Genomic DNA, 126,241 nt, shown 5'->3' on the forward strand with positions numbered 1-126,241 from the left:
CTGTTCCTGTGCTGTACTGTTCTATGTTCTATGTTCCATCCCAAAGCTGCGTGAGTTTGTAGATTAATTACCCATTGTAAATTGCTCTTAGTGTGTGAGTGAGTGGTCGAATTTTAGGGGAGTTGATGGGAATCTGGGAATAATAATTCATTCCCACATTAGAGTAGAATTAGTGTAAATGGGTGTTTTATGGTTGGCACAGACTCCATGGTCTGAACCCTGTGCTGTATGACTCTATGATTCCATGGTCTGTTGAAATCTGCTTGCCATATTATAAAAAAGATACAGAGGCAGGAGAGAAGAATGAAAGAAGACCTCACCAGGAATGCAAAGGTACGTCTATCAGGATAGAATGAACAAACTGGGTCACTTCACACTGGAGCAGAGAAGGCTGAAGGATGACCTGCTAGGAATCTATAAAATTGTGGAAGCTTTTGAAAGAGTGGACACAGAGAGAATGTTTCCACTTGTGGGGCATCAATTTAAGATAGCGACAAAGCATCCAAAATGGAGTTCAGAAGTAAATTCTGTACTCAGTGAGTGGTGAAAATGTATAACTTGCTCCCACATGGAGTGCCTGAGGTGATTAGTGCAGATACATTTAAAGAGAGGCTGGACAAGTAGATCAATGAGAAGGGAATAGAGGGTTAACCTGACAGATGAGGAAAGATGGAAGGATGTCTGAGTCGAACAGAAATCCTATCATGGACTAGTTGGGCTGAATGGCCTGTTTCTACGCAGGCACGGTAGTGTAGCGGTAAGCGTAATGCTATTACAACGCCAGTGACCCGAGTTCAATTCCGGCCACTATCTGTAAGGAGTTTGTACGTTCTCCCCGCGTCTGCGTGGGTTTCCTCCAGGTGCTCCGGTTTCCTCCACGTTCCAAAGACATAGGGGTTAGGAAGTTGTGGGCATGCTATGTTGGCGCCGGAAGCATGGCGACACTTGCGGGCTGCCCCCAGAATGCTCTACGTAAAAGATGCATTTCACTGCGTGTTTCGATGTACATGTGACTAATAAAGATATCTTACCTTGCATTTCCTAGGTAGTTCTGCATGAACCCAAAGTTGAAAGGCCTGTGCTTGACCTAACCCTTTACAAACCATCCATCTATTAATGTTGGAAAACAATTATTCACTGGATCTTTGAATCATTAAAGATGATCCACAGTAAATATTTCATTCAGTGAAAAGAAATTCACTGATAGCATACATAAAGAAGAAAGATAATTAGCTAATAAAGGGCATTGGGGATAATTTCTAAAAGGTGTTATAGATTGAATTGTGATGACTTGTGTATATTTTTACGATATTATTGCTAGGATTCTGAATAATTTAGCATTAAATTATTGAATAAAACTATATTCATTATTCATGCACATATCTTAAAACAAAAATGATCAAAATTTTTAATAGTTCAAGCAGCAGTCCTTTTGTTTCTTATATTCTTATACACAGAGAGTTGTAAATATTTGGAACTCTCTTTCTCATAGAGCTGGTATGCTCCGTCATTGACCATATATTTGGGCAATTGGGGTCTCTAAGGATATGGCTATCAGCTGAGAAATTAGAAATTGGTTTATTATTGTCACATGTACCAAGGTACAGTGAAAAACTTTGTTTTACATGCCATTCAAACAGATCATTTCATCACATCAGGACACTGAGGTAGTACAAGGGTAAATCAATAACAGAATGCAGAATATAGTGTTACAGTTACAGAGAAAGTGCAGTGCAGGCTGATAATAAGGTGCAAGGGCCATGATAAAGTAGATTGTGAGGTCAAGAGTCCATCTTATTGTACAAGGGGTCTGTTAGTTTTATAACACCGGGATAGAAGCTGTCATTGAGCCTGGTGGTATGAGTTTTCAGGCTTTTGTTTCTTCTGCCCGATGGGAGGGGGGAGAAGAGGGAATGTCCAGAGTGGGAGGGATCTTTGATTATGTTGGCTGCTTTACCGAGGCAGCGAGAAGGGTAGACAGAGTCCATGGAGAGGAGACTGGTTTTCGACATGACAAGTGGACAAGGCAAAATATCGGACATGATCATACAGACTGGTGAAGCAAACTCACAAGCTCATGTGGGCTTCACTTCCTTCTATTTCTTTTGTTCAATCTTTTAAACAAATCTACTCTAAAAACAACCAGGGAAATCCATTCATTGAAAACAGTAAGGACGCCTGGATTTACAAGGATCTGCCAATCTTTCTAAAAAGTAATTATCCACTAATAAACTTAGGGTCCATTTAAGAGGATTTGTTTCTGGTTTGAGCACAGGCTATGCATGATTACAGCTCTTTAAGATCTTAAGAGACTGGCACAGAACTCCACCCTAACAGAAGCATAATACAGTACATAATTCAAAATGTAATGCCCATGTCCTGATTAAATAGCATATTCTTCTCACTATGAGCTGCACCATGGGAGATATATTTAATAAATATATCATAATTATATTGTAATACATTCAATGTCCAACAGGCTGTTGTGTACCATTTCATAGGCTTGCAGGAACAGTGAAACTTGTTGTTGGTTTTAGTCCAACTAGTAGTCAGCAGCTCCCTGCTAGTCTGCAAACTTTATCTTGGTATCTGCCCCACTTTTCCTACCTGGATCAAACCAGTTTTTTTTAATTTCAATAATAATTTGATGATAACCAGTTAATTGAGTGTTTCTAAATTCTCCTGCTCATTACAGATCAGAAGTATCACAACTTAAATCTTAAAAATACATCTCTGAAATTGTTGAAGCTTTTTATTCATATTTTGCATTTCAAATGATGAAGGATGTCTAATGCCACTATCATACACCCAGAACTGTTACAAGAAAGACCTTGGTTGATAACACAATTCTCCTAGCTGTTCATCCATCAATCTAAAACAATGGCTCTGTTTCTTTCTCCCAGATGCTGCCTGACTGACAAGTATTTCCAGCATTTTCTATTTTTATTTCAGATTTACAGGATTTGCAGTTTTTGCTTTTTAATTCCCTTACCTATGTTTCTCTACTTCAGTCTTTCTCTGCTCTCTCTGTTTCTCTTTCTCTCTGTCTCTCTCTCTCTGTCACACTCTCTCTGTCTCTGTCTCTGTCTCTCTCTGTCTCTGTCTCTCTCTGTCTCTGTCTCTCTCTGTCTCTCTTTCTCTCTGTCATACTCTGTCTCTCTCTCTTTCTCTCTCTCTCTCTGTCGCTCTCTCCGTCTCTCTGTCTCTCTGTCTCTGTCTCTGTCTCTCTCTGTTTTTTCTCTCGCTCTCTCTCTCTCTCTCTCTCTCTCTCACTCTCACTTCCTACCCTCCTTCCCTGATCCCTCTGTGCTTTGGAGGTAGGATTCTTAGCATCATCTGTCTGTCCACAGTTTCCCCTTTCAGCATTTTAATGCTTTGAAATCTCTCCCTCCCTTTTCCCTTTCAGTCTTCTCCTCAGTGGACAGATCATTAAAACCCATGCTTGGTATCACAAAATCACTGCTTGGCTAACTTCACCCATTGCCCGGTTGGTAGCACTCTTACAATGGAATCTGAAGGTTGTGAGTTCAAGTCCTCAGTCCTGTAACTTGAGCTTGTGAGGTCCCACTCTGTGCCTCCATCTATTAGATGAGATGTTAATCCAAGGCCCTCTGAGGTCAAAGAATCTATGATGCTATTTTGAAGAAAAACATGGAATTTATCTCCAAAGAAATGTTGGTAAATTGATTTATTTTTGGTCACATGTACCAAGGTGCAGTGAAAACCTTTGCTTTGCATGCCATCCAGACACGTCACTTCATTACAACAGTGCATTGAGGTGTACAAGGAAAAACAATAACAGAATGTTGTGGCTCATTTTTATCCTGCACTCAACATGACTAAAACAGATTGGAGTATTTTGTGCTTGGTCACAAGTGCTAATGCTCAATATGGTGGAAGCTATTCTCATATTTTACGCCTGGAATCTGGCCCCAGATTCCAACACCCAGCCACATCCAGTGCATGGAACCAAGTCCAAATTGCTGTGTGCCTAATCTTGTTGGTCACAAATTGTCTGCTTCTTTTCCAACATTCTAATCGTGTGCAAAATAAAATTGACCTGTGTTAAGATTGTGAAAGGTGCTCTATTAATACAAATTCTCTTTTTTCTTTCATCGTTTTCCATTTGTGGTATTGTCCCTGGTTAATGGTCTCAGGATATTCGTTAAAGCAAATCCAGCATCTCCTATATACCCCTTCAGCCACCTCAGAACAGAGTGGGAGCAAGTCATCTTCGATCCCAAGGGACTGCCCAAGAATTGAGACCTGCTATTCTAAGTTGACTCTAAAATTAAAGCTGCCTGAGTCTAGGTGAGGCTCTTAGTGACTGAGAGCATGAGGGAGGGAACATTTTATGTTCATAATTGGGAGTGGGGCTTTGATCTAAAGAACATATTTGCAGTCTCCCCGGGGATAGTACTTCTGAAATGGATTCATTCACCATTCTGGACATTGGTGTTGGCTTCTCTAAATGGCTCCCAAACAGATTGCCATGCCAGGCTTGTTAAAAGAGCATTCAAGACTCAATCACATTGATGGGTCTGGAGTCACATATGGACCAGATCAGTAAGGACAACGGATTACCTTCCCTGAGGGGCAAGACGTTGCCAGATGTGTTCTTACAACAATCCAGCAACTTCGTAGTCACCCAAAATCAAAACACCGCAGCTGCTGGAAATCTGAAAATGCTGGAAATACTCAGCTGATCAGGCAGCATCTGTGGAGAGAGAAGCAGTAATGTTTCAGGTCAATGAACATTTGCCACTTCAGTAAGATCAATTCTGGTGAAAGGCCATCGGTAGGAGCATCGATATTTCTCTCTCTCCGCGAATGCAATTTCAAATCCCCTCTTACTAACATTAATCTTTTAATTCCAGAATTTTTTGTAATTATTTGAATTTAAATCTTGAGCTGCCATAGGGGATTCAAACTAATGTCTCCAGATCAAAAGTCCAGAACTCTGGATACCAGTCTAGTATCTTAAACATTATGCCAAAATATTCATCTAACATGGAGTTCAGAGAACTGAATAATTCAGTGCATTGTTACAAGGTACTGTTGATTCCACTGATCTGTCCTTGTAAGGTCGTTGAGCTATTTCTTCGCAAAATTGATTAGTTTTGCTTGGGGCCTGGTTGAGAGCTTCAAGTTCCTCGGTGTAAATATCACCAACAATCTGTCCTGGTCCACCCACGTGGATGCTTTGGCCAAAGAAGCACACCAATGTCTCTAGTTCCTCAGAAGACTCAGGAAATCTGGCAAGTCCCTGATGACTCTTACCAATTTTTATATATGCACATGGAAAGCATCCTGTTACAGCTTGGCATGGCAACTGCTCTGCCCAGGATTGCAATAAATTTCAGAGTTGTGAATGCAGCCCAGACCATCACGCAAACCAATGTCCCCTCCATTGGCTCTGTCTACACTTCCCATTGCCTTGGGAAAGCAGCCAACATAATCAAGGACCCCTCCCACCCCAGTCATTCTCTCTCCTCCCCTCTCCAGTCAGGCAGAGGATACAAAAGCCTGAGAGCATGAACTACTAGACTCAAGGATGGCTTCTATCCCGCTTTTGAATGGACCTCTCATATGTTAAAAGATGAACCCTTGAATTCTTGATCTCCCAATCTGCCTCAGCTTGGCCCTTGAGCCTTACTTGTATACCTGCACTGCACTCTCTCTAACTGCAACACTATATTCTGCATTCTGTTTTCTTTTCACTACCTCGATGTAATTATGTATGGAATGATCAGTCTGGATGGCACGCAAACAAAAGCTTTTCACTGTATCTTGGTACATGTGACAATAATAAACCAATGAAATAAAAACCTTGGTCGTATTCATCCTCACACCTACAGCTACTTTTGATCTCTTTTGTGGTGTGACTTTTCTAGCCCAAATAACGCTCCCCTATCTGTGCCATCTGGCAGAGAAATACTCGCATTGTCTGCTCACTGAATCAAGATGAGGTAGGACCTATCTGCACTCATCCAGAGCCCTTCACATTCAGTGGGGTTATTTCATTGTTTCATTTAATCTAACAAAGTATTGCTAACATACATTTCTTTAAAACACTGTGGGTCATTTAATACTGGAGCACACAAGTTACCATCAATATCTGATCATTAAGAAAATCACTGGAATGTACATTATTCAAGCTTACAATGTGATATTTCAGAGTAATAGGGTCACAGAAAGACACAGCACTGAAACAGGTTCTTTGGCCCGCCAAGTTCCCTCTGACCATTGAGCACCCATTGTTACACTAATCTACCCTTGCCTATTTTATTTTCTACACATTCCCATCTCCTGTCCCCAGTTTCTACACTCATCTACACACTAGGAGCAACTTACAGTGGGAAATTACCCTACTGACCTGCATATTCTTGTACATGGGGGAAATTGGAGCACCCAAAGAAAGCCCACGCAGTCACAGGGAAAACGTAAAAACTCCACATAGACAGCACTGGAGCTCAGAATTGAACTTATCTCACTGTGCTGCCCCCAACCTCTAGAGAATTATTTTGCCAGAGCACAGGAGAGAGCAAGGAAATGGAATTAGAATAAAAAGCTGCAGATCAAGGTGTAGAGGAAGTAATGGAGGACAGGGCAGGTTATTTCCTTCTGTGCTGCGATTTTGAGAATTCTGCAATATTTACACTAATTCTTTACCTCACTCAGTCTTTGCTTCATTATAATATTAAAAAGAATATTTTATTTTAATATTTTATTGAGTTATTATTCCCTGACCTGTTCAATCATTCACTAAATGCAGACACCATTGAATACACCAGCACTTATTGTCTATCCCCAATGGCTCTTGAATGGAGCTTCTTGCCAGACCATTATAAAGGGTGTGTAAGTATCACCCAGAGTCATGTATAAACCAGACTAGATAAAGATGACAGATTTTCTTCCTTAAAGATGTTAGTGAATTAGTTGGGTTTCCATGACTGCCACCATGACTAATACAAGCTTTTTAAATTTATTTAATTAACAGAACTTTAATTCACCACGGTGGGATTTGAACATGGCTCAGGAGTTTGCATGTTGGGTGTAAGTAAACAGATAAAGATGTTCTGTGCCTTCTCTATCAAGTTTCTGCAATGTGCAGGCATCACAGTTAACGCTCTATAATTGCAAGGGCTGAAGTAGAGCAACAGAGTACCAGATGGCATAGAATTGGTGTCCTTTACAAGGGAACAGGGAGTGATGGTGTATTATGTATAAGAACAGATGCTGTGGGAAGTGGCAAAGGCTGCATTTCAATAACATGGCCCTGGTTTATTTCTTGAGTTGTTGAATCTGTGCTTAAATAATCTGTGGAAAATAAACAGCAAGACACAATAGTACAGAATTGTCTGCTATTGACACCCTATATTCATCTTGTATTGCCTCAATTCCCTGTGCAATAAGTTAAGGACATTTTGTTGTCCTTGAATCAGTATGAAGGACAGCTCAATATTTCTCAATGTCCCAATTTATTTTTGAGAGGGAGAAGCAATGATCAGTGCAGCATGCGTCACAGGTGATCACAATGCTACCATCTTCAACGCAATGTGAGTTGAAGTCTTGATCAATACAAGTCAGTGAAGGCAGGGATCTGGCCCAATATGACCAGCAGGTTCTGCTGCCTGAATTTGAACTCATTCTAAGCCATGAGATTGAAAAGCAAAAGGCTTGCAGGTTCTGGAAATCTCAAATAAAAATAGAAAATGCTGGGGACACTCTGCAGCTAAGGCAACATCCTAGGAGAAAGAAACTGAATTAATGTTTCAGGCTGACCATCTTTCATTAGAAAAAGGTGCTGCCTATCCTGATGAGTATCCTCAATTCCTGTGTCCATATTAACTCCAGTGTTTGCTGACCAACTTTGGAGCCTATTCTCCTTCTTGCCTTCCCCTCCTCCTCTACTGAGTGAACATGTGTTACATCAACACTCCCTCAGTGTCAATCTCTTGATCAGCCACAACTTTCATCACTCCAGCACTGGTATCTGTGCTCCCAAGCTCTGGAATTTATTTTCTCTTGGCAATATACCCTCCAATCCACCAAATATCACAAGCTATATACCCTTAAGTCCTCAAAACATTATTTGCAATTTACTCTCTAATCCTCTAAATATCACGAGCAATATACCATCCAGTCCTTTGAAGATCACTGGTAATAGAGCATCAAAGCCTAAGACTTCACTAGGGGAGAGGTTTAATAGGAAACTGAGGGGCAACTTTTTTACTCTGAGGGTGGTCAGTATATGGAATGAGCTGCCAGAGGATGTGGTTGAGGCAGGTAAATTAACAACATTTAAAAGGTACTTAGATAGGGACATGGATACAAAAGGTTTAGAGGGATATGGGCCAAAGGCAGGAAAATGGAACTAGCTCGGATGGGAATCTTGGTTAGCATGTACCAGTTGGGCTGAAGGGCCAATTTCTGTGCTCTAGGGACCTATGTCTCTATGACTCTATGAATGTACACTGCAATCCTATAAGTATGACTGAAAAGATACCCTCCAGTTCTCCAAAAATCACCGGCCATCTTCCATCCAGTCCACTTAACAGCATTAACGATCAACCCCTCTGTCCTGGAAATATCATACACAATTTTTCCCTGTAGTCATCTAAAAATAATCAGCAAGAGACGCTACAGTCTTACAATTAACACGAGCAATAAGCAGCCCAGTCATCCAAATTTCACAAGTAGTTTACCCTGCAGTCCTCCAAACATCACCAGCAATAACCCACTCAATCTTTCTATCACCATTAACAATCTGCTTGTGCATATGACAATGAACTCGACCTCAACTTCAGCTTTGAGCAATCTACTCTCTAGTCCTCCAACAAGTTGTTAGCTCTCTACTCCCTATATCACAAGTATTGCAGCCTTCCATCCTCCAAACAGGATACCCAATATACTTCCTGTTTCCCAAGCCTCACTAGCAATGCACTTCCCATCCAACAAGCATCTTTAGCAATCTACCTTCCAGTCCTCTAAACAACACAAACATTCCTCTAAAACCCATGAGCAATCTACCTCCTGACCTTTAAGACCTTACCTCCGATCCTGTCAACAACGATAGCAATGTACCCCACAGTCCTCCAAACATGACTACCAATCTAACTTGCAGTTCTACTAGCATTGTTATCAATATCTTCCTATCCTTCAAATATTACCAGCAATACACCCTCCAAATATCATGAGCAATAAACCCTTCCATGTTTCAAACATCACTAATGATGTTCCAACCAGTTCTCTTAACATCGTTAGCAATTTACCCTCCTGTCCTTCAAACGTCACCGCCAATATGTCTTCCAGACCTCCAAACATGACAGGCAATGTAACCCCCACTCCTCCAAACTCATTAGCTCAGTTCTTAAAGTGTCATGACCAATATACCATCCAGTCCGTTTTCTGTCATTGGCAATATAACTTTGTCACATCCAAACCTCACTAGCAGTAAACTATCCAAGTTACCAGTTATAATTAGCAATATTTTTGCATCCTTATAACATCACTGGCAATGTAACCTCCAAACAGTATTAGCAATTACTTCTCAGCCTCCCAATATCGCCAGCTATCCATACTCCAGTCCTATGAACATCACCAGCAATATCTCTTCAACTACTAAGCTGCCAGTTTTTCTCTGTAAAAATGTACTGATATATTAGAAGTTGGAGAGAGAATCACTTTACTGTCCAGAGTTTTGACTGGTACAGAGACACAGAGACTGCCACAGGAAATCAACTGTGAAACACAGACACACACAGAACAGCTAACCTCTGACTGCAGTAGGGATTTGTTACATGGATTACTCTGTATGTTAAGATCATTGCTCTTGCTACAGCTCTAGTTTGACTACGCATACAATAACAACATTTAAAACAGGTACAATAACATTTAAATGACTCTTGGATGGGTACATGGATATGAATCAAATGCAGGCAAGTGGGACTAGCTTAGATCGACATCTTGGTCGCCATGGACGAGTTGGGAAGAAGGGCCTGTTTCTGTTCTGTATTACTCTATAACTCAATGACTCTCTGATGGCTGAAGTGGGTTCACTGGGCGAAGGAGGAGCAGAGAACCATGGTCCTGGCATATGGACAAGGCCTTGACTTGGAATGCTCTGAATAATTGTTGGGTGGGTGTGGGGTAAAAGGACATGCTGAACAATGACAAGACAATCTGGAACACTACATTAAGCTGGAATCCAGTCGTCTCATCACTGGTCCTCATCTTTGTCTCTTATAGTTGACAGTTTAGGTGGATAACTCACTATAATATCCACCATTCAAGCCCAATTCACACTCAATCTGGAGGTGTGGTCTATGGAATGACCACAATGCCGGCTAACTGAAACCAGAATGTGTTTAAACACAAATTGAAATGTTAGAGTCATAGACATAGAAGGATACAGTATGGAAACAGTAGCAACACACACAAAATGCTGGAGGAACTCAGCAGGTCAGGCAGCATCTATGGAGGGAAATAAACAATCGATGTTTTGGGTTGAAACCTTTCATCAGGATGAAGGGCCAGTATGGAAACAGGCTCTTCAGCCCACTGAGTCTACATTGACCACCAAGCAGCCATTTACACAAATCCTACATTGATCTCATTTTTTTTATTCTCCCTACGGACCTCCCCAGATCCCACCACTCACCTACACACTACGAGTAATTTACAGTGGCCAGTTAACCTACCAACCCGCACATCTTTGGGATCTGAGAGGAAACCAGAGCACCTGAAGGAAACCAACTTGATCACAGGGAGTACATGCAAACTCCACTCAGACAGCACCCGAGGTCAGGATTGAACCTGGGTCTCTGACACCATGAGACAGCAGCTCTACTAGCTGCACCACTGTGCCACTCTCTAACAACCTCCAACTATCTTCCAACAGTGGTTCACCTGCTGCACTATTGCTCATACATTGGTGACAAGTCATTTCATCAAAACAGGGAACTCTTTTGAAAGTAGACTGCAGACTTAAAATATCCCACAGAGACACAAGAGACTGCAGATGCTGGAACCTGGAGCAACAAACAATCATCTGGAGGAACTCAGTGGGATGACCAGGATCCGTGGGGGAAAAGGAATCCTGATGCAGGGCTTTGACCTGAAACATCAACAATTCCCTTCTCCCCCACAGATGCTGCTTGAACCATTGAGTTCCTCCAGCAAATTGTTTGTTGTTAAAAGATCCCATAATACTACTCTGAAGAAGAGATGAGTTAACTATGGGATTAGCCCTCAACCTAATCACATAATTTATTAGGGATGGGTAATAAATATTGGCTTTGCCATCAATGCCTGTGTCTCCATAAATGGAACCAAAAGTAAGACCATCAGGTCATTTTCCCTTTTGGGAGATTACTCTGTACAAATTGAATGTGATACTTTGTTAGCTGTGAAGTACCACGGGTCAGTCTATGCAGAAAGCTATAAAATTCAGAGCTTCCTTTCTGTCAGGCCATTACAATTTATTATCCTTGCACTGATATCTCTTAAAGACATGGGGTCTCGTGTCTGTAAATCTTGGATCGATTAGAGGTGGGTAAAGAAATCTAGCATAGAAATTAGGAAAATCTTTGAAGAGGCCAGCATGAAATGGCTACCTTCCTGCTGTTTAATACTTTTGACATTTTGAGTTGTGACATTTGAAGTGTGCTAGATGTAAGATTATTTAATCTTTCATTCGAAAATCTCCTCCAGTGTTGTCATGGTGAACTGAAGGATAAGCTATTCTCTAACAATAGACTTAATATGCATGTACAGTGATCATTTTTAATGTATGCTTTTGGCTCAGTGGTTTCCTGTTCATCATGGATCAGCAAAGCCCCACTCCAGATACACAAACACTCCACCAATGAGTGGAGTATCAGGTGGACCACTGGACTTTGGACGAAATGTTGAACTTTGGTTTCTTCTTCCCTCCCAAGATTTAAAAAAAACAAATGCTGGTGGAACTCAGCAGGTCAGGCAGCATCTGTGGAGGGAAATCAACAGTCAAGGTTTCAGGTCAAGACCCTTCATCTAGACTGAAAGATAGAGGGGAGATGGCCAGTTTAAAAAGACGGAGGGAAGGGTTAGAGCAAGAGCTGGCAGGTGATAGGTGGATCCAAGTGAGGCAGGGTGATAGGCAAATAGAGGAACGGAGAGTGGAAATAGTGACAGAGTCTGAGAAGCAACAAAGGGCTGCAGACAATGGAATCTGTTGGAAGAGGATGGTGATGTATGGAACCAGTTAATGGAGGTGGGGAGGGCAGATGGGAACAGTGGGGTGATGGAACCAGTGGAAGAAGTATGTGGGTGATGGGGGCTGGGGTGGGTGTAGGAAGAACTGGGTAGATCAGGAGGTGAGAGAAAAGGGACAGAAGGGGAGAAGTTTACCTGAAATTGGAGAATTCAGAGTTCATGCTGTTAGGTTGTAGACTACCCAGGTGGAATTTGAGGTGCTGTTCCTCTAGTTTGCATTTAGCCTCACCCTGGCAGTGGAGGAGGCCGAGGACAGACAGGTCGATGTGGGAATGTGGAGGGGAACTAAAGTGGCTTGTAACCTGGAGTTCCAGACGGTCACGGCGGACAAAGCGCAGGTGTTCGGCCAAGCAATCTCCTAGTTTGCACCTGGTCTCGCTGACGTAGAGGATTAAAGATGCTGTGGTACTGCTCAGGAAGAACACTCAGTACAGTCTGTGCAGCACAAAATACAGATTGCGTGGTTACCTATTTGATTGTTGATTACAAAACTTGCTCAGATGCACTCATTCCTGTTAGAAAGTACTTACTGACTGTAAAGCACTTTGAAACCCCTGATTCTGAAAAATATTACACCAACGCAAAATCTTCCTTCTTCCTTTTTGTTGTGGACAGCTGGATATAGACATTTCTTTCATCATTGATTTTTTTTTGTCAAAGAGAATCAAACAGCATTTCAATATTAGTCACTTCTCATACATACTGCTAAACCCTGTAATCTAATTGACTGCAAGATAAATTGCCCATAAAAAGAAAGATTTGCCTTAGAGAGTGATTTCTCAGCCCTTTCAGGACTTCCCACTGTTCTTCTACCGATGAAATATTTTTAAAGCATAGCTGTTTTTGTAATGTACATAAAAAGGCCAATTTGTACACAGAAAGCTCCTATTAAAGACAACAATATGATATTGACCACATAAATTTTTTTGATGGAAGGATAAATATTGGCCCAGGCAACTGTGGAGAGCTCCCCTACTCTGCTTTGCAAATTTCCATGGGATCTTTTGCATTTATCCGTGAAAATAGACTGTGAGGCACAGTGGCACAGCTGGTAGGGATGCTGCCTCACAGCATAGAGACCCAGGATCAATGATGACCTCTGGTGCTGCTGATGTGCAGTTTGCACCTTCTCCCTGTGACTGTGTGAGGTTCCTCTGGGTGCTCCAGTCTCCTCCCACCTCGTGGAGACATGTGTTACTTGGTCACTGTAAATTTCCCCTCATGTGCAGGTAAGTCGTAGATAAGATAAGATATCTTTATTAGTCACATGTACGTTGAAACACACAGTGAAATACAACTTTTGTGTAGAGTGTTCTGGGGGCAGCCCGCAAGTGTTGCCACACTTCCTGCGCCAACATAGCATGCCCACAACTTCCTAACCTGTACGTCTTTGGAATGTGGGAGGAAACCGGAGCACCCAGAGGAAACCCACACAGACACGGGGAGAACGTACAAGCTCCTTATAGACAGCGGCCGGAATTGAACCTGAGTCACCAGTGCTGTAGAGCGTTATGCTAACTGCTACACTACCATGCCTGCCATCCCCTGGGGATGGAATCTGGGGATGGAGTTGATGAGGCTGTGGGGAGAATAAAATGGGATTGGGTTAAGATTAGTGTAAATAGTTAGCATGGACTTGATGGGGCTGAAGGGCCTGTTTCCATGCTGTATGAATCTATGACAGAGCTTTGGTTTGAAGTCTCAGATGAAAGATACAATCTCTGACAGCATTACGAGATAAACAAAGGACAGCAGACACTGGAATCTAGATGAAAAACACGGTGATGCTGGAGGAATGCAGCAGGCCAGGCAGCATCCGTGGAGGAATCCGTGGAGTCCTCGGCCTCCTCCACTGCCAGGAGAATTCCAAGCGCAAACTGGAGGAACAGCACCTCATTTTCCATCTTGGAACCTTGCAGCCTAACGGCACGAACATTGAATTCTCCCACTTTAGGTAAATCCCCCCCTTCCCCACAAACCCCTACCCCCACCATGCTTCTTCTCTTCTTCCCTTTCCTAGTTCCTAGTCCTTTTCTATTCTCTCTCTCCTTACCTTTGACCAATCCCCCAGTGGATCTGCCCTCCCCTCCTCCCCCGCACCTGCCTATCACTATCTCTTACCTGAATCTACCTATCACCACCCTGTGCCCACCCCGCCTCCTTTCTTTTGTCCACCTATCACTGCTCTGCTTTTCCCTCCTTTTATTGGGCTTCCCCTTTTCCTATCTTCAGTCCTGAAGAAGAGTCCTGACCCGAAACGTTGACCTCCTGCTTTACTCCACGGATGCTGCCTGGCCTGCTGAGTTCCTCCAGCATCATCGTGTTTTTCATCTCTGACAGTATAGTAGGCTTCCCTCAGGACTACCTGATAAAGTGAGCAGCTGATTCGATGTCGGCAGGTTCACACTACTGAACAATGCAACAGTGGCCTCCAAACTTTTTCTTTCCTTGGTTCAAATGAGTGCTTCGTTCTCCTCTCCTCTGAGATGACAGTTCTTTTGGTTCTGCAGCTCTTCATCAATTTATTATGAACATTGAGACACAGAGGTTTGAGCGTGTTTTGTCATTCAGTGTGATCTCACTGACCAAGTGGGTTTCTTCTTTCACCCTCTTCTTACTTCATTCCCCCTCTCTTCCTCTAACTTTTTACTACTCTAAATCATCCAAGTGATGTTCTGCCCGAAAGCCATAATCCTTCAGCTTGGGTTCTGAAAATTCGGTGAATAGAATCACAAAATTGTAACAGCACGAAAGGAGGCCAGTCAGTCCAATGAACATTGAACATAGAACAGTACAATGCAATACAGGCCCTTCGGCCCACAATGTTATGCCGACCTTTAAACCTCGCCTAAGACTATCTAACCCCTTCCTTCCACATATCCCTCTATTTTAAATTCCTCCATATGCTTACCTAGTAATCTCTTGAATTTGACCAATGTACCTGCCTCCACCACCGCCCCAGGCAGCGCATTCCATGCCCCAACCACTGGATAAAAAACCTTCCTCTGATATCTCCCTTGAACTTTCCACCCATTACTTTAAAGCCATGCCCTCTTGTATTGAGCATTGGTGCCCTGGGAAAGAGGCGCTGGCTGTCCACTCTATCGATTCCTCTTAATATTTTGTACACCTCTATCATGTCTCCCCTCATCCTCCTTCTCTCCAAAGAGTAAAACCCTCGCTCCCTTAGTCTCTCCTCATAACGCATACTCTCTAAACCAGGCAGCATCCTGGTAAATCCCCTCTGCGCCCTTTCCAATGCTTCCACATTCTTCCTATAATGAGGTGAGTGAGTCTTGATGCCTTGCAAACCCATTCCCTGTCAACTTCCTCTCGCTAACTGTGACCTCATAAATAGGAAATTTATTTTATTGGGTAACTGCTGAAATATGTACACCAATAGATGGAAGTCAAGGATCCTGAATACGTGGTGGATGCTAAATCCACCATTTTCAACTGCTTCCCTATCCATTGTCCAATCCCTCTCCCTAATCTCCTTTGCAAGCCCAACTGCCAGCAAGAGTTGAAAAGAATGGTGCATTAAAAATAAGGAGAGAACAAGCAGAAAATGATGGAAATACTCAATGGTCAAGCTGCATCTGTGGAGGGAGGAATCAAGTTAATGATTCAGGATGATGACTTTTCATGAGCATTGACCAGTGTGTTGACCTGGAAAGCACATAAATTGTCTATTTGCCCTGATCGGATCAAAGCCATGTGTATTGTGTAACCCCACCGCGTTCCCACTTTACGGAAGAATCAGAATCAAATTTATTATCACCGACATATGACATGAAATTTGTTGTTTTGCCACAACAGTACAGTGCAAGACATGAAATCTATAAATTACAAAAGTACATAAATAGTGCAAAATAAAAGAATAACGAGGTAGTGGTCATGGGTTCATGAACCGTTCAGAAATCTGATGGCGGAGGGGAAGAAGTGGTTCCTGAATTATTGAGTGTGGGTCTTCAGGCTCCTGTACTTCCTCCTCAATGGTAGTAATGAGAAGAGGGCATGTCCTGGATGGTGAGGGTCCTTATTGATAGATGCCGCCCCCACTGTGATACGACTATTGAACGGTTCCCTTATACAATGAGATGGAGTCTGACCTCACAATCTATCTTGTTGTGACCTTGCACCTTATTGCACTGCACTTTCTCTGTAGCTGTGACACTTTACTCTGTACTGTTATTGTTTTTACCTGTACTACCTCAATGCACTCTGTACTAACTCAATGTAACTGCACTGTGTAATGAATTGACCTGTACGATCAGTTTGTAAGACAAGCTTTTCACTGTACCTCGGTACAAGTGACAATAATAAACCAATACCAATACCAAAACCTGTTGAAGATGTCCTCGACAGTGGGGAGGGTTGTGCCCGTGATGCAGCTGGCTGAGTCTATAACATGCCGATTGTGTAGATTGTGATTGGGTTAAGATTTACACTAATCTTAACCCAATCCCATTTTATTCTCCACACAGCCTCATCAATGACATCCCCAGATTCTACAACTTACCTGCACATGAGGGGAAATTTACAGTGACCAAGTACCACATGTCTCCAGGATGTGGGAAGAAACTGGAGCACCCAGAGGAACCTCACACAGTCACAGGGAGAAGGTGCAAACTGCACATCAGCAGCACCCGAGGCCATCATTGATCCTGGGTCTCTATGCTGTGAGGCAGCATCCCTACCAGCTGTGCCACTGTGCCTCACAGTCTATTTTCACGGATAAATGCAAAAGATCCCATGGAAATTTGCAAAGCAGAGCAGGGAAGCTCTCTGCAGTTGCCTGGGTCAATATTTATCCTTCCATCAAAAAAATTTATGTGGTCGATATCACAATGTTTTCTTTTAATAGGAGCTTTTTATGTACAAATTGGCTTGTAAAGTGGTATGCAGAGAACATAAAGAGCTCTAAAATTGCTCTTGGTTAGTTCAATGCAAGAATATCCACGTGAGCCAGTATGGCTTATAATGACGCTACACATATTCACATATGCTAACATCCACCGTCATCCCCAATGTAGCCCATTTCCTGTTGATACCTGCACCTGAGTTTCTTTGAGTTGCAAATTTTTGCCACCCACACTGCATCATCCAAAACTCTGCTGCCCATGCCCTAACCATACAAGAAAGCAAGAAAATAACTGGACAGCAAAAATAGAATCAGAGGACGGGGATATTGATTTTACGGGTTAACTTTCCGTGCATAATTTGGAGCAAGAGGGCTCCTTCCAAGCACAGGACATGACTGAGGTTTATTGCATATTGAGAGAGCATGAAGTTTTTGGATTTTATGTTTGTTTCCATGTGGGCATTTAGTGTTCATCAAAACACTGTCCGTGGCAGTGAAAAGAAAACTTCACTCAAGAGATGCATCATCATTTGCTTTCCATAATGCGTGGCTAAAGCAGAACTGGTGGTAATAAAAATCACAGAGCAGTTCAGACTTCACTTTAAATATTTCTTCCATAAATTTCCTTTTACACAGTCACCAACACCTCTTGGTCTTGCTCCCTTCCCACCCGTTCTGTTCTGCCACCAACACGCTACTGACCAGTACATGTGGCCAGTGTTCACTATGAAGGTATTGAAAACCAATTCTTAAAGCAAAGTCAGTAAATTCTGCACTAAAGTTTTATTGGTGAAAAAACACATAAAATCAACTGTCCGGGTAGAGCTTCAGGGTAATTTTTTATCAGCATAAACTGGGAAATTCGTACCTTGGGTATTGGCAGACAAATGAAGGGAGGACCTGATATGTAGGGCGGTAATGATATCCATGTTCTCCTGCTATTTATCTATTGGTTAAGGCCTTTGTATCGGACGGCAGCAGACAGTGTGAGTCTGTCAAATATAATCTTTGAACCTGAAGCAATGATCATTACTGAAGATGAGTTTTTTCTTTTGCTGAATCCTTCCCTTTCAATTATCATGCCCATCTGCACCCAGTCAATAATACATGAATACAAAATAGCCTCAAATCTCCTGAACTCCAGAAATACAGGGTAACCATAGCAACACATTCTCACTGGAATCTGGTTTGAAGGAGCAACAGAGATATCAAACTGCTTGGTGAGGTTTAGGGAGGGGGAGGAGGGAGTGGTGACATCACAAATAAATTGCTTTAAAGGGCTATGAATGGATTTGATTAGGGCTGAGTGGGGCCTGACAGCAAATTCTAACCCCCGTACTCTGCCCAAACACTGTCACTTTTTATAGATTTCCACTCTTGCCATTTTAGAAGATGAGCAAATTAAGGCTGGGTATACGCACAATGCAAATATATTTAGCTCCTTGATGCCTTATTCGTAATTTTCTCCCACCTCCCACTCCCACATGCTGAAGCACAGACTCGAGAACTCCCTTCAAGAGCTTTAGCAGGTTCTTACATACGAATCAAGATGGGCTATTTGACCTGAGAGTGCATCACTTACTCCCGGCTCATTCAGGGCCAGAGATTCCACGGCAGTCAAAAGTAACTCCACAAGCGTGCACTGAAGACCAGTCTCAAGAAAGCAGACATGAACATCTCAAGGTGGGAGGGGAAGGCCATGAACCAATCTCAGCGACACCAGCACCTTCACCAAGCAGGGGCTGGCTTTTGATGAGAAGTATCTTGTACGTGATGCAGAAAAGAAAGGGAAGGGTATTTTGGTCAGAGGGCAGTTATCCCACACGGAAATATCAGCAGCTTCTTCACTCGATCAATGGTTCTAGGATAGGATTCCTGAGCCACCACAGGGTCCAACAGTGCAATCATAGAGATCACCCTGGAAGTGGGCAAATCACAGCAGACAATGGCATGGAAGGTTGGACCTGGCACTGGCTGAAGAGACAGTTGGACAGGTACATGGATTGGAAATGTTTAGAAGGTTATGAACCAAATGGGACTACCTTGGATGGGGCATCTTGGTCGGCATGGACCAGTTTGGCTGAAGGGCCTGTTTCCATGCTGTATAACTCTATGACCCTAAGAGCTAATGTAGTTCAGAGACCACTGGGTGAGCAGGACTTGGAGCAGGTTAGGACATGGGCAGCAGAGTGTTGGTTGATACAGGGCTGGTGTCAAATCAGATGAAGAAGTCTATAACAGTTAAATTTTCAACTCGAAGGGACTCAGGTGCAGGTGTCAACAGGAAATGGGCTACATTGGGGATGAAGGTGGGTGAATGTGTATAGCATCATTATAAGACATACTTGCTCACATGGGTATTCTTACATTGAACAAACTAACAGCACAGTTTAGAGCTCTTTATATTCTCTGCATATCACTTTATATGATCTGCATGTTTCTTCAGTAAAGTGGGAACTCAGTGGGTGTGCACAATACACTGGGCATCAATCCAATCAGGGGAAATAGACAACTTTACGTGTTTCCTAAGCAAAGTACTGATTAGTGATCAAGAAAAGTTATCAACCTGAATCATTAACTCTGTTCCTCCCTCCACAGATACAGCCCGACCTGTTGAGTATTTCCAGCATTTTCTGCTTCATTTCTCTTCAGACTAATGGCTCAGAGAACAGTTGGAACTCACAGGCCTTTGAATCAGAAAGTTATGGGTTCAAGACCTCTCCAAGGACAAGCACAAAATCTAGGCTGACAGTATAACACTGAGGGAGTGCTACACTGTTGCTGGTACCATTTTTCCAATGAGATTAACCGAAGGCCGAGCCTGCCCTACACAACAGATCTCACGGTATTCTTATAGAGTCATAGAGTAATACAGCATGGAAAAAGGCCCTTTGGTACATAAATGTAGGCTGCTCAATCATCCTCAGTCTCACCCAGGTCTGTGAACTCAGCACAGGGGAGGAACTGTTCAGGAACAAACCCAACCCGTATGGACAGGTCACTCCATGAAAATCAATTGGTGAGTTTGGCGATGAAGCTGTGTTTCAGTCCAGTGTCTGTCATCATCCTGATGAGAGAAGGTGAAGGTGAGAGGTACCACAGAGCCACAACAATATTGTACTTCAGAATAAAGAAGTTTAAAGAGAGGCAGAGATATAGTAGGCAGGCGGTATCTTTTTCCCACAGTTGAAATGCCTCATAAAAAAGTATAATTAGGCATCATTAGCTTAATTGGTTCAGCACAACATCATAGGTCGAAGGGCCTGTTCCTATGCTGTACTGTTCTGTGTTCTATGATTTATAATATGAGATACATTAATATGTTTGAGTGTTTACAAAGAATTACAGAAAGGCAGCCAAGTCCATTGTTCCTAACACAGGACTGAACCCTCGACATATCAAATGGTTTTTACGCATTTGCTTGTGGACAAGTTGATTTCTACTTCAATATTTTCCATCTTGGAACTGGAGGAACAGCACCTTATTTTCCGTCTTGGAGTCTTGCAGCCTTACGGCATGAATATCGAATTCTCCCACTTTAGGTAAATCTCTCTCTTTCTCACAAACCACCCCACCCACACCACACTTCTTCTCTTCTTCCCTTTCCTAGCCTCCTTTTCTGTCTTCTCTCTTCTTACCTTTGACCCATCCCCTGGTGGATCTGCTCTCCCCTCCTCCCCCGCACCTGCCTATCTCTTACCTGCATCTACCTATCACCACCCTGTGCCCACCCCACCTCCCCTCTTTTGTCCACCTATCACTGATCTGCTTTTCGTTCTTACATATTGGGCTTCCCCTTTTCCTATCTTCAGTCCTGAAGAAGGGTCCTGACCCGAAACGTTGACCGCCTGCTTTTCTCCGCGGATGCTGCCCGGCCTGCTGAGTTCCTCCGGCATCATCGTGTCTTTTCATGGGAATTAGAGAAAGCAAATTAGTTTTCAAGCTGCAAAGAAGGTGTAGGAAGAGGCGGAAAGGACAAAGGGAATATTTGTGATGGGTGAGGCTAGGGTTGTTGTAGGGATAAGTGCTGTAGGTTATCAAATGGATTAATGGGGTGGTTAATGGGTGCTAATACAAAATAGAGGAGTGCGATTTGTTACAAAGAGTAGGGCCATGGGACACGTCCAGCAGGGCTAATGGAGAAACAAAAACTGAGCTAGTATTGCAGATAGATGACTTACAGCAGACATAGCCAGTTCTGAGACAGACAGTGAAAGCGAGTTGGAGAATTTAATTTCAGTCTGGAAAGTTGCAACGTGCTCTGATGGAAGATGATATTGGATTGAGCCACGTCATAACAGTGCAGAGGACATTGATTGATATGTCAGAGTGAGAGTGAAACGGAGAATTAAAGCGGCAGGCGATAGGAAGCTCAGGGTTGCTTCTGCAGACCGAATGCAGATGCTCCACAAAGTAATTCCCCCAAATTGGTTTCTCCAGTGTAGGGGAGACCACACTGTGAACACTGACTACACAAGATTAGACAAAAGTGATAATCGCTACTTCACCTGGAAAGACCTTCTGGGTCTTGAAAGGTGGGAAGGGGTGAAAGGACAGATGTGGTATCTCCTGTAGTTGCATGGGAATGTGCCATAAGACAGAGTGTGGTTGGTGGGGATGGACCAGGGTGTTGCAAAGGGACCAATCCCTTCAAAATGCTGAAAGTGGAGAGGAGGAGAATATGTGTCTGGTGTGGAATCGTGTTGGAACTGGCAAAAATTCTGAAGCATAATTGGTTGAATGCAGAGATTGTTGGTGTAGAAGATGATGACCAGGGAATCTTTTCCTTGCTTTAACTAGGAAGAAAGAGGTGGGGGAAATAGATGAGATGCAGTCAAGGGCCATGTGCACTATGGTAGCGAGGAAGCCATGGTTCAGAAAAAGGAAGATATTTCAGAGGCACGTGTATGGAAGGTCTCATCATCGAAGCAACTACGACAGGGATGGAGGGACTGAGAGCATGGAATGGAGTCTTTACAGGAGGCAGGATGGGAGGAAGTGAAGACAAGATATCTGTGGGAGTCTGTAGGCTTGAAATGGATGCTTGTGGCAGCCCTATCCCCTGAGGTGGAGATGGAGAGGTCCAGAGGGGGACGGAAGAGCCAAGGATGGACTATGTGAAAATGAGACCACGGTGTAAATTAGCAGCAATAGTACGGAAATTTTCAAGTCCTGTATGATAGGAGTTTATAAAATTATAAGAGGAATAGATAGAGTAGACAGCCAGTATCTTTGTCCCAGGGTTGAAATGGTTAGAGGGCATGCATTTAAGGTGACAGGGGGTAAGTTCAAAGGAGATGTGTGGGGAAATTTTTAAAAATTATTTTAGCAGAGGGTGGTGGGTGCCTGGAATATGCTGCCAAAGGTGATGGTGGAGGCAGATACAAGAGAGGCGTTTCAGAAGCTCTTAGATAGACACATGAATATGCAGAGATTGGAGGGATGTGGACCATGTGCAGGCAGAAGGGATTAGGTGTCATTAGCTTAATTAGTTCGGCACAACATCGTGGGCCAAAGGGCCTGTTCCTGTGCTGGACTGTTCTATGTTCTATGTATGAGTACCTAGCAATCCTGACTTATCACAGGGAACTCCCTTTGTCCTGAATCAGGGTCCCAACCTGAAATGTCGATGATCCTTCTCCCTCCATAGATACCACTTGACCCACTGAGTGACCCTCCAGCAGTTTGTTTTTCCCTCCAGATTCCAGCATCTGCAGTCTCTCTTGTATACTGCCTTTGTCCTATCCATCTCTCCACTCCCCACTCCATCCCCACCTATTTGCAACTGAAAACAAACTAGTTTATTTCTCTTCCCTAGACCTGACAAAGGGTCTTCTTCCTGAAGCGTCGGCTCTTTCTCTTTCCACGGACAATGCCTGACCTGCTGAGTGTTTCTAGCATTTTTTCTGTCATTATCCTGTCGGGTTGAGCTGCACTGCCATTGTATCGTGGGCTTGTGCAGCAATGATGGTGATTCTTGTGCCTTGCAGTACCTTGTGACACACTGCAGTACTGTCAGGTGTTAATTCACAGCTTATTGCAAGGAAACAGCTTACCTGGTGTATCATAAATCTTCATTACGTCTCACCGCCTGAACTGGATCCCATTGGGGACCTGTTCCACTTTTTATATTCTGATGATTCAACACAACTTGCTTTCACTTTCCTCAGTAGCAGAATATTTTATGAGTTTAGAACTATAAGTGTGAAGAAGTAGAACCTTTAAGTACATGGTTCATGGCCTTCTGAGTTTGTTGTCACGTCTCTCCTTGCCCCGGGTTCTGTTTCACTCCATCCATCTCATCAATTGTCTTTGAACGTGTCAATCTTGTCTCCTCAATCTTCCTTCTTCCAATGAGTATGTTCCACTTACCCAGGCATCACAGTTAGGCTCAGTGCGAGTGCTCTCACCTCTGAGTCAGTAGCTTGTGAGTTCACCATCCGCTCTGAAAACTGGAGCAGAAAATCCAGGCTAATGTTCAGTTCTGCGGGAAAGTTGATGGAGTTGGCCCCATTCAGATGAGATGTGAAGTGAAAGCCCATCTGTTTGTAAAATATCCAATGGTTCTAGCAGCTGAACTCTGCCCAGTGTACGGGCCAATGTTTGTCACTAAGGGAAAAACACAGCTTTGCTGGTGTTTATGAGGTGTTGCTAAGTCCAGATTGATTAGTGTTGCCTAGAAACTCATCCCTGGTTGGTAGTGATAAACGTTCTACACAGTAGTGTTAACGTGCCGGATATTTGGACAGGATTCAGAGCTGGAGACTGGAGTGTAGCTGGGAGCAGAGGCGAGAGAATGAGGGAGGGGTGGGAAGTGAGAAAGAGGCAGTAGGCAAATGCTCATATGCCTGAACCGTGTGTGTGTGTGTGTGTGTGTGTGTGTGTGTGTGTGTGTGTGTGTGTGTGTGTGTGTGTGTTTGTGTGTGTGTGTATGTGTGTGTGTCTGTGTGTGTGTCTGTGTGTGTGTCTGTGTATGTGTCTGTGTGTACATCTGTGTGAGCATATGTGTGTTTCTATTTGCTGTGCATGTGTGTGCACATGTGTGCATATATGTGCACATGTATATGTGTGAATATGTGTGCATATGTGTGTTTATCTGTGTGTGTGTGGGGGGGGTGGGGGGGGTGTGTATACATGCACATAAGAGAGTGAGCAAGCGTAATCCTGCCGTTTGGCACCTACGTGTGAGCCCACCAAAGTGTAAGGATTGATACCTAGGCAGCAGGACATGAGCAGGACAGGACCTTGCTCACCCTTGCCACTGCGTACTGGACCTGGACCCTGTTCTGTGAAGCCCAGGCGCAGGCAGCTTCCACTCAAGTCATCTCTAACCGTAAAGGACCGCCCAAGGAGAAACTGTTGTACTCTGCCTCCCAGACTGAAGTCAATGAACTGAATTTCAGAGACCTGCTATGGTGTAAAGGAGTCACCTCAGATGCATTTAGCACCATCAGCCAGGGATGGAGCTCTGTTTCTATGTTTCCTTGTATCACAGGATTGATGGCAGCTGTGAATTCTCTGTAATATTCTGCAGTTGTGAAAGCTGATCTTTCGATGCAAGATTTTGATTTGCTTTTTACAGCGAAGAATTTGATCTATGTTCAATTCAATTATTGCATCAGAGTAGAAGATATGAGTTTACTTGGCACGGGTGCACAGTAAACCAGCCTCTGCCTATCTCCCATGTATTTGAGCACACATTGGTTTTTCAGGTCTCAATGCAGTGCTTCAGATCCCGGACCTGAAACATTAACTGTTTCTCTTTCCACAGATGCTGCCTAACCTGCTGAGTGTTTCCAGCATTTTCTGTTTTTATTTCAGATTTCTGACATCTGCAGTATATTGATTTACATCGCACCAGATTTTCAACACAGCAAGAAGTGAATTTCCATGCTACATAAGATGCTCATTATGGAAACTGCCCGATTTTGATTTTACTGGAAGGCTCTTCTTTGTGATGGTGACCCTTAAGCTAGAAAATCTTGCATGGGCCAGACACAGCTGCAGACCTGATCAGATAAAATGTTCCAACTTCACTACCATGGGATGGTGCCAATCGCATACGGGGAGATCCTCTTCAAAATGAGGGACTTCTCCTTTATCACTGTCCAATCCCTCCTGCGGTTTGAGAGAGATCAATAAAATTTAGGTCAGCATTGTTTATGATGCCTCCTGTGGTCAAATAGCCTGCCAGTTCTTACAGTCTGTGGTCACATGTGAAAGCCTCTTTGGGTAAGTGGACATCTGGACTCCATGAAAACCATAGGAAAGTCAGTGCATCGGACATTTTAATTTCCATTAGAATTCAATAGAAAACCTGGAGACACACGAGCCTGCAGACGCCCAAATCTGGAGCAACAAACAAACTGCTGGAGGAACTCAATGGGTCAAGCAGCATCTGTGGAGGCAAAGGGATGGTCAACCTATTGGGTCATGAAGGACCCGAAATGTCGACCATCCCTTCACCTCCACAGTTGCCACTTGACCCGCTGAGTTCCTCCAGCAGTTCGTTTCTTGCTCAGTGGAAAATATTTTTCCTTTAAGATTGATCAGTGGGATCAGAATGGAATTAACACAAATTGCTGGACTGGAACTTTCATTACAGGAGTAGCCTTGAGCACTGTACTCACTGGGACCCACAACAAAACCTGAACAGCTCTTGAATCTTAATATTCTTTTGGATCTTTTTTCCCCTTCATGCTCCTCTGACCACATGCCTCTCCCCGGTCTTACCCCTCTCCAATCTTCCTTCTCATCCTCAATGATCAGTCCTCGGCAGATGGCCTCTGCTTCACCCCCACCCCACCACTACATCCCCAAATCAACTTTGAGCTTCTCTACCACTGAAAGGACGTCCATGCCTAACTCTTTGGCCAGGAGTCTTCACTCTATTCTAAGGAGGCTTCCACTGACCTAGACTTGATCTACCAGCTATTATCTTCATACCTGTTGGCCTTGCATCTCTATTCATTCGAGACAAGTGAGAATCACTGACAATGCCAGCACTTGTTGCCCTTCCTTAATTGCCCCTGAGCTGATGAGGAAATTGAGAGGCAACCACGTTGCTAGAACACGAGGCACACACGGGATAGCCTAGGTAAGGATGGCAGTTCTGACCTATGGTCTCTGACTTGACACCTAGTTTTCCCCCTCCGTGGACACTGCCTGACCTGCTGAGTGCTTCCAGCATCTCCTGTTTTTATTTCAGATTTCTAGCATCTGCAATGTTTCTGATTTACAAGGACAGCAGATTTCATTCCCTGAGGGTCATGAGTGAACCAGGTGGGTTGTACTACAGTCTGGTTGTTTCACAGTCACTGTTACTGATATTTTTTAAATTTTCAAATGTTTTAGTTACTGGAATTTAAATGTTCCAGCTGCCACGGGTGACATTTGAACTTGTGTCCTTGGATCAATGTTCTAGAAATCTAGTTGCAAGTCCTGTAACTTAGCTACAACAACACTGTACCTGAAATCGACAAATTCCCATTACAGTAGCATGAAGTTTGAAATGCTAACGTACAGACCGAGGGTGTAGTGCACAATGGCCATACTGTAGCAGCAAACACAAGAAAAGGTGGCACGGTAGCATAGCGGTTAGCGTAACGCTATTACAGCGCCAGCGACCAGGGTTCAATTCCCGCCGCTGCCTGTAAGGAGTTTGTATGTTCTCCCCATGTCTGTGTGGGTTTCCTCCGGGTGCTCCGGTTTCCTCCCACGTTCCAAAGACGTACAGGTTAGGAGCTGTGGGCATGCTATGTTGGCGCCGGAAGAGTGGTGACAATTGCAGGCTGCCCCCAGCACATTCTCAGTAACGCAAAAAGACGCATTTCACTGTGTGTTTCGATGCACATATGACCAATAGATAGATAGATAGATAGATAGATAGATAGATAGATAGATAGATAGATAGATAGATAGATAGATAGATAGATAGATAGATAGATAGATGAATGAATAAATGATTAAATAGATAAATAGAAGAAACAATTTGCATTTGCATAGCACCTTTCAGGAAATCCTGACCTGCTTTACACCCAATAAAGAGATTTGGATGTGTAGTCACTGTTTTGACGTAGGATCTTCTACATCCAGATGAAGGAGCAGACAAGGCTTCAGTTTAATCGTTCAGCAAGAGGCGGTGTCATCAAATGTGCTCATTCCTTTGTGGGCAGCACAGTGGCACAGCTAAGAGAGCTGCTGCCACACAGCACCAGAGACCCTGGTTCAATTCTCACCTCTGGTGCTGTCTGTGTGGAGTTTTACACTTCTCCTGTGACTGCATGGGGTGCTCCAGTTTCTTCCCACATTCCAAAGACCTGCGGGTTGGTGGATTAAATGGCCTCTATAAGTTACCTCTGGTGTGTAGGTGAGTGAAGGAATCGGGGTTGGGGTGGGGGTAGTTGAATAGAATTTGGGGCAAATAAAAGATGGGTTTAATGTATGATTAGTGTAAGATGGCAGATGGTCAGTGTGAACTCAATGGGCCAAAAGGTCTATTCCTGCGCTGCATCCCTTCATTGTCAGGCTTGTTACCTGACCCAAGTGCTTAAATCCCACAATGATATTCCAGCTTCCACTTATTTTATTCCTTCCCTGCGCCCACATACCATTCCCTGTTCAAGGCGTTTGTAACAAAGCCATGCCCAAGCTCTTGGCAGCCAAGAATAACCCAAAGGTGTGGTGCCCAGGTATGGTGTCCCCTCTCCTCCAGTCCAGGAGGCTCAAGTGACAGTGGGCAGGGCAACATCTATTGCCCACTCTCATCGCCCCTGAGAAGATGATGGTGAGTTGCCTTCTTGAAACACTGCAGTCCTTATGGTACAGGAACTCCCACTATGCTCTTGGGTGTTCAGACCCAGCAATGATAAAGGTACAGCAATGTACATACAAGATGGGATGATGCGTGACCTGGAGAGGAAGATGAAAGTGCATCGTTAGAATCTAATTTAGTGTCATACCCTTCATATTTATACAGCAATTCTGTACCATGATTAGTGAAATGTCATCTCATTCGTGTCATTTGGGAAGTTCGAGAAGTAGTTCACAGCCGTCCTTCTCACATTCCATTCCCCAACGTTCAGACAATATCTTCCACATCTTCTGGTGATATTTGTATTTAGATATTTATTTATTTATTAGTCACATGTACATCGAAACACACAGTGAAATGTGTCTTTTTGCATTGCTAAGAATGTGCTGGGGGCATCCCGCAAGTGTCACCACCCTTCCGGCGCCAACATAGCATGCCCACGGCTCCTAACCTGTACATCTTTGGAATGTGGGAGGAAACCCGAGCACCTGGAGGAAACCCACGCAGACACGGGGAGAATGTACAAACTCCTTACAGGCAGCAGCAGGAATTGAACCCAGGTCGCTGGTGCTGTAGTAACATTACGCTAACTGTTCAATGCTCTGGCTTGAGCTGGGTACTTTGGTCATTTAAAAATTATCATACAAAGTAACACCAGGAGTGCCTGGTTCCCTCAGCTGAAAGGTTAAGCATTGTGAGGTTGCAGCTTACAATTTCACCTCCCCATTACAGATGCCTCATTTGAAGGCTTAGACACTTGTAGGCAATGGACCCTAGGGTGCCAGTCTATGGTCAGTCTATCCCTACCATGTTGCCAGGGCTTTTGGTCATAGACAGTGTTGAAGGCCATCCCAACATTGACACTGCCAATGGTGATCACTGTGAACTGACTGAGAGTGGGAACCCAAATAGATTGCTATCAGGTTCTTGGGATGAGTTGATAACATCAGTGACAGAATGCAGAGGTCTTCCTGGGTTGTGTGCCTCATTATAATAACAACATCAGCGGTGACTAGCATTGTATACATTTTCTCACGCACAGAATAAAGAACTGGAGCACTCTGAGGAATGGTGAACCATGGAAGAAGAAGGATTTACTCACCAAAATATTGAACAAAGTCTAACATGAATGTCTAAAGTACGTAATTAATGGCAGGACTCTTATCAGTGTTGATGTACAGAGTGATCTTGGGGTCCAAGTCCATAGCTCCCTGAAAGTGGCCGCACAAGTTGATAGGGTGGTAAAGGAGGCGTGTGCCATGCTTGCCTTCATCACTAAAGGCAAGAGGTCATGATGCAGTTGTATAAAACTTTGGTCAGGCTGCACTTGGAGTATTGTGTGCAGTTCTGGTCGCCCCTTTACAGGGAGGGTGTGGAGGCTTTGAAGTGTGTGCGGAAGAGGTTTACCAGGATGCTGCCTGGATTAGAGGGTATGAACTCTCTCTGGAAAGTCGGAAGCTGAGGGGAGATCTGGTAGAAGTTTAGAAAATTATGAGAGGTATAGATAAGGTAGACAGCCTGAATCTTTTTCCCGGGGTAGAAATGTCAAACACTAGAGCCATAGCTTTAAGACGAGAGGGGGAAAGTTTAAAGGGGATGTGCGGGGCAAGTTTTTTACATAAAGATTGGTGGGTGCCTGGAATGCGCTGCCAGGGGTAGCGGTGGAAGCAGATACGACAGTGGCTTTCAAGAAACCTTTGGATGGGCACTTGAATATGCAGGGAATGGTGGTATATGGATCATAAGAAAAGATAAGATTTCTTTATTAGTCACATGTACATCGAAACACACAGTGAAATGCATCTTTTGCTTAGAATGTTCTGGGGGCAGCCCGCAAGTGTTGCCACACTTCCGGCGCCAACATAGCATGCCCACAACTTCCTAACCCGTACGACTTTGGAATGTGGGAGGAAACCGGAGCACCCGGAGGAAACCCATGCAGACACGGGAAGAACGTACAAACTCCTTACAGACAGTGGCCGGAATTGAACCTGTGTCGCTGGCGCTGTAATAGCATCATGCTAACCACTACACTACTGTGCCTGCCCAAGATCATGTCCAGGCAGAAGGGGTTAGTTTAATTTGGCATCGTTCTCGGTACAGATATTGTAGGCTGAAGGGTCTGTTCCTGTGCTGTGCTGTGCTGTGCTGCACTGTTGTATGTTGTATGTTCTATGTTCTAATCTCATCTCACACCACCCGAAATTAATACAGGCAGTAGGACTTGATGTATGGACAAAGTATGGTATGAAATAATAACCTATACAGGTTCACTTTTACCCACCAACTTGCCTGAGGCAATATTATGGCAGTATCAATGATGGCCGTCTTGTTCTCTGCCTCATGGGGTTTGCAAATGGAACACAGTCAAGCAGAATGGAAGCTGATTGATTCTGGAAAATAGCATCGAATGAAAAACAGCTCATTTAACATTTATTCGTCTTTGATTATTGACAAGGCAAGGGGGCCAGAATCTCACCTCAAGAAAAGTGCCAGCGAGCTACAAGAGCATTTTATATGGTAAGGAATGCTGAGAAAATTGACAAAAAGTTCTTAGAGTGGAAGGGCAAGAGGGAGAGAGGGAATGAAAAATCAAGAGAGAGAGAAGAAAGGCAGAATAAGAGATGTCAAGGGGCGGTGGTGGGAGTTGGGTGGAAGGGAAGGCAGAAGAATATAAGAACATAAAAAGGTAAGCAGAAATAGGCCATTCATCCCCTTGAACCTTCTCAACCATTCATTGAGGTCATGGCTGATCTGATCTCTGGATACTCTCCTGCCAGATTCCCATAACTCTTGCCTCCCTGTCGAACAACCCTTTGTCTCAACCTTGAATATATTCACTAAATTTCCCTCCGCAGCCCCCAGGAGAAGAGAATTCCAAAAGTTCACAATTCTCCAAGAGAAGAAATTCTTCCTCACCTCAGCTTTAAGTAGCCAGACCACTTGTCTTGAGGCAATGACCTCACTTTCTAGAGAGGTGAATCTGGAGCAAAACACAAAGTGCTGGAGGAACTCAGCCAGTTCAGCAGCATCTGTGAAGGCAAGGAATAGTCAACGTTTCAGGTCCTGATGCAGGGTCATAACCCAAAATGTCATCCATCCCTTTACCTCCAAGAAATTACTTAACCGCTGAGTTTCCCTAGCAGTTTTTGTTTTGCACCTCTCATTCTAGGCTTTTTAGAAGGAGGAAACCTAATGGAGAGATGATATCATAGAGCCAGAGAGATACAGCACAGAAACAGACCTTTCAGCCCACTAAGTCTGTGCTGACCATCAACCATCCATTTTATACTAATCCTACATTAATCCCATTTTTATTCTCCCCACATTCTCATCAACCCCCCCTCCAAATTCTACCACTCACGAACACACGAGGGGCAATTTATAGTGTCCAATTGACCTACCTACTTGAATGTCTTTGGGACGTGGAAGGAAATTGCAGCACCTGGAGGAAACTCACATGGTCACAGGGAGAACTTTGCACAGACATTACCTGAGGTCAGGATTGAACCTGGGTCACTGGTGCGGTGATGGTACAGCTGACCAACTGTACCATCCAACGATAAAGTAGAGAGCCTTTAAACTAGCTTCCCATTCTGCCGAAGGGTCTGAAACATTAGCTTTGTTTCTCTATCCATAGATCCTGCCTGAACATTTGCAACATTTTTCTGTTTTTGTTTCAGATTTCCCACATCTGTACTTCTTTTGATTTTATGAAATAACTCAGCTTGTAGGAGCTGTTTCTGCTGATTAGCAAGGTTTTCCAAAATTTGACACTCTTCCCTTTGTTAAGCAGAAACGGACAAATGCGGTGGAGTTAGTGGCTGGCCCTAAGTGGATGGTCCGACCGTAATACCAGATGAAGAAATCAAGCTGCATCTCTGCTTTAGATCTTTAATAGGGTAGTATTTACACCTCGAGCATTTACACATACTCTGTCACTCTCACAACGCTGCAAAAATCAAAATTGACTCACATCACTTTTCTCCACCAGCCAATTATTTGGAGATTTGGCGACAGACCTGTCAAAAAAAGAAACAGCCTCAGGAGAAATGCTTAAACAGTCTTTTTGACGTAGATGAATTGCTGGATGTTGGAATGTAACAGACTGCCATCATTTATCAGCCCATGTGCATACTGTAAAAAATTGCTCTTACAGGGTGCAGGAAGTGGACTCGGGCAGTTCACAGATGAAAGCAGGACCAACCAATCCAGTGAGGGTTCAGGGGCAGGACTAACTGGGTGTGAGAGCTCCCTCAAACACCAGCTAATTGTTGACGGTGCCTCTGGAAGGTCAAATCAAAGTCAAAGTCGAGTTGATTGTCACATGCACAAGTACACGTATGCACAGGTGCAGTGAAAAACTTACTTACAGCAGCATCACAGGCACATAGCATCAGATACACAACATTCACAAGAAAAACATAAACTAAGCATAAATTATACAGAATTTTTACATGAAAGGACACAATTAGAACAAAAATATCCATTCTAGTGCAAAGTGATGCTATACTGAGATAGTGATTAGGGTTGTGCAGGTTGGAAGGTTGAAGGGATGTAGCTGTTCTTGAACCTGGTGGTGTAGGACTTCAGGCTTAGAAACTATAACTTACATGCGTGGAGAATGCTTAACATGATCAGAGCATTGTACCCTCAGTATTTATAAAGCAATTCTGTACCATGATCAGTGAAATGTCATCTCATTTGTGTCATTTGAAATGTTCTAGAAGTAGGTTCACAGCCGTTCTTCTTACGTCCCTTCCCCCAATGTTCTGACAATATCTTGCACAGCTTTTGTGTTCCCTTTCTTCTGCACTTGCTAAATGCTCTAGCTTGAGCTGGATATATTGGTCATTCAGCTATTCTCCACAGGCAAGCACCAGGTATATTATAATGCATGTGTACAGATGTTGGGAGGAGATGGATACAGCCCCACACTCTGAATCCCACTCCCACACTCTGCCATCCGGGCACTCACATTACATTGGAGGATCAAAGGAATCCCTCTCAAAATTACTGAGGTCAATTGAGCAGCTTCATCAAGTCAAGCCAAGTTTATTGTCATGCACACAAGTACGGTGAGGCACATATACTGAGAAACTTACTTGCAGCAGCATCACAGGCACATAGTTACAGACAACACACAGAATATAAATTGTCCATAAATTATACAAGACAGTGAAGAGAGAGAGAAAAAAAGACTGTGCAAAAACAAAACAGTGCAAAAAAAAGACACAACCAGAGACAAGTCCATGGTAGTGCAAGAGGTGGTCTGTAGTGTTCTGTTGCTGAGGTAGGGTTAGGGTTGTGCAGGCAAGTTCAAGAATCTGATTGTTGTAGGAAAGTAGCTGTTCCTGAACTTGGTGGTGTGGGACTTCAGGCTTCTGTACCTCCTGCCTGAGAAGAGGGCATGACCCGGATGGAGTGGATCCATGATGATAGATGTTACCTTCTTGAGGCAGTGCCTCCTGTAGGTGCTGTCAGTGGTGTGGAAGACTGTGCCTGTGGTGGACCAGGCTGTGTTCTCTACTCTCTGAAGCCTCTTGCATTCCTGTGCATTGGAATTGCCGTGCCAGGTCATGATACAACCAATCAGGATACTTTGAACGATGCAGCTGTAGAAGTCAGAGCATTTGGTGACTTGCCAAATCCCCTTAAGCTTCCAAGAAAGTAGAGGAGTTGATGCACCTTCTTCATGATTACATCAATATGTTGAGCCCAGGACAGGTCGTCGAGATGTTAACACCCAGGAATTTGAAGCTGCTAATTCTCTCTACCTCTGACCCAGTAACGAGAACTGGCACGTGGTCTCCCGACTTCCCCTCCCACTGAAATCAGTGGTTAGAATTTGGGATCTTTCTGACCTAGTTCTGTGCCACATATGGTGCTTATCAGTGCAGATGCATAGAGGACATTTGGCCCATCTACAACATCAATTCATGAGAACCAGAAATATCCTCACTCCTAACCTCACCAAATTGGCTTCAGAATGTTTCCAGAGTTTACTTCTCCTTTGCACTTCCCGGACCAAGCCCTGACTGCTTCCACTCTGTGTGGAAATGTATTTTGGCATTTACCAAAAGAAAGACAGACTTCAATGTCCATACATCCATAATAATTCATAATTCACCATTCATAATCTCCAGATGTCCCAAAAAAATAGGTTTATAATATCAAAAACGTTGCTGCCAGTTTGTGCACAGGAACCTCCCACAAACACCAATGTGATGGTGACATCATTTGCTTTCAGGTGTTGGTTCAAAGATAAATGTTGGTTTAGGGTACCGGAGAATACTTCTTTTTATATTCTTCAAAATATTCCCCTGTGCTGAAGGGGACTGGTTTAACTGCTCATTCAAAGGACGGAACTCCCAGCTGTGTTGCACTCCCTGAGTATTGCATGAGGTTGTCAGTCTAAATAGATTGACCCCAGAAGCAGAAGCAAGAAAATGTACCTCATTCAATAGGAACTAAGCGTAAGAGGGCACCTTTGAAGTCTTTTCAGATGTCGCACTTAATGTAATACCGAACAGGAATTTCGTGGACTTTTAGCATTGTTATGACACAGAAGAAGGCATGCCCCTCTATGTATCAATGATGCTAAGGTGGAGGTGGTTGAGAGCTTCAAGTTTCTCGGTGTAAACATCATCAATAGCTTGTCCTGGTCCAACCACATAGACGCTATGCCCAGCGCCTCTACTTCCTCAGAAGGCTAAGAAAATTCAGCATGTCCCCGTTGACCACCCTCACCAATTTTTATGGATGTACTATAGTAAGCATTCTATTTGGATGTATGACAACTTGGTATGGCAACTTCTCTGTCCAAGACTGCAAAAAAGTGCAGACAGTTGTGGACACAGCTCAGTCTATCACAAAAACCAGCCTCCCTTCCATGGACTCTGGTTAGGCCTTCCTCTGCCTCCGGAAAGCAGCCAACATAATCAAAGACCCCTCCCATCCCAGACATTCTCTCTTTTCCCACCTTCCACTGGACAGAAGGTACAAAAGCTTGAAAACATGCACCACCAGACTCGAGGACAGCTTCTATCCCACTGTTATAAGGCTCTTGTACAGACCTCTTATACGAAAAAGATGAACTCTTGACCTCACAATCTACCCCATCATTGCCGTTGCACCTTATTGTCTGCCTGCACTGCACTGTCTCTGTAACTGTAACACCATATTCTGCATTCTGTTATTGTTTTTCCATTTGTACTACATCAGTGTACTTATGTAGGGAATGATCTGTCTGGATGGCATGCAAAACAAAGTTTTTCACTGTATCTCGGTTCATGTGACAAAAACAAACCTATTACCAATTACCAATTGTCTATCAAGTCTATGCCAGCCTCTCGTCTTCCTAGACTAGAAAACCCTGCTCAGCGATATTGAAATCATTATTATACTCCTTCAGGACACATCCCTAACAGCTTTTGTTGTACTGAAGGAATTTAATTCTTAAATAAGCCAATTGTGATTTGACCACATTGGGTCCAGTGGCCAGTCATTTTCAAATGTGGAAACTTTAAATAGCTCTATGTGCTACTTCAGGTTTTATTTAGTAATACAAATGTTCCTCAGGGTCAGAACGTTAAATCGTTAGGTTGATTTCTCTGGCGGTCAGAGGCTGAGGGGAGACCTCATAGAAGTTTATAAGATTATGAGAAGCATAGATAGGGTAGAGTCAGAGACTTTTCCCCAGGGTAGAAATGTCAAGTACTAGAGGACATGCATTTAAGGTGAAAGTTTAAAGGAGATGTGTGGGGCAAGTTTTTTCACAGAGAGTAGTGGGTGCCTGGAACTGTCTGCCAGGGGTAGTGGTGGAGGTAGATACAATAGTGGAGTTTAAAAGACTGTTACTTAGACACATTGATGTGCAGGGAATTGAGGGATATGGATCATGTACAAGCAGAAGATATTTAGTTTAATTCAGCATCATGTCCAGTGCAGACATTGTGGGCCAATGGGCCTGTTCCTGTGCTGGACTGTTCTATGTTCTATGACATTCAATGTGTGAGATAACTTTCGGTCTCACTAAGGCAGACTGACCTGCTCTCCCTCCATAGTTTGCTGGACTGCAACGCTATTTCAACGGGAGATTCAGGTAGAATCTGTCAGGTTTTTCTTTCTCTGCTCTCCTCATTTGACTTGATACCGGTCAAAGCAGATGAGTCCGACTACCTTATATGGTGGGAAGTACACGCACATTCTTGAAGATCTCAGAGGGCCTGATGCAGGTGAAAAGCTTTGAGGAGAAAAAAAAGCTTTGCCCCAGCTATTGACGGAACGTACAGATGAGTTTCATTAAATGGAGCCCAGGGGAACAGTGAAAATGGTACATCTCAGCCTTGCTTTATAATGACCCACTTAGACACAGGGTTCATGTTAACTTTAGACTGCAAGTATTTTTATCGTGGGAGAGAAGTGAAGCCCATTCCACTCAAAGGTGAGAGTTGCATGCACTGAGGACTGAAGTACGTTTCTATTTTTATCTTCACCTCGTGCTTTTTAATGACATTTCCAGGTAAATTCAGCCTGAGTGAAATGTAGGCTGAGGCTCACTCAGATACCTGCGTGCGCAATACAGCAGCCTAATTCTGGAGCAAAGCTTCATGCCAGTCCCAAGGGAATTTCTGTACGTATCCCTCCTTCTTCACCGCCTTAGAATAGGAAGGTTTATACATAAAGCATCAAGAAGCAATGGGATTACATGGACCGGTTGGGTCTTTGTGGCCAGGGAATTAACTTAATCTGCATATTGTAAAAATAGTTTAACTGTTATAGATTAGGGATTATTGATCTATTTAATCTAAATTCTGTGGGGAATGTGAATCCATTTTATTCCAATTTTTCTGGGAATATGGACCCTTTTAATCCAAATATTTGAAGGTATATTAATTCATTTATAATATAAAATAATAAAGAAAAAATTGCTGGCAACACTCATTAGGTCAGGCAGCGTCTGTGAAAGAAAAGCAGAATTAATGTTTCAGGTTTCAAATACTATGTTTCCAGAACCTTCTGTTTTTACTTCAGATTCATTCATTTCGAGAAGACCAGAATATAACAGCAAGCATGTAATGCTGAGGCTTTATAAGGTGTTGGTCAGACCACATTTGGAGTATTGTGAGCAGTTTTGGGCCCCATATCTAAGGAAGGATGTGCTGGCATTAGAGCGGGTCCAGAGGAGGTTTACGAGAATGATCCCGGGAATGAGGAGGTTTTGATAGCTCTGGGCCTGTACTCACTGGAGTTTAGAAGGATGAAGGGGGATCTCATTGAAATCTAGCGAATATGAATGACTTGGATAGAGTGGCCGTGGAGAGGATGTTTCCAGTAGTGGGAGAGTCTAGGACCAGAACAGAAGGACGTCCCTTTACAGCAGAGATGAGGAGGAATTTCTTTAGCCAGAGGGTGGTGAATCTGTGGAATTCATTGCCACAGATGGCTGTGGAGTTCAAGTCTTTGGGTATATTTAAAGCGGAGATTGATAGGTTCTTGACTAGTAAGGGCGTCAAAGGTTATGGGGAGACGGCAGGAGACTGAGGTTGAGAGGGAAAAATAAATCAGCCATGATCGAATGGCCAAGCAGACTCGATGGGCTGAATGGCCTAATTCTGCTCCTATGTCTTATGGTCTTATCTATTTTCATTAATTTATTCAATTCTCTTACTTTGATCAAATTAATAAAAGAATACCTGGTAATGTGGCTCCAAAGCCTTATGGAAGTTGTAGATGTTTGTGCCTTGGGCATTAACGTTTATGAACTATTTTAATCCAAACACATTAAGAAATGAGGAACAATGAGAGGTTCATTGAGAAACATAGCCCTGTTTAATTCTGGTACATGAGGGAATATATAGAACAATACAGCACAGGAGCAGGCCCTTCGGCCCATGATGTCTGTGCCAACCATGATGCTAAATTAACCTATTCCTATCTGCCTACACGTAGTTCATATCCCCCCATCCCCTGCCTGTTCATCTGCCTGTCGTTTCATCCAAATATATTCAGTAATGTGGTCCAGTTTATACCCAGTACTTTGGAACACATAGATCACTTCAATTCATGCTTCACCACTTCAAAACAAGTATTGAAGTACTAACAGGGTTAAATTTTGACACAGCAAAGTCCCTTCTGCAGGAAGTGTGAGACCAGTCTGCAGTTCTGATAAATTACACTATTAATTATTTTTTAATAACAGGAAGTGTCTGTAGAATACAAAACACAAGTGGCTTCTGCTTCTTCGCTACCTACAGCCTCATTATTTCAGACACTGTGAATCTTACAGTCAACAACTGGGACAAGACACTTTTGATGAACTCATTTTAGGCAACTGCGAAACAGAGTAAGAAAAAAATCCCTTAGCTAGGCAGTGTGTGCATGTCGGTGGTGTAGCACTGATTAGCATCAATTGTAATATCTGTGAGAGCTCCATCTTTTAATGAATGCTTCATTAACCTCATTAAAATATTCCATCGGTTGGAACTTACATTCGGTGTGCTCTTCTTTTTGGAAATCTTACTTCCCATAAAATTGCTGAAGCTTTCGTTTTGCTTGACAATAAATCTTAAACCAAGTCATCCAGAGGCTGAGTAGCAATATGCAGGTAAACTGCTTTTGTGCCATGATTTTCACTGAGGAGCTGCTCACATAAACAATGCCTTTCCCCCATTCTCTCCTCCCTCCCTCAGACAAGAGGCACGGAGTACAAAAATAAAGATGCCTCACTGCGGCTCTGCAGGACTTGTTGAGACCATACCTGGAGTACAGTGTACAGTCCTGGTCTCCTTATTTAGGAGAAAGCTACTTGTAATGGAGGCACTTCAGTGAAGGTTCAGCAGGCTGAGTTACGGGACGAAATAAATAAGAGCAGAAAATGCTGGAGATATTAAATAAGTATTTATGGAGACAGATTAGAGTTAGTGTTTCATGTAGATGATCTTTCATTACAGTTAACTCTGTTTCTCTCCCAATCTGCTGAGTATTTCCACCATTTTCTGCTTTTCTTTCAGGTTTCCAGCATCTGCACTATTTTGTTTTACACCCTGAGATGAAGGTTTCGGCTTAAAAGGAACTGGATTATTAGCCCAGTGGCACAGACAACACGTTACCATCTCTGAGTCGATAGAAAGGCACAACTTTAAGCTAATTGGCAAAAAGAACTAGAATAAGAGTGAGAACTTCTTGTGGGCTGGACATCATGGGGTCATGACTGGAAATTGATCTGATGGTAACCTTCGAAAACAGCATCGTGGAGGTCAATGGGGAAGAGCGAGGAGTGGGACTAACTAGTGAGCCGACAGACGATTGATCTTCTGCACTGCGCTGGAAGGAAATATTACCAGATGAAACTCTACGCAATTGATCGGTGAACTCATTGATCCACTATTAATTTCACTGGTATCTCAATTTTAAAGGAGTGGATATCATCATAAACTTAACAACTCTCAAACAACCTCTTCCTATCAGGGATCTAAAAGATGCCATAAAATGGCAATTAACGCAAGCCAATGGCATTAAGGTCATTTCCAGATGATACATCATATACTATGAGACATTGTAATGTATGTGTTCTTATACATAAAAATTGTGTAATGCTTAGCATGTTCATAAAGTTTCCCTTTGTCCACTATATTATTATAGACCTTAGCCTTTCAAAATAATGAGTTCACACAGCCATTACAATAGATTTTACAGGATATATTTATCTGCAAATAATGAGCTCTGAAGAACAGTGATGCAAGAAGGTGCAATTATGAACAAGATTCAAGAAAGCAAGAATATTAATTTGTTCAGGAAGGTTCACTACAGCACTCCCGTCACCATTATATTTGTTTATCATCCAGCTCAGCAGGGCGCCTTCTCTCCCGTGAAGTAGAATGTACATCACAAAGAGATTTAATGTACACAATAAAGCTGTGCCGACTGTTTGATAATGCACCAAGGAAGAGTGCTAAAGATCAAATAGTATCGGAGGGGAGCGTCCCCCAGATTGTTTTGTTAACAATAACATCTCTCTAACCTCTGAAAACAAAGGTCATGGAGTTTGAAGACTTGAGCACAGAGATGAGGGAAAACATTAGGATTATAGATGATCTTTTGTTTTATAATGGATGTGTCACACTGGGTCAACATGACGACTACACATCCTGATCCAACATTTCTGTCCACATTGCTCAAAATTAATCTGGTTTAGCTCTTTGAAAGAGTCAGCAAAGTCTCAATGGACTAAATAGCTTCATGGGGGTGTGACATGATCCTATGAAGACAAAACCTACTCCCAGATTGGTTGGAAGTGTCCATCTGATCTATCCCAAATGCAAGATAGGCCCACTAGAGGGGCTGTATGATGGCTTACAGTTAGAAGGGAATGGTCCTGGGAGCTTTCAGCACTGATGCTGACCCTATAGTCAAACACAACAATGGAGACCAACACCATCTTCCCCCTCTCAGCTGATGAATCAATCCTCTTCTACATTAAACAATACCTGTAAGAAGGACTGAGTATGATAAGGGTCAGAGTGAGAACTTCATTGTCCCTCACCAAGGGTGGCTTGGTAGCACCACCACCAACCAAGCCATCTGAGTCCCTGAGGACACACTGGCTAGACAGGGTCTGTGGCAAGGGATGAGGAAACCTAAACAAGGAGAAAACAGACTAGACTTGAATCCCACCTATTCCATCTCCTGCAGATGTATCAGTCTGTGATAGAGTGACCACCACACAGGCATTAAGAATCAAAGCTCCATCAAAGGACACTGAACATTGTGCTCTATGGAACTATCACATATTAAATGAAACAGATTCAGAACAGAGAGATACTGAGAAGGATTTTTTCACCCAGGAGGTGATTGGAATCTGGAAGCCACTGCCTGGGTGGATGGTGGAGGCAGGTACTCTCATAGCATTTAAGAATTATCTAGACGAGCTCTTGAATCACCATGGTATAGAAGGCTGCAGACCAACTGCTGGTAAATGGGATCAGTGGGTATTTGATGGTCAACATGGACATGTGGACTGAAGGGCCTGTGCTGTATAACTGTATGACTCTATAACCCTAGATCTGGCAACCCAAAACTGGGCACCCATGAGGTGATGGGACCCACCAGCAGCAGAAGTGTATTCCATCAGTACTTGTAACTTATCATTCATTATTACTGCCGTCAACAGGCCAACGCACACACTGCTTCAATAACATTGTCTTTATTCATCACTGGCAATGTTGGCATTTATTGCCCATCTCTTATTGTCCCTGAACTCTTTCCTTTCCTGTCCCAGATGAGTGGGGAAGAGCAATTACTGGCACAGCTAAACAAAGATACTGATCTGATGAAGCTACAATGCATGCGTGCTAGACTGCAGAGAAGCTTATTATTTTTAAAAAATTAAATGTACAAATAAAGTAAAACTGTTAATCTGACAGGGTCTGGAATTTGGTCGTGCTGTATTGTTGGATGTTACACTTCTTAATACTAAACACACTGCTAATTTGTTTTTTTTAATGTTAGGCAATTGAATAATAAATGTTCTAGTAAACCCAGTAAGTTTAAAGGCAGCATGGAAATGGTGCCTCAGGAAGTTTCAATGAGTGTGGGAAACAGAGCCGGGGGACTTTAATAGGAGCACAGGAGCTGGGCTTCAATGAGTTTAAAGGGAGCACGTGAACCAGAGTCCCAATTAGTTTAAAGGGTGGGAGGAACTGGGACCCCAGTGAGTTTAACGGGAGCATAGGAACCAGGGCTCCAGTGTGTGAATGGGAGTGCGGGACTAATCAGGATTTGTGAATGGTCCAATTTTGGAGTTTCATGGTACGTAGCACATCTCAGACCTTTTCAGAATAGCACCAAGACCAATGAGGTATTGTTTTCAAGTCGGCTGTTCTGCTTCTAGTGATGTAGAAACAGGAGCCAAGTAGCACTGTAACAGTGAATGGCCTGTTCACTGCATCCATTGAAGTTGGTTGAGGAATACGTATTGCACAGGACCCCAGGGACAACTGCCCTGTTCTGTTTCAAAGTAATGCCCATGGAAATTCTTCCACTCACCCGAGAGAGCCAACAGGGTATTGGTTTAATGTCTCATCCAATCGACAGGGCTATGCAATCTGACAGGCTGTCACTAGTGGGTTGCCACAGGGGTCAGTTGCTGGTCCCCAGTCATTCATAATCCACGTCAAGGGTTTGCCTGAGGCAAACAAATGCAACATTTACAAGTGTGCTAATGACTCAAATCCAAGTGGGAACATGAGCAGCATGGAGGGTGCAAAGAGGCTTCAAGGGAACATGGACAAGCTGAGCAAATGGGCGATGTGGCAGATGGAGTACAATGCGGACAAGCGTGAGGTGATTCAATTTGGTTTAAAAATCAGAAATGCTCTGTGTTTTTTAATGGTGGAAGATCAGACAAATGTTGATGTTCGAAGGATTGGATGTCATTGTACACAATTCACTGAAAACTAACATGCAAGTCAGCAAGTAAATGGAAGCTAGACTTTATTGTGAGAGGATTTGAATACCAGAAAAGGATGTTTCACTACAATTATAAAGGATGCTGGTAAGACTATGACGGGAATATTGTGTTTATTTATGGTCTTACCTTAAAAAAACATTTGTTACACCAGGATTGTAGGTGTAGATTCACCAGACTGATTTCTGGGTGATAGGTCTATCACTTGAGGAGAAACTAGATAGGCTGGGCCTCTATTTTCTGGAATTCAAAGTATGAGAAGTGACCTCACTGAAACCGAGCAATCGTGACAGGGCTGGACAGTGTTTTCCCTGGGCAGGCAGTCTAGAACTACGGGTCACAGTCTCTGTACAGAATCCAAAACTGCGTTTATTGTCACTGACTTATATGACTTGAAATTTGTTGCTTTGCGGCAGTAGTACAGTGCAAAGACATAAAAATTACTAAAAAATAACAAAATAAATAAATAGTGCAAAAAGAAAGGAATAATGAAGTAGTGTTCATGGGTTCATGGACCGTTCAGAAATCTGATGGCAGGGGGAGAAGAAGGAATGTCCTGGACGGTGAGGGTCCTTAGTGATGGATGCCGCCTTCTTGAGGCACCGCCTCTTGAAGATGTCCTCGACTGTGGGGAGGGTTGTGCCCATCCCAAAATAAAGGGTAGGCTATTTAGGACTGAAATGAAGAGAAATTTCTTTACTCAGAGAGTAGTGAATTCTCTACTGGGTGATCTGTGGAGAGTTGATCACTGATCGCACTCGAAGTGGAGGCTGGGAGAGTTCTGGATATTAGGGGAATCAACGGATGTTGGAATAAAGCAAGAAAGTGGTGCTGAAGTAGGAGTTCAACCATAATCGTCTTGAGTGGGTGAGCAGATGGGAGGGGCAAATGGCTTCCTCCTGCCCCTGTCTCTTAGGTCCTTATAACATTAGTGTTGAAAAATGGTGGGCATTTAAACAAGAGAACAAAGCTTTAGTACATTCCCATCCTCTTTAATCACAGAGCCCAATATTGAGTTGAAGCATTTGCAAGTTCCTGCATGGGGAAATCTGGTCAAAGAAGTAAATCCCTTAGGATGCAAGGGAGAGTGGCAAATTGGATTCAAAATAAAGGATAATGTTTGATGGGTGTGTTTGCAACTACTCAGGCTCTTATTTTTGGAACGTATTATCAATGAGTTAGACCTAAATATAAGGGGATGATAAAGGCATTTGCAGATGATGCAAAAATTGCCTGTGTGCATTAGGGAGGTGCAACAAGGCAAAGGAATATATAGTAAAAGGGAGGGTGCTGAGTGCTGTGGAGAAGCATCCACATTAAAGATAGCAGGGCAGGTCAATAAGGTGGTACAAGCACGCACAGGATCTTTCCTTTATTAGCTGAGGCATAGAATGTAAGAGCAGGGAGATTATATAACACTGGTGTGCCGGTCTGGTTAACACATTACAGGAAAGATTTGATTGTGCTGGAGAGTCAGCTTGTGAGGATCGTTGCCACGACTGGAAAAGAGCAGTCGTGTAGAAAAAAATTGGATAAACTGGGATTGTTTTCTTCAGAACAGGGAACACTGAGTGGAGAAGGGATAGACGTGTATAAAATTATGAGGGACATAGATAGAGTGAACAGGGAGGACCTACAGGAAGGCTCCACACACCCACTGCACACACACAGTTCACCCACAGGATCCTTCCCCACCCTTCCCCATCTGGTTCTGGTTCCACCTGCCATACACCTCTCCCCTAGTGGTTCCCATTCTCACCTCCTCCACTTATCAGAGTCCAGCACTGGCAGCCCTTTGTGTTCCTGCTTATCTCCCTCCAGCAGCTTCTCCAACCTTCACCCTCCCTCCTCCCACCTCACTCCATCTTCCTCTCATTTCTTTCTCTCTCTTTGCCTCCATCTATCATCCACCTGCCACTGTCTCCCAACTCCACCCTTGCTCCCCTCCCCTACCTAGCACAACCTGCCTGTCACCTTACACCCCTCGTCAGTCCACCAATCATCTTGGACTCCAGCCTCACCACTCGTCTTCTCCTCTTTATCTCCCCTCCACTATCTCCCATCTCCCCCCTCCACTCTCAACCCAAAATGTCGACAATTCCTTTCCTCCCACAGATGCTGCCTGAACCGCTGAGTTCCTCCAGCAGATTGTTGCTCCAGATTCCAGCATCTGCAGACTCTTGTGTCTCCAAGGACCTACTTCCCTTGGCAAGGCAGTCAAAAGCAAAGGAGCATAGATTTAAAGCAATTGATAGAAAGACCAGAGGGGAGAAGAGGGAAAATATTTTCATCCACTTGGTGCAAAGGGTCTTGAACTCACAGCCTGAAAAGTTGTTAAGGCAGGAATCCGCATCACATTTAAACAGGATGTGGGTGCATACTGAAGAATTGTGACTTGCAGGGCTCTTGTCCCATTGTTGGAACATAAGGTTAGGTGGGGTGGCTCTTTATCAATGGACACACTGGGCTGAATTAGCTCCTATGTAGTAAATTCCCAATCTATGCTTCCTTGATTCAGCCAATTCCATTCACTCCATTTAATGTCAAGCACTACATACCTCCATAAAATCCAAGCCATTGTATTGAAGACTTGTGCTCAGGATCTGATCATAGTATTAGCCAAGCTGTTCCAGTACATCTAGAGTTCTGGCATCTACCTGTCAGGTTTGTACTGTCCACAAACAAATAGGACAACTACATTCTGGCCAATTATCATCTCCTCAGTTTACTGTTAATCACCAGGGCACCAGCCTGCATGTGTAGTTCCAATGGAACTCAGGACGCTCAATGTCATCCAGGGCAAAGCAGCCTGCTTGATTAGTACTCCATCCACCACCCTATATATGCATTCTGTCCATCACTGACACACAAAGGCTGCAGTGTGTACCATCCACAACCTGTACTGCCCAGGCCACTCCAAAAGCACCTCCCAAGCCCATGAACACACCACCAAAAAGTACACAGGCAAATGTGACACGACCACCTGTAGATTCCCCTCCAAGTCACACACCATCCCGAATTGGAAACAGGTTACCACTCCTTTATCCAAACTGAGCCTGAATTCTTGAATGTACTAGTTAACAGCATTGTGGGAATGAATACCTTCATAAGGTGCTGCATAAAAGACTTATCCATAAGATAAGGATGCTTGGAGTTGGGGGTAAGGTATTAGCATGGATAGAGGATTGGTTAACCGATAGAAGGCAGAGAGTTGGAATAAATGGGTGTTTCTCTGTTTGTCAATCAGCGGTGAGCGGGGTGCCGCAGGGGTCGGTGCTGGGCCTGCAACTGCTCATGATATACGTTAACGATTTGGAAGAGGGGACCAAGTGTAGCATATCTAAATTTGCTGATGACACTAATTTGAGTGGAAAAGCAAATTGTGCAGAGGATGTGGAGATTCTGCAGAGAGAGGTAGATAGGTTAAGTGAGTGGGCAAGGGTCTGGCAGATGGAGTACAACGTTGGTAAATGCGAGGTCATCCACTTTGGAAGGAAAAACAGAAGATCAGATTATTATTTAAATGGTGAAAGATTGCAGCATGCTGTTGCGCAGAGGGACTTTGGAGAACGTGTGCATGAATGGCAAAAGATTGGTTTGCAGGTGCAATAGGTTATCAAGAAGGCAAATGGAATGTTGGCCTTCATTGCTAGAGGGATTGAATTTAAGAGCAGGGAGGTTATGCTGCAACTGTACAAGGTACTGGTGAGGCTGCACATGGAGCACTGCATGCAGTTCTGGTCTCCTTACTTGAGAAAAGATATACTGGCTTTGAAGGTGGTGCAGAGGAGGTTCACCGGGTTGATTCCGGAGATAATAGGGTTAGCCTGTGAGGAGAGATTGAGTCATCTGGGACTATACTCGCTGGAATTCAGAAGAATGAGAGGGAATCCTGTAGAAACATATAAAATTATGAAAGGGGTAGGTAAGATAAGAGTCAGGAACGTTGTTTCCACTGGTGGGTGAGACTAGGTCTAGGGGACATAGCCCCAAGATTCAGGGAAGTAGATTTCGGATGGAGATGAGGAGAAACTGCTTTTCCCAGAGAGTAGTGAAGCTGTGGAATTCTCTGCCCGGGAAAGCAGTAGAGGCTACCTCATTAAATATATTTAAGACACGGTTAGATAGATTTTTGCATAGTAGGGGAATTAAGGGTTATGGGGAAAAGACCAGATCAGCCATTATCTCATTGAATGGCGGAGAAGGCTCGATGGGCCAGATGGCCTCCTCCTGCTCCAATTTCTTATGTTCTTATGTTTATCACAAGTGGTTGACCATCTTCTGAAGATACATATTTAATCCCAGCCTTGCCAGTAAATGTCCCACAAAAGAATGGAAAAAAAATACCCTTCACTGACTGAAAGTGAAAGATGCAAAACTTAGGCATGAAAATTGCAAACAGAATATGTTTCAGCACATTCAATGTCAGATATTGGGAGACTGGCAACCACAACCAATGATTTTCCAGCTATTAATACAGGGTAGAGGTACTGGAAGTGTGCATCTACTGGGTCAGATTCTATGACAAGTCTACAGTCAGTTGACTTACTTTGTCAGTCATTCATCGAGCAGCAGCTTTGAAGGATTTTAATAACTTGGTTAGGCACGACCTCCTATTCATAGACCCTGTGCTGACTTTAATTTATTGCTCCATGTGCTGGAGACGATTCTTTCATAACTGGATCCAGGAGTCTTTGATCTTCAGGTATTAAACTAACTGGTCTGCAATTTCCAAGGCAGGTTAATAATGCTCCAGAACATGCTGGAGTTTTCGTCATTAGCTGAGACATGAAGGTCTGAGTGGGGATGTGTTTGATAGAAAGAACCATCAGTGCCCTCTGCTGGATCTGCAATTTTGAAAGAAGGATTTGTGTTTATAAAGTGCTGTTCAGTGCCACAGGTTATCTTAAAGAACTACACAGCTAATGATGTTCCCCTTGTTGTAATGTAAGAAATTTGGCAATATGTTTTGAAATGATCTGTATGAATAACTTGCAAAACTAAGTTTTTCAGTGTATCTCAGTAATGTGACAATAATCAACCAATTCCACTTCTAACCAATTTGTCCACAGCAAACTCCCCTTTGGAGTGGAGCCACTATTGTAACATAGGGAATGTAGCAGCCAATGGAAAGTTCACCTTTAAAACTGTGTTATTTATACCTGCCTGAAAGGGCATTCAGGGACTTGGTTCATCATATTAACCAAATGAAGCACTCCTGCGGTTCAGCGTACCCTCAGTACTCCACTCCGGTCAAGTTTCTGGAGTGGAGCATACAACCATTTGATTTAGTGGCAAAATCGCTGCATTAGAACCTAAGAAAATAGGAGCAGAAGTAGACCACTCAGCCCTTCAACCCTGCCTGCCATTCAATACGATCATGGTCGATCTGCACCAGGCATCATCTTGCCTTCTGTACCAGTTGCCCATGGCCCTCAATTCCCTGATCTTTCAAAAACTTTTCTACTTTCTCTTTATATGCCCCCAATGATGTAGCCTCCAAAACCCTCTGGGATAGAGAATTCCAGAACTTCACCACTCTCTGCAAGAATAGGACAATAAGCCATAATTGACATTTAAAACGTAAAGCCTTTTGGGGAAATTCAGAGAATGTTCACACATATAACGTGAAATCATTGTCCAGCTGTTGGGCAAGGTTTTGGTCATTGATTCAGTTTTGTGACGAATTTTGGGATATCTTCCATATTGGAGACACTATGTAAGTTCAACTTGTTTGTCCCAAAGTAACACACTCAGAATGACATGGCACGTGCTGTATCAAAGTATGAAGCATATCGCTCAAAGAGCTGGAGCTCAATCTGCTGAGTTTCTCCAGCAGATTCCTTGTGCTCCAGATTCCAGCATCTACAGAATCAGTATCAGAATCAGGTTTATTATCACTGACATATGTCGTGAAACTTGTTATTTTGCAGCAGCAGTACAGTGCAAAGCATAAAAATTACTATAAGTTACAAAAATAAATAAATAGTGCAAAAGAGGAATAACAAGGTGGTGTTCATGGGTTCATGGACCGTTCAGAAAATCTGATGGTCGAGGGGAAGAAGCTGTTCCTGAAAAATTGAGAGTGGGTCTTCAGGCTCATCTACCTCCTCCCTAGTTGTACTAACACGAAGAGGGCATGTCCCAGATGGTGAGGGTCCTTAATGATGGATGCCACCTCCTTGAGGTACCACCTCTTGAAGATGTCCTCGATGGCAGGGAGGGTTGTGCCCTCTTGTGTCTACCAACCAAACATGACCACAGAACAGAGAAAGCCTTGAGTTCCAGAGTCTTGCTTAGGAGTATGCAAAAACATCAGGTACTTTTCCCTTCATCACAAAGAGCCAATTCATATCTTTAATCACCTTCGTTCCAGGTTTCCAAGTGACCTTGTATTTCACTACACAGAGAAAAGGAGAACTGGGAGGAGAGAATGGCCCAAGGCTCCTTTGCATCTCTGAAAAGATGTAGGAAGAAAGGTGACCTTCCTCTGCCTCACCAGAAGGTAACCCTAAATTACAAGCCAAATAATGAATCCTTGTAGTTAGAATTTTGGATAAATCAATATAAAGAAATGTCAGTGGACGTTGTGGAAAATGCAATTTAAAAGTATGTCATAAAATAACATAGCATTTTAGACTTAACTGCTAAAAATGGGATTTAATCTTTATTTTGCTGAGCTAAAAATTTGCTATGTATCATGACAAGACCTAATAGGATCCTCCTAAAGAAGTAGTGAAATTGGCCACATTTAAAAACAGCACCATGGTAATATATATCAGAGATCACCATGCTAATATACATCACATATAAAGGCTACAATCAGTGATGGAACAGCTATCATGAGGTTGCAAACATTCTCAGCATCGAAAACAAAGGCTGGCAGAAGCTGTTGGAAAACATTGATGTCAGAATGGACACCCTTTTAGTGACGCATTACTGACCATCTCGCGCTATATGCTTCTAATTCAACAAAGATCATTGGGTTCACCCAAATGCTCCAATTTATGTCAGTAAAGGAGGAAATATCCAGTCCATGACTAGTGACATCATTAAGTATTGTCCTGATGACCAGGAATGTCAGACGTGCTGAGGTGAATTGCTCACAAAGGTGTCTGGGCCAATTTCCTGACAGGTGTGACTTCACCCAGAAATAATCCTGAGTAGGATTGTACCTGGATAAAACGGTTCTTGTGCACAATTTGCACATGGGGAACCAGACATTAATGGATCCATTTTCTAGGCAAAACTATTTTAATTATCTTTCTTTTAGAAATGTATAATCTTCTGTTCTGGTCTTTAAAGAGGATTTTTAAGAAGGGAATTTCTGAGCTTGTTATATGACTGGTTTACGCCCCATTTTTGTGAGGTTTTAACCCACCCATGTGTTTGACACCAATTATGCTGACACAGTATTCCTGATCTGTCGACACATCCATCTCCTGCACTGCCCTGATGAAAAGTGTAACAGGGAGCTGCATGATGAAACAACTAATTAAAGGAGGCTGTTAATTCTATACTCACACTACAGACACTTTGATTTATAGTAACATTACCCACTTGTATATTATATAAACACTTGTGTTTGCAAACAGGTTGATGTTGTGAAGTGACACACAGCTGTGTTTTCTCTATAAGATACAGCTCAGACATTCTCCAGCTATGGACTGCCTTCTCCTATAAATCTGTTGTCATCAGGAATTTGGAAAAGAAACCAGAAATTCTCGTTACACAAGCATTCAAAAGTCAGCCCACCCGACCCAGAGGAGTGGAAAATGGCAACAAACAGAGGCATAAGAATCAGGTTTATCATCACTGACATATGCTGTGAAATTTGTTGTTTTGCAGCAGCAGTACAGTGCAAGACATAAAAATTACGATAAGTTACCAAAAATAAGTAAATAGTGCAAAAGAGGAATAACAAGGTAGTGTTCATGGGTTCATGGACTGTTCAGAAATTTGATGGTGGAGGGGAAGAAGCTGTTCCTGAAGCATTGATTGTGGGTCTTCAGGCTCCTGTACCTCCTCCCCAATGGTAGTAACGAGAAGAGGGTGTGTCCCAGATGGTGAGGGTCCTTCATGATGGATGCCGCCTTCTTCCTCTTGAAGGTGTCCTCGATAGTGGGGAGGGTTGTGCCTGTGATGGAGCTGGCTGAGCCTACAACCCCCTGCAGCCTCTTTCAATCCTGTACATTGAAGCCTCCAAACCAAGCTGTGATGCAACCAGTCAGAATGCTCTCCACCGTACATCTGTAGAAATTTGCAAGAGTCTTTGGTCCCATGCTAAATCTCCTCAACCTCCTAATGAAGTGGAACTGCTGGTGTGCCTTCTTTGTGATTGCATCAAAGTGTTGGGCCCAAGATAGATCCTCCAAGATATTGATGCCCAGGAACTTGAAGCTGCTCACACTTTCCGCCGCTGACCCCTCAATGAGGACTGGTGTGTGTTCTCCCATTCAGAACTCTCCCCTTGTCCTGTGTCATAGCATTGTCAGAACCCAATTTCACACCCACGTTTTTTCTGAGGCATTTACCATTGAAGGGATAGGAAGATTTGGTACTTCAATAATTGTCACAAGGCTTACATTTAGTTAGTTTAGTTTATTGTCATGTATATCAGCATACAATAAAATTCCTGGTTCGCATCAAGCTCACAGAGTAAACAGTATACATGGTAAGAATAAATTCAATGAGTGCAAAACAGCAGAATGGTGCAAAGATTGTCTGAGGTAGTGTAAAAAGAAATCTAAAATGACAATAATGGAATGACTTGAGAGAGGCCGAATTAAGAGTCCGAGAATGTGGCAGGACCACTGGGAAGGGGATGTGAAAGGGGTTATTGGTTTAGGAGTCTGATAACAGTGGGGAAGAAGCTGTTCTTAAGTCTGATGGTCCAGGCTTTCAAACTCCTGTATTTTCTCCCAGAAGGTAGAAGAGAGAAAAGGGAATGGCCAGGGTGGGAGGCTCTTTCTTAATTTGCCTTTGAGAAGACAGTAATCTTCTGTGTTGTGTGCAGGAAAGGCTCTCCCAGTGTTGTTATGTGGAAAATTCCAGGACCCAGCCACATTGAAGGAATGGCTATATATTTCCAAATCAGAATAGAAGGGAACCCACAAGTGCTGGTCTTCCCACACAGCTGCTGACCTTATCCTCCTGGGTGGGAGAAGTGGTGGGTTTAGCTTTGTTGAAGAAGTCTTGGCGCGTTGCTGCGGTTTTATTTGCTCAAGCGTTTGTTTGTATTATAAGCCTTGCAGCAACAATGTTAGGGTCACAGAGTCACACAGCAAAGAAACAGATCCCTTGGCCCACTGAGTCTGCACCCATCAACCACTCATTTCCACTAATGCTACACTAATCCCATTTTTTATTCTCCCCACATTCCCATCAAGACCCTGAGATTCCACCACAAACCTACAGACTGGGGGGAATTTGCAATGGACATTTAACTTACTGACCTGCACATTTTTGCGATGTGGGAAAAACTGGAGGAATCCCACGCAATCACAGGGAAAATATGCAAATTCCACATGAACAGCACTAGAGGTCAGGTTGAACCTGGGTCACTGGAGCTGTGAGGTAGCAGCTCTATCGTAGCAAAAAACAAGCTGCTGGAGGAACTCAACGAGTCAGGCAGCATGTGTGGAGGGAAATGGACGGTCAACATTTTGGGTTGAGATCCTTTATCTGGACTGAAAGAATAGAGGGGAGTTAGCCAGTATAAAGTGGTGAGGCAGGGTGAGGCAAGAGCTGACAAGCGATAGTGCATCCAGGTGAGGAGGGGTTGATTGGCAGATGGAGTCGTCCATCCATTCTTGGCAACCAAGTGAAGTTCACAGAGCCCATTCAGAAATTGGATCAGCCACAATGGATCAGCGTTGGATCGGCCATGCTTTGCTCATCACCCTAACTGCAGGCTGGATGTCAGAGAGATGACGACAGTGTTAATTGACTTCATGAGGGCCACAGTCAGCTGGGAAATACTTATGAAAGGCTCATTAATAATGTAGCAAGTTGAATCTATTTGAGCAAGTAAAAGGGCCATAATGTGGAGCTGGTTGGTGGCAGCGATGGTTCAGGTCTTTGTCAAGCAATTCATCAGTCCCTTGTCCACTCCAGATGACTGATCCTCCATGCAAAACAAATTTCACATGGTCACCATGAAACCTATCCATGCTAATCCCATTTTCCCGCATTACGCCCATCTCCCTCTACACCTTTCCCATCCAAGTACCTGTCCAAACACTATTAAAACATTGTATCTGCCTCCACCACCTCCTCTGGCAGCTCATTCCAGATATTCATCATGCTCTGTGTGAGAAACATACTCCTCAGGTCTCCTTTAAGTTTCTCCCCTCTCACCTTAAATCTGTGCCCTCTAGTTTTGGACTCCCCTGCTATGGAAAAAAAGATTCTGACTATCTATCATCTCTATTCCCCTCATGATATTAATAATTCCCATAAGGTCACCCCTCAGCTCTCAAACTCCATTTAGAATAAACCCAGCCTGTGCAATCTCTCCTTATAACTACAGCCCTCCATTCCAGGCAACATCCTGGTGAATCTTTTCTGTACTCTCTCTGTTTCCACCACATCCTTTCCGTAGTGGGGCAATCAGACCTCGAGAACTGACCAACACAGTACTCTGTGTGGTTTAACCAATGTTTTGTATAACTGCAACATGACTTCCCAACTCTTATACTCAATGCCTTGGATAGGGTAGTTAAGAAAGTTTATGGGATGTTAGCTTTCATAAGTCGTGAGATTGAGTTTAAGAGCTGCGAGGTAATGATGCAGCTCTACAAAACTCTGGTTAGACCGCACTTGGAGTACTGTGTCCAGTTCTGGTCGCCTCATTATAGGAACGATGTGGAAGTGTTGGAAAGGGTGCAGAAGAGATTTATCAGGATGCTGCCTGGATTGGAGAGGATGGATTATGAGGAGAGACTAAGGGAGCTAGGGCTTTACTCTTTGGAGAGATGGAGGACGAGGGGAGATATGAGGTGTACAAAATATTAAGAGGAATAGATACAGTAGACAGCCAGCGCCTCTTTCCCAGGGCACCAATAATCAATACAAGAGGGCATGGCTTTAAAGTAATGGGTGGGAAGTTCAAGGGAGATATCAGAGGGAGGTTTTTCACCCAGAGAGTGGTTGGTACATGGAATGCGCTGCCTGGGGTAGTGGTGGAGGCAGATACGTTGGTCAAGTTCAAAAGATTTTTAGATAGGCATATGGAGGAATTTAAAATAGGAGGATATGTGGGAGGAAGGGGTTAGATAGTCTTAGGAGTGGTTTAAAGGTCGGCACAACATGGTAGACCAAAGGGCCTGTATTGTGCTATATTGTTCTATGGTTCTATGGTTCTATCAAGGCAAGAAAATCAAATACCATTTTCACTACCCTATCCACGTGTGTTGCTACTTTCAGGGGGCTATGGACTTGCACCCCAGTCCATAGTACTTGTCACTGCCACCAGTAACCCCAACGCTATGAAAGTCTCTGACCCCATCCCAGAGGATAACATTTTTTTCCAATAAGTGGGTCCTTAGCCATTTTTGGTGTGCTGTCTGCTGTGTATAGCATCAATGCCAAATTAGTGGTTTATCAGCAGCCAACTTCAATGCCTCTTGCAATGAGCTACCCTGCAACAGTGATGCCCCAGTGGTATCAATGTACACACAGGATGGGTAATGGGGGTGTCAGTTCTGATGAAGCATCTTCAACCTGTTTCTATTTCCACAGATGCAGCCTGGCCTGCTGAGGTCTTCCAGCATTTTCTATTTTTGTTTCAGATTTCCAACACCAGTGTTTAGTTTTGAGTTTCGTTTGCCAGCAAATTGGTTGGGTTTGTCTTGGTTGGTAGTGAGCTTCATGAGTGTTTTGAGAGACCATACAACTGTAGTGGAAACAAGTCGCTCCATCCCAAGGGGTCAGCTGAGAAGAGGTTGAAGCAGTACTCAACCAGATGTATGAAGGCCATCCCACCACACTGCTGATTTGTGGCTTGAAGACACCAGAACGGGATTGGTGGGGTGGGGGGAGGTCAAACAATTAGTCTGTCTTTTAGTTAACTAGGCTGCGTCCATGCCTAGAAACCCTGACAGCAAAGCAGGATCCAACAATGCACAAGGAGCGCTCAGAAAGTCCCAGTCTCCCTGAGGTGGCCTTCAACAGGCATTGGATTCCATTGACACATGCAAGACTGTCAACAACTGCTTTAGGGAACCATTCCGTACCTCTGAACTATAAACAGAAAATGCTGGAAACACTCAGCAGGTCAGGCAGCATCTGTGGAAAAAGAAATAGAGTTAATGTTTCGGACCACGGATCCTGCATCATAAAACAGAATATTATATGCCACTGGATCACAACACACGAGTCCCTGAATGTGGACCTCATCAGTGGCCTGTTATATGCCAATTTTTACCCCTTGAATCCAATCCAGGATTACATCTCAGGGCATTATTGAGCAATGAGGTCATGGGGAGATTGTGTGCATTAGTGTTTGCAGTCAGTTGCCACTTTATTCTTGTAATTGTTAAATAACTGGTTGCTTTTGGCAATGCCATTCCCATGGAACCAGTGTAACCAAGGGCAGAAAGGTAGGAATTATTCCTAGATACAATTCTGATATTTGCATGTGGCTGCTCCCAAATTGTCCCAACACCCAGAATGCTCATCATCATGGCAAAAATATCAAAGGAAATTTAGAGCCAGTAAGGAGAAAAAAGTAAATATTTGAAGATTGAAATTGTATGTCCTGACCTCGGGTGTTGCCTGCGTGGAGTTTGGCCAATTCACCTACCAACCTGCACGTCTTTGAGATGTGGGAGGAACTAGAGCACGTGGAGGAAACCCACCCTGTCTCCTTGTAGGGATGCACTGTAAATTGCCCCTAGTGTGTAGGTGGGTGGTAAAATGTCAGGGGAGTTGATGGGAATGTGGGAAGAATAACAAATGGTATTAATGAGGGCTTTGTGTAAGAGGGTGGATGACGGTCAGTGCAGACTCGGTGGGCCAAAGGTCCTGTTTCCATGCTGTTTCTCTCTGTGACTCTATTCCACAGTTACTTGGATCCAACATAACTGGTGACACACTCCCTGTGGTCTAGTATGACATCTGACACAGTCACCTGCTACCCAGTATAACTACTGACACAGTCACTGGGATGCTGCACAACCACTGACACACTCACTAGAACCCAGCGCAACCACTAAGATGCTCTTGGACAGAAGGAAGCTACTGACACACAGCTAGGAAAAGAGTGAATATATCCAAGTTGACTGACATTAATCTGCTGCAGGAGAAAATGCCACGGTGTGGAAGAGCTTCAATAGATTTGAGCCAATAGCTCTTAGAATTTCATGCAATATTTGAGAGAATGAGTTTGACACCATCTACTAAAGAAGGAACTTAAAATTGACAACAGAAGTGGATCGAAAGCTGAGAGGACCAGATGTAACTGGCTGAGATCATATTGATAGCGCATGCCTGGACCACACCCTTGATCATTGTTCTGCTGTACTTACTATTTGGAGTATAAACATGGTCTCAAGCCATCATGTTTCCTAAACAGAGAGTGCAGCTCAGTGACAGGGCATTGATAGAAGGCAGGGGAATGGATTACATGTACTGCCTATCATCATCCACAGTCAGCAGTCCTGAAAGATCTCAGTGAACCACCAGCAGCATACCTGAGCCACACACACCACAATCAACAAGCATTGGGACAGAGCTTGGTGCTCCATTTCTCCGCCATTATCTGCAGAAGAGGGTTCCTTAACAAAAGACCAGAAATCCAAGCTTTACCAACAACATTCAGCGCCTGATACAGGTTTTTGACCTGAAACGTCAACAATTCCTTTCTTCCCAACAGACGCTGCTGATTTCCTCAGGCAGATTGTTTGTTGCTCCAGAGACCTGCAGTCTCTTCTTGTGTCTCCCCTGTTCAACACCAAGTCATATAGTGAGACATTAGAAGAGTTGACCTAATATTTGGTCAAACAGCAAAGTCTTAAGGAGTGTCTCAAAGGAGAAAAGCGTGGCAGAGACACTTCGAGGAGAATTCCAGATATAAGGGTTGTGACATGGCCATCAGTAATGGAGTGAAGAATATTTTAGAGATTAGAACCGGAGAAGTGCAGAGACCTTGGAGAATTGCTCTCTGAAGTAAGTTACAGGGTTAGGGAGGAAGTAAGCATGGAGAAATTTGGATGGGAGCATTAAAATTAAAGCAATTCCACACCAGGAGTCAATGTGGGTGAGGGGTAGCTGAACTAGCACAGATATGTGCCATTTTCATTATATCATAATGGGATATTCCATTAAGCAAGAGATAGAGATATTTAATGACAAGAAATACAGACACGGAATGGGAAAAGAAAAGAAGATGAGAAAAACGAGAGAGGTAGTCCAAAGTAAAAGTTTTATGTAGTGTCCTAAAGAGAGAGGTGGGACATTTGGTCCCAAGTAGCTGAAAATGCCAATTATTTGCTTTATAAGAGTAGGGTCATATATGGCTGTGATGCTCTCTTCCTATCATTACCTCCATCTGCTTGTGTAAAGCTGATTCTAATATCAAGGTCAGTGCACCAATAGTAGCCATAAAGTCTCACCCTCCCATTCTCCATGACCCACTCCTCCACGACACAAGGACTGTAAAATCTTCCAAATCCAATACATGTACAAGTTTGATCCCTTCACAACTCCAGACATGCATTCAGCTCTGCATTTCATTCACTAGAGCCTCCCACCTCCCTCTCTTCTGCTTCAGAGCACTGCTTAAATCATAGTTCCTTGGTCAAGTTCTTGGTCGCCTGCCCCAATAGCTGAGCATGGGACTGGGCAGCCAGTTCTGTTTGCCTGGGGATATCTTGCGACATTAATAATGCTGCATAAATAAAGATGCAGCTCTGCTAGAGATGGAATGTTATTTTGACTTAATTCATCAAAAAGAATATCTGAAGAAGAAGGGAGAACTCTTGTAAAATAAAACATCATGCAATGCACAAAAGGAGCAGACATTTCTTCCTTCAGTAACTCCATTAATGTCCAATGACCACAACTCATGGTGCTTGGAGGCAATTATCAGTTAATTATTCACGAGGAAGATAAACATTGGTATGGACCAAGCCAGAGTGCCACTTCCATGTTATCATTTCAACAAGGAACTTAGAGGTCCTACCAAAGAGCAGAGCTCTGAGATGCAGAGGGATCTGGGTGTCTGAGTGCATGACTCACTAAAGGCTAGTATGCAGGTACAGTCAGCAATTAGGAAAGCTAACTGAATGTTGTCTTCTAATGCTATGGGAATTGAATATAAAAGTAGGGAGATTATGCTTCAGTTAAAAAGGGCATTGATCTGAATTACTGTGTATGTTGGTCTCCTTATTTAAGAAGATATTTATTTATTAGTCACATGTACATCGAAACACACAGTGAAATGCATCTTTTTGTGTTACTGAGAATGTGCTGGGGGCAGCCCGCAAGTGTCGCCACTCTTCCAGGGCCAAGATAACGTGCCCACAGCTCCTAACCTGTACGTCTTTGGAAAGGATGTTAATGTGTTGGGAGCTGTTCAGTGAATCTTTCTGGACTGAAACTTGAAATGGGGGAGTTCTGCAATGAGGAATAGTTGTTCAGGCTGGATCTGTATCTGCTGGAGTTGAGAAGACTGAGAGGAGAATTGATTGAAATATATGCAATCCTGATGGGTCTTGACAGGGTGGGTGTGCAGAGAATAATTGGTCATTTGTTTATTGGTAATGGATTTATTATTGTCACATGTACCTAGATACAGTGAAAAACTTTTCCATGTCATCCATTAGGATCATTTCAAAACATAAGTACATCAAGGTAGTCCAAAGGGAAAACAATAACAGAATGCAGAATAAAGTGTTACAGTTACAGAGAAAGTGCAATGCAGGCAGACAGTAAGGTGCAAGGGCCATGACGAGGTAGATTGTGAGGTAAAGATTTCATCTTTATCGTACAAGAGGTCCATTCAAGAGTCTTATAACAGCGGGATAGAAGCCATTCCTGAGCCTGGAGGTGCGTGTTTTCAAGCTTTTGTATCTTCTGCCGATGGAAGGGAGGAGAAGAGAGAATGTCCGAGGTGGGATTGGTCCTTGATTATGCTGGCTGCTTTACTGAAGCAGCAGGACGTGTAGACAGAGTCAATGGAGGGGAGGCTGGTTTTTGTGATGGACTGAGACACTAAGAGGATCTTGGGGATCACTGTTTAAAAATAAGGGTCACTGATTTAAGACAGTGATGAGGCCATTTTATTTGCCCTTGGAAGGTGGTGAACTTTTGGATCTCTTCTTTAATAGTTAGTGGAAGCAGAATCTTTGAATATTTATATGGCAGAAAGAGATATTTGTAAGCAAGAGGCTGAAAGGTTACTGCAGGAAGACAGGACTGTAGGGTTGAAAGTACAATTGGATAACCCATGATATTATTAAATGACAGAGATCAAGTCGGCTATTCCTGATCATAATTCACAATTTTGTTTGTAAGGGTTAGGAAGGGAATTAGGAGGAGAATGATAAAGAGCCAATTGGTCTGTTGACACCTCAGTATTGGAAGGATTGAGGATGGTTGGAGTTGGGAGATACGAAGTAATTTATTATTTAGTCCCCACATTATCCCAAGCAGCTTTCGGTTTTCCGACGTGCTACTGTTTAAGGAAAAAACCTCTTCATAAAGTGTTGTCAGCGCTATTGATGCATCATTGCACAGCTGACCGAGATCAGGGTGAATACTGCAGATACTTCATATCTGGAAATTCACAGCAGGTCAAGCTTCATTCGTGGAGAAAGAAACAGAGTTAACACGTTAAGTCATAAGCCTTTCGTCAGACATGGGAAATGTAAGAGAGAAAGAGATTTTACGAAGCAGAGAATGGAGGATGGGGAGGAGGGAACAGTGGAAGGCAGGAGGGAGGGAATGACAAAAAGCAGTGATGGTCACAAAACAGCAAGCTCAAGGGAGGTAAAAATGCAGGTTTGTCTAAAATTACCAAAGAAATAGAGTCATAGAGCCATACAGCACGGAAACAGACCCTTCAGCCCAAATGGTCCATGCTGACCAAGATTCCCATCTAACCTAGTCTCATTTGCCCGCGTTTGGCCCATATCCCTCTAAACCTTTCCTATCCACGTACATGTCCAAGTACCTTTTAAATGTTTTTAATGTACCTGCCTCAACCACTGGCAGCTCATTCCAAATTTGAAAAGAAAGCTGGATGTATGGAATGAGAATCCTGGAATGCTGATTATTTGGAATTGTAGAACTCAGTGTTGGGTCCAGAAGACTGCACTGTACCCAGTCAGAAGGTGAGGTGCTGTTCCTTGTGCTGCATGCAGTGTTGTATTTGAATGTGTTACTCCACCCCATTCAGGACATGCTTGCCCATCATTGATCAACAGCATTGATCTGGTAACAGCAATAAAGGTGGTTTTAATATAGCGCCTTTGAGGGGCAGCACATGAGCACAGCCAAAGCTAATTGGACAACAAACCACCTATCAGCAATCAGCATGTCAAACTGCAACCGTGAGAAAGCAAGCTTCAGGACAGTGACCTTTCACCAGAACTGAGAGTTCAAGTTCATATCAATGGACTTTTTATTAATACTAATGATAGTGAGAGAGAGGGGTTTGGTAAGTAAATTCCAGAGCGTAAGATCTGGACATCTGTAGCCAATGGATCAAAGCCAACCCCAGATAAGCAAGAACAAAGGAACCTTGAAGAGTAGGAGGATCTTGAGGTGATAGGGAAGAGCAAAGGAGTGGAACCATTGAAAGCAAGGACTGAATTGAGACTTCTCTGAGCCAAGAGAATATAGTCTGATGAGAGTATTAGGGTGATGAGAGAACGGCCAGTGCAAGTTACAGAAGTGGTCTTGGTATTGGTTAATTATTGTCAGATGTACTGAGGTACAGTGAAAGCTTTTGTTTGTGTGCTATCTAGACAGATCATGCCATACATAATTACATCAAGGTAGTAAAAAGAAAACAGAATGCAGAATATAGTGTTGGACTTGCAGACAAAGTGCAGAGCTGGTAAATAAATAAAGTAGATTGGGAGATCAAGTGTTAAAGATTCATCTTTTAGCACATGAAAGGTCTGTTCAAGAGCCTGAAAACAGTGGGACAGAAGCTGTCCTTGAGCCTGGTGGTGCATGCTTTAAAGCTTTGGTATCTTCCACCTAATGGGAGAGGGGAGAAGAGAGAATGCCCAGGGTGGTCCCCAGGGATGCTCCCTGCAAGGACATGGGTCCACCTACAGGTTAGGTACAACTTGTCCTTCTGGTGCAGGTGCCACCTACCCCAGAACAAAAGCCAGTGATCCAAGTCCCCTCTCCTTCACCAGTTCTTCGACCACACATTCATCTGTCCTATCCTCTTATTTCTACCCTCACTAGTATGTAGCTCAGGGAGTAACCCTGAGATTATGACCCCTGAGGTCATGCTTTTTAACCTTCTGCTTAACTCCCTAAACTCACTTTGCAGGACCTCATCCCTCTTTCTACATATGTCATAGAACATTGAACATAAAACAGTACAACACAGTAACAGACTCTTCAGCCCACCGTGTTTGCCGAACCAATTAAGCTAATGACACCTAATTAATCCTTTCTGCAAGCACATGGTCCATATCCCTCCATTCTCTGCATATTCATGTGCCTATCTAAAATGCCTCCCATCATATCTGCCTCCACCACCACCCCTGGCAATGCATTCCAGGCACCCACCACTCTCCGTGTAAAAAAATTTGCCCCAAACATCTACTGTGAACTTTCCCCCATTCACCTTAAATCCATGCCCTCTGGTATTAGACATTTCGACCCTGGGAAAAAGATACTGGCTGTCTATTCTATCTATGCCTCTATAATTTTAAACTTCCGGGACAATGGAGATTGTCAACGAGATGGTGTCGTCGGAAGATTTACTGAAGTTTGAGAAGAAGTGTAATGTGGAGTTGAAGCAGGGCTCGCTGTCCAGAGCAACACAGTTGGGGCAGGCACTCAGGGAGCTTCAGACTTGGACCTCAAGAGTGGCAATGAGTACTACAACCTCTGGCTGTTCCCCTTCCCCCTTCAGAACGTTCTGTACCCGATCCGAGACATCCTTGACCCTGGCACCAGGGAGGCAACAGACCATTCTGGAGTCTTTCTCTTGGCCACAGAAACGACTTTTGTGGCCTTCAGACCTTAAGGATAGAAGGTGGAAGAAAGGTACCCCAATGACATGTGTCGCCCCCTTCAGGAGAGGAGGTGTAAGGAAGGTAGCTTAACAAGATGCACCCACTTCAGAACAGAGAATTACAGAAATATATTCCAACAGAGGAGGAAATGAAATTGATGAGTAGGGATAATTTAAAAACAATTCCAACAAAAAATAACATTCCATATAATTGTAATAAAATTGAAAGAGAGGAACGTAGAAATAAAGATCCTGAACTCAGATGGGAATTAATTAGAACACTGCTGTAGAGTTACCACTCTCCCTGAAGGTTTAAAGTCAATGACCTGAAGCTATTTCTACTCATTGATGGGAGCTACATATAAATAGCATTATTTGTGTGTGTTTCACTGGTTGGAGAATGAGCACAGATCCCGGTGGAATTCACAAAGAAAATGAGAAATATAATTCATCATTACGAGAGTGATTATTCAATCCTATTGACAGGAATTGGCTGGCAGATGAGGTATGAAGAACCATTGTATCCAGAGTGAGCTCCATCTTTGGATCTAGTTAATTAAGCCCAGTTGCTAAGTGTGAGAACTAGGGCTGCAGTTATTGCTCTGTGTTTGTGTGAATCTACTCCAGTAAAAATACACCGGGGAACTTGCTGTAACCATGGCAATGCTAAATGATGCTGACTTTACCCTAAAATTTCCGAATAAAATACCTGACCTTCAATCCATTTTAAAAAAGATCGAAAGATTGGCCAGAAGTCTGGATAAAGATGAAACAGAGCTATTTTAAAACTCATATCGTTCCAACTCCACTCTCTAATTCCTTCGGCAAAGTTGAGTTTCGTTTGGGGCAGGGAAAAGAGGTCCCATCTCCCACTAGGATTTGGAAAGTGGAGATAATCATCCAGGGTTCCTGCCATCCAACATTGTGCAACAAAGTGCTGACCTGCTCTTTCTGAGTGAGGGCAGTAGTGAATGTGAAGTGACAGCTCCCTTGGTCACCACTGGAATCACTGGTGCAGTATGAACACTTGGCTGAGGGAACCAAGGATCTCAAAGCTGATGGGACTGTACAGCAGTGCAAGACTGTGCCATTTAGGATAAGGTGCAAGAGAAGGCAAGTAAAACAAAAAGGAAGCCAAGGAAAAAGAATAAAAATAAAATGAACCATCCAAATAACTCGGAGACACAAGAAATTGCAGATGCTGGGATCTGGAGCCAAAAATCAGACTGCTGGTGAATCTTTAGGTACGATGAAAAACTTGCTCACAGCGACATCAGCGTGTAGATTCAGACAACACACAGAACATAAACTACACATAAATTATACAAGACGGTGAAAGAAAAGTGTGTAAAACAAGACATATGTGCAAAAAACACAATCAGAAGCAAGTTCATGGTGTAGTGGTTAGCATAACGTTATTACAGCGCCAGCAACCCGGGTTTAATTCCCGCCGTTGTCTGTAAGGAGTTTGTACATTCTCCCTGTGTGTCTGCGTGGGTTTCCTCTGGGTGCTCTGGGTTTCCTCCCACATTCCAAAGACGTACAGGTTAGGAAGTTGTGGGCATGCTATGTTGGTGCCGGAAGCGTGGCGACACTTGCAGACTGCCCCCAGCACATTCTCAGTAACACAAAAAGACACATTTCACTGAGCGTTTCGATGTACATGTGACTAATAAATAAATATCTATACCTATACAAGAGGTGGTCCATTGTGTTCCACTGCTGAGGTAGGATTAAGGTTGTGCAGGTCAGTTCAAGAACCTGATGGTTGTAGGAAAGTCGCTGTTCCTGAACCTGGTGGTGTGGGACTTCAGGCTTCTGTACCTCCTGCTTGAGAGGAAGGCATGACCCAGATGGTGGGGATCCTTGAAGATAGATGCCATCTTCTTGAGATGGCACCTCCTGTTGATATTGTCAATGGTGAGGAGGGCTGTGCCCATGATGGACCAGGCTATGTCTACTACTCTCTACAGCCTTGTGTGTTGCTGTGCATTGAAATTCAAATATGTGAATTTATCCACATTTGATGCACAAAGCCAAAGTATTTTTGAATTGATGAGACAGTGGGTAGTATGATATTCAAAGAGACTGAAGTGTACTTGTGCACAAGACACTGAAGGCCAGCATGCAGGTGAACCATGTGGTTAGGAAGACTAATGAAATATTAGCTTATATTGTGAGAGTATTTGAAGATAAATGTATGGAAGTGTTACTGCAATTATATAGGTGAGGCCACATCTGGAGTATTGTGTACAGTTTTGGTCTCCTTTCCTAAGAAAAGATGTATTTGCCATAGATGAAGTATAGAGAAAGTTCACTAGACTGGTTCCTGAGATGCCAGGTTTGATGTATGAGGAGAGATTGAATAGGCTCAAATTGAGAAGAATGAAAGGAGGTCTTGTTGAAACCAGCAAAACTCTCACAGGACTTAACTTGTTATTATAACAGAGAAGGAGGCTATTTGGCCTATCAGGTCCATGCTGGCTCGCAGTTAAACAATCCCGTGAGTTCCATTCCCCATCTCCTTATTTCCCTATATCCCAACACATTCTCCCTCGTATACCCATCAGTTCTCAACTGGCTTTTATCAATTACCAGGCCTCCTGACAGTAGTCTCCCCTTACTTACTCAGGTAAAAACCATTCATCACATTGATCTCTTTTACCAAATATCTTCTCAGCATCTCCTACTCTGTGGAAAACAGCCCCAGCTTCTCTACTCTCTCCACTTAACTGCTTATTCCCAAGACCAATAAAGGAAAAAAGGAAAGGAAGCCTTGCACTGATATATTGCCTTTCACATCCCTTTCCCAAATCACCCATTCATGAAGTACTTTTTAAAGTGTGGTGATTGTTTTAATGTGGGAAATTTGACAGCCAATTTGTGCACAGTACAGACCCATGAAGAGCACCATGATGACAATTATCTTAGTGACGTTAGCTGAAGGACACGAGGGTAATCACCCTCAGCATCGCTATGGACATGAGGGTAATCACCCTCAGCATCGCTATGGACACGAGGGTAATCACCCTCAGCATCGCTATGGACACGAGGGTAATCACCCTCAGCATCGCTTCCATTCCACCCAAGGGAACTGCGCTTTAGTTTAATGTCTCATCCCGAAGAGGGCCATTCTGATGGTCTAGCACTGCCTTGATTCAACACTTGTGCGCCATTCTAGACAACTGTGCTTACTTCTCTGGGGTGGGACTTGACCCTACAACCTAACTGCTCTCCGGGGAGTCCTGTGCAAAGTGCGAGGCCTCAAACTGGACAAACTGAGCACCGAGCATGTGACTGAGTGCCTGGATTTCCGAGTTCTGGCTGTGACCGGTTGAGATTTTGTCTGGCATACTCAGGCAGAACACTGCTTTGATCCTCACCCTGTTGTATTTACCACTGTTTATGGTGTAAACCTGGTCTCAAGCCATTGTGTTTCCAAAATAGATGTGGAGACAGGGGACTGATAGAACACAGGGGATGTTACTGTAAGCATTGGCTCTTATCAGAACTAATGGGAAATCACAACATCAGGAGCACTGAAAGTTCTCAACAACCTACAGACAGGACAGTCTGTCTCACCCATACTGAGATAAGCCATCCCGAAGAAACAAGTATGTTATTTTTAGATAAGCAGGCTGGAACCTTTGGTGGGAAGAGGAACGTACAAGGTTGAGGAATGTAGCAGAGCAGGTGCAGAGATCAGGTGAGGATGGACAGAGATATATTAAAGGTCTTCAGTGTCATAAAATGGGGGCAGTCCAATCTCCCCCAGTCCATTGTCACCAAAAGGCAGCAGTACAAAAGGTGTTCTTGTTCCATTCACTTTGCGCTGTAGGTTGGGACAGAGTAACAGCAATGCACCTGCAGAACTGGATTTTCAAAGCCAGTGCCAGAGGCTGGAACTTAACTAGTGGTAGATGTTCCTCTGAGACTGTCCAGTAATGTTTGTTATGCATTCTGCAGATTAAACGCAGAAGGATTGTGAGCTAAGAGAGGCTAAGGCGTCACTGGTATTATTTGAATCCATCAGATGCATGAGCATTACTTTTGTTTTATCGTTCTCTCTCCAAATGTCACATTTTAAATTATCTTCTGCCCGTGTCCTGGATTTGTGGAGGTGGCAGCACAGAAGGAGACAGGGTGCCTGTGACAGCTTTTGAAAGATCTTTCCAATTAGTGCCGCTCCTTGCTCTTTCCCCACGGCCCTGCAACCTTTTCAAGAATCTACCCAATTACCTTCCGAAAGTTACCAATGAATCTGCTTCCACTGATGTTTCAGATCACAACAGCTCAACACAAAAAGTTTCTCTTCATCTCTCCTGGTCCTTTGACAATAAAATCAGTTTTCTTTGGTTTCTAGCCTCACTGACAGCCCAAATTTTCTCTATTTTGTCAAAACCCCTCGTAGTGTTGAACATCGCACTCAAATCTTGCTATAGCCTTCCTTGCTCTTCAGAGCATAGTTTCAGCATCTCTCTGTATAACCGAAGAGCTTTGTTCTAAATGCTTCAGAGTTATACAGCATAGAAACAGGCCCTTCAGTCCATTGTCTGCACTGACCATTGAATTACCCATTTACACTGAATCCCTTTTCATTTCCTTACATTCCTATCAATGACCTCCCCCCCACCCCCAGATTCTATCACTAATCTACTAACTAGGAGCAACTTATAGTGGACAATTAACCTACTAATGCACATGTCTTTGGGATGTGGGGGGGGGGGGTGAAATTGGAAAACCCAGAGGAAACCCACATGGGCACAGGGAGAACGTGCAAACTCCACACAGGCAGCAGCAGAGGTCAGAATTGAACCCATGTCACGGTAAGGCAACAGCTCTACCAGCTGTGCCATTGTGCCAATCCCTCCTGCATTCTCAGTAATCCTCTGCACACTTCAGCAAAAGGATGGCTTACATTCTGCTGTCTATTCAATGAAATCGAGTTGCAGCTATATATATATTATGGAGATTAAATGTCTCTCTGATAGCTCCCTATCCCTTGGCATCTGCTGCCGTTCCTGTCCATTTTACAGACATGTACACTCCAACCACAGCCTGTTAGCACCAACTAACACCCAATGGAACAGCAGTTCACTTTCACGCCAGCGATACTCATTGATGCCTCGAGAGCAGGGTCACTGCTCCCCATTGGGACTCAGCCTGTGCTTAGAGTCATGAAGTCATAGAGTTATATAGCCCTTCACCCCAACTCATCCATGTCATCCAAGCGTATGAACATAGAACATAGCCTTGGACTATATTAGTCCGAGGTAACACTGCCTCAGATTATTTTTTTTTCTCCCTCAGTCTTGCACTAGTGTTGGTTTTTATTCTGCTGTTTATTTTGTACACATTCAAGTGATGTATAATTTAAGTTAATTAAATTTATGTTTGTCCTTGTCTTGTAATGTGCTGTGCTGCTGCTGCAAAAGGCTAATTTTCATGGCACTTATACCCTGTGTATGTATGCCTACAACAACAATAAACTTGAACTTGAACCTAGAACAACACAGCACAGGAGCAGGCCCTTTGGCCAACAATGTCTGTGCCAACCATGAAGCCAATTTAAAACTGCACATCTGTCAGCACATGGTCTACATCCCTCCATTCCCTGCCTCTTCATGTGCCCATGGAAGTGCCTCTTACACATTGCTATCATAAATGGATTGACATTGGCCAACAAGATGAGGGTTCGGGGCAGTGGCAGGAAGAGTTTGTAAGTGGGCTGTGTTGCCCACTGTGATCAGAAAGCCTGGTTAGCATTCACTGAATCTACAGAGAATACCGATTTAGACAGTCAGTCAGCAGATGTGAAGCTTTATCTCAATAAACACATCTTTTCTTCAGTAATGAAAGCCAAAGGGTTAATTCTAAGAGGTGCAACTCCCTTGTCAATGAGAGAAAGTACTTAACTTGGAACACGTTTCACAGTAGATCTATTCTGTGCAATGGGGATGTTCCACATGAAGTACGCAAAGGTGAACATAACATATATTTGAAAATAAAAGAAAACTGCAGGAGCTGGAAATCTAAAACAAAAAAAAGAAAAAGCTGGAAGTAGTCAGCAGGTCAGGCTTCATCTCAGGGAAGAGAAACAGAGTCAATGTTTCAGCTCGAAGACCCTTCCTCAAAACTGAAAAGGAGGCAAAAGAAGCTTGTGAAGCTGCACAGAAAGTGGGGAAGTGGGTGTCTCTGATAGGGCAAAACCGGGGTAACCATGGGGATAAGCTGTAGACAAGGTTATCTGGTCCATGAGTGAATGGGAGCAGTTAGAAGGTGAGAACATAGACGAAAGAATGTAGGAGTTGCAAAATGCAGAGCAGGAGGACAAGACCAGCAGGTCAGGCTGGGCACATCCTCTACTCCCATAGAGAAATAAAAGGAAGGGGAAAAACAAGTTGAGAGCTAATATGACAGATGGATGACCGATACTGACCAAGAAATCAAGCTACCTGAAACTGTAGAATTCAATACTGAGCCTAGACAGAGACATCATTGCCTTCATATTAACAGATATTTGTATCCAAACAGCAGGTTGCTTTCTGAATATTAACAACTCTTTCCCCAAACTGCAAATTGCCATGTATTAAAAGATGATAATACAAGGTAACATCAGCAGTGCTGGGTTCCCTGATTTGGAAGGTTAAGCATTGTGAGGTTGCAGCTTACAATTTCATGTCCCTGTTACAGACACCTCACTTGAAGGTTTAGACACCTGTAGGCAATGGACCTTAGGATGCCAGATGGTCACCCAGGTAAATCTAGCCCTGCCCTGTTGTCAGGGCTTTTTGGCCATAGACAGCATTGAAGACCAACCCAACGTCAATGCTTCACATGGTGATCACTCTGCACTGTCTGAGAGTGGGAACCCAAATAGATTGCCGTCAGGTTCTTGGGATGAGCTGACAACATCGGTGCCAGAGTGCAGAGGTCTTCCTTGGATGTATGCCTCCTCAGCAGTGACTAGCATTGTATACATTGAGCAGAGAATAAAGAACTGGAGCACTGAGAAATGCTGAACTGTGCAAGAAGAAGGATCTACTCACCAAAATATTGAACAAAGTCTGACATGAATTTCTAAAGTATGCAGGACTCTTAGCAACGTTGACGCACAGAGGGATCTTGGAGTGCAAGTCCAGAGCTCCATGAAGGTGGTCATACAAGTTGATGCGGTAAAAAAGTGGAGTATTGCGTTCATTTCTGGTCACCCCCATTATAGGAAGGATGTGGAGGCTTTGGATAGGATACAGAAGAGGTTTACCAGGATGCTGCCTGGATTAGAGGCCAGGGGTGGCGATGGAGGCAGATACAATACAGGTGTTTAAGAAGTTCTTAGACAGGCACATGAATATGCAGAGAATGGAGGGATATGGACCATGTGCAGGCAGAAGGGAGTACTTTAAGTCAATGTCATTAGTTTAATTAGTTTAGCACAACATCGTGGGCCGAAGGTCCTGTTCCTGTGTTGTACTGTTCTATGTTCTATGTTCTATGTGGTGCGAATTGTGAAGGCAGTGAAAGAGAGATTTGTATTTTATAGCATTATTTTTATGTAGGGGATACAGTAGTCAATTTCTTCAGAGCAAGTTCCCCTAAACCTTGATTTGATAGTGACTGAAAGGACTTATTTGTAGTGATGTTCATTTGCGGCTTGAATATTGACCTACACACTAGGGAATAACTCCCCTACCCTTGTTTACCCAGTAAACAGGAGACCTTTTACATTAATCAGAGTGGACATCCAAAGCCTTGGTTTACCAATTGATTCCAAAGGTAATTCCTCTGATAGACCAGCACTCTCTCAATATTGTACAGGAGAATGTGAAAAGATTTTTGTGCTCAAGTTGGGTTCTTTTATGTCAATATTAAAAACAAAATAAGATAAACTTTTTTTGTCTTCAATCTTTGCCATTTCCTCACTAAATATAACTTGGGGTCACGCTTGCCTTAAGAAGCAGCAGATGCAGCAGAATTCAACACTGCAGATGGGTTACCAGAATGTTTTCAAAATCAGAAGGCCTTCTAGTATCACCAGCACAATTAACTTCATCTAAGTAAAAGAGAAATCATTAACCATTGATCCAACTCTTATTGTTATCCAGTTGAAAACCTATGCCTGAAGACGTAGGCTAAGAAATGGATAACTGTTTGTCCCCTTTCCCACCCTCCTAACTGAGTGAAGAGCTGATGGGGTTGAGAATGGGTGTATGGGTGAAGAGCAACTAACTTTTATGAACTCATGCACCAGATAAACTTTTTTCTCTGTGAAATTGCATGAAGTATGAACGTTAGCCAGAGCATCATTTCTGCTCTGCCCAAGACTGTTAGAAATCGCAGAGAGCTGTGAATGCAGCCCAGTCCGTCACGTAAACCAACAACACCTCCATTGACTCTGCCTACACTTCCCACTGCCTTCTCCCCCTCCAATCGGGGAGAAGATACAAAAGCCTGAGAGCACGAACCATTAGACAAGGACGGCTTCTATCCGGCTGTTATCGGACTCTTAAAAGCACCTCACATATGCAAAAATATGAACCCTCGAACACTTGGTCTCCCAATGTACTCCATCGTGGTCCTTGCGCTTTATTTCTTAACCTGCTCTGCACTTTCTCTGTAACTGTATTCTGCATTCTGTTTTCCTTTCTCTACCTTGTAATTATCAATGGCATGATCTGTCTGGATGGCAGCACAACAAAAGCTTTTTACTGTATATCAGTACATGTGACAATAATAACCAATACCAATTTCGACAGAGAGGTTTAGTGTTCAACTGAGAGCACTTTGGTCTGATGACAACATCTATGACAGGCCAGCACTGGAGCATCAATTTACAACAATACCAACAACTTGAGTTATTCAGCAGAGGAAGGTCTCTGGGGCTGCAGTCTCCACTGCCACTCACAAACTCCAAACCTCTGGACTAAAAATGATTGACCAAGTGTTTAAGGAATTCTTGACATTCTTCTCTCCAACGGAGCATTAACCAATTGTTTTTAAATAGCTTAGTTTCCTTGTCTGCACACCATATGAATGAATTAATTGCATTTCTGCTGCTTTGGCCAGTGATCATTTGTAATTTCATGACATAAAATGAAAATAAATCAAAAAGATTCAGTGAAATAAGAAAAATCAATATCTTGTACCAAAACATTCTTGTTTCAAGTTTGATTTAAACTGTTGCAAGAATGTTTTGGGCCATTGGCCAAGATTTCCCTGGGCGTGGATGGATCATTCACCTGAAGTGGTGTTTTAGTGCAGTGCCTGAGGGACTTGTGTGACTTGTATTTGCATGTAAATTGCTGCATAGAACTTTCCACCCGTTCCCTCCCACTGCACCTGCTGAGAGGCAGGATATAAGGGCTTGCATTCAGGTGCTCAGGTTCCAGCCCCTGCTGATGTCCTACAAACTCCTACTGGCCCTTGGAACTTTACTGCTGTAGAAATACATAGAAGCACCATGTTATACTGGCACAACCAGGCTGAGCATTACTGGCCAGCTCAAACTGAACACTACCACCAATATGTCAATACCAGTGGAGGCCGGTGAGTAAGGACACATTCTATTCAGCATGAATCTGATGTACAGAGTGCTTTATTGAGAGTTCTCTTTTTGAAAGAAAAATGCACTTTGAACTTTGTGTTACGTGATTGTAAATTGCTTCTTGCAATGTCAGCATAAGGAAGAACCTTTCTAGAGCACCCGAACACTTTGAAATGTTGACCCGGTTGCAATATTGGAGATGCAGCAGGCAAGATGCACACAGCAGGATCCCACAGACCAAGTGATTGGGGACAGTTGGTCTGTGTTTAGGTGTTGGTTGAAGGGAAGCTCCCGTGCTCTTTTTCAAAGTAGAACTGGGCAGATATTTTACGTCTGTCTGAGAGAACAGATTGGCCTTCAGTTTAAAGAGTCATTCAAGCAAAAAACAGTCTCAATGCTCTCCTCCAGTACCATCCCTGGCCATCAGCCAGGAGTTTTGTGCTCAAGTCTCTGGAGAGGGACTTGAAGCCTCAACCATCTGATGCAGAGGCTATTAACACTGCCCACTGACTCACAGTCAACCCTGAACTGTACTGGATTTGCTAAAGCACATTTGCATTCAATTGATTCACACACCAGAAGGCTGTGGGCTAAAACTGTGGACATAAACAAGTTTGACTTTACAGTGTAGCAGTGAGGGAGTGCGACTATGCCAGAGGTATTGACCTTTAGATAAGATGTTAAAACCAGGCTCTACCTGCCGGTCAGCACTGCTGAGGTGAAGGCTGAAAGTTCCAAGATTCTCACAGAGCCATAGAATCATACAGCACAGAAACAGGGCCTTCGGCCCAGCATGTCTATGCTGCCCATCAAGTACCAATCTATACTAATCCCATGAATCTATCTAAAGGGCAAAGAATGGGCCTCAACATCACTGCCCATGGATTTGTGCTGCTATGTTTATCCAGTTGTCAATCCAGCAACTCATAGGTGTAGAATTTGTTGGAGGCACAAGGGGTGTAAACACTTTCTCCTTCAGTGGCAACAGTAATAATTTATTAAATCGTTCAAGTACTTTGCACATTTGGCAATGCACAGTCCTGCCAATGGCTGCACACATCTGAAACTAGGCGGAGGAGATGCTTCTAAAGTTACTGATTCCCATTTAGACCCACAGTCCCCAAGGCAATCTGAGGGAAATTCTGACTATCTAAGTACAGCATCATCGGTATTTCAGTCACCTAATGGTTTTCTAAGCAGTTCCTCTGTACAGTATATAATGGATGTGTTAACACATTTATTTAAATGGATTAACTCTTTCTAAAAATAGAAGCAGGTTAAAACCATCCAGGTGCATGGAGCATTCATAAACTCATACCACCAATAATAATTTCAATATATCTTCAGTTAGGAATTGCAGAGACTGGAGATTAAAGACGTTTATCAATGTTAGAAACAAAATGACTTGACTTGAGCACTAGAATTCATGAAATATTGAGAGAGATTTGCACTGCCTGGAATCAGATGTTAAACTGAGGTTCTGGTTCATGTAAAAGAACCACTGCCACTAGCTGAACAAGAGCAGAGGACTTATCCATGGTGAAAAGGTCGATATTAATTTTTCAGCAAACATTACTAAAAATAAGACAAACTGGTCAAGGTCGTGGGAGCTTCATCTTTTACTTCTCAGATGCAGCACAGAATCATAGAATCATAGAGCAATACAGCATGGATACAGGTCCTTTGGCCCAACCAGTCCATGCCGACCACAGTGCCCACCAAATCAGTCCCAATTTCCTGCGTTTGGCCAATATCCCCCCAAGCCCCACCCCTCCATGTACCTACCCAAGTGCTTCTTAAATGATACTATTGCACCTTCCTCAACCACTTCCTCTGGCAGCTCGTTCCATATACTCACCACCCTCTGCGTGAGAAAGTTGTCCCTCAGGTCCCTTTTAAATCTTTCCCTTCTCACCCTAAACCTATGCCCCCTAGTTTTAGACTCCCCTACCCTGAGGAAAAGACCGTTCCTGTCCACCTTATCTATGCCTCTCATAATTTTAAACACTTCTATGAGGTCGCCTCTCATGCCACAGTGATAGTCCTGATACACTGAGAAAATCCCCAATAATTTGTACGGGGCTGCACAGTTGGTGAAACTAATTGAGCTGCTGCCTCACAGTGCCAGAGAACTTGGTTCAATCCCGACCTCGGGTGCTGTCTGTGTGGAGTTTGCACGTTCTCCCTGTGACCATGTAGGTTTCCCCTGGGTGCTCCAGTTTCCTCCACGTCCCAAGGATATGTGGGATGGTAAGTTAATTGGACACTATAATTTGTTCCTAATGCGTAAGTGAGTGGTAAAATCTGAGGGGATTTGAAGAGAATGTGGGAGAATAAAAAATAATGATTAATGTAGGATTAGTGTAAATGAATGGTTGACAGTCGGTGCAGACTCGATGGGACGAAGGGCCTGTTTCTGTGCTGTATCTCTCTGTGACTGTATCCCCATATGTGAGCTTTGTCAGGGAGAGACTACCAAACACACCCAGGACTTGAATTCCAGAAACGGGGACAGCTACTAAAATCCCCTCACTCTTCCAATCACAATGTGAGATTATGTAATCATTCTAATCTCTAAACTCTTCATTCCAAATGTTTTTATCCCTCCCAATTTTAATAATATATTTATTTAGTATTGTGGTCAATGTTGTTTTATATTCAGTGAACCTGGTCATTATCTCTTTGCTGTTTAAGGGAGCTTGCTGCACACATATTGGTTGCAGTGTTCCATGCTCCACAACAATAACTTCAAAATATTTAATTGGCTGAGAAGTTCTGGGATTTTCTGAAAAGTGCTTCAGACATGAAAGGTGCTATGGAAATGGAGGTCTTTGTTTTTTAACATCTGCTTCCCTTGATTCTTCTGATGCCTTCCTTCATAGACCTATTCTTTCACTACTCCCACTCTCTTCGTAGAGTCTCTCACGATGATTGATTCATGTTGAGGGGTACAATGGCATAGTGGTTAAGCTACTGTATTATTATATAGAATCCTGGCCAACTAACCTGATAATACGAGTTCAATTCCTACTGAGGAGCTGATGTTCAAGAAATTAAATAAATTTGAAATTTGTAAAATCGTCCATTGGTAATGATGGTGATAAAACTTGCAGACTTTTATAAAACCCCATCTGGGTCACTGTCATCTCTGGAAAGAAGGAAACCTACCAGCCTTCGAGCCATAGAGTCATAGAGTAATACAGTATGGAAACAGGCCCTTCAGCCCAGCTAGTCCATGCCAACCATAGTGCCCACCAAGCTAGTCCCATTTGCCCGCGTTTGGCCCATATCCCTCTGAACCCCTCTTATCCATTTACTTGTCCAAATGTCTTTCAAACGTTGTTATTGTACCTGCCTCAACCACTTCCTCTGGCAGCTTGTTCTACGTGTGCACCACCCTCTGCATGAAGAGGCACAGTAGTGTAGCAGTTAGCGTAACGCTTTAGAGCGCCAGCAACCTGCGTTCAATTCCAGCCACTGTCTGTAAGGCGTTTGTACGTTCTCCCTGTGTCTGCATGGGTTTCTTCTGGGTGCTCCGGTTTCCTCCTACATTCCAAAAAGACATACGGGTTAGGAAGTTTTGGGTATGCTATGTTGGCGCCAGAAGTGTGGCGACACTTTGCAGGCTGCCCGCAGAACACTCTATGCAAAAGCTGCATTTCACTGTGTGTTTCGATGTAAATGTGACTACTAAAGATATCTTTTATATCTTATAAGAAGTTGCAGACAGGTTCCTTTCAAATTTTTCACCTCTCACCTTAAACCTACACCCTCTAGTTTTTAGTTCCCCTTCCCTGGGAACAAGACTATGAGCATTTGCCCTATCTGTATCACACATGATTTTATACACCTCTACAAGGTCACCCCTCCTACGCTCCAAGGAATAAAGTCCCAGCCTGCACAACCTCTCCCTATAACTCAGGCCCTCGAGTCCTGGCAGCATCCTCGTAAATCTTTTCTGCACACTTTCCAGTTTAATCTCATAAATCTTCCTTGCACTCATTTCAGCCTTCTCTAGTCTGGTCCAGTATATGACATCCACCCCAGAGAAATGCTGTTGACCTTTAGCTGGTCTCTGAAATAGTCCAAGACATTTAGTTCAATACAGTGATAGCACAAACTGTGAATGAGTATATGACAACTCTAGCCTGTGCTGTAAATCTTTCACACAATGGTCAGGAACAGTGACTTCAGTGTTAATTTCTCCTCGCGAACAATCTTCTGGAGGAACTCAGTGGGTTGAGCAGCATCTGTGAAAGGAAAGTAATTGTTGATATTCGGTCGAAACCCTGCATCAGGACCTGAAACATTGACTGTTCCTTCCCCACCCCCACAAATGCTGCTCGAACTGCTGAGTCCTCCAGCAACTTGTTTGTTGCTCCAGATACCAGCATCTGCAGTCTCTTATGACTTAATTTCTCCTCTCTTTGGTCCAATAATGTTGGCATTAGAAGCACCAATTCTGCCTTGGCTGAAATCAGTTAACTCAAAGCACTTCCAGACTGAACCAGGAAAACCTCCCTGTCTGTACAACCCCCAGGTTACCTTGTTAGGTCCCTAGGTTTCCAACCTGGAGATACTTGGATCCCTATAGGAAATGAAATTTGGTGGAGTTAGAATGTAGGGTTTGGGACTGGATGACATTGTACAGTTAAAGAACAAATAGTTTTAATTTAATGGTTATCAATGATGCTGAAGTATTTCCCTGTGTGTTCAACTCACTACCTTTGCTTCTTTACATTTCTTTAGCGCAATAAGAAATTGTGATATAGTAAATATATGAGAAGAAGTACAGCAGGCAAAAAATGGGTTTGCCTACTAAAAAAAACTCAGGATGTTCCACGAAAATCTGCTGAAGGAACTCAGCAGGTCGAGCATCATCTGTGGGAGGAAGGAAATGTTAGACTTTTCAGGGTTTTAACCGGAAACATTGACAATTCCTTTCCTCCCACAGATGCTGTTCAAGCTGATGAGTTCCTCCAGCAGATTGTTTGCTGCTGCAGATTCCAGCATCTGCAGTCTCTTGTGTCTCCATTGTTCCTCTACGATTCTGGAATATAGATGGGAGTTTAAACTAACAGGAAGTGGGTTTTATTAGTAAAAGGAAAATTTGGAGTGTTACAACAGCTTTCCTTGCTGTGACCTTCTCCAATGGGGACTGGCAGACACTAAACACTGTTGCAGTAATAGAGAGTTCAATTTATCACCTGATACAGTCCTTAAAAAGGGATCCAGTAATCCACTGTCTGATTATTCAGAAATCCCGATTGGTTGGTTCAAGAGGTGATGTTTCCTGTGCTCCATTGAAACTCACCAAGTTCACTGGAGATGTATTACGTCACTGTGTAATATCTAAAAATAATAAATTAAAAGTGTGTTGTGGTATTAATAGAGAATAGCATCCAATAATCTGGAAAATCTGCCAGTCTGACACCATCAAAGTCTTGATGGTGCTGGATTAACGGAGTTATATGTTACCTTAAAAAACAACAACCACTGTTACATAGGTCATATTGGTCATAGGAAGCCTGCATTTAAATAGTGGCCTTCACAACCTCAGGGTGTCAGAAGCACTCTAGAGCCAATTAAGTTCTTTCAAATCGCAGTCTCTCTTGTTTTATGGGCATTGTTATCCATGACAGCCAGATCCCACAAACATCAAACAAGATGAATGACCATCTCATTTGGGTTTATGGAATGGTTGGAGGAACAGCACCTCATGTTCCACCTTGGGAGTCTCCAACCTGATGGCCTCAACATCGATTTCTCTAACTTCAGGTAACCCCACCCTTTCTTTTACTTCCCCCCTCCCCCCATTCCTTTGTCCTTCCTCATTCCTGTGACTCCCTTCCCCCTCCTTGATGACCTGCCCATCTCCTCTCCTCCCCTCCTCCATCCTTTACTCCATGGTCCACTGCCCTCTCCTACTGGATTCCTTCTTCTTCAGTCCTTTGCCTCTTCTACTTATCACCTCTCAGCTTATTACATGTTCCCCCCCCCCAACTCACCTACCAACCCCCTCTCACCTGCACTCACCTGTCACCTGAACTCACTTGTCCCCTGCCTGCGTGTGCTCCTCCCCCTCCCCCCACTTTCTTATTCTGGCTTCTGCCCTCTTCCTTTCCAGTCCTGATGAAGGGTCTCGGCCCGAAACGTCGACTGTTTATTTCCTTCCATGGATGCTGCCTGACCTGCTGAGTTCCTTCAGCACTTTTTGTGCATTGCTCCAGATTCCAGCATCTGCAGAATTACTTGTCTCTGTTATGGAATGTATTGAAGGATTGGATTTGGACATCAAGAGAATACCCCTGCTCTTCTTTATGTTGTGTTGCGGGTTCTTTTGGTTTCCTTCAAACAAGGGAATAGACTGGGACCTAGACAGCCCAATGACTTGAACTCTGGCAGCCTCACATCAGCATCACCTACTCAGTGCTACGCACATGCGTGGTATCAGTGGGCTCTTTGGTGTTGCTACTTGCAAAGACAATAACATAGCTGGAGCAATCAACAAACCATACTTCAAACAAGGCAATTGCTCTTGAGTAAAGAACAGTGCCTGGTACAGCAATGTATCAAAAGCCAGACCATATGTAGACTCAGTTCTTAAAGTACATTCACACTTGTATACACTACATGACAGGTCACTCTAGATTACGCGTCCATGTTCTCAAGATAGGACTTAAACCCTCAGAATTCTACCTCAGAGGCAAGAGAGCAAAACATCCCATGTTTATTGCCTGTCATTAAATGTTGCCTGTTTAGGAAATTGTTTTATATATTTGAGTTCCGTGCCACAGGGTCAGACTGTGAGAGATTGTAGCAATGCCCTTGGACCTGGCTGTCTTTGATAATGCTGACTTTTAGATGTTACAGAATGCCAGTGTAGTGTAGTAAAAAAAAGGCAAGTGGGACCACAGCCATCAGGGAAACACTTTATTTAAAAGGCATCCTAAAAGGCATTTATGAAGTGCCTTTCAAGATGTCTTTGTGGAAGAGCTTTGTGGAAGAGCAGACACTGTTGTAATGTAGGCAACGTGGCAGTCAAACTCCTAGAAACAGCAATGTGATAATGACCAGTAATCTGTTTTAGAAATGTTGACTGAGAGATAAATCTTGGCCAGAACATCAGGAGAACCTTCTTACTTCGTAATGCAGTGTTTACATTAATCTGAGAGGGCTGTGTTCTATAGGACAATTATGTTTATATAGTTGTTTCTTGACCTCAAACATGTTTTGCAATTCACGAGTACTTTTGAAGTGCAATCATAGCTAAATTGTAGGAAACAATAGCCAACTCACCCACAGCAAGCTTTCATCAACAGCATTGAATAAAGTGGTTAACTAAGTGTTGGTTGAAGATAATTATTGGTCAGGAATCTAGTCATGTTCAAGATCATGTAGAATCTCATATTTATACTGCTACGTTCATATTTCTTTACAACTCAGAAGGTGGCCTTGAAGCCCATTGAGTCTATCCTGCTTCTCAGAGTAACTTCTGGTAACCCCACTCTTTCTTTTCCTTACCCCCCCACCCCCCCACTCCTTTGTCTTCCCTTGTTCCTGTGGCTCCCTTCCCCCTCCTTGATGACCTGCCCATCTCCTCCCCTCCCCTCCCCCATCCTTTATTACATGGTCCACTGCCTCCTCCTACCGGATTCCTTCTTCTTCAGCCCTTTGCCTCTTCTACCTGTCACCTCTCGGCTTATCACCCCCTCCCCCACCCACTACCTTTCCTCTATCACCAGGACTCGCCTATCACCTGAACTCACCTACCCCCTGCCTGCCTGTGCTCCCTCCCCTCCCCCCAACTTCTTATTCTGGCTTCTGCCCTCTTCCCTTCCAGTCCTGATGAAGGGTCTCAGCCTTAAACCCCAAAACCCCCATAAATGCCCTTCTCCAATTATTCCCCTGTAACTTTCTCATGTACTCAACAACCCCCCCCCCCCCCCCCCTCATTTTCCTACCACCCACATACTCTAGGGTTAATTTACAGGGCCCAATTAACCGACCAACCAACACGTCTTCAGGGTGTAGGGGGGAAACCAGAGCACCTGGGGAAAACCTAATGGCTGTGGTACCACATACCTTTCTTTACTGTACTACATTGATATTCTGTAACCTTTAAAAATCAGCATTATCAAACATGGCCAGGTCTAACAATATTCCTGCAACCTTTCACAGTCTGAGGCTGTGGTACATGCCCTCAAACATATTGGCAGAACATGCAACTTCCACAGAGACAGCACTGGAGGTCAGGCTCAAACCCTGATCACCAGAGCTCTGAGGCAGAAGTACTATGTGCTGTGTAATTGTGCCACACCTCCGCTCTCACCCACCGGCTCTCCACTAACACCTCTCTTCTCCTCTCAGAGCGCAGCCTGCATCAGGCAGTTTTGCTTCAACCATTGCACAGCACAAACCAGATGTGCTCCCAACATCTGCCAATGTTTACAAGCCAATTTCCAGACCCATGGAATCTTTGATGTATCTTTTTTTCGTTGACACAAGTGGACTGATGATCAATGTTGCCTCAAAAAGATAGCATGATTGACAGTGCAGCAGCCCTCTGTATCTCTGTTAGTGTAGGTATGTGCTTGCACTTCTGAAGTATATAATTTCAACACATTGATAGTATGCATCTTACCAATTGATTCTAATGCACTGACTTTACTATTAATGTCAAACTCAAAATGCTCAAGGATTATCATACATTATCATAAACCTGATAATGACTATTTTGTGAACATGAATATTTTGTTCCACAAAGAATTTGTTTTACTTCAGGGTTAATCTAAACTGGAAACACTCATGAAGATTTTAATAATTGTAAATGAAAATACCAATGAAATGTGTTAGCTGAAAGAGATATTTCCCTGGAGGAGCTAGCAAGTTCTAAGAAGTTAATTACTGAGAATTAAGTGATGAAGTGCCACATTTCCTGAGGCAATAGTGAGTGAAAGGTGAGTGCCTTATTTTGCCAAGTACTTCTTGTTCGGTTTTCCATTGTCAAATTTCTCCTTCACTCTCTCTGAGTTGTTAATTTGACCTGCATGATGCCCTCTTCTCGCTGCTACCATCGGGCAGGAGGCACAGAAGCCTGAAGTTCCACACCACCAGGTTCAGGAACAGCTACTTCCCTTCAACCATCAGGTTCTTGAACCCACCTGCACAAACCTAACCCTACCTCAGCAACGGAACACTACGGACCACCTCTTCTTTTGCACAGTGTTTTTTCTCTCTTCATTGTCTTGTATAATTTATGTTCTGGAGTGTCATCTAAACCCACATGCCTGTGATGCTGCTGCAAGCAAATTTTTCATTGTACCTGTACCTCACTGTACTTGTGCAATGACTTGACTTAACTTGACTTGACTATACCATCTCCTCCATAACCTGCCAACATAATCAAAGACCCCTCCCATCCCAGACATTCCCTCTTCTCCCACATCTCATCGGGCAGAAGATACAAAAGCCTGGAAGTATGTACCTCCAGGCTCAAGGACAGCTTCTATCCTGCTGTTATAAATGGACTCTTGTATTATAGGATGGACTCTTGACCTCACAAACTACCACGTCATGGCCTTGCACCTTATTGTCTGCCTACACTGCTCTTTCACTGTAACTGTAACACTTTATTCTGCATTCTGTTACTGCTTTTCCCTTGTACTACCTCAATGTGCTGATGTGATGAAATGATCTGTATGGATGGCATGCAAAACAAAGTTTTTCATGTGACATTCATGTACATGTGACAACAACAAACCAATTTACCAATTACTTCGCCTAAAGTGATCATAATATGCCATCCAAAATCTTAAGTACAGGCTGGCTATTTGACTGCAGCAGCATCACAAAGGAATTCAATATCGTTTGTTCCATACACTTAAGGAGTTGCTGGGAAATCACTGGCAGTGGTACCCGTGGTATCCTTTCCCCTCCTTGCCTCTGGTTACAAGGCTGAGAGGTGCCACTTTCATTATTACCTTGAAATTCGACCAGCATTGTGAAGACAAGTTAGTTCAGTCCTGCCTGGTTCATAACTCAACAGCAAACTCAGCTCCATCTACCTGTATGTGAAAGAATGATCCAATTGTTGCCATTCTATTGCTCTTTCTGGGTAGATCTGTATTTTATTTGCTTGTCTGTCTTAATCCAATAAGTCCCAATTTCCTCCATTCGTCCTTTGGTACCTACTTGAGAGCCAGCTTCCCCTCAGACTAAAATATCAGCCCACTAAAGTGTCAGTGAAGATAAAAGTCCCAGCTTTTCTGTGACTCCAGCTTCGCGTTGGTACTTCGTGCAACTAGAAAGTGTTTCAATCCAGGCTGACAAGGCAAATTACAGAGGAGCTGCTACACTGTTGGACCTCTTGAGTGGATATAAAAGAATCACCTGGCATTAATTACAAGAAGAGTCAGGAAATTCCTGGGCAGTGTTAATCTCTCAGCAATATAATCACAGTGGATTACCTGGTCATTATCACATAGCTGTTTGTGGGAGCTTGCTCTGTGCAAATTGAATGCCCCTTGTTCCAAATACGTATAAAAAGACTGCTCATTGGTCAAAGGTTTTTGAGACATCTTGAGATTGTGAGGGCCGTTATACAAATGGTACTTCCTTCATTAAACAGAGAGAGGCTCTGTATTGTAAGGTAAGCGTAGAAAACAGAACCTCTTTTTTTGATTTCAAAAATGCACTTTGTTCATAAAAATATACAAAGCAAATATAATGCAATAGGTAGATGACTTTTTATGTTCATTGTGCCATCAAACCAACATATACTCTTACAAAGCAGCAATGCTACTCATGTTTTCTCTTTAAAAAATACACCCATGAAGTGTGTGGGAGGCTGTTACACAGGATGCAGCATCCAAAATCTCACTTTATGTTCAAGTGATGATACTGAAGGTTTTCCCCTGCCCTGCAACATAAGTGTGAGTTATCTTCTTTCAGGGACATGCTGCCATTACCTCTTTTCAAGCATGAGGAGTCCGCGCTCTCTTCAGACCATGAGACCAGTGCTGTCAGCTTCCAGTACGTCCTGAGTGCTGCCACCTCGCCTGCTGTTAAACTGCACGAGGAAACGCTCACCTACCTCAACCAAGGTACAGTAGGATGCAAAGAAGATGTATTACACAGGACAGGCATGTAAGGGGATCAACTCCTAACACAAGCAACCACATAAAACTTTGCACTGCAGCTCCCTAAACAACATCTTGTCCTTCCATCAGCCGCCTTTCCAGACAGTCATTTGTGGGATGTGAGCATCGCTGGCAATGCCAGCATTTATTGTCCGTCCCTAATTGCCCCTGCATTGGGCAGTTGATTGAGAGTCAACCACCTTGGTGGGTCTGGAGGCCAGACCAGGTAAGGATGGAAAATTTCCCCTCCTGAAAGACACCGGTAAACCAGATTGTTTTTTTTATAACAATCCACTGGTTTCATGGTTATCATTGCTGAGATAAGCCTTTTATTTAATTAGTTTAATTTCAGTTATCCGCATGACATGGCATTAGAAGCACCAATCCTGCCTTGGTTGAGATCAGTTGACTCAAAGCACTTCCAGACTGAACCAGGAAAAACCTCCCTGTCTGCACAACCCCCAGGTTACATCGTTTGGTCCCTAAGTTTCCAGGGACCAAACTCATACGATGGAGTGTGGCTACGCTCTAACTTGGTGACTTAACTGGCCTCCCGCGAAGTTTATGGCTCTCTAAATAGAGCGGGATTTCTGAAGATCAGCACAAGATTTCATAGAATCAATGAGTCATAGGAAATTTACAAGACAAAAAGGAGGCCATTTGGCCCATCACATGTGCCATCCAAAGAGTTACCCAACCTAATGCCATCTTTTAGCACTTGACCTGCAGCCCTGCTCAAGTAGATATCCAGGTGCTTTCTTAATATGATGAAGATTTGGCTCTCTGCCACGCTTTCAGTCAGTGAGTACCAGATTCCATCAATCTCCCTTCATTTCTTCTCAGTTCCAACCAGCATACCCCTTACTCTGAGACTGTGACACCTGGTCCTGGACTCTTCAGCCAGGGGAAACGTCCTCCCTGCATCTGCCCCATCAAGTCCTTTGTTGTAAGTTTCAATGAGATCTCCTCTCATTCTTCTAAACGCCAGAGAATACAGGCCCATTCTCCATGGTCTCTGCTCAAGCAGAAAACCTGCCGTCTCTGGAACCAGTACAGTAAATCTTTGCCGCACAACCTCTTTGACCAGTACATTATTTTACAGGTAGAGAAACCTATAACTGTACACAATGGCTCAGCTCCAGTGTCACCAAGCCCTGTACAACTGCAGTAAGACCTCCTTACTTCAGTACTTAAACCTCATCATAAAGATTAATGTGTTATTTGCTTTCACTTCATCACCCTGTTCCTTTCCCCTCCTCCATCTGCCCATCATCCACACATTCCTTCCACTGCTCCTCCCCCCCCCCCCCCCCCCCACTGTTCCCATCTGCCCTCCCCACCTCCCTTATCTGGTTCCAAGCTCCACATTCATCTCCTATCAGATTCCACCATCTGCGGCCCTTTGTTGTCTCCACCTCCCACCTCCCAGCCGCTATCGCTATTTTCCCCCCTTCCCTCCTCCATCTGCCTGTTATCCCTCCTCACCTGGATCCACCTATCACCTGCCAGCTCTTACCCCACCCCTTCCCTCCGCCTCTTTATACTGGCTACCTCCCCTCTATCTTTCAGTCCAGATGAAGGGTCTCAACCCGAAACGTCAACTGTCCATTTCCCTCCACAGATGCTGCCTGAGCCACTGAGTTCCTCCAGCATCTTGTTTGTTGCTCCAGATTCCAGAATCTGCAGTCTCTTGTATCTTCTATTTGCTTTCCGTGTTGGCTTTCAGTGACTTATTGCCTTCTCCATTGAACTGAGGGCAACTACGATTCCCATGTTATCGCCCTACCTAAAATACTAGCGGGGGATTGAATCTCAGCCCTATGTAAGAAATAGGAACGGGAATAGGCCCCTTGAACCTGCTCTGTCATTCAACAAGGTCATATTATCACAGGACAGGATGCAGAGCTGGGCTGAGAAGTGGCAGATGGAGTTCAACCAGATAAGTGTGGAGTGATACAAGTCAGGAGATCGAATTCAAAGGCAGAATACAAGGTTAATGGCAGGACTCTTAGCAGTGTAGGGGAACAGAGGGATCTTGGGGTCCACGCCCATAGATCCCTCAAGGTTGCCATGCAGGTCGATAGGTTTGTTAAGAAGGCTTATGGTGTGTTGGCCTTCATTAGCTGGGGTACTGATTTCAAGAGCCGTGAGGTAATGTTGCAGCTCTATAGAACTCTGGTTAGACCACACTTGGAGTATTGTGTTCAGTTCTGGTCGCCTCATTATAGGAAGGATGTGGAAGCTTTAGAGAGGGTGCAGAAGAGATTTACCAGGATATTGCCTGGATTGGATTGGAGGATAGGTTGAGTGAGCCAGGGCTTTTCTCTTTGGAGAGAAGGAGGATTGGAGGTGACCTGATCGAGGTGTACAAGATGACAAGAGGCATAGATCGAGTGAACAGTCAGACTTTTTCCCAGGTGACAATGGCTAACATGAGGGGACATAATTTTAAGGTGATTAGAGGAAGATATAAGGGAGATGCCAGGGGTAAGTTTTTTACACAGAGAGTGGTGGGCGCGTGGAATGCACTGCCGGCAGAGGTTGTGGGGGCAGATGTATTAGGGACATTTAAGAGACTCTTAGATAGCTACATGAATGATAGAGAAATGGAGGGCTATGTGGGAGGGAAGGGTTAGATAGATATTAGAGCAGGATAAAATGTTGGCACAACATCGTGGGCCAAAGGGCCTGTACTGTGCTGTAGTGTTCTATGTTCTACGTTATTTATCATGTTTCATATTTTCCATACACAGTAGAAGGAAGCCCTTTGGCCCATTGAGCCCATGCTGGCTCTTGGACTGATTCCATTCCCCCACTTATTTCCCTGCAACCTGCTCTCTCACACATTCCCATTTGATTCTTTGCTAGGGGTAATGTATAGCAGCCGGTTAACCTAACTGCCACCACATCCTTGGTTGTTGAAGGAAGTCTGAGCATGTGGGAGAAGCCCGCATGGTTACAGAGAGAATGTGCACACTCCCCTGGGGTAGCGCTGAAGGAGAGAACCACCTCTCGATTCCTTCATTTTTCTGATATCAGGAAAGCCATCAACCTCTGCTCTGAATGCAATCCATGACCTAGTCTCCTCAGCCCTTCAGGGTAGAGGATTCCAAAGACTCCTCACCCTCGGAATAAAGAGTTGTTTTCTCCATTTCACTCAGACAGCCTACCCATTATTTTGACCATAATATTCCTCAGCCAGGAGAAACATCTTCCATGTTGAGCCCTCGAAGAATTTTGTATGTTTTAATGAGGACACCTCTCATTCTTCTGAACTCTCAAGAATAGAGCTGAGGTCAATAGGTGCCATTTGGATATGTCTGAACCATTCAAAGACTCTGCTCATATGGCAGACAATCCCCAGGACTAGTTTAGTGAATCTTCATTGCTCCCACCCTATCTCCTTTATTAGGTATACATCTTTAATGCAACAATAAATTGGTGGAGGGTTAAGGAGGGGTGCAGAGGACTTTTAAAGTGGTTGGTCTCAACACATCATACATTGGTTGTTTCCTCCAGGTCAATCATATGAGATCCGGATGCTGTGTAATCAGAATATAAGGGGACTCTTGGAGTCAAGCGGGAAGCTACTGAAGGTGAGACCCACACAGAACTGGGTGAGAGCAAGATTACAATGGGATTAATGTCAGGTGCTTGATGGTCGACACGGACTGTGTGGGCTAAAGGGCCTGTTTCCGTGTTGTATGATTCTATGACTCTGTTGAATAACTAAATATGAGGTTGGCAGTCTCCAAAAAGATGTGAGCTAGGTATTGAGAAACAGCCCCTTAGTTAGGGAATAGATACTGCAACTTCCTACATTCCTTATGGATATACAGTATGTGGTTAACTCTCGGCCACAGAAGTTGCTCACATCTGTACGGTGGTTCAAGATCCCAGCAGGTGCTGCTCTACGCAACACATAGGAAGGCCTCGAATGGCCACTGACCCTACAATTCTGCTACCAGGGAAGTTAAAATATACAGACTAGTAGAATTGGATAATTGTACCAGGCAATCTCTATTTATTGATCTGCAGCAAGAAATCAGGAACAGCCCTGAGGACAGACTCCTCTCCCAGATCTCCAGTACTGCATAGAAGGATCTCATCATCGAGGGCCTTCCATTTGGAGCTCCTGTGTTCGTCTTGGGAGGAAGATAATTCACCATGGGGATTTGACACAGGTAGAGAGTCAGGAGGTTTAGGAAGGAAATTCTAGAGCACAGGCCCAAACAGCTGAAGGCACAGCTGGCTATGGTTGGTGAGAAAAGTCAGGGATCAACACCATGCAAGAAGTGAAGGAACACAGAGATTGCAGAGTGTTATCAGTTGGACTGACAGTAGAGATGGGGTGTGGGTGGGGGGGAGAACATTTGTTTTGACCTCCTTTCTCTCACCACCACCTCTCTCCTTTTGTTTTGTAGAGTACAGTTAGGGTGGTCTTCCATGACAGGCGGCTCCAGTACAGTGAACACCAACAGTTCCAGGGCTGGAAATGGAACAGACCAGGAGACCGGTTGCTTGATATCGGTAGGTCCTGCCCAATGTCAGCATTGCCATGTTTGTGCGGAGGGCTTTCAGATTTTGGCGCTCGCTGGGAGTGAAACCACTTTCAGGGAGAGAGCTTGGAATGCTCTTCAGGAAACACCTTTCAGGATATCGAAGTATTCTAAAACAGGTGATGCAGAGATTCACCTGCACCTCCCTTAATATCATCTACTGCATTCAGTGCTCCAAGTGTGGCCTCCTCTACATTGGTGAGACAAAACGCAGACTAGGTGACCGTTTTGCAGAACACGCACTCTGTCTGTGACCGTAATCTGCATCTCCCCGTTGCCAGTCACTTCAACTCCCACTCCCACTCCATCACTGATATGTCAGTCCTCGGCCTCCTCCACTGCCAGGAGAATTTCAAGTGCAAACTGGAGGAACAGCTCCTCACTTTCCCTCTTGGAACCTTGCAGCCTAACAGCATGAACATCGAATTCTCCCACGTTAAGTAATCCCCACAACACCCCACCCCCCCATACCCACACCCCCCAACCATGCATCTTCTTTTCTTCCCTTTCCTAACCTCTCTCTTTTCTACCCTATTTCCTCCTTACCTTTGACCCATCCCCCAGTGGATCTGCTCTCCCCTCCTCCCCCGCACCTGCCCATCACTATCTCTTACCTGCATCTACCTATCACTGCTTTGTGTCCACCCCGCCTCCCCTCTTCTGTCCACCTATCATTGCTCTGCTTTTCCCTCCTATATAATGGGCTTCCCCTTTTCCTATCTTCAGTCCTGAAGAAGGGTCCTGACCCAAACGTTGACCACCTGTTTTCCTCCACGGATGCTGCCTGGCCTGCTGAGTTCCTCCAGCATCATTGTGTTTTTCCCCTAAAACAGTTGTCTCCTGAGAGTGGCGACACAGAGAGACAGGGTGTTGAAGAAGGCATATGGCGCACTTGCCTTCATCGTTAACGCACTGTGTATAAGAGTTGGTACAGCTGTACAAGGCATTGGCAAGACCGCACTTGGAGTATTGTGTGTGGTTCTGATCACCATGATATGGGAAGGATGTGATTAAGCTGGAGAGGGTGGAGAAAACCTTCGCAGGGATGTTGCTGGGACTGGAGGGCTTGAGTCATGGGGAGATACCGGGTAGGTTGGGTCTGTTTACCCTAGAGCAAAGGAGGCAGAGGGGTGACCTTACAGACTTCTATAAAATCATGGTGGATAAGGTGGATGCTTGCGGTCTTTTTCCCAAGGTAAGGAAGTTTAAAACTAGAGGGCACAGGTTCGTGGTGAGAGGGGAAAGATTTAAAGGGGATCTGAAGGACAGGTGGTGGGTATATGAAACAAGCTGCTGGGGAAGTGGTAAAGGCAGGTACAATTATAATGTTTAAAAGACATTTAGACCGGTTCACAGATAGGAAACGTTCAGAGAGATGTGGGGCAAATGGGACTAGCTCACGTAGGCACTTTGGGTTGGCATGGACAAGTTGGGCTGAAAGGCCTGTTACCATCCTCTGTAAATCTCTGACGCAATCACTCAGTAGAGGGCTCATTCCACATTCCCACACTCCCAGTGAATTTGCCTGCTTGTGAAAGTGAGACACTAGTTTTTGTAAAACTTGATAAGATTTCTTCATTAGTCACGTGTACATCGAAACACAGTGAAATGCATCTTTTGCGTAGAGCGTTCTGGGGGCAGCCCGCAAGTGTCGCCACGCTTCCGCCGCCAACATGGCATGCCCACAACTTCCTAACCCGTATGTCTTTGGAATGTGGGAGGAAGCCAGAGCACCCAGAGGAAACCCACACAGACACGGGGAGGACATACAAACTCCTGTGGCTGAAATTGAACCCGGGTCGCTGGCGCTGTAATAGTGTTACACTGAGGGCAGACTACACTACCATGCCTGCCCTCAATGCCTTAATTAGTAACTCCATTGTGCAGTAAATACTGAGCGATCGAAGCCACAAAATCCTATAATGGATTCCAGCTTTATAGTGAACTAGCCTGAGTCACAGGACAGAAGATTTAGAAAGTACCCACTGTATAACAAGTCATTACCATAATTTGCATTTGAAGCACTTTTAACGGAGTAATGTGGTAAATATGAGTGGAGACACAAGAGACTATAGATGCTGGAATCTGAGGCAAAAAAAACAACTGCTAGAGGAACTCGGCAGGCCAGAGAGTCAGAGAGCAATACAGCACGGAAACAGGCCCTTCAGCCCAACTTGTCCATGCTGACCAAGATGTCCATTTGAGCCAGTCCCATTTGCCCATGTTTGGGGTCAGGCAGCATCTGTGGAGGGAAATGGACAACCGATCTTTCAGGTTGAGACTTTTGTGCTGGTAAGCATGAGTGACAGCAAAAAAAACTTCACTGAGACAAAGAAAGAAATATTAGAACAGGTAACCAGCAGCTAGTTAAGGAGGTTTAAAGAGTATCTTAAGGGGGAGAGATGGGCAGAGAGGCTTAGGGTAGAATACATAAGGAACCAGGACTGCTTCAGACAATCCATAACTAGAGACAAAATAACTGGGAAAGTCCTTGAAAAGAGGGAAGTAACGTAACTAAACTGGTCAGAATCACCAAATAACATGGTTCACCTGAGATGCATAACCAGAATCCTAGATTGTAATGAAAAACCAGAGACCTGCTCAGTCAATAATGTGATAGCTTGTAAGTTATTAGGCATTGTCGGACTATTGGGATAGGTTTGTACATTTACGTTCCCAGTGAGAACCAATGCTCAAAGCACACCAATCTTCACATAATTGCCCAAGGCTGCTCACTGTGACAATGTTCGGAGCCAAGTCAGGTGGAGATACTTGCTTGTCAATCATGCTCAGTGGGTATCCTGTTCCAAGTGGCTGAGATTTAGTAATATCACTGAGTTTGAAAGTGATGTTGCTTAAAACTATGATGGCACCTGGAACTATGTTGAGATGGCACCTGGAATATTGTGCAGTTTTGGTCTCCTTACCTAAGAAAGGATCTACCAAAGAGGGAGCACAGCACAGATTCAATAGACTGGTTCCACTGATGGCAGGTTTGGGGTCTGAAGAGAGATTGAGTAGACTGGGAGTATATTCCGGAGAGTTTAGAAGAGTAAGAGATCTCATTAAAAGTTAATAATTCCTAACGGGCTTGACAGGCTAGAGCAGGGAGGATGTTTCCCCTGACTAGGGAGTCCAGGACCAGAAGGAATGGTTTGAGAATAAGGGATGGGTCATTTAGGACTGAGATGAGGAGAAAATTCCTCATTCAGAGGGTGATGAATTTTTGGAATTCTCTACCTTGGAGGTCTGTAGAGGATCAGCCATTTATGTTTATTTAAATCAGAGATCAATAGTTTTCTGAATATTAAGGGAATCAAGGCGTATGGGAACATGCTGGAAACAAGCCTCCCCTCGATGGACTCTGTCTACACTTCTTGCTGCCTCAGTAAAGCAGTCAGCGTAATCAAGGACCCCACCCACCCCGGACATTCTCTCTTCTCCCCTCTCCCATCAGGCAGAAGATACAAAAGCCTGAAAGCATGTACCACTAGGCTCAAGGACAGCTTCTATCCCGCTGTTATAAGACCATTGAGCAGTCCCCTAGTACGATAAAATGGACTCTTGACCTCACAATCTACCTCATTATGGCCTTGCTTCTTATTGTCTGCATGCACTGCACTTTCTCTGTAACTGTGACACTTTATTCTGCATTCTGTTATTGCTTGCCCTTGTACTACCTCAATGCACTGATGTGAAGAAATTATCTGTATGGATGGCATGCAAAACAAAGTTTTTCACTGTACCTCAGTACATGTGACAATAATAAACCAAGATAGTGCAGGAAAATGGCACTGAGGTAAAAGATCAACCATGATCTTGATAAATGGCAGTGCAAGCTTGAGGGACCAGATAGCCTACTCCTGCTCCTATTTCTAAAATTCTTATGTTCATACATTAAATGTAACTTTCCTCCATTAACTGCATATATCCAGAGCAACTTCCTTACTTTTCTAGTGAGAAATTGCTGCAGTTAATGTTTTCCCACTCATTAAATTGACTTTGTTTTCCATGTAATATTGATTGGAGTTAATCTCTCTCTGTACCTCACACCCAACTCTCCGGTTGACTTGGTGTTGCCAATAAATTTTCTGATTATCCAAACAGCGAATCCTCAGAGCCCACCTGAGAAAGGCAATACTTGAAAACCCACATCTGCATTGTTTACCCTTATCGCTGTCAGAGTTTGATTAATGATCCAGGTACCCAGGACTATAGCTCTTGTGACCTCTTTATGCTTTGTTTTCACTGTACAAATGCAATGCACACATTCAGAATGGTTTCGTCGACACCTGATAGAATCAGAACATTATGTTGTTTACTTCAGGCCCCACTAGTGATAAGACCACACAAGGAGGAAGTAACGATAACTGGATCAGAACAAGCAGCTTTTGTTACTGCCAACTGAATAGGCAATTTTATCACACATCATCTAAGCATTTGTACATAAAAGTGGTTTCTCTTCTTCTGGGCCACTTGACACAATCCAGTTATAACAAGGAGCATTATGCAATTTTTCTTTTGATTACCTAAATGTAAAAAGGATTTAAAGTGAAGGCTTCACCTTTAGTGGGAATAAAAGATAAGAACATTAAAAAATAAAGTAATTAGAGCAGGAATAGGCCACTCTCTGGCATGTCTACTCCACCATTCAACTAGATCATGAACTATCTTCTACCTCAGCCCCATGTTCTTGCACCAGCTCTACACCCCTTGATTCCCTTAATATCCAACATACTGTCGATCCGTGTTGAATATACTCAGTGACTGAGGCTCCAGCCCTGCGGTGCAAAGTATCCCAACGATTCACTAACCTCTGGGTGAAGAACCTCAATGGACAATCCCTAATGTTGAGGTTATGACGCTTGGTTCTAGTTAGAGGGAGCATCATCTCTGCATCTATCCTGTCAGACCTGTTAAGAGATTTGAATGTTTCAACGAGATCACCCCTCATTCTTCTAAACTGTAGAAGAGTATAGGCTCAGTCTGCTAAATCTCCCCTCAGAGGACCTCCCCAATAATCAATCTGGTGAACTTCCATTGCACTTTCCCCACTGCAGAGATAACCTTCCTTAGGTAGGGGAATGAAAGCTGTACACTATACTTCAGGTATGATCTCACCAGGGACCCATATAATTTCGAAAAGATGTCTTTACTCTTATACTCAATTCCATTTGTAATAAAAGCCAACACACCACTTGTCTTCCTAATTAAGGATTCTACCACATTAGCTGTGAGGTGAGGCCACATAAATTAGCAAATAAATGTTCTCTCTGACAGGAAGTTGATGCAATTAAAATGTTAACATATAAAGAATCAGGGAAATTAAACTGATATTCTCAAGTGCCACTTGTTACAGCAGTATCGGAGAAAAGCTACAAAATATCATGGAACAGGACAGCTTGTTGAGTCTGCCCAGCACAATTAGCTCCACTCCCCTGACCTCTCAGTCCAGTCAGGGAAAGGTTGGTAAAACAGATAACTTCCACTAGCAGAGGTGTCTGACACCAAAGGGGCATAGGGTTTAAGGTAAGGAGTAAGAGGTTTAAAGGTGACCTGAGGAAGAACATTTCACCCAGAGGGTGGTAGGATCAGTGTGGATAGCTAGGACAGATACGGTGGGCCAAAGGGCCTGTTTCTGTGCTGTATGACATTATAATTCTATGATACATGCCATTTAACCCTGCAATTTTCAGGGTGTGTTGTGTGCTCTTTCTAAGTTCCTGCACACATCACTCCCTGTAATTTTATTCTTCTTAGAGTCATAGAGTTGTAGCATATAGAAGCAGGCCCTTCAGCCCATTGTGTCTTTGTTGACCGCCATGCCTATCGATGCCAATCCCACTTGCCTGCATTAATTCCATATCCCTGCTCATTCAAATACCTGTCCAGGTGTCTCTTAAGTGTTGTTCCTGTCCCTGCCCTCACCACCTCCTCTGGCAGCTCGTTCCAGACACCAACTACCCTTAGATCACTTTTAACCCTCCCCCCTCTCACCTTAAACCCATGCCATCTAAGGTTTAGACACCCATTCCATAGGAAACAGACTCTGGCTATCTACCCTATCTAAGCCTCTCATAATTTGATATATCTCTATCAAGTCACCGCACAGACTGCTATGCTCCAGGGAAAACAGACCCAACATATCCAGTCTCTCTTTATAACTCAAGCCCTCCAATCTAGGCAACATCTTGGCAATATTTTCTGCATCCTCTCTAGCTTAATCACATCTTTGTTGTAATAAAGCTTCCAGCTTTTAATCCAATTCTCTTTTGAAAGCAACACTTCCGCCACCTGAGCAGACAATGCATTTCCAGTTCTAACCACCAGCTACTGGAACACCTCCTTCTCCTTATCAGGCAGACCCTTGGGGTCGAGGATGACTTTCCTGCCACTCCAGCTCTGTGGGCTCTGAGGTGACCATTGTGGGATCCACAGACTCTGCCACAGATGGGGTAGATGGAGCTTAAATGGAGTGGGTGGGTTATTTGGATTTTCCCTCCTGCCACTCTTCACTGTTGCCTGTTGGCAGAATCTCAGATGGCGATGAGGAGGCATACAGGAGTGAAATAGATCAGCTGGTTGAGTGGTGTTGCAATAACAACCTCGCACTCAATGTCAGCAAGGAATTGATTGTGGACTCCAGGAAGGAGAAGTCAGGAGAACACACAACAGTCTTCACTGAGAGGTCAGCGGTGGAAAGGGTGAGCAGCTTCAAGTTTCTGGGCATCAACATCTCCGTGGATCTATCTTGGGCTCAACACATTGATGCAGTCATGAAGAAGGCACGCCAGCAGCTCTACTTCATTAGGAATTTCAGAAGATTTGGTATGTCACCAAAGCCTCTTGCAAATTTCTACAGATTTACAGTGGAGAGCATTCTGACTGGTTGCATCACTGCCTGGTATAGAGGCTCAAATGTGCAGGATTGAAAGAGGCTGCAGAGCATTGTAGACTCAGCCAGCTCCATCATGGGCACAACCCTCTCATCATCAAGGACATCTTCAAGAGGTGGTGCCTCTAGAAGGTAACATCCATCATTAAGGACCTTCCCATCTCGGACATGCCCTCTTCACGTTACTACCATCGGGGAGAAGATACAGGAGCCTGAAGACCCACACTCAATGTTTCAGGAACAGCTTCTTGCCCTTCGCCATTAGATTTCTGAATGGTCCATGAACCCATGAACACTACCTCGTTATTTCTCTTCTGGACTATTTATTTATTTTTGTAACATAGTAATTTCTATGTCTTTATGTCTTGCGCTGTACTGCTGACGCAAGACCTCAAATTTCACAACATATGTCAGTGATAATAAACCTGATTCTGATTCCACTTGCTCCTATCAGGGAGCTTAGAGGAGATCAGTACCTTCCAGGATACTTCTCAATCAGTCTGAGTGGCCTTGGGCCAAGGATTCCCAATAGATGTTACATTGTCTCAAGGAGGCTTTGAGGATGTCCTTGGACCATCTTCCCTCTCCTCCCGAGAATCCCTTGCAATGACAGTGTTCAGCATAGGGTGTCAGTTTCAGGAGTCTAGTGTTGGATGATGTGGTCTGTCCACTGGAGCTGGTTGGGTGTGATCAGACCCTTGATGCTGGGGGTGTTGACCTGAAGAGGAATTGACAATGTTTCCTCTATTTACCCGGTGGACCTACAGGATTCTGTGAGGACAGTGTTAGTGGTACTTCTACACCTGTGAGGTCCTTGTCTCAGTAACACACAGGAGAACAGGTTTCCCTTCTACTCAAGTGTACAGGCAGGGAATGAATGTAGACCATGTGCAGGCAGATGTGTAGTTGAAGTTGACATCATGGTCGGCACAGACATCATGGGCTAAAGGACCTGTTCCTGTGCCGTATTGTTCTATGTTCTATATTCTAAGCTCAGTAAACCATGAGCTTGGTGCTGGGTTTGAGTTCTTGGTCTTCAAACACTTCTCTGTTCATATCTAAAACACTGTTACTACCAAAGAAGGCATTTGATTTCTTCAACTTGCACAAATTTCTTTGTAAAGAAGAACTGTCCTTAACACATAACCATGGTGTTATGGTTAGCACTCTGGACTTTGGATCCTAAGGAGTTTGTATGTTCTCCACGTGTCTGCATGGGTTTCTTCCGGGTGCTCTGGTTTCCTCCCACATTCCAAAGATGTACGGGTTAGGAGCTGTAGGCATGCTATGTTGGCGCCAGAAGAGTGGCGACACTTGCGGGCTGCCCCCAGCACATTCTCAGTAACGTAAAAAGACGTATTTCACTGTGTGTTTCAATGTACATGTGACTAATAAATAAATATCTTATCAATATTCTACTGTTCACTCGTTGTTTACTCACTGCTATATTTATAATGATGTTTAGAATTCCAGGTTAACAAGGAATATTCATCACTGTTGGTCGATGCCTCTCTAAGGGTGGCAAATGGTCATCCCAATGCAAACTTTGCAAATTACCAATAGTTCTTTATAATATTCTGTCTGTATATTATTATGGTGCATAAATCCGAGCAGTGCAGTGTTCTGCCTCACAGATTGCCAGGAGTTGCAGTGGGTGCCTTGTGTTCTATAGAAAAGCAATTTATCACAACTGTTAGAGTGGGCCACGCTGTCTCGGTGTGGTAGAGAAATAATAGGTTTTGGTTCAAAAGGGACATAGTCTGTTTCCATAAGCTGTCAATAATGCATTGAAAGAAGTGTATATCAATGTAATGTGTTGTTGGTGCATTAAACAGTTACACCATGCACTTACTATCAGCAGGATTGCAACCACAACTCCCTATATGGTGAGCTGACAATGTCCTTCAGGTACAGGGTAGGGGTCTACTTGGACAATATTATTTTTTACACTGTGCAGCCAAGTATAACGGGGCAGGGTCTTGGAGCATGTCACCAATCTTCCTTTGGTCAGGGAGCGACTCATTGGTCTGAAGTATTTGTGTGTAATTGAGCTAATCCATCATTTACTGTGGCTTGCTTTCACACTATGACATTCTTTCTTTCTTTTCTTAAATGATTTTGTTGCATCAGATATTCCCCTGTCAGTTGGAATTGTCGACCCTCGAGTAAACCCCATCTTGCTGAATGCTGCGGAGTTTCTCTGGGACCCAAAGAAACAAACCTCTGTCTCCATTCAGGTTTGTGTCTTTTCCTTCTTCTTCCTTTCTCTGTTTCACTCCATTTCTCCTCCCTCCTCGTTGCCCTTCTCCATTTATCTCCATCTTATTTTCTTCTCCCATCCTTTATCTCCCATTGCTCTTTCTTTCTGCATTAATTTTTCTTTCTGCTGGCGCTCCTTTTGTTTTCGTCTCCTGCCACACAGTCGTTGCATTCCTCTGTTCCATTGGTCTCTATGTCCCTTGGGCAGTATGAGAGGCCAGCAGTTTACTCCTAGTCAGTCTTCTCTTCTAAAATTGCATGATGATTGGATGGTGCATCATGCCAGCCCCACATTCAGTTTCTCCTTTCTTGCTGCCACCCCTGCCGATGTGGCATGGCACAAATTGGTGCCCTAATGCCCCTTGTACAACCCTTTGGAACTCCATGTGGCACCCAATTGAGTTCTCTGTCTCTGAAGCATGACGATGAACCAATTGGCCATCTTGTTCCCTCTTCATAGGCCCACTATCTTAAAGAAAGCTTCCCACAATTGCTTGCTTGACAAAGCGTTTGAGTTTCATTCAAACTGCAATTAATGGATGTGTTTTAATATGTGTGATATATGTGGGTGTAATGCTTCTAAAAGCAAAGTTAAAGAATAGTTTGGATTCCAGCTGAGCCTTTTTATTAGTTACATTATTGGGTATGATGTATTTTCCATTTTCAGTCGGTGCTGCCACACAAGAACAAGAATTGGGCAGATGTAGTGGACAAACCCTCCTTTCTGCACAAGTAGCCAAACTCAAGTCAAAGTTATTCTCTAATTTTACCAATGCAACATCTTCAATATCTCTACCAGCCAGCTTTTCCATTGACATTGCAATGAGAGCCCCAATTAAATAGTGAAAAGCACCATTACTATTCATCAAGTGTCACTCAGACTTACCTCTGTGCCCCAAGTGACTCCAGTTTTACTAAATCTGCTCCTCAGGTTCACTGTATCAGTACAGAATTCACTCCCAGAAAAAATGGCGGAGAGAAGGGGGTCCCTTTCAGAATCCAGATCGACACGTTCAAGATGAGCGAGAACGGAGACTACACTGAGCACCTGCACTCTGCAAGTTGCCAGGTCAAAGTATTTAAGGTACCAAACATTTTCACCACATTTAGAACAGGATGTCACCACAATCCATTCATCAATGTCAAAAAAACATCCACAGCTGGCAACCAACAGTCCACACTTCACAATGGAGCAGGCACTGTGGTTGTTTAGCACTTGGCAACTTAACCTAGTCATTAGATGGGGAACTTAATGAAAAATTGTTGTTATTTATTCTCACCTGTCTGTTCTTTATCAATTCATCAGATCCACTAAAATCCACGGTGGACTTCCCATTTATCAGCTTTATTTGTGTTCCATTTATCAAAGTTCTTGGCTCATTCTGGAGACAACTCAGTGAAGCTGCCTGCATACCAACCTCTCCCCTAACGATACTCCTTTGTAGGAGAATTTGGACAATGAGAGACAATCAATGATTGCAGCAAGACAGGCTCCAGGGATTTTCAGTGTTTACAGCCAGTTAAGTGCTCTTGAAGTGCCGCCTCCCAAAATAAAGGGAACGCAGCGGCCGGTTTGCAGACAGCAGGCTTCCAAGATCAGCACCGAGAGAAAGATCAGAGATATTCTGCTTTTAGTGATATTGCTTGAGGGATCGGAACATAAGAAACTGGAGCGGGAGTTGGCCAGATGGCCCCTCGAGCCTGCTCGGCCATTCAATCAAATCCTGGCGGATCTGATCCGACACACAAAGGAGCCGGAGGAACTCAATGGGTCAGGCAGCATCTATGGAGGGAAATGGACAGTCGACCTATCGGGTTGAGACCCTTCATCAGGACTGGAAAGGAAGCGGGAGAATAGCCAGTATAAAGAGGTGGGGGGGGGGAGGAGCGGAGCAAGACTTGGCGGGTGATAGGTGGATCCAGGTGAGGGAGGCAGGAGAGTGGGAATGACGTAAGAAGCTGGCAGGTGATAGGCGGAAGTGACAAAGGGCTGAAGAAGATGGAATATGATAGGAGAGGAAGGTGGAGCCTGGAATAAAGGGAAGGAGGTGAGGGAGGGGAACCGGTGGGAGGAACGTCGGGGTGGTGGGCAGATGGAGAGGGTGGGGAAGGGGATAGAGACAGGGTGATGGGGGCCAGTTGGATCAGATCTTGTCCTCAGTTCAATTTCCTTGATTCTTCAGTAGTCCAAAAACCTACCTACATCAACTTTGAATATATATAGTGGCTCAGCATCCACAGTGCACTGGAATAGACATTTCCAATGATTTATCACCATTTGCTCAAAGTATTTGCCATCTTAATCGTGGACCCTTATTCAGAATCTATATCCCGGTCCAGATGAAAGGTCTCAACCTAAAACGTCAACTGTCCATCCGTCTCCACAGATGCTGCCTGACCTGCGGGGTTCCTCCAGCATCTTGTTTGCTGTTCCAGATTCCAGTATCTGCAGTCTCTTGTGTCTCCTATATCCCTTGCTTCTAGATTCCCTTTCAAGGGGAAATATTTCTCAATATTTTAATACAAACGATCTCTCATTCTTCTGAATGCCAAGAGTGGACCCATGCTGTTCAGTTATTCTTCATGGCACTCTTTCTTACCTGGAATCAGTCCAGTGAATCTCCTCTTCCCTGCTTCCGAGGCAGGTATACCTGGCATAGAGTTATACAGCACAGAAACAGGCCCCTTGGCCCAACTCATCCATGCCAACCAAGATGCCCATCTAAACTAGTTCCACGCCCACATTTGGCCCAATTCCCTACAAATGTTTCCAATCCATGCATCTGTCCAAATGTGATTTAAATGTCATTATTGTTCCTGCCTCAACCACTTTCTCTGGCAGCTCATTCCATATACGCACCACCCTCTGTGTGAAGAAATTGCCCCTCAGGTTCCTATTAAATCTCTCTTGTCTCACCTTAAACCTATGCCTTGCAGTTCTTGAATTCCCCAAGCCTGGCTCCACAAGAGTCCCAGTGGATCTGTTAGGTCCATCTGAGCTGGCTCAGATCTCAGTTTAAGGACTCATCTGAGAGACAGTGCAGGTCTCCCTCTCATCTCTCTGCCTGGGTTTGTGTTTTGGTGTGGGACTTGAATACAGAATACGAGAGCGTTCTGAACTGACCTAAAGGACTTGGATTGTGGAATGGCCTTGATGGGCTGAATGGCCTCATGTGTAATCAAGTTATAGAATCCCAGAAGGTCCAATCCCAGATTTGCACTGAAGTAACGGCTCTTAGGTATAAAAACTGTAGGACTATATTAGGCCATACTGTGGGAAGGATGTGATTAAGCTTAAGCAGAAAACATTCACAAGTATGATGCCAAGACTGGAGGGCTTGTGTTATAAGAAGAGACAGAATAGGCTGGGACCATTTTTTCTAGAGTGAAGGAGGCTGAGGGGTGATCTTAAAAAGCTTTATAAAATCATGAAGGGCATAGATAACTTTTATCACGGTTTTTCACAGGGTAGGAAAGTCTAAAACTAGAGGGCACATATGAGAGGGGAAAGATTTAGAGAGGACCTGAGAGGCAGGTCTTTCACACAGAGGGCGGTGGGTATACGGAACAAGCTGATGGAGAAAGGGGTAGAGGCTGGTACAGTTACAATGTTTTAAAAGACATTTGGACAGGTTCATCGATAGGAAAGGTTCAGAGGGATGAGGCCAAACGTAGGCAAATGAGACTGGGTCAGGAATACTCCTTGGTTGGCATGGACGAGTTGGGCCAATGGGCCTGTTTCTGTGCTGTATAACTCTATGACTCTAAAACAGAAAATGTTGAATTACCCAGCAGGTCAGGCAGCGAGAAACAAGGGTTAATGTTTCAGGTTGAAATTGCTTGAGTGCCAAATGTTTCCAGCATTTCTTTTTTTTTCATTTTAGATTTCCAACCCTCTTGATATTCTCGAACTGATCTCAGACTTTGTAGAAGGTTTCTGAATCTAGCGACAGTAACCATGGCCAGGAATGCTGGGAAATAAGTCAGCCAAAGTTCCTGCCCCTCATCGCCAAGTGGTGACCTTCACCTGTGGATGAATATTGTGAGGTTGAGTGAGTTTCTCCACTGGTCCACCGGTTTCACAGATAGAGTGGTCACCAGGCTGAGCAGCCAAAGGATACTGTCGCTTCAAGATCAAGGCATCAAATGTTAGGCAGGAACATCCATGATAAAATCATTTCCAACATTAAAGTGCCTCTTAACTTGAACATTTGAACAGGCAGGTTCTGGACAAATAAACGTCACTTTCACAGGCTTTGAATGGAAGTACCCAGTTCGAGTTTAAAGAAAATTGTATTTGTGTAGCACCTGTCGCAACTTCAGGTTGCAATTTACAGCCACTGAAGGGCTTCTTTTTGACAAGTGGGTACTGTAGTAAAGCATGAAGCCCGGCAATCAATTTGTAAATAGCAAACACTTGTAAAGCACAAAATAATAATGACGTGATCACTTATTAAATTCCAGCCCAAAGGTGCTGACAGGAAACTGAAGACCGATAAAGAGAAAATCGAGAAACGTTCCCCACAGGAGAGGTCCAAGTATCAGCCGGCATACGAGGCCACAGTCCTGACTGAGGTAAGGTGGTAGCAGGCATAGGTCCTGGCAAATTTTCCATATACTTGGCATTTCACTCATTGTTCTTTCATTGTTTCACTCAGTGTTCCCCTTGGCCTGACACTTTGTCCTGTTCGAACACAAGCCCAACCAGAAGTCCGAGCTACAGCCCTGCCTCTCCAATCCCATTCAACGGCACTGAGGGGTAAGTTGTCCCTGACCTGGACCCTGTTATTCAATGCACAACAATCGACAGTTCCAATTTGTCAAAATAAAGGTGCCAAATATCGTAATCAAACCCATCCTCTTCAAAGGAATCATGATCTGTCTTTGAAAGTTTAGCGGGTGCTGTTAACAAAGGCAACAATTTCTTCGAATGGAACCTGTTAAGAACAGTGCATCAGCCAACGAGTTGGAGACAGGGTGGGGCATATGTCTGGAATCACAGCAAAAATCTACTGTGCAGTAAAGGAAACAGAATGAAGAAAGGAAGTGCTACAACTTCTACCGATAAGAGCAGGGAAAATTCACCAAAAAACTGGAAGATATTCATATGCCAATTATGTCCTTCAAACCTATCTCAGGTACTTACAACAGTGCAGTCACATCCAAAGTGACTGACACCAGGACATTTTATAAGATAAGATAAGATATATCTTTATTAGTCACATGTACATTGAAACACACAGTGAAATACACCTTTCGCGTGGAATGTTCTGGGGGCAGCCCGCAAGTGTCACCACACTTCCGGTGGCAACATAGCATGCCCACAACTTCCTAACCCCATACATCTTCGGAATGTGGGAGGAAACCAGAGCACCCAGAGGAAACCCACGCAGACACTGAGATAACGTACAAACTCCTTTAGGTTTAACATTTATTCACCAATGTAGCTTCGCTATAAACTGCCCTTTAGAACCATGCACGTATCACACAGGACAAACAACAATCAAAGAACGTGACAGCAAGCAGGACACATTGCCTGGGTTAGATGGACATAGGTGGAGGGTTGCTCGAGACTTATGGAGCGCGGGGTTTGATGATCCCATGGGTGGGTGTGTGCGAAGGTATATTTGTGATAACACAACAGGATTGATTCCTGGGCAACAGTGACCAGAGCAGTGATTATCAGATAATGTTTTCCATCATGTGTATTTTACTCGTATAAGTCCTGCATCCAAGGAGGGTTGAGCTGTGTCTGACGGACGTTTCTTTCGTTGCAGCAGTTGTTCATCCCCCACTCACCAGGGAGACAGGGCTGGACAAAACACAGTGGAGGTCAGTATCTAGTTCCTTATGCTAAGTGTCCCTTCAGACACCAGAACTATGGTTAGCCTACCTCAGAGGACATTGACTCAACAAGGCAGTCTGCGACTGGAGTCACATATGGCTGGATCTGACAAGGAGCAGCAATTTCTTTACTGCAGGTCAATAGAATCATACAACACAGAAACAGGCCCTTCAGTCCACTAAGTCTGTGCCAGCCATCAAGTATCCATTTTACTAATGCAGTACGTGGTCCGTAATGAAAATGCTGAAAGGCCTGGATAGAGTGGACGTGGAGAGGATGTTTCCATCAATGGGAGAGTCCAGGATCCGAGGGCACAGCCTCAGAATAAAGGGACGTCCCTTTAAAACTGTGAAATTTCTTCAGCCAGAGGGTGGTGAATCTGTGGGATTTGTTGCCACAGATGGCTGTGGAGGCCAAGTCATTGGGTGGATTGATAGGCTCTTGATTGGTAAATAGGTTAAGGGATACAGGGAGAAGGCAGGAGAATGGGGTTGAAAAAAATCAACCATGATCGAATTGGTGGAGCAGATTCGATGGCACGAATGGCCTAATTCTGCCCCTATAATCTTATGGTTACGTGAACATTTAGTGACTAACCATCGACATTCATGGTGACCTAACTTGGTGGGATTTCAGTCCATTGACCACTGTAGTCACTTTGCTACAATGAATCCAGCCACTGTACCATGAAGCTCAGAGACGCCTTGCCAGAGCATAAAACCCTAAAATAGAATGAGAGGGTCTCTGACCAACCATTATTTTTCATCAGTTCTTGGGCAAGCTGAATTTATTGTCCATGCTTAATTACCTTTGAGGAGATGGTGGCTCACCACCTTCTTGAACTGCTGCAGTCCTTCCGATGAAGGTGTTCCCACAGTGCTGTTGGAGAGAGAGTTCCAGGATTTAGACCCAATGACACTGAGGGAACAGTGATACGTATCCGGGTTAGGATGATGTTGTCACCTCCAATAACATTAACCAAGAATAGAATGCATTTAAAACTACCATTAATCTGAATGGACTGTGGTAACTTGACAAATATTAAGAAATGCATTTTTCTCAGCTTTCTCTCTCTTTGCAGCATCTGTCACCAACGTTAACAATTCAGGAAACACAGCAGTGGCTTCATCTCCACCGATTCACCACCTTCTGTAAACTGTTTGCTAATTTCTCAGGTAAAACCCCAGTTTTTTCACCAGAGGGTTCAAGGCAATGGATGAGAAAGGGGGGAGGGGAGAGTGGGGGGAGGGAGTGGGGGAGAAAGAGAGAGAGGGGGAGTGAGAAAGAGGGAGAGAGGGAGGGAGAGAGAGAGAGAGAGGGGGAGGGAGAGAGAGAGGGAGAGGGAGGGAGAGAGGGAGGGAGGGAGAGAGAGAGAGAGAGAGAGAGAGAGAGAGAGAGAGAGAGAGAGAGAGAGAGAGAGAGAGAGAGAGAGAGATAAAATTGGGATTGAGATCCAAAATGAAAGTGACCAAGGTGCCAAGGACCAAGTTCCAGTGGGGATTTGGTAGCACCAACCTAACCTGTAAATGTATGAACAATTTCAATACTTCATTATATTACCTATTAATCTACCAGGTGTTATTCCATTTCTGTGTTCAAAATGTTGAAATTCTTTGGGAGATTTAACTACACCAATGTATCCATCCATTAAATGAAGAAAGACCTTTGATAATTTGCTGCATTAAACCTTCTGTGAATCATTCAGATGCTGTGGCTCAAATCACTTTGCAAATGGTGAATATATTGCAACAACAAACAGAACCGAGGGTTTGGATGTCATTTCATCCGTTCTTACATGGGATTTACACCATGTTAACCCACTTTCTGGTGAAAGCTTAGCTCTGTGGATGCTGCTGCCTGATGTGCCCAGCATTTACTGAATTTTTTATAGCAGATGTCCAGTATCTGCAGTGTTTTGATTGTTCTTTAATTTAATGTTTCAAACTTGCCTGGTACTCCTTTCCTAGTAGTTTTTTTTTTGCCTTCTCGAGGTGTCCAGTGACCTTGTAAGAGCATAAGAAATAGGGGCAGGAGTCAGACACACAACTCCACGGGCCTGCTCCACCATTCACGAAGATGTTGGCTCGCCCCCCCTGTTAGAATCCACATTCCCTTGTTGAAGCCACAACTTGCATCCAGCACATTCCAGATCAGGGCTACTCGCCAAGTAAGGACGTGTCACGTCACGCTCGGAGCACTGACCAACCATTTTTTAATCTGTCCTGGAACTGTACACCAGGGCCATCAGGGGCACAGCTGGTGCCTCACAACACCTCAGTGACCCGGGTTGGATCCCGACTCTGGTGCTGTTGGTGGGGAGTTTGCATGTTCTCCTTGTCCACCGATGGCTCCGATTTCCTTCCAGATCCCAAAGACGTGCTGGCTGGTAGGTTAATTAGCCACTGTGAATTATCCCTACTGGGTGGCTGATGGTCCATGTGGACTTGCAGGGCCGAAGGGACTCTTTCCATGCTGACTGAATCGATGACTCTGTGACTGGTAGAATCTGTGGGGGTGGAGTTGAGGGGGGGCGGTTGTGAGCTTCACACAAGCAAGGAATTTCAGTGCACCCTGTGTACGATGATGAAGTAATCTGAATGCAGGGAGAATAGAATGGGCTGCTCTGTGTTTAAGTCTTTAGCTCCATGAGTCTATAACCCCAAGCTGCAACACCCTTACTCTGTACCCATCCAATACATTGTGGAAGGGTAGGAGAATAGAAAGGAAGCTTACTTAACTGGGTTATGTTCATACAACAGCAAGAGTGGAGTCTCACTGGTGTCCCAGTGATATTATTGTTGCTTGCAGCTAAGGTTTAATTGACAGGAGGGCAATGTGATAAGTTAGGCTCTGGTTTACTTCAGCGGCTCCTGATGAAGGCAGTGGGGTTTGCAGAAGCCTGTCGCAGACAGCTGAAGGCAGCGGATGTCAGAATGTCACACCGTCACTGCAAATAAGACAAAGCAGGGCCAGAATATTCCAACTCTCCTGCAATGCAGCATCAGCGTTTGGCTGACAGTGAACGAGACAAGAGGGGATAATGAGAACCAGGAGGCAAAAAGCAGCGAGAGGAAATGCAAAGCAGAACGAGATGGAGAGAACGGGAAACGAAGGAATGAAACGTATGGACATCTGAAGCTGTGATGACTGGAAATGGAAGGAATGTGTGGGGAAGGCGTTGAGGCAGAATTTGTCTGAAGGAAGAATGGAGGGTTATGGGCTGTGTAGGAGGGAAGGGTTAGATTGATCGTGAAGTCGGTTTACATAGATCAGCACATCATTGTAGGCCGAAGGGCCTGTACTGTGAGGTTCTATGTTACAACAGAAATTATAACATAAGAATTGTAAGGCACCAGGCAGGCAAGAATAGTTCTGTAGAGTGAAGAGTGTTACCACCAGACTTAAGGACAGCTTCTATCCCACTGTGATAAGACTATTGAACGGTTCCCTTATATGATGAGATGGACTCTGACCTCACAATCTACCTTGTTGTGACCTTGCACCTTATTGTCTACCTGCAATGCACTTCCTCTGTAGCTGTGACACTTTACTCTGTACTGTTACTGTTTTACCTGTACTACCTCAATGCACTCTGTACTAACTCAATGTAACTGCACTGTGTAATGAATTGACCTGTACAATTGGTACGCAGGACAAATTTTTTACTGTACCTCGGTACAAGTGACAATAATAAACCAATACCAATACTGAGTGCTCCAGCACTGATAGTGAGGATCGTCCAAGGTAGCTGAGCCACCTTTCTCACATCCATCCGCGAAAGCATGGACCCTTCTATTGGCAATGCACCACGTATTTGTTTCCTCACTGAACACTGACCACAGGGTCCACAGTCAGAAAGACCTGGACACTGACAACCGAGTCTCCGTTTGTTCAGGATTTAGAAAAGGGTCCCAGATGTTCAAATCTTGGAGGGGTTTTATTGGGCATGAAGCTTTGTTGAGGTTAAACTATTTGGCATGAGAGAGGAAACTACAATAATAAACCAATACCAATAAGCTTTTAGGAGGGAGTCTTCAGGGTGGAGAAGGTGTGGGGATTCTACTTGAGTTAAGGGAAGATGGTCCTGGGTGAAGGATTACCAAGGTACCATGGAATGTAGAAGATGGAAGCTTTGATCGGTTTTGCATTGAGAGAGCCCTGAGGAACTGAAAACTAAAGTGCATGAAGTAAATCTAGCAGACTCGATGGGCCCAATGGCCTACTTCTGCTCCCTTGCCTTGTCTTGTCTTGTCTTGTCTTGTCTTGTAAATGCAGAAACAAGAACTAACCAGGATTACAGAAACTTGTGTGTACACAGAGTGCAAGATCTAAGAAAGTTTGATCAATGTTGACAGCACTTAGCATTTATATAGCATCTTTAATTTAGCAAGGGATCCCAAGGCATTTCACAGGAGTGGTAAGCAGACAAAATGAGACACAGATTGGGACATATTAAGGAAACGGACCAACAGGTTAGTTTTAAAGACTGTTGGGAGGGAGAAAGGTTTATATGAAGGGATTTGCAAAAATTTGGGACTTGGGATCTGAAGGCATGACTGCCGAGGGCAAAGTAATTGAGGTCAGCCAGAACAAAGGAGCAGTCATATCTGAGAGGTTCACACTGTTGGAGAAGGCTCTGAAGACAGAACAGAAGAACATAAGAAATGAGGAGCAGGAGTAGGCACCTAGTTCTATCATTCATCAAGATCATGGTTGATCTTTTACCCCAGTGCTATTTTCCAGCACTATCACCATATCCCTGGATATCTAGAAACCTATCGATCTCTGTTTTGAATGAACATAATGACTGAGCTTCCTCAGCGGTCTGAGGTAGAGAATTCCAAAGGTTCACCATCCCCTGAGTGAAGAAATTCCTCCTCATCCCAGACTAAATGGCCCACCTCTTCTTCTCAAACTGTGCCCCCTGGTCCTAGACTCCTCAGTGAGGAGAATCATCATCCCTGCATCCAGCCTGTCAAAACCTAAGAACTTTTTAAGTTTTAATGAGATCTCCTCTCATTCTTCCAAGTGCTACAGTCCATACTCCCATTCATTCTCTCCACGTGTAGCAAGCCCCGCAATCCCTGTAAACAGTCTCGTCAACCTTCACTGTCCTCCCTTCATGGCAGGTACACCCTTTTTTAGGTAGGGACACCAAAACTGTGCACAATATTCCAGGTGCTACCTCACAATTGCAATAAGACTCCTTTCTTCCGTAATCGAACCCAGAGGTTAACATACCACAGGTTTCTCCCTACTTGTTCTACAAGTCACATCCTCAAAGAACTCCAGTAGATTAGACAAACATGATTTACCTTTCATACATCCATGTTGACTCTGCTCAATCCCATTATTCTTTTCAAGATGTTTCATTATTACATCCTTCATTATAGATTCCAGTATTTCCCTACCACTGGCGTCGGACGAACAGATTGGTAGCTCCCTGTTTCCCCTCTCCTTCCTTTCTCAAGTAGTGGGCTCACATTCACTACCCTCCAATCCACAGGAACAGTTTCAGAATCTATAGACCTCTGGAAGATGTCTACCGGAGCTTTCACTATCTCCAAAACACCTCCTTTAAAACTCTGCAATGCAGATCACCAGGATTTGGAGGTTTCTCAGCTGTTGACTTGCCCAGCTTCTCCAATTCTAATTGTTGACCAGTTTTTAGCCCCATCAGTTCCTCATTCCTGCTAGACCCTTGATTCTGTAATGTATCCAGCAGGTTTCGTGTGACCTCAATGAAGACAGATGCGACAGAATTGTTTAATTCCTCTGCTATTTTCTTTTCCCCGATGATAAATAAAGAGAGGTGAGGTCACAGAGGTGGAGGGGACTGAGGACAAGATTTTTAACACTGTGTTTTTGCTTAACTGGGAGCCACAGCAGTTCATCAAACACTGAGCTCAGGAATGAGCCAGACATGGTGAATATTATGACTTGAACATTGTGGTTGAATGAGTATTATTGAAGATTATGGTTTTGGAGTTATGGGGGACAGAAGGAAAGAGAAGGTGATTGAAGGAATTAAGTTTGTGTAACACTTTTCATGTCCCGGGAACACATTGGAATAATAATATCTAAACATACCGACCACAGCAGATCTGTGATGTAAAGGGTTAACAGGGGAGAGAGGAGAGTCCTGAAGGATCTCTGGGTTACCAGAAGTAGGAATGAGTCATGGTTTAAGTCACAGCATCATGTTCAGGGTGAAGAGGGTCACTGCTCATTTTGTTTGTCAGTGGAATCTCATCTGTAGTAACACTGCCTTCAACAATCACTCATGGAGGACTATGAGGTGATTGACTCAATCATGACTTTATAAGTGAGCTGCTGGAGGACCTCAGCGGGTCGGGCAGCATCTGTGAAGGGAAACGGACAGTTGATGCTTTGGGTCGAGACTCTTCACTCTGGCTCTCAACCCGAAACGTCGACTGTCCATTTCCCTCCACAGATGCTGCCTGACCCGCTGAGGTCCTCAAGCAGCTCATTTCTTGCTCCAGCTTCCAGCATCTGCAGTCTCTTGTATCTCCGTACTCAGCTACATAAAGAACTAATCTATTGAGCTGGTTTGGAAGGAAGACACCACAAGAAAAAGACGTAGGAACAGGAGTAGGTCACAGGGCCTCTTCAGCCTACCCCGGCATGAAATGCCATGGCTGATCCTTGACCCCAACCCCCCACCGGCCCAATTTCCCTCAACTCCACATCAAGTTCTGTCTAAAAGGTACCTCAGAATTTTGAGAGTTGTACTCTTCTCTGCAATTCCTGGATAATGAACTGACAGAATAGAGGCAAATTGCGTCAGTGCAAAACAAATCACGTATGCAGAAAATTCCAGTTTCCCTGCATTGCAGTGTAACTAACAGTCCTAGAGAAAGACTGAACAGAGGGATAATGAGAACAAGAGTGTGGAAAAAAAGCAAGAGAAAAATTCACAATACAATGACAAAGAGAACTTAAAGATTAATTTTCCAGTCACTGCAGAGACCAACTCTGGAAGAAAGTATGGTTTTTTTTTAGCACTTCTCTTTTTTAATTCTAAATACTTTTAGGAAAAAGGGTCATCTCGGGCAGGTGTTTGGAGAGAGCTCCTGCTAAATAAAATCTGCAGGAATAGATCTGAAGGAAGCTGGGGACTCTGAAGAGACTGGAAGTGGGAGGAAGGAAGTGAAAGGAACAGACGGGGACGAGCACTGGCAAGGAAGAATGTATAAAATAGCCAAAGGGAGACTCATGGAATTGTTGAAGATGTTTGGATGAAACTCAATCCAGATTTATTTTGGAGGAATGAACAGGGAAGGTCCCAGACACAGGTTGTGTTGGCATTGGTTTATTGTTGTCACTTGTACCAAGGTACAGTGAAAAACTTGTCTTGCATACCGATCATACAGATCAATTCATTACACAGTGCAGTTACATTGGGTTAGTACAGAGTGCATTGATGTAGTACAGGTAAAAACAATAACAGTACAGAGTAAAGTGTCACAGCTACAGAAAAAGTGCAGTGCAGGTAGACAATAAGGTGCAAATTCACAACAAGGTAGATTGTAAGGTCAAGACTCCATCTCATCGTATAAGGGAACCGTTCAATAGTCTTATCACAGTGGGATAGAAGCTGTCCTTGAGCCTGGTGGTACGTGCCCTCAGGCTCCTGTATCTTCTGCCTGATGGGAGATGAGAGAAGAGAGAATGTCCCAGGTGGGTGGGGTCTTTGATTATGCTGGCTGCTCCACCAAGACAGCGAGAGGTAAAGACAGAGTCCAAGGAGGGGAGGCTGGTTTCCGTGATGTGCTGAGCTGTGTCCACAACTCTCTGCAGTTTCTTGCGGTCCTGGGCAGAGCAGTTGTCATATCAGGCTGTGATGCATCCAGATAGGGTGCTTTCTATGGTGCGTCGATAAAAGTTGGTGAGTGTCAAAGGGGACATACCGAATTTCTTTTGCTCCCTGAGGAAGTAGAGGCGCTGGAGAACTTTCTTGGCTGTGGTATCCACGTGATTTGACCAGGACAGGCTATTGGTGATGTTCAATCCTAGGAACTTGAAGCTCTCAACCCTCTCGACCTCAGCACCATTGATGTAGACAGGTGCATGTTCACCGCCCCCTTTCCTGAAGTCAACGACCAGCTCTTTTGTTTTGTTGACATTGAGGGAAAGGTTGTTGTCATGGCACAATGTCACTAAGCTGTCCATCTCCTTCCTGTACTCTGACTCATTGTTACTTGAGATACGGCCCACTGCAGCAGTATCATCTGCAAACTTGTAGATGGAGTTAGAGCAGAATCTGGCCACACAGTCATGAGTGTATAGGAAGTAGAGTATAGGGCTGAGGACGCAGCCTTGTGGGGGACCAGTGTGGTTGCTTAGGCTGAGGGATGACCCAGAGTCATAGACTCAAACAGCATGGAAACAGCCCCTCCAGCCCACTTGTCCATGTTGACCAAGGTGCCTACCTGAGCTAGTCCCACCTGCCTACATGCCTCTAAACCTTTCCTATCCATTTACCCGTCCAGACATCTTTTAAGCATTGTAACTGTACCCACATGTACTGCTTTCTCTGGCAGCTCATTCCACATAACCACCACCCTCTGTGTGAAAAACTTGCCCTCATGTCCCTTTGAATTCATTCCCCTCTCACCTTAAACCTATGCCCTCTAGTTTTAGACTCCCCTTCACTGGGTGAATCCTTACACTGGGTAAAAGATTCTAACCATTCGCCTTATCTATGCCTCTCATGAGTTCTACTTGAGTTCATGAGGCAGAGACTCCAGGCAAAGGGAGTCAATTCTCACTGCCTCGGTAAAGCCGCCAACATAATCAGAGACCCCACCCACCCTGGACATTCTCTCTTCTCCCCTCTCCCATCAGGCAGAAGATACAAAAGCCTGAAAGCACGTACCACCAGGCTCAAGGACAGCTTCCATCCCACTGTGATCAGACTATTGGATGGTTCCCTAGTATGATAAGATGGACTCTTGACCTCACAATCAACCTCATTATGACCTTGCACCTTATTGTCTGCTTGCATTGCACTTCCTCTGTAGCTGTGACACTTTACTCTGCACTCTGTTATTGTTTTACCTTGTACTACCTCGATGCACTGTGTAATGAATTGATCTGTACGAACAGTATGTAAGACAAGTTTTTCACTTTACCTCGGTACAAGTGACAATAATAAACCAATTCCAATGCCAATACCATTTAATTGGCCATTGTCACACCAGGCTAGGTAGGAGGATGTGAAATGCCAACCATTATTCAGGAGCAGTGTGAAGTTATCGAGAGATCAGTACCAGCCAGAATGGAATAGCCTGGGACAGCTGCCAGACCAGTAAACACACAAAGACCTGCATTTCCACAGCACCCTTCACATCCCAAAATACCTTACACCCAATTAACGACTTCTAAAGGATACGCACTTTTGTAACGAAGGAAGCATGATAGCCTACTTCAGCCAAGCAAACTGCAGCAGAGTGAAAAACAAAAAAAACTGCAGAAGATGGAAATCTGAGATAAAAACAGAAAATGCTGGAAACACCCAGTAGGGCAGGGAGCATCTGTGGAGAGAGAAAATCAATGAACTTTTCTGGTTCAGGGACCAAAGAGTGATGAGACAAAAGGCAGAGAGTTTATTCCAGTTGGTTGAGAGATAAATGTCATCAGGATTCAGGGGAGAACTCCCCGCTCTTCTTTACAACAGTGTTGTGAGATCTGAGGGAAGCAGACAGGGTTTGGGTTTTGGGGTTATGTCCCTCGAGTGGGATATGCATCCTCAGATATCTGCTGGAGATACCCAGATATCTGCCGGAGACACTACTGACACGGAATGAAATTAATTGGTAGAAGAAGTCAAGGATGCCATTGCCAGAGTTAATTTGCAGTTCTTTGGTTCCTTGGGAATCCTTTGGGAGGAGAGACAGGAACTCAATCTAATGTTATATCTGAAAGACAACATCTCCAGTGGAGAGGTGGGCTGGTGAACAGATCCTTTTCAGAGGAAGAGAGAGCAGCTGGGGCCAGCTGAAAATGAAGAGTCAGAGAATGATACATCACTGAAACAGGCCCTTCAGCCCATCATATCTACACTGACTATCAACCACCCATTTAATTTATCTGACATTAATCCCATCTTGTTCTCTCCACACATTCCCATCATGTATAATTTATGTTAATTTACGTTTATGTTAATTTACGTTTGTCATGTCTGTGATGTACTGTGCTGCTACTACAAAAAGTTAATTTTCATGGCACTTCTACCCTGGGTGTGCATGCCCATGACAATGAACTTGGAACTTGAAACTTGAACCCTGAACCCCACCCCCGCCCCCCCCGAGACCACCACTCATTAGGGGCTACTTATACCGGCCAATTAACCCACTGACCTGCATGTCTTTGAGATGTGGGAGGAAATCCACACAGTCACAGGAAGGATGTGCAAACTCCATACAGACAGCCCCCGAGGTCAGGATTGAACCATCTTTAATTGTTTACTGACAGTTCCATACTTGAACCCACAGGTGCTGATCTACTTAAACTCTCACGTGATGACATCATTCAAATCTGCGGCCCAGCGGATGGAATCAGGCTTTACAATGCGCTGCGGCTGAGGTAAAGCAGCCACGCTGAGCTAGAAGCTCCCGACCCATCAACGAACCCTCACCTCTGTACCATCCTGCACAGTCACCACCCAGGGCACAAGCTAGGTCTTCACCATTCTGGAGCAGTTTGAGAGCACAGATGCGGAGAAGGTGCCTCCCAAGTGGGCGCAGCGAGAACCAGGGACAATAGATCGTAGATAGGTGAAGTGATCCGATTTGGGAATAAAGGCAAATGTTCTCAGTGTGTGGTGAACATGTGAAGCTCACTTCCATGAGGGTGCTGGTGATGAATTTCTTCAGAAGCGTTTCCAGGGGCACCTGGAGATGGGCAGCACAGTGGCACAGCAAGGAGAGCCACTGCCTCATAACGCCAGAGACCTGGGTTCAATCCCGACCTCGGGTGCTGTCTGTGTGGAGTTTGCACGTTCTCCCTGTACTGCGTGGGTTTCCTCTGGGTGCTCCAGTTTCCTCCCAAATCACAAAGACAGGCAGGTTGGTAGGTTAATTAGCCAGTGTAAATTGCCCCCGAGTGGGACAATCTGGAGGCAGTTGATGGGATTGTGGGAAGAATAAAAAACAATGTCGGATTAGTGTAAATTGGCGGTTGGCAGCCAGCACAGATTCAATGGGCTGAAGGGCCTGTTTCTGTGCCTTATAACTCTGTGAACAGACAGTTATGTACTGACAAGCTAACATAAAGGGGGGGGGAAGGAGGCACATTGAACATAAACACTGGCGTTGACCAAATGGCAGCATTCCATACTGCGTGTGGAGCAGCACAGTGGTAAATCACTGGATTAACATCCATGATGGCTGGAACATTGGTGAGCTCGAATCCCAGCACAGGAGCTGGGGAATTCAAGTTGTCAAATGAATCTGAACTAAAACGTGAGCAGTGGTCGAGATGACCATGAAACTGCTGAACCCTCCCTCCATCGCCACAGTTCACTGATCTCATCCTTACTCATATCTGATGACAGACCCACCAATGTCATTGAATCTTAAATAATGGTCCGGAAACTAAGGATAAATTCTGGATTCACATCATGTTAATGAATAAACATAAATATAATTTCCACTGAAAAGCCAAAGACAGTTAACAACCATCTCATTTAATATCGGTGGTCTGTAGCTGGTGATAGTGGTTGAAGATGTGGATCTCTCAAACGCCACACCATTAATAATTCCATGCCTTTAACGTGGAGGGGTTGCAACCCTGTGGGCTCCTTGTCTCGACAGCAGTGAATATAAGGGCAAGGTGGGAGGTTTGCAAACATCTTTTTTCTTAACCCCACATGCAGCAGAGTGACACAGCTGTTGCTGGTGTTCTGTCCCTTTGACCTGCAGTCACTGTTGTAGGAAATGCAGTTAATGCATGAACAGCAAGATCCCACAAACTGAAAAATTGTAACACACAGACAAGTCTGTTTTGCTTTGAAGGGACATTGGTTTTGGCTGGGCCATCCTGAGATAGCACTTTGCAGAAGGTTTTCACCGACTATTCCAGGGAATCTGGCCCTTAAACACTTGAAGGAAAAAAAAGAGTTAAAGCAGACTCCTATTCACAGTTATCAGATATTAACCAAATATTTAAAAAATGGAATGAACTGTTTCAATGGTTTAAAACGAGTTAACTACGTCCCAATGCTGCAGGACTGGTGAACACTTGATCATGAATACTTGGGTAAAGGGTGCCACCTGGTGGCAATGCCCATTCATTGCCGCAGCTGCTTTTTTCTCCAACTCTTGGTTGGCGACCATTTAATGCTTTAGGCAATTAGTTATTTTTATTGTTTAGGTTAAAACACACAAACCAGTTAACATTTCTGATGCAATTTTGAACCCTTAAACTAGACATGAATTTTGGTGTTCTATTTAGCATCTTCTCTGTCCTTTAAAACCATTTAAAACATGAAATCCAGCAACTTGTTGTTTAGAGGCAGGTCATTTATTGTTAAATTGGTTTGTTATTTTCACATGTAATGAGGTACAGTGAAAAACTTTGTCTTGCATGTCATCCATATGGATTATTTCACCAGATCAGTGCATTGAGATAGTACAAGGGAAAAGCAATAACAGAATGCAGAATAAAGTGTCACAGTTACAGAGAAAGTGCAGTACAGGCAGACAATAAGGTGCAAGGCCATAACGAGGAAGATTGAGAGGTCAAGAATCCACCTTATCATATTAGGGAACGATTCAATAGTCTTATAACTGCGGGATAGAAGCTGTCCTTGAACCTGGTGGTTTGTGCTTTCAGGCTTTTATATCTTCTGCCCAGTGGGAGAGGGGAGAAGAGAGAATGTCCGGCGTGGGAGGTGCCTTTGATTATGTTGGCTCCTTTACCAAGGCAGCGGGAAGTGTAGACAGAGTCCATGGAGGGGAGGCTGGTTTTTGTGATGTGTTGAATGGAGTCCCTAACTCTCTGCAGTTTCTTGCCAACAAACAATCCAATTCCCCCACAAATTATTTTCTCCAAATTCCCATCAGTTCTCCAACCCACCGACACTGGGGGCAATTTTACAACGGCCATTTAACCTACTTACGTGTATATCTTTGGGATGTGGGAGGAAACCAGGGCACCTGGAGGAAACACGGGGAACGTGCAAACTCCACACAGACAGCACCGGAGATTAGGATTGAACCTGGGTCGCTGGAGTTGAAAAGCAGCAGCTCTGCCCACTGCCCCATCTCACAGTTAACTCTGAAGATTGCTGTTTCAGCAATGGTGTGAAAGAGGCAAAGTATGTACTTAAACAGTGCTTTTAAGTTAATAAGAAGTCAAGAAACAATTTAACATCAAGGCATATAAATTCAGTTAGATTCCAAGTAGAAATTTTTTAAATAGAGGCAAAAATATAAGAAAGACATATTTATCTGGTGATTTCAAGAATGCAGAATGTCCCAACCCTGCAGTAAATGAACAGCTAATCCTGTCAACATAGGACTCACAACAGCCAATTTGGACACAACAAGGTCCCACAAATAGCAATGTGTTAATGACCAGATAATCTGCAGGTTAATGATTTAATAAATCAAGACTCCTGGGGGAGGGGCGAAAACCTATCCTTCAGTTAGTGCTGTGGGATCTGCATCCACCCCAAGAGGGCAGAAGTCTTTTGATTTAACATCACATCCGGCAGGTGGAACCTTTGACAGTGCAGCACTCCCTTGGTACTGGATTGTTGGTTTAGATTATAAACGTTAGTCCTGCAGTGGGACTTGGACCCTCTGCCTCTGACAGACGGGTCAGATTGGAACGACTCGATGAGGGGCTTCTCTTCAGTAGCAGAGGGAGCTGCTTGTGACAAGATCAGGAAACAATCCCATGATCCTACTGCTTGTGTCCACAGGTCCATTCGACCTCGTCTCACCATTTATATGTGTCAGGAACCACAGCAAGGAAAAGAGCAAGAGAATTCCCAAGACTCTCCCAACACTTCCGTGTGTGGTATGTAGCTGCTCCAACGTCAAAGGGGTATGGTTAGGGACAAAGCTATACTGTCAGTGAGTGATGGCAGGTTGTGTGGGTGGGTGGGAGAGATGGGGCAGGAGCAGAAGATACATCACAATATAACCTTATCTTCTTTAAGGATTGCAACGTCCAAGTTTGCCACAGATCACCAGGGATTGAAGGTTCATTTTCCAGACACTGTAGGCCAGGAGAAATCAACTTGCCTAACAAAATCAAGGTCCTGCAGATGCTGGAAATCTGAAACAAAAAAATAAATGCTGAAAATACTCAGCACGTCAAGCAGCATCTGTGGAGAAGGGAATAGACTTAATATTCCAGGACAATGAAAGCCTGAAACTTGAACTCTGTTTCTCTTTGCAAAGACAGTGCCTGACCTGTCAAGTTTTTCCAGAATTTTCTCTTTCTATTGGCTGATTGTTGAATCAATTGTGAATTTCTTGGAGATGGGAGTACAGTCTTCCTGATGGTCAGGGGTTATCCAGTCAGATAAGGAAGTCCTTCCTCTGTATTAACAGATGAGTTGGCCAGCTGAGGGTGGATGGGAATACAGCCAGCCAGAACTGGAATCCCCACACACCATGTCTGCAGTTCCAGGCATTAGATTCTTGGCCTAACATTAGCGCCCCTCAGGGAGACACAAGAGACTGCAGATGCTGGAATCTGGAGCAGCAGGTCAGGCAGCATCTGTGGGGGGGGAATGGACAGTCGACGTTTCAGGTCGAGACCTTTCATCTGGACTGGAAAGAAAGAGGGGAGATAGCCGGTATAAAAAGGGTGAGGGGGAAGGGGATGAAGCAAGAGCTGGCTGGTGATTGGTGGACCCAGGTTGGGGGGGGGGGGGCTGGTGATAAGCAGATGAGGGAGGGGGGAGAGTATGAATGATGGTAGAAGCTGGGAGGTGATAGGTGGAGGTGCCAAAGGGCTGAAGATGATGGAATCTAATAGGACAGGACGGTGGAGCGTGGGATGAAGGGAGAGAGGTGGGCAGGAGTGTGTGGGTGATGGGTAGATGGAGTGGGCAGGAGAAGGGAAAGACCTAGGGTGATGGGGGCCGGTGGCTTCAGGAGGAGGGAGGAAAAAAAGAAAAGTGGGGGAATTTCTAGGTCCACGTCAGTCAATACACCAGTGGTTTGGTCAGTGATCTTATGTTCACATCTTCAAAGCATAGTGCACTATTCGAGAAGTGCACTGTCCAGAAGTGTAGAGGTGTATAAAATCATAAGGGGCATAGTTAAGGTGAAAGCACACAGTCTATTTCCCAGGACTGGGGAACAAGAACTAGAGGACATAGATTTAAGGTGAGAGGGAAGAGATTTAATAGGAACCGGAGGGTGGCCAATGTATGGAACGAGCTGCCAGAGTAAGTGGTTGAGGCAGGTACATTAATGACATTTAAAACGCACTTGGACAGGTACATGGATAGGAAAGGTTTAGAGGGATATGGGTCAAACACAGAAAAATGGGACGAGCTTACGATGGGCATCTTGGTCAGTATGGACCAGTTGGGCCGAAGGGCCTGTTTCCATGCTGTATGATTCTATGACTAAGTATAACTTCTGTCTGGTTGGCACTTACTGCCACCTTGGAATTTTACTAATGGAAAAAGAAGTAATTTTTCCAAGTGGGTCTTGCTGGGAGCATTTTTTGTGTCTTTTTTTAAATTCAGTTTAAGCTGAAAAATTAAAGCCCCCTAAAGATGTTTAAAGGTGTCTCATCATAAAACCATAGAACAATACAGGCCCTTCGGCCCACCATGTTGTGCCGACCTTCAAACCACACTTAAGACTATCTAACCCCTTCCTCCCATCGAGGGGCACAAACTTAGAGCCAGACCATTCAGGAAGCCAGCTCGTACACAGTGTGGAACGGAAATCTGCAGCTCTCCCCAGAATAAACTGTTGAGGCTGGTAGTCAACTCAAGCTCGACTCACTTTTGATGAGAACGGTTGTTGAAGGCTACAGAAACAAAGCAGGTGATCAGCAAAAGTGGATCTGAAATAAAAACAGCAAGTGCTGGTAACACTCAGCAGGTCAGGCAGCAGCTGTGGAGAGAGAAACAGGTAACGTTTCAGATTGAAGATTCCTCGGAGTGTATATGAATGTTGGGACTGGCTCGAATGTCTGCAAATGATGAAGCAAACCCAGGACAGAAGGGCCTACTCCTGGTCCTGTTTTTTGAAGTTTCTATAATGGAGGAGGACATTACTAGGCACTTGTTATTAAAGTGAAGCCACAGTAATTATGTCAGAATTTGTTCCTTTCCTCATCATGCAACACCTCCATAACATGATTATAAGGTCGGAAATATCCCAGGGTGGAAATGTCGGATACTACAGGACATAGGTTTAAGGTGAGAGGGGCAAAGTTTAAAGGAGATTTGCAAGGCATTTGCTTGTTTATTTTACACGGAGAGCGGTATGTGCTGGCGGGGAGAAGTGGAGGAAGCAGATACGTTAGCATCGTTTCTGCTATTTAGACGCACATGAGCAGACGGGTAATTGAGGGATATGAACCATGGGCAGGCAGATGGCATCAGTTAGATAGGCATCGTGGCTGGCACAGACATGGTGGGCTGAAGGGCCTGTTCCTGTGCTTGGAGTGTTGTGTTTAGTTCTGATTGCCTTATTATAGCAAGGATGTGGAAGCTTTAGAGGGGGTGCAAAGGAGATTTACCAGGATGTTGCCTGGATTGGAGAGCATGTCTTATAGGTTGAGTGAGCTCGGGCTTTTCCCTTTGGAGAGGAGGAGGATGAGAGGTAACTTGATAGAGGTGTACAAGATGATAAGAGGCATAGATCGAGTGGACAGTCAGAGACTTTTTCCCAGTGCAACAATGGCTAACATGAGGGTCCATAATTTTAAGGTGACTGGAGGAAGATATAAGGGGGATGTCAGGGGTAAGTTTTTTTTCACACAGATAGTGGTGGGTGCGTGGAAAGTACTGCCTGCAGAAGTTGTGGGGGAAGATGCATTAGGGATATTTAAGAGACTCTTGGGTAGATACATGAATGATCGAAAAATAGGGGGCTATGTGGGAGGGAAGGGTTAGATAGATCTTAGAGCAGGATAAAATGTCAGCATGACATTGTGGGCCGAAGCGCCTGTACTGTGCTGTGGTGTTCTATGTTCTGGTCTATTATCACAGTCCCATATTGAGAGGGAAGACTTATGGAGAAACGGCGCCTGGAGAAAGTTTGAACGCTCTCAGCCCGTTTCCAAACTCCCTCGGTCTCACAACCACCAAAGGGCTGAGATCCCTCACAATAATAAACAGGAGACATTAATTTTTTCACCATTCGCTTACATGAATCTGGTTACTATAAATGTGAGGTTAATCATGAAGAAAACAGAACGGTGAGGAGGAATTTGCACCTCGTAGTGTTTCTTCTTAAAATGGTAGAAATTAGGCTCCAGTCTAGTTAATGCATGTTTATGTCAGTTGCTAGTTTGGTGGCATTCTCCTGATGGTCTCACTCACTCCTGGCAGTATACAAGGAAATCTACCTGGAGGATTTAACGAAAGCTGAACTAACAAACAAACTGGCAGCCCTGTTTAGCATCCCACCGAACCAGATCCTGCAAATCTACCGACGGGGAGTTGCTGGGATCCACATCCTGGTCGGGGACCAGGTGAGTTGTTGAATATTGACTGATGTGGACCGAGAAATCGTCTCCACAAATAAACTGTGGATGCTCATAATGAGATCCATAATTCCATTCATTTGTAGGACTTCTTTGGAATTCTTTCTGGGATATTGGCATCGCTGGCAAGGTCAGCATTTGTTGCCAATCCCTGACTGCCCCTGAGGAGGTGGTATGAGATACCACTTTGAAATATAAGACCATAAGATATAAGAGCAGAATTAAGCCGTTCCGCCCATCAAGTCTGCTCCGCTATTCAATCATGGCTGATTAACCACTGCTGTCTCTGTGGAACAGACTGTAACGTAGGGGGTTTCCAGGATTTAGATCCCACGACAATGAAGGAACAGAAATGCCCTTCCACATTGATATGGTGTGTGACATAAGACAAGATATCTTTATTAGTCACATATACATCAAAACACACAGTGAAATAAATCTTTTGCGTAGAGTGTTCTGGGGGCAGCCTGCAAGTGTCGCCACGCTTCCAACATAACACGCCCACAACTTCCTAACCCATACGTCTTTGGAACGTGGGAGGAAACCGGAGCACCCGGAGGAAACCCACACAGTCACGGGGAGAACATACAAACTCCTTACAGGCAGCAACCAGAATTGAACCCAGGCCGATGGTGTTGTGAAGCGTTACGCTAACCGCTACACTACTGTGCCTGCCCTGGAAGGGGAACCTGCAGGTGACGACATTGCCTTGTACCTGCTGCATTGTCTAAAGTGACCAGAGAACAGCAGGCAGGTGATCTCATATTTTACTTCTGTTTTACAGATGATTCAGAACCTTCCAGATGAATCCAGTTTCATAATTAACTCACTGAAAGGTAAATGCTCTAAGGTCTACATTGGATTAATGAGACCAGCTCACACTGACAGAGGACACAAGCAGGATTGCATCCCACAATAGTCACAGTGGGTATCTGAAGGTTTATAATAGCATAGTGGTCAAGTTAATGAATGAGCATTCCGGTTACCTCCAGGTGGGGAATGGAGGGCATGCCAGAGGGGGAGAGCAATCATTTATAATCCTCTAATATAGAAAGCAACCCAACATAACCCAGTGGAGACACAAGAGACTGCAGGTGCTGGAAGCTGGAACAACAATCGGCTGGAGGAACTCAGTGGGTTGTGCAGCGTCTGTGGGAGGTTTGCTCTGATGCAGGGTTTTGACCTGAAACGTTGACAATTCTTTTCCTCCCACATAGAACACTACAGCACAGTACAGGCCCTTCGGCCCACAAAGTTGTGCCAACATTTTATCCTGCTCTGAGATCTATCTAACCCTTCCCTCCCACATCACGCCCCCCACCCCATTTCTCTATCATTCATGTGTCGATCTAAGAGTCTCTTAAATGTCCCTAATGTGTCTGCTCCCACAACCTCTGCAGGCAGTGCGTTCCACGCACCCACCACTCTCTGTGTAAAAAACTTACCCTGACATCCCCCTTATAACTTCCTCCAATCACCTTAAAATTATGTCCCCTCGTGTTAGCCATTGTCGCCCTGGGAAAAAGTCTCTGACTGTCCACTCGATCTACGCCTCTTATCATCTTGTACACCTCTATCAAATCACCTCTCATCCTCCTTCTCTCCAAAGAGAAAAGCATCACAGATGCTGCTCGACCTGCTGAGTTCCTCCAACAGATTGTTTCTTGCTCCAACATAACCCAGTCTGCATTGGGTCATTCAGGAACTGAATTCTAATTTTCTAAGAGCCTTTATGTTTCCCTTACAGTGGACAGCCTGGGTGGATACTACATGATATTAAAATAGGAGTTTTATATCTGAAACTGAAACCAATGCAGTGAACATCTGGAGCAGCGATCAATCCTGTGAGACTCATTGCACTTTCCGGTATTGCAAACCAGTGCCTCCTCCTGAACAGAGCACTGATTAGTACAGAATGATTCACCTCGAACAATGTTTGAGACACAAGTCTGTGCTTACTGAAACCTTGGGTTCTTCCAAAATGAGTTTTTAAACCCTTCAATGAACACAAGACCAAACACTTAGATCAACTACATAAAACTATTGGTTTTCCAGCAGCTACATGCGGCTATTTTTGTTTCCATGCACTGTTTTAATTACATTGAGGACATTCCCACATGAATGGGAGTTCTTCTAACTAGATATTGGAATGGAACCATTTCAGCACTCAAGACCAGATAACACCTCTGTTCTACAACACCTTCTGGTGACACATCAGCCTCCATCTGCCCTTTTCTCCTGTGCATACATTTGTGATCTGAATTTAGCAGGGCACTGCTAACCAGGCTCAATAATGATGCATCAAACTTTTCTGAAGGAGGGAAACAAATCCAACAATGCAAGACCAAAGTGAGATAAACAAGAATATTAACATTAACAGCCTTGAATATATGCTGGGTCCATGTTAAAAGGGTAGGGGAACCAAAGTTCAGTTCCACTGCCTGCTATCTATATTCTCTCATAGGTTTTACTGTTATACAGAAACCATGCAAGAGCTCAACTAGTTTCCAATATTAACGTCAATATAACCCCTTGCAGATGCTTTCCTTTTAATCATTGTAAAATGTTTTATACAAGCAATGTGAAATGGCAGTTTTTTTTTACATGTACTTAAAATATAAATAAAGCGAGTCCACGTCAGGTGGTCTGACTTTATTGACAACTGGATTTGCAGAGTCTCTGTCAGATTGCTCAGGGTTGAAATGATTAACAAACGCCGAGAGACTCCCACTCTGCTTTCTCTCCAGCCCAGCTCCCTCACTTACCTTCCACTATCTTTACAAAAGCAGGCCAGTTTATGGTGGAGCTTTATGAAGCTCTGGTTAGGTGACATCTAAAGTATTGCATCCATTCCTGGTCACCACAGTTTAGGAAGGAGGTGAAGATCTTTGAGAGGAAATTTACTGGAATGGTCTCAGAGATTTCAGCAGCAAGGTTACATTGGAGCAGCTCAGGTTGTTCTCCCTGCAGTGAAGGTTGAGCAGAAATCTGTTGGAAATTCACAAGATTATGGCAGGTTTAGATAAGCTGGATAAAGCAAAATGGTTCCCATTAACAGATGATACAAGACCAAGGGACACAGAGTTAAGACTTTGGGCAAGAGACACTGGATGTGAAGTTTGTGAGGAAGAATGTTTTTTTTATATACAGTAATGACCTGGATCTCACTCCCTACAAAAGGTGGTGAAAATGGAGGGAATGCTTTCAAAAGGAAATTAGATACAGATTGAGAGAACTAAACCAGCAGAATTACAGGGATGGAGTGAGGAATGGGACTGACTGGATTGGATTGTTCTACCAGGAGCCTGCATGGACTCAGTGGGCTGCATGGCCTCATTCTGTGCTGTTAATACTCTATGAACCTTGTTCATATAACAGAATTCCATTGGGCCACCAGCTATTTGCTAATTCATCCAATTGCCAATATCAAACATGTAAGCTTGGCTGATAAATACTAGCAGTCTAACCGATGGACTGTATTCAATAGTGTTCTCACTGAATGACTGTTCATTTGATTTTCCATTGTTAAGTGGAAATCTCAGCTCAATTTTCTTCCAGTTGGACTGTGAAGATTTCCAGCACTCAACTCCCTTTACTGTGATTCACCAATCATAAACCAAAGCTCAGATCATCTAAGCAATACAGCTCAACAATGTGTGACTGATCTCCCTCTACCCTCCCCTATCTGACATGTCCACTAGTCCAAAATACACATATCCATCCCTGAAGACCTGGTGTGGGAAATCCATAAACAATAAACAAAAGACTTTTACTAATAAAAATAGGAGCAGGGGAACTTGGCAAAGAGTGAATAAACCATTGAAGAATTCAGAAGTGCAAGGTCCTTGGGAATTTTATCTTGCATTATATCCTAAAACCTAAGAATATTAAACATAGGCTGTACAAGAACTTGATGCCACTGCACTTGAAGTACAATGTTAAGTTTGGTTTCCCCATACATTTCCAGGATTAGAATACCTTGGAGAAGAATGGAGTACCACCAGACTAACACACAAGAATTCTCATGTACGCTACAGCCATTAAATTAACGTTAGATGAGCTGCGAATAAGATTTTTAAGCAAACAATTTTCCATTTTATAACATTAACATTGTAAAGTTTCACAAATATCATAGCGATCAAGTTGTACAGCACAGAACCAGGCCTTTTGGCCTACCATGTCCCCACATTGCGCCGATCTGCACTGATCTCATTTCCCTGCACTATGTTTGTAGCCTCCTATGCTTTGGTGATTCAAGTACTTGTCTAGACGCTTCTTAAATGTCATGGGAGTGTCTGCCTCCACCACCCCCTCAGGCAGTGCGTTCCAGACTTCAAGCACCCTTTGTGTGAAAATTTTCCCTTAACCCCCCCCTAAACCTTCCACTTCTCACCTTAAACCTGTACCTTGTCTTAGACACACCACCCATGGGGAAAAAGATTTTTACTATCTACTCTCTCTATCTACTTCATGATTTTGTATACCTCTATCAGGTCACCTCTCCAGGGTAAATAAACACAGCCTATCTGGTATCACCCTGTAACTGAAATCCTCCAACCCACTCTCTCCAGTACAATCATTTCTTTTCTATAGTGCAGTAACCAGAACTGTGCTCAGTACTCCAGCTAATTTGAAACTGACCACATAAATGTTTTATCATAATTTGATCAAAGTCATAATTTTATCAAAATCATAATTTGATCAAAGAGAAAGCCCCGAGGAACATGGGAGGAGGTAGAGATGGAAAAGTGAAGCATGACTCTCAACAGTGCAGCAATTAAAGTCAAGGAGGTGCGAGAGGCCAGAATTATGCTCAGTGACTTCAAAGGGTTCTGGAAGGAAGCTTTCATATCTAGGGAGGGGCTAGAACATGAAAGGTTAAGAGAATAAGGTTTAGAATTTTAAAAGAAGGCTTTGCTGGATCAGCGCCATGTCATAGAAACATAGAAAACCTACAGCACAATTCAGACCCTTTGGCCCACAAAGCTGTGCCGAACATGTCCCTACCCTAGAAATTACTAGGCTTACCCATAGCTGTCTATTTCTCTCAGCTCCATGTACCTATCCAACAGTCTCTTAAAAGACCCTATCTTAAAAGACCCTATCATATCCGCCTCCACCACCGTTGCCGGCAGCCCGTTCCATGCACTCACCACTCTGATGAATAAAAAACTTAACCCTGACATCTCCTCTATATCTACTCCCCAGCACCTTAAACCTATATCCTCTTGTGGCCACCATTTCAGCCCTGGGGAAAAGCCTCTGACTCAGAACATGAGGATGATTGGCAGTCCCCATCTGCTGTGAGTTGGGATATCAGCAGAGTTTTGAACAAGATCATTGGAAAGCAGAATACTTCAGGTTGGAGATCGGAAATAAAATCGGAAACAAAATCGGAAACTGCCGGGAATGTTCAGCAGGTCAGGCAGCTTCTGTACAAAGAGAAACAAAGTTAAAGTTTCAGGTCAAATGACCCTCCATCAGAGCTAGGAGAAGTTAGATCATAGACAGCAGAGGAGGATGGAGAGAACAAAGGGAATGTGTATGATAGGATGGAGATCAGGAGACAGGGAATTATTATTTTTTTTTGTTTACAGCATGGTAACAGGCCCTTCTGGCCCAACGAGTCCACGCCGCCTATTTTAAACCCATATTAACCCTGCCCTAGGTCTTTGGAATGTGGTGGGGGGGGGGGGGGGTGGAGGAGATCCGGAGCACCTGGAGGAAACCCACGCAGACACAGGAGAATGTACAAACTCCTTACAGACAGCAACGGGAATTGAACCCCGATTGCTGGCGCTGTAATAGCATTGCGCTAACCGCTGTGCTACCGTGCAGTGATGGTGCTGCTGGCTGACAGAACATGGGGGAGGCATGAGTGAATGGAAATCCCATCTCAAGAGACTTCTGGGTGTAAAGGGATCAAAGGATATGGGGAAGGTGCAGGCAAACATTGAGGTAGAAGATTAGCTGCAATTTTGTAACTGGCAGAAAAAGCTTAAAGGGCCAGATTGTCACTACTCTGATTTCATATATTTTTATATTTCAAGTAAAAACAAAGAGTAAATTACAAGGCAGTGTGAAGTGGGAGGTTGTTCATTAGTTAGAGGCTCCCTGAGGGTTGCAGAATATCCCCAGAGTTTTATTTTCTCCCCACCAACTTATTTTGAATCACATGCCACACAGACATCATAGGGAGTGCCAGCATTTAATGCCCATCTGTAGTTGCTTAGGATTGTGTTGGTGAACCACTTTCTTGGAACACTGAATCCCTTTTGCAGAAGGTACTCCCGATGTTGACAGGGAGTCAGCTCTTTGGGCCACTTCAGTTCTGAGTCCACTAGAATGAAGTGAAGCTGGAGTCACATAAGCCAGGCAAGGTGAAGACAGCAGTATTTTTTCCCTAAAAAGGGACATCAGTGCAAAAGATGGCTTCTATACAAGAATGCCTCTCTCAGCATTCAGATGAATGGTTGTGTTACAGAGGTAGAGAGTCTGCAGAAGGACTTGATAGTGGGCAAAGTGGCAGATAGAATACAGCATAGAGAAGTGTGGGGTTATGCACTTTAGTAGAAAGAATAAAGGCATGGACTATTTTCTAAATGGGGAGAGAATTCAGAAATTAGGTGCAAAGGGACTTGGGAGTCCTAGTTCAGAATTCCCTTAAGGTT

General features: G+C 43.9%; 1 protein-coding gene across 1 annotated transcript; it reads left to right on the forward strand.

Moving 5' to 3' along the window:
• Window positions 1-61,319: 61,319 nt before the first annotated feature.
• LOC127582808 (transcription factor CP2-like) lies at window positions 61,320-121,647 on the forward strand. The gene is made up of 15 exons (XM_052038374.1): window positions 61,320-61,420; window positions 82,110-82,261; window positions 85,817-85,893; window positions 86,722-86,827; window positions 95,882-95,988; window positions 96,942-97,094; window positions 100,475-100,585; window positions 100,669-100,769; window positions 101,788-101,842; window positions 102,937-103,030; window positions 112,373-112,463; window positions 115,807-115,904; window positions 119,416-119,558; window positions 120,355-120,406; window positions 121,318-121,647. The coding sequence occupies exons 1-15, from the start codon at window positions 61,320-61,322 to the stop codon at window positions 121,353-121,355; spliced, it is 1,479 nt and encodes a 492-aa protein (XP_051894334.1). The 3' UTR covers window positions 121,356-121,647.
• Window positions 121,648-126,241: the final 4,594 nt, after the last annotated feature.

The sequence above is a fragment of the Pristis pectinata genome, chromosome 25 (assembly GCF_009764475.1).
Source record: "Pristis pectinata isolate sPriPec2 chromosome 25, sPriPec2.1.pri, whole genome shotgun sequence".
Taxonomy (NCBI): domain Eukaryota; kingdom Metazoa; phylum Chordata; class Chondrichthyes; order Rhinopristiformes; family Pristidae; genus Pristis; species Pristis pectinata.

Coding starts and splice junctions, on each gene's coding strand:
- LOC127582808 (XM_052038374.1), top strand. CDS start 61,320: ATGGAGATTGTCAACGAGATGGTGTCGTCGGAAGATTTACTGAAGTTT. Junction 61,421..82,109: donor TCGCTGTCCAGAGCAACACA/GTTGGGGCAGGC, acceptor ATCTTCTTTCAG/GGACATGCTGCCATTACCTC. Junction 112,464..115,806: donor TACAATGCGCTGCGGCTGAG/GTAAAGCAGCCA, acceptor TTGTGTCCACAG/GTCCATTCGACCTCGTCTCA.